The sequence below is a fragment of the Hyperolius riggenbachi genome, chromosome 7 (genome assembly GCF_040937935.1).
Source record: "Hyperolius riggenbachi isolate aHypRig1 chromosome 7, aHypRig1.pri, whole genome shotgun sequence".
NCBI lineage: Eukaryota > Metazoa > Chordata > Amphibia > Anura > Hyperoliidae > Hyperolius > Hyperolius riggenbachi.
The window spans coordinates 89,325,776-89,469,954 of NC_090652.1; the positions used below are offsets into that span (position 1 = coordinate 89,325,776).

The window sequence follows — 144,179 nt, forward strand, 5'->3', positions numbered from 1 at the left end:
AAATTGTTTGAAAGTGTATCCATTCTTCCTCCTCCCAGCCACGAACAATACCATGGGAACGTGGAGCAGCAGAAGCCCCCTGTGATGGCTGCCACGGTTTTTCTCCGCTGCTTGTCTTTTGAGGGGTGCTTCTTTTCCTCAGGTGTTCTTGCCATAGCTGTTTGTGCCTTCTCTCCAGGTGCCTTCGTAAAGCACTTGTCCCTACGTGACAGTTGGCCTTTCCACGGCTCAATTTTTGCTGGCAGAGACAACAGATGGCTTTGCTCCGATCTGAGACACACACGTGAAAAAATTTCCAAACCGCTGAGCCCCCCTGGGCTGATGGCGCTACGGTGGCATCAGCAGCAGCTGACGTTGAAGGGCATGTGTGCTCCCTGGCCATAGCTGGCGATACATGGCACCGGACACTGCCCCCAGCTGTTTCTGAGGACGAGCTCCCTCTTCTATCATGGAGTCGTCTCCTCCTACTCCTCTCTGACTCCTCCTCTGAACTGTCCCCCTGGTCATCTCCTCTACCGGGAACATATGTGGTATCCGTATAATCGTCATCATAATCCTCCTGGCCAGCTGCGCTTTCCTCAGACACCTCCTCAAGTGCACCAACTTCAGGTGGTCCACCATCATCCCCATCCACACACGTTACGTCCATACTATCGCCACCTAACTCAGACGTATGAGGTGGTGTACCTGCGCCTTCTTGTTGTTGTTGCAGTAGTGGCTGGGAATCAGTGATTTCACCACCACCACCAAATAACTCCTGCGAAGTGTCAAATGCAGCGGATGTGGTGCTTGTTGTAGCGCTGGTGGCTGCGGGAGATGAGGTGTTCTGTGTTAAATACTCAATCACCTCCTCACGATTTTGGGAAGTGATGGCACGTGCCTTCTTCTGAGCACTGTATTTTGGGGCAGGTCCGCATGAAATCACAGCAACACCACCTCGCACAGCCACAGACCTGCCGGTGCCTGGTGGCCTTCCTCTGGGTCTGCCTCTACCTCGTCCTCTACCTGGTTTGTCCATTTTGTCCATCTCGGGGGTATGCTAGCTATATGCAGTGAGGTGGGTTCTCACTCAACACAACAGGTAGTTAGATGCAGTGAGGTGGCCAGGTGGGTTCACACTCAACACAACAGGTAGTTAGATGCAGTGAGCTGGGTTCACTCAACAGTAAAGGTACTTAAGATGCAGTGAGGTGGGTTCTCACTCAACACAACAGGTAGTTAGATGCAGTGAGGTGGCCAGGTGGGTTCACACTCAACACAACAGGTAATTAGATGCAGTGAGCTGGGTTCACTCAACACAAGGCTAGGTATATGCAGTGATGAGGTGGGTTAAGTAAACACAACAGGTACTGGGTAGTTAGATGCAGTGAGCTGGGTTCACTCAACAGTAAAGGTACTTAAGATGCAGTGAGGTGGGTTCTCACTCAACACAACAGGTAGTTAGATGCAGTGAGGTGGCCAGGTGGGTTCACACTCAACACAACAGGTAGTTAGATGCAGTGAGCTGGGTTCACTCAACAGTAAAGGTACTTAAGATGCAGTGAGGTGGGTTCTCACTCAACACAACAGGTAGTTAGATGTAGTGAGGTGGCCAGGTGGGTTCACACTCAACACAACAGGTAGTTAGATGCAGTGAGCTGGGTTCACTCAACAGTAAAGGTACTTAAGATGCAGTGAGGTGGGTTCTACCTCAACACAACAGGTAGTTAGATGCAGTGAGGTGGCCAGGTGGGTTCACACTCAACACAACAGGTAGTTAGATGCAGTGAGCTGGGTTTACTCAACACAACGCTAGGTATATGCAGTGATGATGTGGGTTAAGTAAACACAACAGGTACTGGGTAGTTAGATGCAGTGAGCTGGGTTCACTGAACAGTATACAGTAAAGGTACTTAAGATGCAGTGAGGTGGGTTCTCACTCAACACAACAGGTAGTTAGACTTAGATGCAGTGAGCTGGGTTCACTCAACACAACGCTAGGTATATGCAGTGATGAGGTGGGTTAAGTAAACACAACAGGTACTGGGGTATATGCAGTACTGGGTAGTACAATGTGCAGCTCCCTGTCACACACACAGGCAGTCAGTCACTGAATGTGCTGGGCTGCTGGCAGTGGCACACACACTATCAATTAGCAAGGCTGTGCATGCAACAAAAGTGTCAGAAAAAAAAAATGTACAGGTTGAGCTCTGAAAAGAGCTGTTGCTGGGTGCTTTAAAAGCAATATTAATCAGTCAGGAACAAGCAAAGCAGCCTAGAACCTAACTAATCTGTCCCTAAGAGAAAAAGTCTGCAGCAGCTGTCCCTTTCCTCTCTCTAGCAGGCACACGAGTGACTGTAATGGCCGCCGGAGGCTGCCTTATATAAGGGGGGGTGGGGCTCCAGGGCTTACTGTAGCCTGAATGGCTACAATGTGCCTGCTGACTGTGATGCAGAGGGTCAAAGTTGACCCTCATAGTGCATTATGGGGCGAATCGAACTTCCGGAAAAGTTCGCCTGGCGCAGGCGAACGCGAACCCCCAATGTTCGCCTGGAACCGTTCGCTGGCGAACCGTTCGGTACACCTCTAGTTAGAAGCCTCTCCAGCTGTGGAACAGCTCTCCATAGCAGCAATCTGTGTTCTGCTATGGTGAGGTTCTCCCAGAGTTGTGCTGATTCTTCAGGTACAAGTGGTCTGCATAAGCTGGTCCTGCTTCTGTCCTGTGACAGCTGAGCATACAATATTAAAAGGCGTTCCCAGCATCCCTTTAGATGTCTCCTCTTGTCCCTCTGATTGTCTATATCAGTCTTTCCCTGTTCCTGTCTAAAGGGTTATAGGGGAAACCGCTATGTGTCCTGGTCTTGTTTCTTTGTTTTTTTTTACTCTCTGATGTCCTGCCCAGCAGTACATCGGTACCAATGATGTATGTGGTAGGACAGGGTGGCTCCTTTGCCTTTCCATTTTACTAAATGGCTGTTTCTTAATTACTGACAGCTCTAGGCTGGAGGTAAAATACCGAACACCTCACTTGTTGTACCAAAGTCCGTAATGTATCTCACTAGCTGGTAAAGTTACTCTGCTGGTAACATCAGGTTTTTCCTGCTTTACCAAATGCAGCAAAGCTTTGTGAATTGAAGCATTATTGATTACTATAATTGTAGCATCTATGTCCCATGGTGTTAGTAGAATCGTGTCTGTTTAACAAATTTATTTAAACACAAGCTTCACTCCACTGGCTGCTACGAATTATATAACATGGTTCTTCTCCACCGCCCCCTCTCCCCCCCCCCCCCCCCCCCCCAATGACCTCCTGCACCTATAACAAGTTTGGCTACCTGATCTGGAGAATGGACCTTTGTATTGGAAGTAGGAAGGGTAAATTGTTTTACCCTTTGCAGAGCTGGGCCCATGAAATTGCAGGGGTTACCCCTCCTAGAGTTATGCCCCTGTAAGTTACCAGTCCTCTTGTAGAACATTGCAAATATATAACAGTATTATACACAAAAGAAAGATCAACTTGGTATGTTCAATTCAGAGTTCATTCTTCTAATACATAAAGTAGCGTAGGACATTTTGTGCCTAAATAGTTATAATTATGCCAAAACTAACTGCTACATAAAATTGGATTGCTTATGACTTGACTAGACTATTGACATCTTTACACTGTAATGCAGAGGTTGAACTTGAAGTCTTCTTTCCACCTTACTATGTGCCTATGTAATTTCACAGCATTACTTCAGCTCCAGCTAGTCACGGGACTGAACTCTGTCTGCAGTTGTGCACCCGTCTCCATTGGCACGAAGTTCTGGCCCGTCTGGTTTGCCCTAGTTTTTCGGTAGTAAAAATGTTCTTTGCCTGGTTTGCAGAGGTGAAGCAAAAGGCAGTCTTACATTACATTGCATAACCTGAACTCTTGACTACATGCAATCTACATGAATTGCCAACAAGTGATTTTAACACAGTTCTGAAAACTGGAGCAGTAGAGACAAAAGATCAAGAAAGAAGAGACAGGAGACATCCAGGATGACCCACATAGAAGAGATTGGAGAAGACATGAAAACACACTAGGCCAATCCAAGCAATCATGTTGGCTCTCTGACAGCAACTTCTGAGGACAGCTGGACCAGCTCTGCACATCTACTTGCCCTCTACGGTCTTTGACCAGTGTTGCTCGCATATTTTCAATAAAAGTCATTTTTGCGTAAAAAATGCTACCTTTCGCTTTCAAAAATATTTTCCCGAAAATACATTGTATTTTCATGATGTGGTCAATGAAATTGAAAACCGCGGAAACTAACTTTTTGTGGGAAAGCAAATGAATACATTGGAGCTGTAAATTTTCGTTCTCGAATATATGAACTGGGATATGTATGGGTGTAAGCGGCTTCAACCGACAGTGAAAACAGCTGGCACTCTACTTTCACTTTAGCAGGCACAGGCATGCCAATCATGGTCGGCATAAACGACGTCCGCGAATGCAACAGTTATTTGCGCTTTTTAAATAAAAAATGGCAAAAACATTGAGAAAAAGCAACGAAACAGCAGAAAACCATAAAAATGACAGGTCCTTCTCAAAAAATTTGCATATTGTGATAAAGTTCATTATTTTCTGTAATGTACTGATAAACATTAGACTTTCATATATTTTAGATTCATTACACACAACTGAAGTAGTTCAAGCCTTTTATTGTTTTAATATTGATGATTCTGGCATACAGCTCATGAAAACCCAAAATTCCTATCTCAATAAATTAGAATATTTCATCCGACCAATAAAAGAAAAGTGTTTTTAAAACAAAAAAAGTCAACCTTCAAATAATTATGTTCAGTTATGCACTCAATACTTGGTCGGGAATCCTTTTGCAGAAATGACTGCTTCAATGCGGCGTGGCATGGAGGCAATCAGCCTGTGGCACTGCTCAGGTGTTATGGAGGCTCAGGATGCTTCGATAGCGGCCTTCAGCTCATCCTAAATGTTGTGTCTTGCGTCTCTCAACTTTCTCTTCACAATATCCCACAGATTCTCTATGGGGTTCAGGTCAGGAGAGTTGGCAGGCCAATTGAGCACAGTAATACCATGGTCAGTAAACCATTTAACAGTGGTTTTGACACTGTGAGCAGGTGCCAGGTCGTGCTGAAAAATGAAATCATCTCCATAAAGATTTCAGCAGATGGAAGCATGAAGTGCTCCAAAATCTCCTGATAGCTAGCTGCAATGACCCTGCCCTTGATAAAACACAGTGGACCAACACCAGCAGCTGACATGGCACCCCAGACCATCACTGACTGTGGGTACTTGACACTGGACTTCAGGCATTTTGGCATTTCCCTCTCCCCGTCTTCCTCCAGACTCTGGCACCTTGATTTCCGAATGACATGCAAAAGTTGCTTTCATCCGAAAAAAGTACTTTGGACCACTGAGCAACAGTCCAGTGCTGCTTCTCTGTAGCCCAGGTCAGGCGTTTCTACCGCTGTTTCTGGTTCAAAAGTGGCTTGACCTGGGGAATGCGGCACCTGTAGCCCATTTCCTGCACATGCCTGTATACGGTGGCTCTGGATGTTTCTACTCCAGACTCAGTTCACTGCTTCCGCAGGTCCCCCAAGGTCTGGAATCGGTCCTTCTCCACAATCTTCCGCAGGGTCCGGTCACCTCTTCTCATTGTGCAGCGTTTTCTGCCCCACTTTTTCCTTCCCACAGACTTCCCACTGAGGTGCCTTGATACAGAACTCTGGGAACTGCCTATTCGTTCAGAAATTTCTTTCTGTGTCTTACCCTCTTGCTTTAGGGTGTCAATGATGGTCTTCTGGACAGCAGTCAGGTCTGCAGTCTTACCCATGATTGCGGTTTTGAGTAATGAACGAGGCTGGGAGTTTTTAAAAGCCTCAGGAATCTTTTGCAGGTGTTTAGAGTTAATTAGTTGATTCAGATGGTTAGGTTAATAGCTCGTTTAGAGAACCTTTTCATGATATGCTAGTTTTTTGAGATAGCAATTTTGCGTTTTCATGAGCTGTATGCCAAAATCATCAATATCAAAACAATAAAAGGCTTGAACTACTTCAGTTGTGTGTAATGAATCTAAAAAGTGTAATGGTTAAGGGCTCTGCCTCTGACACAGGAGACCTGGGTTCAAATCTCGGCTCTGCCTGTTCAGTAAGCCAGCACCTATTCGGTAAGGAGTTTCTTGGGCAAGTCTCCTTAAAGGGAAGGTTCAAGCAAAATAAAAAATGAGTGTTACTTACCTGGGGCTTCTACCAGCCCCATGCAGCCATCCTGTGCCCTCGTAGTCACTCACTGCTGCTCCAGTCCCCCGCTGGCAGCTTGCCGACCTCGGAGGTCAGCGGGACACATTGCATACATTTTTACGCATTCTGGTCAGTGCAGTAACATTAACACATACATTTTTAAGCATTACTGATTCAATGCGTAAAAGTTTACGCATTGAACCAGTAATGCGTAAAAATGTATGTGTTAATGTTCCTACACTAGCGGGAATGCGTAACAATGTACGCAATGCGTCCCGCCGACCTCCGAGGTCGGCATGCTGCCAGCAGGGGACTGGAGCAGCAGTGAGTGATTACAAGGGCACAGGATGGCTGCATGGGGCTGGTAGAAGCCCCAGGTAAGTGAAACTCATTTTTTTATTTTGCTTGGACATTCCCTTTAACACTGCTACTGCCTACTGAGTGCGCTCTAGTGGCTGCCTCAGAAGCGCTTTGAGTCCGACAGGAGAAAGGCGCTATACAAATACTGCAAAATATATGAAAGTCTAATGTTTATCAACACATTACAGAAAACAATGAATTTTATCACAATATGCTTATTTTTTGAGAAGGACCTGTATTGTAGAAGGATTGTAAATGGCATTTTTGCTCAAAAGTCAAATATTTCATTTGACACTTTCATCCAGCCCACCAGACACACCCAGCCATTTCTGTAATTGCTGCGGCATTCCTGGTTCCAAGATCACAAGTGCATGCATTTTGCATTAGCATCTTTGCAGCATGGTGGCATAGTGGATCCCAGCCAGGGCACTATGTTCACGGAGTTTGTATGTTCTCTGTGTCTGTGTGGGTTTCCTCCGGGCACTTCGGTTTCCTCTCACCTCCCAAAAACATGCAGATAAGTGAATTGGTTTCCCCCTAAATTGGCCCTACAATACATACTCTACACGATACATACATAGACATATGACTATGGTAGGGATTAGATTGTGAGCCCCTCTGAGGAAAAGTTAAGTGACCAGACAATATACATTGTACAGCACTGCAGAAGATGTCAGCGTTGTATAAATACTAAAAACAATTATTATTATTTGCATTTTTGCGGTTGTATTTGTGTTTTTAACATGGGGGTAGCCAGAAATTGATACAGGAACCCACATATCAGAAATATGCAACAGGAGATGAGGTTTAGCTAGGTGGTACTGATGTATGTATAATGCTCTGAGTGCAATATATTCAAAGTTGGCTCCTCTATAGGTTTGTAGGCTGACTCACTGCATGTTCTCTGATGACCTCCATCTCGTAGAACCTTAGTAGACCAGGCTCCGTGTTTAATTGAAGATCTTTATAACAGAGGAACCTTTTAGCTGGACCTGGAAATTGCATTCTCATCGTTAGTGATTGCTAACTCATTCTTTAGCAATAGTTGTAATTTGTCGGCACCAGACGCCTATCCTGCGGCAATACAGCACCCAGACAGGACGGCAAATACAACAAGGCTGGAGTGAGCTGATTAGCTATGAGATACAACTTTGCCAAATTTCCAGAGGCGTTGTGAAGTGGTGTTTGTCCAAAGTGGTTTCTGCAAGCAAGTTATTTCATTGATAGAAGTTCAGATACGGAACACACAGCTCTGGTTATCAATAAGATGAAAACTTATGTAATAACTGCCTAACCTAACAGTGCTCCTTATGAAATAACTCCCTAACCTAACAGTGCTCCAGTCTCAGGTTTGAGTTTTGGCCAGGATGCTGCCTGCATGGATTTTGTATTTTCTCTGGATACACTTTTTTTCCCCAACATCCCAAAATATGTATCAAAAACAAATAAAACAGTAAGTAATGGTCACCCCTAAACAATGGCACTAGATATAGCAACAAAAAAATGGGTTTAACGGACCATAAATAATTTCACCTGTATAAAAAATAACTTATTTTATATACGCAGAAAAAAATGCATTATGCATGCATGTTATACATGTAAAACCATAACTATATCATGTGAGTAATACACATTGAACTATATGCAGACCAATGCACGTTTTAAGGCCCAGAATGGCAAAATTGCACTAGAAAGTCTGTGACAATATAGATTAAAGTGGTCTGAAACTCTGACATTCAATAAAAATATGTTTTCCTACTTTTTATTACTCGTACAGTTATATTTGCTTTTGTGCACAACATTGTCTATCTACAAATTACAAGTGAAGTTTATCTTGCCCTGAAAGCTGCCATTGCATTTTATTATTTTTCTATTATAACTGTTTTTTATTATATATTAAAATCTTCTAATGAGCTATTCTGAACTGTGTGTGCGCCTGAAGCAGAGACCATTTCTCAGAGAGTGTTTGTTTACATACCAGTCTTGATACATTTGCGTTTAACAAATAAAAAAGATACTGTTATCTCCAGTTTGGATGTGGATATGAAGCTGAATAGCAGGACAAAGTGCTTTGTTTAACCATTTCAGTGATGTTCTGCTAGAATTTTTTCTGGGATAGTAGCTTTCAAGAGAACCAGAGACGAAGCACACTCATGTATTTTATTACATTTATCAGTGGGAACATGACAGTCAGGGCCAGCCCGCTCATGAGGCGGGGTGAAACGTTTGCCTCAGGCGGCAAACGTCTAGGGGCGGCACCCGCCCATCCGTGGGTGCGGGGGTGGGGTGCGTTCGCCGAGCCGGAGGGGTAGCGGGCAGGACGGTGATATTGGGTCTAGCGGTGGGGAGGGGGGTCAGGTTGATTTTGCAGGGGGGGGGGTGTTTGGGGGTGAAGGGACCCCCGTTTAGCACACGTGCCCCTGCTGACTATGAGCTCTGAAGCGAGAATTATTCTCGCTTCAGTGTCTCTTTAAGAGAAGAGGAGTTTCTTCAATTTCGGTCTACGTTTACCTAGTATTATTGGCAAACAGTGTTTCAACATACTTGACTCATTAAAATGCATACCATTGCGCAGGAATGTCAAAGCTGCTGACAGTCAATCACGTCATGCACGTTTGAGGAAAAAAAAGCAATTACTTATTAATAATATGATGAAAGTAGAGTGCCCTCCCATGCAGCTATCGCTCCCAACCAAGGGTACTGCTCAATCTAGACCATGTTTCTTTGTTATAAGGATTCCTGCATCTAAGTAACTGACACATTCACTCCACACTCCTCTCCCACTCCGTAAAACTCGTCTCTAAAAGGCCAAACAAACACAGCCTCCATAGCGTAAAACTATATTTTATTAGCATAATACATAAAACTGCACATGTAAACAAATGGAGACATCTCTAGCACACGGCCACGCTGGTTATTGTCCCGCCTTCAACTCCACAAAAACCTGAATAAAACATGCCAGTAGATGGGTGACTAAATATGACATAAAGCTAAAATTCTACCGGGTGCAAACCTAATGTTTCTCCCCCCCCAAAAAACTCAACAAATGAATACTAGTCTTAATCACCACAAAATCCGAATGTCAGTCCACCACAGATGTGAGTTTCCCAGAGCTGGACTTCTTGCACTACCTAATCATCTTTTCATTTCACCTGAGCACCTGTCTCAGCAAGAGCACCAAATTTGCTAAAATTGCAGTGCGGGGGAAAGGGAGAAATCTGGGCCATATGTACAAACTGTAAATCGTTCTCCAAAACTCTCTCTCTACAACTGCCACAATGTATACAAGACATTTATCTAACCTGAAACTGACTTTCCCTTTCACTGCTACATACTTAGCTCGTATTCACATGTTAGCTGGAATTTGGACAATAAACCCAAATTGGAATCTGAAACTGGATTTGACTAATTTTGTTTATCCCCGACTACTAGTTGCTGGACTTCATTTACATACACACGCCTTCAGCGACATACATTTAATTATTGGTAAACTAAGCCTGTACCTTATTTACCAAATACAATCTTCACTGGAGGTGCATGAACAGAATCACAAGTATACTAGTGCTAACTGACCAACTCATTTGTCTCTTTTGGTACAGTAAAATGGAAATGAAAGTTCTCTAATGACGAGCACGTTGATTAGAGCTCAGGAGATTTGGGCGAAGCCAGTGCCCCCATAGACCGTAATAGGAATTAAGGCTTTAGTGGCGCACAGTGATTAACTTCGGGGCTGTTAGAAGACAGAGCTGGAGTTACTTTTAAAACACTAATTCTGCCCCCAGCAATAGCTGGAAGCCGAATTCCATCATTCCCCACCATCCACGTGGACCTGGAGGGGGAATAGTAATTAACACCGCCGGGACTTGTGCAGGAGCAGGGTAAGCAGTATATCAACTGTACACTGCGCCCAAGTCTCCCGGTAGCGATTTCTCTAATGTCTAATGACCACCAGCCCTGGAGAACCTCAGTAGACAAGGCTCTGTGTTTAACTTGGGATCTCTATAACAGAGGAGGAGTCTAGGTGGACCTGGAAACAGGCATCCTAATTGTTAGTGATTATTATTGCGCAAGAATGTGTTATGAATCACTAAGTGTCAACACCTGCTGCAGCCCAGCACCCAGACAGCTCACTACAGCCTCGTTGTATTTGCTGTTCTGATTAGCTATGCGATACAACTTTGCCATATTTCCAGAGACGTCATTAAGAGGTGTTTGTCCAAAGCCATTTATTTAATTGATAAGTGTTTAGATACGCCACCTCCATGAAATGACACAGTTTCAGTAACCACAACTAAAATTTATGTAACAACTCTTGCCAGAGTCTCAGGTTTGAATCTTGGACAGAACACTATGAAGTTTGTATTTTATTTCTGTTGCTTTGTGGGTTTTCTCCAGGTAAATGGATTTCCTCACAGTCGCCAACAGGGGTGTTTCTAGGTTCCTGGGAGATCCAGGGCACCCCTGGGCACCAAGAGGGAATGATTGTGTGGTGCACGAAAATGGGCGCGATCATGCCACATGAAGTGGCCGTGGACATAGGTGGGGCCAAATGTACATGAACATAGCAGTGGCGTAACTTAAAGAGGAACTGTCACGAAAATCTTAAAATTTAAAACACATACAAATAAGACGTACATTTCTTCCAGAGTAAAATGAGCCATAAATGACTTTTCTCCTATGTTGCTGTCACTTACAGTAGGTAGTAGAAATCTGACATTACCGACAGGTTTGGGTTAGTCCATCTCTTCATGGGGGATTCTCAGCATGGCCTTTATTCTTCATGAAGACATTCCACGAAAAAGATTTATACAATGATGCTGGACAGCCTCCCTGCTCACCGTACAAATTTTTTTGGGCAGTTGGACAGAGCAACTGCCATTCACTAAGTGCTTTTAAAAATAAAGAAAACCCTAAGAACCCCTTATGAGAAGATGGGCTAGTCCAAAACCTGTCGGCAACATCAAATTTCTACTACCTACTGTAAGTGAGAGCAACATAGGAGAAAAGTCATTTATGGCTTATTTTACTTTGGAAGAAATGTACTTCTTATCTGCATGTGTTTTTAATTAAGATTTTCAACAGTTCCTCTTTAAATATATTCAATAGGCAGTTTTTCACATATATAAGCCCCTCACTTGGCTTCTGTCTTGTCTTCAGCTGGCGGTTATGCTATGCTATGCTGGCCTGGCTGACGTTGATGCTGTACTAGTTTGGCTGGCGGTGATATTGAGCCGGCCTGGCTTTGCTAGGTGACTTGTGGGGGCTTTGCTGGGCTGGGCAATTTGCTAGGGGTATGGCTGGGCTGGGGTCTTTTCTAGGCTTTGCTTGGCTGTATGCTTTGCTAGGCTGAAGGGTTTGCTTTGCTGAGGGCTCTGGTTTGCTGGGCTGGGGCCCTGGGGTTTTGCTTGGCTGTAGATAGGTAGGTGCCTCCAGTATAGGTTAGATAGCTATGTTCCCCCAGTAGAGGTTAGATAGGTAGGTGCCCCCAGTATATATTAGATATGTAGATGTCCCCAGTGTAGGTTAGATAGGTAACTTCCCCCAGTATAGGTGAGATAGGTAGCTTCCCCCAGTATAGGTTAGATAGGTAGCTTCCCCCAGTATAGGTTAGATAGGTAGCTTCCCCCAGTATAGGTTAGATAGGTAGCTTCCCCCAGTATAGGTTAGATAGGTAGCTTCCCCCAGTATAGGTTAGATAGGTAGCTTCCCCCAGTGTAGGTTAGATAGGTTGCTTCCCCCAGTGTAGGTTAGATAGGTAGCTGCCCCCCAGTGTAGGTTAGATTAGGTAGGTGCCCCCCAGTATGGGTTAGATAGGTAGCTGCCCTCCAGCATAGGTTAGATTAGGTAGCTTCCCCCAGTATAGGTTAGATAGGTAGCTTCCCCCAGTGTAGGTTAGATAGGTTGCTTTCCCCAGTGTAGGTTAGATAGGTAGCTTCCCCCAGTATAGATTACATAGGTAGCTGCCCCCAGTATAGATTAGATAGGTAGCTTCCCCCAGCATAGGTTAGATAGGTAGCTTCCACCAGTGTAGGTTAAATAGGTAGGTGCCCCCCAGTATAGGTTAGATAGGTAGCCTCCCCCAGCGTAGGTTAGATAGGTAGGTGCCCCCAGTATAGATCAGATAGGTAGCTTCCCCCAGCGTAGGTTAGATAGGTAGCTTCCCCCAGTTTAGGTTGGATAGGTACCTTCCCCCAGCATAGGTTAGATAGGTAGCTGCCCCCAGTGTAGGTTAGATAGGTACCTTCCCCCAGCGTAGGTTAGATAGGTAGCTTCCCCCAGTGTAGGTTAAGGGGCCCACACACTCAGCCGATATGGGCCGATCGATCGCAAATCGATTGACCAATTGATCGATTTGCGGCCAATTTCGATCGATTTCAATCGATCTGACATGATAGAAAATCTAAGTGGATCTGTTGAGATGGCTTATTTTGCATTGGCCCTAATAGAAATCCGATGGCAAGCAAATGCCATCAGATCAATTTTCAATAGATTTCATACTGAAATCTATTGGAAATCTGTTCCTAGTAAAAAATGTTCCTAAACACATCAGACAGATCAGTGATCTATCTGCTGCTAATCTAACGAGTGTATGGCCACCTTTAGATAGGTAGCTTCCCCCAGTATAGATTAGCTGGGTAGCTGCCCCCAGCGTAGGACTGGATAGGTAGCTTCCCCCAGCGTAGGTTAGATAGGTAGCTTCCCCCAGTGTAGATTAGATAGGTAGCTGCCCCCCGCAAAGATTAGATAGGTAGCTTCCCCCAGCGTAGGTTAAATAAGTAGCTGCCCCAGTATAGTTTAGATAGGTAGCTCCCCCAGCGTAGGTTAAATAGGTAGCTGCCCCCAGTATAGTTTAGATAGGTAGCTTCCCCAGCGTAGGTTGCATAGGTAGCTTTCCCCAGTGTAGGTTAGATAGGTACCTTCCCCCAGTTTAGGTTAGATAGGTAGCTGCCCCCCCAACATAGGTTACATAGGTAGCTTCCCCCTCTGTAGGTTAGATAGGTAGCTCCCCCCAGTGTAGGTTAGATAGGTAGCTTCCCCCAGCGTAGGTTAGATAGGTAGCTTCCCCCAGTGTAGGTTAGACAGGTACCTTCCTCCAGTGAAGGTTAGATAGATAGCTTCCCCAAATATAGATTAGATAGGTAGCTGGCCCCAGCGTAGGTTAGATAGGTAGCCTCCCCCAGCGTAGATTAGATAGGTAGCTTCCCCCAGCGTAGAAGGCAGGAGTAAGGAGGCGGGTGCTGGGCGGAGCGGCGAGTTACAAACTTACCTCCGATCGACGCAGACACAGTCTCCAGCTTCTTCCGACTTCCTCCCCTGGTGTAGCTCGCATTGGTAACAGCGCACCCTGTGATGACATTGGTCACAGCATCAAAGGGGGCGCTGTAACCAAGGCAATGGACGTCAGGGAAGGAAGTCGGAAGATGATGGAGGCTGTGCCTGCGGAGATCGGAGGTGCGTTTTTAACTGCCCGCTCCCCCCCCCACCTCTCCGCCCAGTGCCCATTCCTGCCGTCCAATCGATCCGGGGCCCCATGGCAACAGGTTCGGGGGCGGTGCCCCCGATCAAAGGCCCTAGCGACGCCACTGGTCGCCAAAACATAGATTATCTGAGAGGCTAACTGGCTTCCCCACTAACTGACCTTAGACTGAAGTAGGGACTTCAGATTGTGTGCTTCTCTGAAGGACATTTATTGACATAAAATGCTTGTTGCACTCTGTAAAATGCTGAAGACATTTCAGCACTACATAAATAATATGGTTAATAGGTTACAGAAGGTTCCAGAGTCTTTTGTGGAACAGGCTGTGATTGTGGAACTATGGAATTCCAGTTCTATGGAGAGTATTTAAGCTCCTCTGAGGGCTCGTTTCCAATCCGATTCGCAAATGTAATGCAAGTGGATGGGCCTGTTTCCACTGTAGCGTTGTTGAGGTGTGTTTTTTTCAACTTTGAAAAAACGCTCAACAGAGCCGCAGAATTCGCCTGCAAGTGGAATGCATGCGAATCGCCGCTAATGTATTGAATAGGAAATTCGCATACTGTTTTGGTATACGAATTTTCATGCGAATTTGCATGAAATCAATGGAAAAGCACACTGGCATTGCCATGGTTAAATTCGCATACATCGTCATCCATGCGAATTTTGCCGCAGCGATTTCGCAACGCAATAGTGGAAACGAGCCCTGAGGGAAAGTTAATGATCAGAAATTCCAATCTGGATACAGATGAAAATAGAATGATAGCTTTTGTTAAAATTAAGCAGGGCTGTTTTTAGGCATAGGCAAACCAGGCAGATGCTTGGAGTGACAACTATAGGAGGGGGCACCACAGAGGTAGTCTCAGCACATCGTGATTTATGGAATTCTTACAGCAGATAGATGGTAATTTTAAGACCTAAATAGGCACTGTTGCATTGATTGTTGCAACTATGGTTTGATATCCAGGACAAAATTCTAACTTATAGAGACTGAGGCCACATATATACATCAGACCATTGTCTTTTGAAAATGAAAGATCACAGACCAATTTTACCCCCTTCCATGTAGTATGAGAGCCATACCTACACAGTCTTTTCTATGGAACTCCCCATCAGAAAAAAATCTTTGCAAGATGCTGCACACAAAGATGCTGTACAGACACAAAAGATCAGTATCTGTAAAAGATCTGTTCCTGCCAAAGATCCATTCCTGCAAATTGCATTCATAGTCTATGAGATCTGCAGATCATCATACACACCTTGTTTAACTGACATTCATCTGCAGATCAAGCAATCATCTGCAGATCAGACAATCATCTGCAGATCTGAAAATCCATCCTGGTGGATCTGATCTGCAGATGATGATCTGCAGATATCATAGACTATGAATGCAATTTGCAGGAACGGATCTTTTGCAGGAAAAGATCTTTTGCAGATACTGATCTTTTGAATGTCTACAGCATCTTTGTGTCCAGCATCTTGCAAAGATTTCTGTCTGATGGGGAGTTCAGCTCCATAGAATAGACTGTGTAGGTATGGCTCTCATACTACATGGAAGGGGGTAAAATTGGTCTGTGATCTTTCATTTTCCAAAGACTATGGTCTGATGTGTGTATGAGCCTTAAGGCTATACATTAACAGTACAATGATTATAAAGTGAAAACACACCCCTCAAAGCCATTATTGGAAGGGTTTGTTATATGGGCTCAGTGAGTTTGGGCCAGGGAGATGTATGTGACCTAGTAAGTTTGTTTATCCTTTACCCATTTATTTTGAGAAACATTATTTCTATGTAAACTATCAATTTCTTACTGGTGCACAAAAAGCAAATTGATGCAGGTTATGATCTTCCTGTTCACAAGATTGGGGTAGAGAGAAAAAAGGTGCCTTGCCCGGGATGCCACAATGGCCAGAAACAGCTCTGAAATGAAGTTACAATGAAAAAGCTCGTGCCTCACTGACCTATGGCAATTTTACAACACAACAACTCTTGCGCAGAACAGAAGGAAAACAGAGAAATGCACCCTGTATGTATTTAGAGAGTTTAGCCTCCCCCCTAAGTCACAAGTGTAGTTTAATCTTTCAGGAATCTGGGCAGTCCTTGGCAAAACAGGCAATATGTAAACAGAGGATGTTAACCCTATGTTTGCTTCCATGAAAGCAGGAAGTAGACACACTGCAGATTTATAGCATGATTTGTATGAGCTGTAACAAAGACATGTTTTCTTTAAAGGTTATTATGCTGTTGCTTATCTTTTAGAGCAGAGAGGAAGTTCTGAGTTCAGGTCCGCTTTAAGACCAAGTTAGGTTTAGTCTACAGAGACACTAGAGCACCTAACAAAATAAAGAGCTGGCACTTCCAAAGAAAATCTTTATTGGTTCCATGTAAAAGCTTATAGCCAACGGTTTCAAAACCACATAGGGGACCTTTATCAAGGCAATATTTGGCTCAGAGACAAAAAAAATCTGTCTGCTGCTGAGAATCAGCTCCTGTTAGGGAGGTGGGAGTCAGGCTCCTCTAAACACTCGCATCCAGTGATGTGCACTCAGTAACCACTGCAGCCATAGGAGCCAATTTGCAGCAGGAGAATTATTTTTTAATACTGTATAGAGGGCGTCCTCCCTCTTTTCCAGCTGTTGCACTCCCCCTAGAGACAACGGGTTGGATCCTTGAGGGCCTGAGCCCACTAACACAGTTGAATCCACTTCTGTCCGCTTTTCAGCATCTGTAACATTGATGTGTTGCTGAAAAGCGGACACAACTGCGCACAACTGCGTTAGTGGGCTGAGGCCCTTAGTGTGCGAGACAATACTACCAATGTGATACACTAGAGTGCCTCACGGAAGAGTTTTCTCCTACCTGTGGTTAGAAGTGCCCTATGATGCTGCGTAAGCCACACAATGCATCCCGCTGCTCATCAATGGGAGATGGTCATAGATTTGGGACTCCAGTAGTCTTCTCCAGCCATAAAACATGTTCTATAAGTGTGAGGGGAGGCAGCAAGACAGAGAGAAGGAAGATTACCAGCTCATTTGCTGATAATCCTCCACACTGTATTTAACCACACAGTTGGGCTCAGTGTCAAGTGAGATTCTTATGTCACTGGCATGAAGCCTGTAAATAAAGGTACAGACACATCACTTTAAAGCAAACATGAAACAAAAATAAACTTATGAGATAATGAAGTGTATGTGTAGTACAGCTAACAAATAGAACATTAGCAGCAAAGAAGAGAGTCTCATATTGTTTTCCAGTACAATAAGAGTTAAAAAAAAAAATCAGTTATCTATGCAAAAGAGCTTCTCTGAGTTATTCGACCCAACTGGGTCAAATACAGACCTGATTTCTGAAACACTAAAGCTGTGTACACACCTGAAAGATTAATGAAAGATCACAGACCAATTTTACCCCCTTCCATGTAGTATGAGTGCCATACCTACACAGTCTATTCTATTGTGCTGAACTCCCCATCAGATAAACATCTATGCAAGATGCTGCACACAAAGATGCTGTACACATGCAAAAGATCAGTATCTGCAAAAGATCTGTTCCTGCAAAAGATCTGTTCCTGCAAAAGATCTGTTCATGCAAAAGATCCGTCCCAGCAAAATGCATTCATAGTCTATGAGATCTGCAGATCTCATACACACCTTGTTTAACAGACACTCATCTGCAGATCAGATCCACCAGGATGGATCTTCAGATGAATTTCAGTTAAACAAGGTGTGTATGATGATCTGCAGATATCAGACTATAAATGCATTTTGCAGGAGCGGATCTTTTGCAGGAACAGAGCTTTTGCAGATACTGACTTTTGAATGTGTGCAGCATCTTTGTGTGCAGCTTCTTGCAAAGATTTTTATCTAATGTGGAGTTCAGCACAATAGAATAGACTGTGTAGCTATGGCTCTCATACTACATGGAAGGTGGTAGAATTGGTCTGATATCTTTCATTAATCTTTCAAGTGTATACATAGCTTAACAGCCAATAAACAGCGAGAGACAGCTTGAGATAAGGTTTTACTGCAGGAAGGTAAAAATGGTTAAGATACTGTGTGTAATTAACTTTTTTTCATGAGTTTTTCTCCCAAGGAGATAATTTTTAATCTTCTATTTAGAATAACTGTTCATCACTTTGCAATTGAAAAGGTATCAAAAAAGTAAGTGAAAAAGTACTATCAAAACTGGTTTAAGTATCTTCTTTCTTGCTGGTGATTTTAGGGCTTGTTCACACTGCAGGTGGTTTCAGCTTTTTTTCGCCACGTGAGGTTTTTAGAAACACTTACCGACCGCGTGGACAATGAATGTCTATGAGAAGGTTCATATCAGCATGGGTTGTGCGCTATCCGTTCAGTAAAGCGGAGCGTGTACCATTTTTGAGGCGATTCCGCCTCAATGGAACGTATAGGAGCAATGCAAAACGCTCACAAAATCGCTTTTGTGTAGCGATTGCATTTGCGTTTTTAGGAATAAATACAATTATTTTCCAGGTCAAAGTGTTCACTTCCTGACTTGCGTTAACCGCTAAGCACAAAAATGAATCCGCCCACCCAAGCGCCGGAAATATGGAAAAAAAGACGCCTCAAAAACAGCCCAACACGGACGTACATGCAAGCCGAACGCAACGTGAACAAGGCCTAAAAGGCATTTTATTGACAAGTTTGAAAATATCACCTTGACAGTATATATATATATATATATATATATATATATATATATATATATATATATATATATATATATATATATATACACACACACACACACACACACACACACACATTTTCATTTTTTTTATGCTTCTGGTTTGTTTTAAACTTAACACAGACATTAATACATTCATGCAGCAACAGCACGACAATATGCAAGATGTGTATTCAGTAAGGCTAGTTCTACATTATACATTTTTTAAAAATAGATTAGACATTAGATTCGGAGAAAAGAAATTGAATTCAGTGAAAATCTAATAGAGTGTACTTGAACTGACATTAAATAAACATGGGTACAAATAGTACCAATCCTAGTTAGAACTTGAATGTTTTTACTTTTTTTTTTTCAAGGGTTAATAAATTCAGTGTTTTTTCGATGTAAATGAGGTAATCAAATTCAAGCTGAATGCAGCCTCAGCACTCCCAAAAATAAAATTGAAGCTTTTTAACTTTCTGGTTGAATAAACAACTGGCAACAGAATAGTGGTGAAAACTTCCAAATCTTATTGTTTCTTTTTGTAAAATAAACCAGATTTTACATCACACTGACTTTCTGTACACAGGTCAGTGTTCAAATTTCAGACCTTACATTGAAAACTAGAATATAAGACTGTAAGAAAGTTTATAATTACGGTTACACATACAGGGCCATATGCAATTCACTTTTTTCTCCTGAGTTTTCTCCAAGGTGATATTTTCACAACTTGCAAATAAAATGCTTTTTACATAATCTGCAAGCAAATACTCAAAATAATTTTCGCAGTACTTTTTCACCTTATTTTCAGTACTTTTTCCAATTGCAAAGTGCTACAAATGTATTTTAAATTGAAGATGAAACATCTCATAGGTGAAAACTCAGGAGAAAAGGTGAATTGCATATGGCTCACAATTATCTCTAAAAGTATTTTAATTTCAAGTTTGCTTTAAAAAAATGGAGGCTTGGAGGTTTTATGAGTGGAAAACTAAGAGGATTAAGAAAGTTGGTAACTTGTGGTCCTTTGCTAAGAACAAATGGCTCTCATTCTAGAAGATTAGAAGTTTATATGGTATTCCCAAACAACATTTAGGTCTTTTCTCAAAAACAAAATATTAGTTATTATGAATTTAAATGCTTTTGACTATTCCCTAAAACCCCCAGGGTACCATTGCCTGCAAAACAGTTAAAACCATCATGCATACGTTGGGATGTTTAGCAAGTCAGAATCTGGCATTGTGGGCCAAAGGTATCAAGGCAGAAAGTTTAAATGCAGGTATTTTTTACACCAAGGGCCATATTACCATTTTTGAGATTGCTAGGGGGCCAAACTAGTGAAAATAAACACAGCGTTTGCCAATTGCCCCATGGTACACTATGCCGATTATACAGGTTGCCCTAAGTTAATAAAAAAGATAGGAACTGTATTTTTTGGTTAAGTTGAATCTGTTTAACATTGTGCCCCCTTCTATCACCCTGTGGTCCCTCCTTTCTCTCTGTGTCCCCTATGTGCCTCTTCCTGTCCTCCCTCCTCTCCATATGTACTTTGCTTCTGCATCCTTCGGTCTTCCTGTGCCCCATCCTCTCCCCCTGGGTTTCATGTGTCCTCTCCTCTCTGTTACTCCATCCAATCTTCCTATGCCCCCCATGACTCATCCCCGTGTTCCCTCTTTGCCTCCTCCTCTCCATCTGTGCCCCCTCTTTGCCTACTCCTCTCCCCTTGCGTACACTTCCTTCACTTTCCAGTTCCTCCTACAGAAAATGGAATGAAGCCCAGGTCTGTGGAATTGGTACAAAAATCATGCGACTCCTCAGTTTATGAAACCACCGACTCCAACTCCGACTCCAGGTACCTAAAATTGCTCTGACTCCACAGCCCTGATGAGGCCTACAAAGAAGAGAACACAGTATCTACAGTGAAATATGGTGGAGGTTCAATGATATTTTGGGGTTGTTTTGCTGCCTCTGGCACTAGGTGCCTTGAATGTGTGCAAGGCATCATAAAATCTGAGTATTACCAAAGGATTTTGGGTCGAACTGTAGAGCTCAGTATCAGAAAGCTGGGTTTGCGTCCAAGATTTTGGGTTTCTCAGCAGGACAATGACCCCAAACATACCTCAAAAAGCACCCAGAAATGGATGGCAACAACATGCCGGAGAGTTCTGAAGTGGCCAGCAATGAGTCCAGATCTAAATCCCATTGAACACCTGTGGAGTGATCTTAAAATTGCTGCTGTGAAAAGGCGCCCTTCCAATAAGAGAGACCTGGAGCAGTTTGCAAAGGAAGAGTGGTCCACAATTCCGGGTGAGATGTGCAAGAAGCTTATTGATGGTTATAGAAAGGGACTGATTTCAGTAATATTTTCCAAAGGGTGTGCAAATATTAAGTTAAGGGTGCCACTAAATTTTGTTCAGCCCATTTTTGAAGTTTTGTGTGATGTTATGTCCAATTTTCTTTTTTACCTCCTTTTTTTGTTTTGTTCCAATACGCACAAAGGGAATAAACGTGTATAGCAAAACGTGTTACTGCAATACTTTTCTGTGAGAAAGATTTGATTTTCTGGACAGATTTCTGGGGTGCCAACAGTTTCGGCCATGACTGTATATCAGTTATGCAGGACTCTGGTGGCCATTTTTTTGTTGTCCTATATTAATTATCATGGGACTACAAGGGGGTGACGGAAGTGGCAGAGCAGACACAGGTTTGCTACAAACATTGATGCATGAGGCACCGCAGCAAGGGCCTGCAGGCGGCATGCAATTAAAGATTCAAAAGGGCCACATATAAAGGCTTGGGGGGAGGGGGTCACATTTGGCCTCCGGGCCAGATTTTGGACATGCTTTTTTCACGGTTAAGTGAAAAAATTCCAATTTACTTAGCTAGGTCTTCTTCCCTCAACGTTTCACAATTTTGTCAGTTGTAAATTGGGAAGATCATTCTTTGGTAGATTGAGCAAAATAGAGCCTGAAGAGAAAGGGCATCGGCAGGAGCTGCATTAGAATGAGGCTGTGCTCAGATGCAACTTCATTGGGGGGGCGGTGCCTGTCCACCGCCTTTGCAGCTACTCGTGGAAAAAAGGCATCTGTTTTGCAGTAACTTGTTAAAGAGACACTGAAGCGAAAAAAAAAAATATGATATAGTGAATTAATCTTAGATGCGAGAAAAAAAGGACACAGAAAAACCGGGAGCCCAATATAGTGCAGTATCGTCTGGTTAGATTGGTCAATGTGTGAGATAATATATATATACTCACAAGTGTGGGTTGCACATCAAGCAACCACTGTCAGGCGCATGTGAGGAAGTACCGTCCTCACTCGGTCTTTTCCTTAGGATAGATGTCACGGTCGCAGCTCCAAAAATAAAAAACAGCCTTTTAGCTCAATTGAGGTATAAGACTAAACGGACTCCACTTTGGGAGCCCGCTATGGATGCTAGATAAGGGTTGGAGGCGCCCAAGATATAATTAATAACACTATATTTAGGTAAGAAATTCTTACCTTTTTTCATCAGATTTCAAATAATGAACGTTTCTCAAATGGATAGATAGAGTTTTATTATGCACATCAGACAACGCGTTTCGCGGAAAACAATCCGCTTCATCAGGTTTCAAATCAATCAAATTCAAGTGCCTAAAAATATATACATTTGACAGGGGCTCAAAATCTTGTATACAGTACCAATCAAATTAGTATTAAAAATATATTAAAATATAATAAAATATAAACTTATCAGCTTCAAACGACACATTGTAATATGTATAAAGTATATAAAACATTGCTGTTAGAGACATTGAAGCGAAAACAAAATATGATATAGTGAATTGGTTGTGTACTATGAATAATTACTAGACGTTTAGCAGCAAAGAAAATATTCTCTTACTTTTATTTTCAGGTATATAGTGTTTTTTCTAACATTGCATCATTCTATAATATGTCCAGATTACACAACATTCAGCATTCAAAATGATTCTTTCAGAGCAGTCTTTGAACTAATGACCTCTCCTCTAGCAGAGAAAAAGTAAATAGTTTAATAACACTTGAGATAATAAAAGTCAGATAACAGCCCTCTCCACGACTTTGAAAGTCGCACAGCTTAATTGCTTTTTTGCATAGAGATAACAACTGGAGTTTCTTAACTCTTCCTGTACTGGAAACAATTAGACTGATGCATCTGATCTTAATGTTTTATTTCTTAGCTGTACTACACATAAAAATCATAATATCATTTTTTTTTTCGCTTCAGTGTCTCTTTAAAGGCCAAGTAAATATAATTCTTCATTCCACAAGCTCCATTTCAAAAGAAGAAGAGGATAGGAAGCCTCCATCACACCCAGCAGATTGAGACTCACCAACCTCTAACACTCAGATTTAGGTCTCCATCAACTGCAATGAGGTCATCGCATGCAAACTGTTTTTGGAAGCCAACATCCTCCATTAATGTTAATTTGGTGCATCTGTTGTGAATGCCAGATGTGTATCCTGCCTGTAATTAGGCTCTGCACACCTATGCTGGTAGCCATTTAGATGCAGCCTGTCTTGGGAAGCGCTGCCACCTCTCCCTGTTGTCAGATTTAGGTCTGTCTGCACCTCGGGACACTTAATGCCCGTCCCTCACCTCCCCTGGCAAAGTATGTGATAGGGCCATCACTTCTCCAGGATTCGCAGAGGATAACGTTTCAGTTAAAAAATAAATCCTGGAACGGCTTTATGCTAAACTGGAAAAACCTTTTGAACACTTTTTGTTATCTGGGGACTATAAAGGTATTTCATTGATGAGGTGCAAAAACAAACCCTTTGAGTAAACTCAGTAGTTTATTGAATTACGGCCTTCATTCTGTGCAATGACTTAACAGCCCAGGCATAACTGCTGCACGTCCGAGAAATCCTTTCAACGAAGCTCCATTCAATGCACCCAAGGCAGCGTTTGTATGCGCACATTACAGTAAGGCACAGATCACCGAGCCCATTAATCGTGAGTCGTCCCTCAAGCACTGGCAGAAGAGCATCTGAAGTAGCGGTGCGAGATGGGGAGGGGGGGGGGGTAGAGACCGGGGCAGCTGGGACTTCATAGCTATGTGACACACGTTCCGATGACAACATGGCAGTCAGCCGGTCAGGCTTTTGCATTACATCAGCAAACCGCAGGAGATCCACACAAATTGACTTCAATCTCCCTTCCTGTCTAAGTGCCTCGCTAGAGAGAGAGGAAGGTGCCCATTTAGAGGCTAACTCATTCAAGAAGCTTAAACACTGCCCTTTTCTGCCTGGGTAAATGCAGCCCAAGCAATTACACGCTATTGCTTTGCCATTTGTCATCAGCCCGTTGTGCTCTGGAGAAGGGGCACTTTAGATGTTTGCAAGCGGTGTGGTGCCACCTTTCTTCTTCCAAGGTCATCGCTGGAATGAAGAGGACCTGCTGTGGGAACAGCAAACACAGCTCGAGTGTGTTACCAGAGTACATCGCTCGGGAAAGGCAGCGTTGCCACATCCAGTATTGACTCAGGATCATTTCACATTAGTCACATTCCAGTGCTATTAGCAGCAGCAGCAGCAGCAGCAGCAGTCCTATTCTCTTCCACAGATAAAAGCATGGAACCAGAGAGGGTGCCTACATAAAAGCAGCAATTACATAAGCGGAATTCAGTACAGCCTTCTTCAGACCCATTTCCGGGCCAATTTTTACTCGCATAACAAAACCTTATGTGATGTTAATGATTCAAGAATTTTTTTAATACAAAAAAAAAGACATCCCTGTTACACCAATTTACATATGTTCATAATCTCCTCAGCAGTCTCTGACTTCCTACTCACTCCAAATCGGTCTGAAATACTTCCCTTTAGTAAGATAGACATGCAGGAACAAAGGCATAGCTATGAGGTAAGGAGCAAATGTCCCCGGGTGTAGCACTGTGAGGGAGCTCAGCACGCCCAGGTGCATGCGAGGCAGCCCACTAGCTGCCCAAAGTGCCTCTGCTTCTCTTCCTCCCTCTACAGAGCAGTGCAGAACCATTAACAGCAACAGAAAAAAGTGGGGCACATATTGCTATTTAAACTGGGGGAAGAGGGGGCATATTTGGCTATCTAAAGGGGGATACGTGTGGCTCTTTAGAGGGGGGCATGTACGGCTATCTATAGAGGTAAGGAGAAAATGGCTATGTAAACAGCATCTGTACATTTGACTCCACTCATGACCACATTCTGATGCATGGCAACAACCATTTTGTCAAGATAGGGGGCACAAAAACTGTCTTTTTTCCCCAGCTGCTGAAAACTCCAGCTATGTCTTTGCGCAAGAAACCATTGCTCCGTCAGCCAAGGCCACACCTCCATGCACACTCATAGCTAGACTGATCAACCAAATGCTCATTTTCCAGGTTTGCTTGCAAACTTTACGTTCATTGTATGCAGCTTGGAAATGGGCAAATATAAAAGCACTTCCTGCTATGCTAATATGGAATAGCCCAATTCCAAGCTGAGTTTGCATAAAAACTGCATGCTAGCCAGCCAGCCAAAAACTTGGCACTAGTATGGTTAAGAGGACCAACTGGGAAACTTCATAGTGAAGTTACTGCAACATGATAGGTTGCGGTTTCATCAGTTCTCCAATTATAGCCCCCTGTAGAAATGTTAGGTTTCAGATAGGTTGTAGAAATAAGTAGGCCTACACTATTCAGCCAATTACAATGCTTTAAGTTGTAGAAGGTGCTGTGATTTGAGAACTGTTCCCTATGCGGTTTCTAGATGGGTCACCTCAAGCATACTAGCTCCAAAAACGTAACCTCTCATTGACCATCCTACTCCTAGCTATTGTCATTCTCTAGTAGGGGAGGCAGCCTGTCTCCCTCTACAGTGCTGCCCATAATTATTCATACCCCTGGCAAATTTTGACTTAAAGTTACTTTTATTTAACCAGCAAGTAATTTTTTGATGGGAAATGACATACCGTATTTTTCGGACTATAAGACGCTCCTGACTATAAGACGCACCCAGGTTTAGAGGACAAAAACCAGGAGAAAAAAAAAATACTAAACCTGGTGCATCCATGGTGCAGGGGCATCTTGTGGATCTTCACCCCTCCATCCCCCAGTTATTATGCCCACCCTGTGCCTTCTTTGTATTTCTTGTCATGCTTTCTTCCTCCTCCTGGGTCCTCCTTTGCCCCCAACATGACCTCCTCTGTCCCCCTGATGATTGCCTCTGTCCCCGTGTCCTCCTTTTCTCCTTGTCCTACTACCGTATGTCACTGTGTCCTCTCTGTCCTTTGCCACTGTCTCCTTTTCTGTGTCTCTGGTGTCCTCCTGTGTCATCTGCCTCCCTGTGCCCTCCTGTGTCCCCTGTCTGGTGTCCCCAGTGTGCCATCTGCCACCCTGTGCCCTCCTTTGTCCCCTGTCTGGTGTCCCCAGTGTGCCATCTGCCACCCTGTGCCCTCCTTTGTCCCCTGTCTGGTGTCCCCAGTGTGCCATCTGCCACCCTGTGCCCTCCTGTCACCCCTCTGTGCCATCTGTCCTCCCGGGTGTGTCCTCTCTGTGCCATCAACCCTCTGTGCCCCCTCTGTCTGGTGTCCCATGAGCCATCTGCCCCCCTCACCTCCTGTGTCCCCAGTGTCCTCCATTGTGTCATCTGCCTCCCTGTGCCCTCCTGTGTCCCCTGTCTGGTGTCCCCAGTGTGCCATCTGCCACCCTGTGCCCTCTTGTCACCCCACTGTGCCATCTGTCCTCCTGTGTGTGTCCCCTCTGTGCCATAAACCCTCTGTGCCCCCTCCGTCCAGTGTCCCATGTGCCATCTGCCCCCCTCACCTCCTGTGTCCCCAGTGTCCTCCATTGTGTCATCTGCCTCCCTGTGCCCTCCTGTGTCCCCTGTCTGGTGTCCCCAGTGTGCCATCTGCCACCCTGTGCCCTCTTGTCACCCCACTGTGCCATCTGTCCTCCTGTGTGTATCCCCTCTGTGCCATAAACCCTATGTGCCCCCTCCGTCCAGTGTCCCATGTGCCATCTGCCCCCCTTACCTCCTGTGTCCCCAGTGTCCTCCATTGGCGGTCGCTGAAGTGGCCCTGGCTCGGCCTCCCCTAGCTCCATGTCACCCAAGTAGCGGTCAGGTCGCACCACTATCACGGCCGGTAGCGTCCGGAGAAACCTCAGGATACAGGTTTCAAGCCTTCAGGTGCCACGCGGCCAATCGAGGGAGCGCTGCAAGCCATGTAACGAGGTCTTCGGGACCTCCGTGCAGCTATCCAGTCCCCCTCGCCGCGGCTCCAGCTGATACTGCCCTGCTATGTGGCCAATCAGGGGGAAGCGCTGTGAGCCAATCACGGGGGAGCCGATGGTCTCGGAGGCGGGACAATGGCTCCGCCAGTGGGCCAATCACTGCACTCGCTGCTACTGAGCAAGTGCAATGATTGGCCCAATAATGGAGCCATTGTCCCGCCTCCGAGACCATCGGCTCCCCCGTGATTGGCTCACAGCGCTTCCCCCTGATTGGCCACATAGCAGGGCAGTATCAGCTGGAGCCGCGGCGAGGGGGACTGGATAGCTGCACGGAGGTCCTGAAGACCTCGTTACACGGCTTGCAGCGCTCCCTCGATTAGCCGCGTGGAGGCAGGGACGGCAGGATCAGCTGGAGCTGCAGCACGGGGGACTGGATGGCTGCATAAAGGTCCGGGATATACCATACCAGAAGGGAAGGGGGGGGGGGACGTGCGGTGAGAAAAACAAAGGAAAACAAGGAGACTAGATACACAGGAAGGCAGATGGCACACGGGACACCAAGGGTAGACTCGGTGACACACATTGCAAAGTAGGACAGAGGGGGCATTTATGGTACCTTCGGACTATAAGACGCACTGACTTTTTCCCCCCACTTTCAGGGAAGAAAAAGTGCGTCTTATAGTCCGAAAAATACGGTAAGTGTCTCCCAAAAGATAATAAGATTATGTACAAGAGGAATTCTTGATTAAATAAAAAAATATTCAGCTTTTATTTACAGTACATTTGAGCAAAACGTATCCAGTCCAAAATTATGCATACCCTTCTCAAATCAACAGAAAAACCTTTATTAGCCATTACAGAAATCAAACACTTCCTATAATTGCAGACAAGCTTTTTGCACGTCTCCACAGGTATTTTTGCCAATTCATCTTTAGCAATGAGCTCCAAATTTTTCAGGTTGGAGGGTCTTGTTATCACTTGAATCTTTAGGTCCCTCCAAAGATTCTTAATTGGATTCAAGTCAGGACTCTGGCGGGGCCACTGCAAAACATTAATATTGTTGTCTGCAAACCATCTCTTCACCACTTTTGCTGTGTGTTCTGGGTTATAGTCATGCTGAAATAAATGTCCATTGGTGGCCAAGGCCAAGTTTCTCTGCAGACTACCTGATGCTGTCATTGAGAATCTTCATGTATTACTCTTTTTCATGGTGCCGTTTACTGTGATTAGGTTCCGTGGTCCATTGGCTGAAAAAACAACTCCAAAGCATTAGGTTCCTACCACCATGTTTGACAGTGGGGATGATGTTCTTGGGGTTGAAGGCTTCTCCTTTATACACCAAATAAAGGGAACATCATTATGACCAAACAATTCATTTTTTGTTTCACAGACAACCAGAAGTCTTCTTTGTCAGATGAGCATTTGCAAAGGCCAGGCGAGCTTTTGTGTGCCTTTTCTGGAGAAGTGATGTCCTCCTTGATCTGCATCAGTGTAACCCAGCAGTGTGCAGTCTCCATTGGATTGTCTGCCTTGAGACATTGCCACCAGCAGAGCCCAGGTTCACCAGAATGGCCTTGGTGGTGATCCTTGGATTCTCTATCACCTCTATCCTATATCAGTGCAAAACATCTTGTAATCTTTAATACTTTGCACTGCAGTCACTGGAACTTGAAAACATTTAGAAATGGCCTTGTAGTGGCTGGATGGTGTAATGGTTAAGGGCTCTGCCTCTGACACAGGAGACCAGGGTTCGAATCTCTGCTCTGCCTGTTCAGTAAGCCAGCACCTATTCAGTAGGAGACTTTAGGCGAGTCTCCCTAACACTGCTACTGGCTATGGAGCACATCCTAGTGGCTGCAGCTCTGGCGCTTTGAGTCCGCCAGGAGAAAAGCACGATATAAATGTTATTTGTCTTGTTTGTCTAGTCCTTTCCTGACTTGTGAACAGACAATGCGCAGCCGCAAGCCCTCACTGAGCTCCGCCATGACTCTCCACAGACCAACTGCCGAGAATTGCCGTTTTTCACCTGTTGAGTTGATTAAAACAGCTGTTCCCAATGAATCAGGGTAATTAGGATGCTTTAGAACAGCTTGGACTATTTGGAAAGGTATAGAACTTTGTATTTTCCCACAGAATGTGACAGTACGTGAAGGGTATGAATAATTTTGGACTGGACACGTTTTGCTCAAATTTAAATAAAAAAACTGAGAAAATGTTTTTTTTTTTCCACAATAATGCCTTTTGTACATCGTCTTATCTTTTAGGAGACACCTATGTAATTTCCCATCAAAAAATTACTTGCTGGTTGAATAAAAGTAAGTCAAAATTTGAATAATTATGGGCAGCACTGTATATTTTCAAAGTCCCTTTCTGTTTTCCAATTTAGGAAGAGTTAAAAAAAACAACAAAAAAAAAAACAAACCTTAGAGTTATCTACGCAAAAGAGCTACTCTGAACTTAAGGTGCCCATACATCAGGAGATTATGGGCAGATTCAACAGACACATTTATCTCTAATCGAATTAGAAATAAATTAGTCTGTTCGTCGAAGCTGCCCATATACTGCAGGCCGATTACCGTCTGATTTCAGCATGAAATCTTAAGGGAATTGGCTGTGCCCGCCGCATCCGCCCCCAAAGTATAAATGTGCCTCCAGCGTGTGCATTTATACATTACCTGTTTTGTGGCAGCCTTCAACACGGCGGCTCTCCGTACACGTCACTGGCGCAAAGCATCTGATGTCAGACACTATGAGCCAACGTTAGTTGCTATGTGCAAGTGGCATGTACAGAGGCCGCCCGGAGGTTAGGCCTCATTCACACTAGTGCGCTACTGTCCGCTGTTCAGCAACATGTATCAATCTGTAACATTTACGTGCTGATAAAAAGCAGACATAGTGTGAATGAGGCAAAGCAGACATAGTGTGAATGAGGCAAAGCAGACATAGTGTGAATGAGGCCTTACCGACACCGTGCAGCAGTTGACACGGGACAGGTAATGTATAATGCACACATAGGGAGGCCACATTTATACATTACAGCGGCAGCGGCAGGGGTTTCGTCGTTCGTTCCGAAATAGGTTGCCGTATTGCCGCACACTCGAGCAACCAACTTCAGCCTGACCTCTTGCACCAGGAGCAATCAACTAGCACGACCAATTTTGTCCCGACATTAGTCGTATCGTGGATCAGGCCTGCCTGCACTTGGCAGCAAAGATTTTCCAACAATTCGATAATAATCGAATTGGTTGGTCGATCGGCTGTCAAAGTTGCCTGATATATGGGCACCTTTAGTCGAACTCCATCCTATTTTCTGAAGAGCATAAAGTAAGATGAAACTATATTAACTAAAAAAATAAAATAAATCATCCAACAAAAACATTTATTTAGCTTACCTATTCTGTAGTTTTTACTGTCAGATTTAAGAGAAATGTGATACAGTAATAAAAAAAATGTGATGCCAAAATTGACAACATAACTCACTTTTCTAATTTTTTACCCAGCTCGATTTACTATCCTTCCTACACGTACAATTCTGAATCTCATTAGCTTATTTTCACTTCAGATTTGCTTTAAAGAGACTCTGTAACAACAAAAACCTCCCCTGGGGGGTACTCACCTCGGGTGGGGGAAGCCTCCGGATCCTAATGAGGCTTCCCACGCCGTCCTCTGTCCCACAGGGGTCTCGCCGCAGCCCTCCGAACAGCCGGCGACTGTGCCGACTGTCAGTTCAATATTTACCTTTGCTGGCTCCAGCGGGGGCGCTGTGGCGGCTTTCGGCACGGAAATAGACGGAAATACCCGATCTCCGTCGGGTCCGCTCTACTGCGCAGGCGCCGGAAACTTGCGCCTGCGCAGTAGAGCAGACCCGACGGCGATCGGGTATTTCCGCCTACTTCGGCGCCGAGAGGCATCAGAGCGCCTGCACAGGAGCCAGGAAGGTAAATATTGCGTCACCGCTGCACGGAGGGCTACAGCGAGACCCCCGAGTGACGCAGGACGGCGTGGGAAGCCTCATTAGGATCCTGAGGCTTCCCCCACCCGAGGTGAGTACCCCCCAGGGGCCGTTTTGTCGTTAAAGTTCCTCTTTAAGTTTTACTTGGTTTCACTTTCTCAGAAGGCACTGAAAGGGTTACGCCTCTGTGTTTACTATATGGAGAGCTGCCTCATGGGGGGCCCACCTGCAGCCTATCCACAGTGACAGGTTAATCTACCTAAATAAACAGAACACATAGAAGTGAATTTCTTCAGCTATATGTGGAATAAAGACTTTTCATTGTGTGCTGTGCAAGAGTTTGAGTCCGATTTAAACAAGAACAGTAGCTGGATGGAGTTTTGGTGTTTTGGGGTGGGAAAAAAAATATCTCAGTTTTACATTCAAATTCAAACAGCTTGTAACAAACTTGATGCATTAATTGCAATTCATTTGAGTCCTAAAGTATCAATTTATTTTAAACCATCCTTACTCTTTTGTTCTGATACTTTGCCTGAATCAAATCAAAGAGGGTATCTATTTTATTTCTATGAAAGGCTATTTCAAAGTAATAGCTTTCATACCCAGCTGGGGAACAACTGCGCTGACACAATCTTCACAGGGGAATACTTTGCTTACCAGTGACCTTTATAAAGTGCTACGCATTTTAAAGAAGTTGAAAAGATTGTAGCAATCAGGATAAACATCACACTAAGTGCCTGCCTTGTTATATGCATACACAAAAACTAGTGTCTTCCTCTTCCTAAAAGGCAGAGCTCTGCATGGGAGCTTGCTTCTCTGATCCGCTCAGTGACACCTACGCAGATGGACTGACAGGGGATGGAATTAAAGCAAACAATAGAAACATGAAGGAAGAGGAGGAGGCATCCCCTGCAGTCAGCTAGACTATAGCAGCAGTGTTTACTGGTCTAGAAAAGCTGGGCACAAATCACTAGTCGCTTTCTTCTGGGGTTTTGAAGGAAAGTTGACAGTATTAAAGTTGGCAAATGTACATAATGTGCAAAGTTTTTTTAACGTGTACTGTAAAAATCTGGTATCTGCAAAATAAACGTGTTTTCCTGGTTCTGAATATGTATCAAGTTGTCGCCTGACGATTGGTGCGCTGGATGATAGTTATATCAGCAATACTATCGGCATGCCCACTACCCACGTTAAACACTAACCCCACAAATATTGTCTGAATGTGGGTTCATGCTTATTGCGGAAAAGGTTTCTCGCATGCATTTTTTTGCATAGTTACATAGTTACTTGGGTTGAAAAAAGATATACGTCCATCGAGTTCAACCATCGAGTGCATTAAAATTCAGATTTTGGCATGCAATCTCCAGAATGGTTAATGAAAATCAATGGGAAATCACATGCGGTGTGCAAATTTATGCTGCAGTAAGTACTTTTTTACACATGCAAAAAAGTGAATGCAAATTTTAGCAGACGTGCAAATTTCCATTGATGTGCATGCGATTTTAAGAAGTGTGAACCCAGCCTTACACTAACCGCCCTCTCCCCAAACATCTCCTCTACCCTAACACGAACCCTACTATGTCCAACACCCAAATCCAGAGCTGCGCCATGCACTGCCAAGCAATTAGCTGCTCACTTCTGAAGATGTCCGGAGCTTGGCTACTGTAAGCTGCGCCGACAGTAGTTGCTCACTTCAACCAATGTCTGGAGCTTGGCTACTGAATGCCGCACCCCACCACCAGAAGCTGCTCACTTCAACCAATGTCCGGAGCTTGGCTACTGAATGCCGCACCCCATCACCAGTAGCTGCTCACTTCAACCAATGTCCGGAGCTTGGCTACTGAATGCCGCACCCCACCGCCAGTAGCTGCTCACTTCTGCCAATGTCCGGAGCTTGGCTACTGAATGCCGCACCCCACCAGTAGCTGCTCATTTCAACCAATGTCTGGAGCTTATCGTGAGAGAAACAGAGGCGCCAGCAGGATAAAAGGTAATAAAAATTTTAAAATTTGCTGGGAGGCAGTGGTGGACTTACCTCCGGAAGGCAGACTCAAAATACTGTCTGAATTAAACAAATAAATTTATTATTGGTACCCCAAAAGATGCAACGCGTTTCGCAGGCACAGCCCGCTTCATCAGGCAATAAGATAGGGGACAAACAGTAGCTCGTCAGTAGCACGAATGGCACCTCAGAGGTACTGACAGATCTGACAGCTTTAGGCTAGTCCATTCCCTCATGGGGGATTCTTTGGGTTTTCAAAAGCATTTCCTAACAGTTGCTTAGTCTAACTGCTAAAATAGTAAATGTACCAGCCAGCCTCTCTACTCACTTGCAATCTATTTTGTCAGTGAGAATTCGCAGCCACCGCTCAGGGAAAATAATAAAAAATACGGAGAACCCCCAATGAGGAATAGACTAGTCCAAAACCTGTCAGATCTTAACTTTTTATTTTTTTTCACTATAGTGGTCCTTTAACAGTATTAGTGTACCCCTGTTTTTTTTTTTAGTTAAACCAGAAGTGGGTTTTGAGTTAGCTAAGGACTATTATTCTAGGGTGCCCAATCCAGTACATTTTCGTGGAGATCTCCTTTAATTACTTTAAGCCACCAATCAGATTCGATCTTTCTTTAGTTTGTTCCAGGAAACTATAGAAAACCTATTCACCTCTGGCCTCATGCTTACAACCATATTTAAAATAATGGAATTTAAATTTCCCTTTTTACAGTCAACCTCTTTGGCTCGGATCTCCCCACAGTGTATAAAAATAAACCACCAGCTATGCAGTTCCAAACCTTGTACTGTGCAATATTTGCTCATCATAATAATAAAAAAAAAATAAACCAATGAACTGTGAATGAAGTTTGTACTTTGTTGGCAATCGAGTGCATGTGGGCTGCCCAATCATTTAACCCTGCAATGCTTACATATAAAAAACACACAGTGCTCCAAAGATGGTAAGATTTATTTAAAACGGTGATACACAGGCTCAGGAGGCCTATGGTATTGGTCAGGTTATTCTCGGTCAGATCTCAGCAGAAATACAAATGTCTCTTGTGCCTGCTGAATAGTTCAGTGCATTGATGTACCATATCCGATGTACACTCCTCTGTCCTGTCAAAACATGATTTCCGCTAGACCTAGAAGACAAAAATAAACCCATCATTATAATGGTCATCTTGTGGCAGTGGGATGAGAACTCTGGGAGGCTTCATTTAAACATGTTCATAAAGCTGTCAAGAAAGTGTTATACTCACCATGGTGGCGTCCTCCGGTGTTTGTCATGCGCGTGTCTTTACGCACGCACAGGAATACACTGAGTCTTATGGTCCCGTCTGGTTCATTGCGCATTAACAGTTAAGCGTGCATACGCAAACATTTATGCGTGCAACGTATTATGCACGCACATGCGTAATGCATTGCGCATCTTACTGCGCATGCGCAATACATTAATTCTGGCGCCAAATCCAGGGTCTCACCAGTATATAAGCAGTTCTGCCCTTAACTGCAGTGCTGCTCGATCTGACAGCTTGGCTAACCGTTGTTAGTGTACCTTGGCGACTATTTCCTGTTCTGGTCTGTTGTGACCCCGGCCTGTGACCTCGACTATCCGTTGCTCTCCGCCTGCCTTGACCCTTGGGCTTGTGACCTCGACCTCCGCTGTCTGCCGCCTGCCCTGACCCTTGGCTTTTGACCTCGATCTCCACTATTTGGCGCCTGCCCCGACCCTTGGCTTGTTTACCTGACTACGGTTTGCTCTACAAGTTCTGGACTACTCCACTTAGCAGCGTCTCCTGTTCTCCAACCCTGTGTTAGGGTGACCTGTGGGTGCAACCTGGTGGGCACTAGGCAGCTACAAGTCCAACACTCTTGCGAGACGCTCTAGTGAAAACCTGTGGTCACTTAGATTCTGCACCCCAGGGATCCCTCACCTCAGTGGGAAGGTCAACAGAATGCTTGAAGACATAAAAGAAAGTATCCCCACTCAAACTACCACTTTCTTTTTGCGCACAGGGCAACATCCTGACCTACATTTTTAAGATCTCCACTTATCACTATTCAGCAGCATGGCAGTAAGAGTACTATGCCTGCCTGTCTTATTAACTGCCACCACTGTAGTAACTGATCTCCAATGGTCTGTATATGCACTAGACTAATCTCAGCGTAGAGACGGTCGCTAAAGACCACCTCTGCCAAGAATCTAGTGCATGTACGGTGGCCCTGACATGTCAGCAAGAAATCTGGCAGGTCAGATCACCTCACCTGAATGATTCCCAACTGTATTGTTTTCTCCTGTGCTCCGCCCCTCCAGTCATGCGCTGTACCACAGCTGCCGCCATAGTGACAGAACACAGTGTGCCTGTACAGCTTCATCCCCCAAATGTCACTTGAGAGGTGGTGTCTTGATCCCTGCAAGGCTACATTAGTTTGAAATGTGTACAAGGAATTAGCAGTTACACAGGCACATGTACTTCTTGTTTGTGGCTTCTGACAGGTTTATTTAAAGCAGACCTGAACTCTTGCACAGATTTATTCCACATTTAGTTTCTAAACAAATTCATTGCACTGTATTCTGTCTGTTTAGCAAGAGCAAAGGGTCCAATTAGCTCTCATCAGCAACTGTGAATCAGAGCCAGGCTATCCGCCTGTACAGGAAGCACTGAGGGTTAACCCTTTCAGTGCTCCCAGGAAAGTGATACAAAGTAAAAAATTCAGCTTTTTTAGGATTTCCATAAACTGCAATGCTGAATTGACTTTTTTCCTCTAAATGTTATGCTGTGGTTTATTTTTTTTTTTAGAACAGAGAGACAGTTCTGAGTTTAGTTCCACTTTAAACGCTTGTCAATATAGTAGCCAGGGATGGTCAATGAGGTGCAAAAATGTAAGTTTGTAAGGATTTTGCAAATTTGTTGATGCAAGATTTTGCAACCAAATGTATGCGGTTTGTAAATGGAACAATCAAATCACTCCAAGGTGGAATCAGATTGGTCCATTTTCAAGCTGCATTAATTTGCTTACAAAATTTGCCTCACTTTGTATCAATGTGGAATAATTTGCATCTCACTGACGATCCCTAATAGTAACCTTTAGATGATTAACTACAATGCATTCAAATTATAGCGCAAGCAAGAGAAGGGGAACAGTCACAAAGAACTGATGCAGCAGAAGGCCAGGCTTAAAGTGTACCCGAGACAGGTCCCTCGGTTTGCCCCTGGTCCGCATTCACGGAGCACCATTGAGGAGGCATGTGCTCTGACCATGCATGTGCAGTAGCCCACGCTGGGCAGTCTTTTTGGACATCGGCACACTGGAGCGGACCGGGGGGTGGGGTTGTAAGGCTGCAGGGGGTTGGAAAACGCCCCAGGAAGTGGACTAGAGCTTGTTCCCCCATCTCATGTTTACTTTAACATTTGATTTTGAATTAGAAAAATAAATGCAGCAAGACAGAAGTGCTTACCCAAGTCTGAGGAGTCTTTTGTGGCCCAGCTGATGCAGTAATGCAGTAGCAGCTGTTCCAGTAACTCCTTCTCATCTAAGAATTCCAACTTCTCAATTCTGGGAGGAAGAGAAAGAATGAATAGATTATTTATATAGAACTACCAAATCTGCAGTATTCTATAGTGCACACCAATACCTACCTTACTCCTCTCGCTGACTGATTCCATAAAGAATCCGCTCATTACTCTTAGCGGATATTTACTCCTTACATCTGCACATAGGTAGTATTGTGATCACATCCGTGTACACCTTTATTGCTCTATCTACAGTATATTCCCATTTACTATGCTGTAACTACACTGCTATAGTAGATACATACTGCTGCTCTGATGTTTATGGACATCATTGCGGCCGATTTACCAAGCGGTCTTTCACATGAATATTACAGCCAATGAGCTTCCTCATGTTTTCTTCATTGAGGGACCACTGCATGTCGCTGTGTTCACCACGAGTACACAGTCATTAGATTTTGGCATTAGTATGGTGTTCTGGCAGCCTGATGGCGAATCTCAACATACAGCAAAGAGGCGGCAGCTGGAATGTTCATGTAAGCAGGCAGTCAAAATAAAATACAACGAGGAGTCGTGATCATCAACTCACTTTAACCCAAAACAGGCAGCTAATGTACATTAATGAATAAGCCCCCTTTGTTTCAAATGGCAATTCTGCAGCTTAAAAAAAAAAATCTGTATTTCAATATCTGGGCATGTACACCGAAGCTGTGAATAGGAATGCATTAAAGACACCGGAAGTGAGAGGGATATGGAGGCTGCCATATTTATTACCTTTTAAAGTGGACCTGACCTCTTGCACAGGACAGAAGGAAAACATATAGAGCATCTAATGTGTAAACACAGGATATTAACCCTATGTCTGCTTCCATGAAAGCAGGAAGTATCAGCTGTAACTAGGAAATGTTTTTCGTTAAAGGATCACCTGAGGATATTCCACAGTTTTATTTTATATTTAAAACTACTTTTAAGTTTTTACAGTTTTAATTGTTTTTGCTCAATGACAGTCATTGAAGTATGCCAGAGCTAAAATCTATGAACCATTGACCCTTTTTATCTCTTTCTTGCTCTCAGAAGCCATTTTCTGCTAGGAAAACGTTTTATAGTTGTAATTTCTTATCAGTGAGGGCCACACTGTAGTCTGACCCAGTCCTGACTCAGACAGGAACTGCCACTTACATACCTTATGTTTAACTCTTACAGGCAGAAAAAGAAAAAAAAGGAACACAGCATAGTTATTTGTGTGCTAGGCACTGTACATTCACATAAAAGAGAAGGAGGAGTGCTCCATAGTGTAAAACAGTATTTCTAAAAAAATATGCGCAAAGTCAAATTGCACTTACTAGATAAAAGAACGTAATGAGCCTGTATTGATGGGCAATGCCCAAACTAGGTGACCTCAGGGATGCCTCCTTCTGGAATGCTGTGGCCGGCGGAAGTCTGTGCCCAGATGGATGGTGGCTGGGTGGCTGTCTCTGTCAGCACACGGATACCAGAAGGGACAGCCACCCAGCCCCCATTCATCTGGGCACAGACTTCCGCTAGCTACAGCATTCCAGAAGGAGGCATACGTGAAGTCACCTAGTTTGGGCATCGCCCATCACTGCAGGCTCACTACGTTTTTTTATCTAATAAGTGCACTTTGACTTTGCGCATATTTTGTAATAAATGCTGTTTTACACTATGGAGCGCTCCTCCTCCTCTTTTTTCTGCTTCATTACAAGCATGCCTTACAGCTAGGCATAAAAAGAGTGGCTAGCAGTGTGAAACCATCTATCTCTTCCATCATCACCACTGATCCTTAGAAGCGCAAGGTTTCCCTTCTCACTGTGCATACACATGTCTATCTCATCATGTCACATGTCACCTTGGGTATCCTTTAAAGGTTATTATGCTGTTGCTTCTCTTTTAGAGCAGAGAGGAAGTTCTGAGTTCAGGTCCGCTTTAAACAATACCAGTTGCATTCCTGCTGATATCTTTGGCCGCAGAAGTGTCTACAACACACACCTGAAACAAGCATGCAGTTAATATTGTCAGAATCACCTGATCTGCAGGGTCTTTGGTTAAAAGTATTAGAGGCAGTGGATCAGTACAACAGTCATGCGATCTGCAGTTTTTAAAAGGAAATATATAAGTCTCCATACCTCTCTCACTTTAGATGTCCTTTAACATCCAGCTCAGTGGGAGGAGCTGCTGTTTAATCTCTTAAGGTGCCATTACACTTAATCGATTTCCCGCCGGGAAATTGATACGCAACCGCTGACCGTTCGACCGATTTCCGCCTGCAATCGATCGATCCCGTCGATTTGTCCATGTGGAAGATTTCGCTCGATCGCTGGCGGGTCGGGAGTGCGTCGATAGCGGAGTTCAAATGTCCGACGACCGACGCTAGCGACAATACATTATCTGACCCGGCCGGCATGAGTCCCCGCTGTCTCTTCCCCACTCTGGGCTCCAGCTTCACTTACTTCCTGTCGGCGGAAGTTTAAACAGTAGAGCGCCGTCTACTGTTTAACCTTCCGCCGACAGGAAGTAAAGGGATCTATCTGCTGGTCGATCTGGTGGCAATCGACCAGTGTATGGCTGCCTTTACGAGACAGGGCACACAAAGGACTCTGAGGATGATAGCCTACAGAAATGAAGTATCTGCTATAGGAAGTGGCTGGGCACAGGACTCCTGATCAGGTACTTTCAAAACTGTTTAATATCATCCAAACAAAAAGCTCCTAGACAGCTATAACTAGCACTGCCATTCCCACGTGGGGCTAGGAAAACATTTGTGCCTGGTAGTTATCTCCTGTTCACTGACAATGCAAGGCAAGGGAGAACTTACATACACAGTACTCAGAAAAGCAGCGTGCCGTAGGCTAGATGTAGGCGGTTACGCACCTTGCAATGTCGATCTGGGGTAGATTGCTGTAGACTCGAATCATGTCCCAGGCCTCTGCTGTCTCCCACCCATTAGAAAGCAATCTATCCATCTGCAAGATAATCATAGAACAAATTCATTTCTTGAATTAATGTATTAATACAATCCTACACTTCTATAATATAAAAAGACAGATAGACTATGAATTTAACCAATCTACGCCCGCCTAACATCGATTGGCGGCCACAGAGTGGCTCCCCAGGACCACCCAACGCCGAAAGGCGTCAAGTCCTGGGGGCGGAGATCAGCGGGGATCGCGCCTCCTCACTTGAGTGGCGGAGCGAAGCTCCATCAACAGTCTGCCCGCTGCCTGACTGAAAAAAAAAAAAAAAGAAAAAAAAGAAACTGATGTTTTTTCACTTGTGCAGCACTGCAATCTATTGCAGCGCTGTACTGGGGACAGCCCTGTCACTTAGCGGTCCCCTGGAGCAGCTCCGATCGCAATCCCCTCCCATATAGGCTAATGCATATGAGAGAAGATCGCCCTGATTGGCCATTGGGGGAGAGAAAAAAAAAATAGACATTTCTTTAACCTTCTGGGGTAACCCCGAGCTGAGCTGAGCTTGGGGTAAGCCGCCGCGGAGGATCTCTCAGGCCCTGCTGGACCGATTTTCATAATTTTTTTTTTAGAACACGCTGCAAGCACTTTGCTTTTTGCGTGTTCAGGCCGATCGCCGCCGCTCGCCACCGATGCGCCGCGATACAGGTCCCCCCCGCATACCCCTTACGTAGCCTGGCCAATCGCCGCCAGGCTGCGCTATGGGGTGGATCGGGACTCCCTGTGACGTTACGACTTTGATGACGTCACTCCGTTCGTCACCATGGCGACGGGAAGCCCTGAAGGAAATCCCGTTTAGAATGGGATTTCCGGATGGGCTTGATCACCGGCGGCGATCGGAGGGGTGGGTGGGAGGCCGCAGGGAGGGGGGAATCATGTAGGAATCACGCTAGGCTAGCTACATGATAAAAAAAAAAAGGCTTAAAAAAAACCTCCCGTGGCTGCGCAGCCGCAGAACAATTAAAAAAACAGCCTACAGCAGTGATTAGAGCCCACCAACAGAAAAGAGCCAAGATTAATTAGTGTGCTACGTGGTATGGCTCTGCAGCGAGCTGTTACAGCTGCAGAGCACAGAATTGTAAAAAATAGCCTGGTCACTAGGGGGGTGTAAGCCTGTGGTCCTTAAAGTGGATCCGAGATGAACTTTTACTCATTGCATAATTGTGTTCCTTTCCTATAGTTTATAGGGCATTCTTCAAGCCAAATACTTTTTTGTTTTTGTTTTAATACTCAAATTTCCTATAAACTAAATAAGCCCCACCCACAGTTTTCATAGAGCTTTGGCAGTAGCAAGGGCTCATGGGAGCTCAGTCTGGGCAGGAGGAGGGGGAGGTATTACTAGCCAGAGATTTCAGAGGCAGAGGGGAGGAGGAGGGGGGGGAGGGGGGGGGATTAGGTTTTTTTCAGTCTGAGTGCTGATGGTGCAGATAAGCCTGCCTCTGTGTAATGTTTACAAACAACATGGCTGCTGTCATTGTATCACAGGAAGAAATATTCATAATCTATTAAAGCAGTATGCAGACAGATTTGCTGTTTAAACCATCTAAACCAGTGGTCTCAAACTCAATTTACCTGGGGGCCGCAGGAGGCAAAGTCAGGATGAGGCTGGGCCGCATAAGGAATTTCACAATCACGGCGCATCGCTGCCTCTGCCCGCCGCTTTCACTCTTCCTTCACAGAGAGGGGCGGGGAGAGGCGGCGATCAGTGCGGCGATTGACGTCAGGAGGGGCAGAGCTGAAGCTGAAAGCTCTGCCCCTTCCAGGAAATGCCGGCGGATTGCCCCCTGGGCGATTTGAGGGCTCTGCAGCCCTCGTTTAGCGGCGGGGATGCGGCGGATTACTTGGGAGCACTGAAGCGAACTATAAGGAAGCTTTTGCCGGCGAGGGCCACAAAATATTGTATCGAGGGCCGCAAATGGCCCACGAGTTTGAGACCCCTCATCTAAACTGTACATAAGATATATAGACAAGTTACTTGATATAGTTAGTGTTTCATCTCGGATCCGCTTTAAGTGGTTAAAGCAAAATCCACCTTCCAGGTAGAGTCATTGAGAACGTGTACACATATATCTTTTCCCCATCTAACCAATACAAATCGGGAAAGCAAACAGGATGATCGTCAGAATCAAGCCTTTTTATTTTTATTTAGGATTTATATAGCGCCCACATCTTCTGCAGAGCTGTACAGAGTAGATTGTCTTGTCACTAACTTTCCCTCAGAGGGGTCCACAATCTAGTCCCTACCATAGTCCTTTGTCTGTGTATGTATCGTGTAGTGTATGTATCGTAGTCTAGTGCCAATTTAGGGGGAAGCCAATTAACTTATCTGTATACCATCTTACCAGCACATAGTTTGCCTTTTTGGATAAAAGTGTCCGATTTTGATCGCCACCAGCCCCACCCTCCACCGCGCCAAGTAACTTCAATATAAACGCAAGTGATTTTGGACTCGCTGCTAGAGATGCTGTTGCCAGACCTAGTCCAGAATGATATCACCGTATAAAAATGAAAGTGTCGGACGGCACCAAGCTGTAAAAAAGTGTTATTTCGCAGGCGCACTTGCATTGAGGCGGGGCTACAGCCTGCAAGCTGGCACCAGGTTACCTCCTCGCTCAGTGGGAGGAGGCAGAGACCCCTTCGGCTCTTCCCTCTTCAGCAATCACCCACATCCCCCCCAACACATAAGAAATTAAGTGCTGGGAGGACACCCCCCCCCCCCCCACGTGGGTGATCCCAAAATTGGATTAGAAAGGGTCAAGCCTCAGAAACAATCAGTGCTCGATCCCTCGGGCAATAGTTTGGGGCTTAGTGCCTTACAGGCGAGTCACGAGCCTAGAGGCTAGCAATGTGTTGCTATGGAGGAGGCCCTTATATAGCACGATGATGTTATTCTGACAGTCCATCACAAACACTTAGGTGGGTATTTGCGAACCTAACAAGGTATTGCAGCAGGGCTGTGGAGTCGGTACAAGAATCCACCGACTCAGACTCCTCAGGTTAGGATTCAACCGACTCCGACTCCTCTAATTTGCATATTACAATTTTGTTGATTGAAAGTATGTAACATGAAATGAAACGCTTAACTGCCAGCACTTAGGAATTTAAATTACAACTGAAGTGAGAGAGATATGGAGGCTGCCATATTTATTCCCTTTTAAACAATACCAGTTACCTGGCTAGCCGGCTTATCTTCTGCCTCTAATACTTTTAGTCACAGACTAAAACTAGTCCTTGGTAAGAGTGCTTGTAGAAGGTACAGACAGGAACAAAGAACATCTATCAGGCCCTAGGCAATGTAGCTGTGGGTACATGTAAGAGTGATGTGCAGGTGCTCTGCAGGGGAATAAGGGGATACTTCCTCTATTACACATTCTTCGTGTACAATCTGAACCCGGTTTATGGGTGATAGATAACACCGCGGATTCCCTACAGCTCTGTGGGGAGTGCATATGTAGAGTATAGTACTACTGTGTAACAAAGTAAATCTGAGACAGGCGAAATTAAAGTTTTATACATACCTGGGGCTTCCTCCAGCCCCCCTTCAGACTAATCAGTCCCTCACTGTCCTCCACCACCTGGATCTTCTGCTATGGGTCCAGGTACTTGAGCCAGTCTGGCGTAGTGCGCATGCACACACTCCGCCGCCAGGAGCGTACTACACCTGCGCAGCACTATTGAGCAGGTGCAGAACGCTCCTGGCTGTGGGAGCGGCACGCGGCCGGACTGCGCTGATTGGCTGCATTACCAGGACTCATAGCAGAAGATCCAGGTGGTGGAGGAGGGCAGCGAGGGACTGATTCGCCTGAAGGGGGCTGGACGAATCTCCAGGTATGTATAAAACTTCTTTTCATCTGTCTCAGGTACCCTTTAATTAGTAGTCACCAAACCAAATTTTAACATTTTTTCATGAGCAAAGCGAGTGCATAAATTTGCATAAACCAGCATCAGCGCAGAATTATTTCCATCCCATTGACCATCTCTATTAGTAACACGGCTACACATCAGGCTTTATTCTTACAGTATAGATGTTATTTAGTATATATAAAAGATTCCTGTGTACACATTATATATACAGTCACAATCAGATATGTGTATCTGACTTTAAAAATACGGGGACTGCTTTATTGAAGCTATTTTTTAGTAGTTTATTTCATTTTTGTGGACTAAGCAGAGCTATTACTGTATATATACATTATTTATGAGGACTATTATCTGAGAAACATTTTATCATATTTTCTATTTTAATCACAATTCATTAGGAGTCAGTGCATTTTTTCCCGACTACGGGTACCCAAAAATTGCTCCGACTCCTCCTCCACAGCCCTGTATTGCAGCTTAGCAGTTTTCAGTGTTTGGTCACATTCTGAGACCTGACAGGTTCACTTTAAATATGTCTGTCTATTACTAGGCTCCTAAAGAGGATTTCAAACAATAACCCTTTGGTATCAGTCACATTTCATATAGATCTCCCTTGTCCCTGACATTTATTGTCAGCTGCTTTCACAAGGTCGCTAATATCTTATCTACACCAAACAGAGAGAAGAGACTTTCTATCAACTAAATTGATCCTCTTTCAGAACAGAATGAACTCTAGGATGTGTCAAGTTCAGGAACCTCAACAAGCTAGAGAAGTCAAGAAATCTGACTAGTAAAAGATTAATGAAATAGACAAAAAGACTTTAACCTGTGGACAAGGAGAGCACATGCTCATGGCTCATATCTGGAGCCAATGTGTACCCTGCCTCTTCACTTATATCTGAATCACTCCAAGAATAACCCTAAGCCAACTCTACAGCACAACTCTGAATTCCTGACCTAAAACTGTTCCTGGTTTTTATTCAAACTTGCCTCCTCTCCTCCGTGGCCACGATGTCTCTCGCCCACATACACGTCTTTCCTCTACAAACAGCAATGTTGAATCCCAGATAGAAAGAAAGAGCTTAAATAAATAGTCCACAATCACAAAAATTGTAAAATTATTTCTTCACACTTGTTGGTTTTGTTTGTCCTGTCACAAAGTGTTGTCATAGTGCTGATGTAACACTGCATGCAAGGTGACAGGTACTCTTCAGAGGCACCAGGTCATGCCTGGAGCCCACTTTCAGCAGCAATATGTGCTTTCTAGGAATTGACTGTTTATCCAAAACCACCTATGGCGGTGATTCCACAGGAGGGATTGCAATTTGCCAAAATTGCAGCTGTGGTGCCTGCAGCATTTTTCGGAGTGGCTGGATAGTGTACCGATTAAGGGCTCTGCCTCTCAGGTTTGAATCTCAAATTGTTGCTGAAAGTGGGCTCCAGACTCTTCCTGTTCAGTAAGCCAGCACCTAGTCAGTAAAGAGACCTTGGGCAAAACTCTCTAACACTGATATTGCCTACAGAGCACACCCTAGTGGCTGCAGCACTTGTGCATGGAGTCCGAGAAAAGAGCGATATAAATGTTCTGTGTCTAGTCTTGATTTAGTGGATGCAGGGGCTAAAATTTAATTCCCTGAAATTGCTATGGAACTTGCTGTTTTAGTAGCAAAATCCCTAAAAACCACTAAAGTTTTTGAGAGTGATTTGCAATCTCTAGTGGACGCCAGGCCTCTGTGATGAAGATTAGCAGCAGAGTTTCTGGCCTCCACCTGGTTGCAGTCATTCGGCACTACCATGAGCAGCAGCCATTAGGCACTGCTGTAAGCTGCAGCCATTAGGCACTACCATGACCCAGGAAATGCTTTGGAGAGTACTTCCTGGTTTGAAAAGGCTGCAGATCATGGTGATGACCATGTCTGAAAGTTCAGACGAGCCTATGGTGACCAATGCTGCCAGAGACTTCTTTAAACTTTAAAGCACACCTGAACTGAGTGGCATATGGAGGCTGCCATATGTATTTCCTTTTAACCACTTCAGCCTTCAGTCATTTTCCCTTTATGCATCCGAGCAATGTTCACCTCCCATTCATTAGCCTATAACTTGATCACTACTTATCACAATGAACTGATCTATATCTTTTTTTTCCGCCACCAAATATGCTTTCTTTGGGTGGTACATTTTGCTAAGAGCTACTTTACTGTAAATGCACTTTAACAGGAAGAATAAGAAAAAACTGAAACAAGTCATTATTTCTCAGTTTTCGGCCATTATAGTTTTAAAATAATACATGCCTCCATAATTAAAACCTACGTATTGTATTTGCCTAATAGTCCCGGGTATTACACCGTTTCATGTCCCTATCACAATGTATGGTGACAATATTTTATTTGGAAATAAAAGTGCATTTTTTCCGTCTTGCATCCATCACTGTTTAAAAGCTTATATTAAAAAAGAAAAAAAGAAAAATATTTCATCTTTACATAGTTTAGACCCTTAGGTAAATATTTACGTTTTATTATTGTAATTTTTTTATTAAACATTTTATTTTGGTGTTTTTGGGAGGGTGGGATGTAAATTGTAATTTTTTTTAATGTAAATGGGTGTATTTTTTTTACATGTATTGTAGTTTTACTATTTGGCCACAAGATGGCAGCCATGAGTTTGTTTACAATTACGTCACTAAGCGTAACATGTATGCTTAGAGGGAGGTAGGGGGACGTAAGAGGCAGCAAAAGCGAGGCTTCCGAGAGAAGCCCTCTTTTTCTGCAAGGCATCACTGATCAGGCACCATGGCCTGATTCATTGATCCCTCGGCTAATGAACCGTGTGATCGGGCGTGGGAGCGCACATGGCCTTCTGGACGTAGCTTCTACGTCCAGGAGGCTTAAATGGTTAAACAATACTAGTTGCCTGGCAGTCCTGCTGATCTCTTTGGCTGCAGTAGTGTCTTAATCACATACCTCAGAGGTGCTCTCACTTTTTCGGCTTGTGAGCTACTTCAAAAAATTAGCAAGCCAAATGATCTACCTATGTGCAATTTTAGGAGCACAATTGTATACACAGAATGGAAAATTTAGTGCGGTCAGGATCTACCATGAAGTCCTTGTGATCTACCGGTAGATCGTGATCTACCTAATGGGCACCCCTGACATACCTGAAATAAGCATGCAGGCAGCTAATCATTTCAGATTTTTGTCCGAAACAAATACTTTTAGCCATAGACTAGGCCTGAACGATTTAAGGAAAAGACTGAATTGCACGATTTCGATTCTGTAGACGATTTTTGATGCACAACGATAGATCAGTTCACTCTGACCATCCAGTCGCTCTCTACCTAATGGGGGACAGTCTGAATCAACTACTATAACTACGGTCCCCTCTCTGTCTGTCCCGTGTGCTGCTGGCTGGGGGGTGATAGTGACTCTGACACTGAAAACAGTACTGAGCAGTGTATAAATCGGAAGTCAGCTAGATATATGCAGAGGAATATATACTGTATATGCCAGCGTATGAGATAACCCCTCAAATTTCCAGTTGAAATAAAGAGTTTGGCATATACTCGCCGTTTAAGACTACCCCTTTTCACAACTTGCCTCCTCCATCCTCCTGGCGCACCCCTGAATACACCTTTGCATAATACTGGGTGCCGCAGTGATCCAGGGGAGGGAAAAGAGATCAGGCTGTGATTTTTAAGAACTTGGTGTCAGGTGCGGGGTGTCAGTATTTGAGCCAGGCAGAGCTTACCGGTTGAAGCAGCCTTGGCGGAAAGGTCCGCTAGTGTCCTGGGTCCTTCTATGTCCTCCACTGTCCCCCTGCATCATTTACTGTATGTCCACGTCTTGTGTGTTTGAAAACTCAAAGCTGCAATACCATATAGCGTCTTGCGAGCAGCCGCTCGCCTGGGTAACAGGGCAGCTTCCTTGTTCCTTGTTCCGGGTCACCTAACTGGTGACATGCGCTCCACAATTAAGTGTCTTCCTATGCACGTCACCAGTCAGGTGACCCGGAACAAGGAAGCTGCCCTGTTACCCAGGCGAGCGGCTGCTCGCAAGACGCTATGGTATTGCAGCTTTGATTTTTCAAACACACGGGACGTGGACATGAATGATGCAGGGGGACAGTGGAGGACATAGAAGGACCCAGGACATGAGCGGACCTTTCCGCCAAGGCTGCTGCAACCGGTAAGCTCTGCCTGGCACAATATTGACACCCCGCACCTGACACCCGGCGTATAAGACGACCCCCCACTTTGCTGAAGATTTTCAAGGTTCAAAAAGTCGTCTTATACGCCGGAATATACGGTAATCATATTGCCCTACCTCTACATATATCTAGCTGACTTCCTATCTATACACTGCTCAGTACTGTGACATGACAGCAGTGACTCCCCATGTAACCTATCAGTGCTTAGGGGAGATGAGTGAAATAGTTGTGCGAGTGCTAGAAGCTGTCCAGCCAGCAGCAGCAGCGTGATATTTTCAGTGTCAGAGTCACTATCACCCCACAGCCAGGCAGCTCACACGGGACAGGCAGAGTGGACTGCAGCCAGTAATAGTAGTTGTCGCAGACTGTCCCCCGTCAGGTAGAGAGAGCGGACAGAAGTTAATTGCCGTGTTAATGGCTCTCCCGTTGTGATGGGTCGTTCGCGAACGAGCCGGCTCTAAGCGCCGGCTCTTTGCTGTTAACGACAAGAGCCGGCTCTCAGTTTTAAAAGAGCCGATGCCTCAGCCGCCCCACACAGCTCTGATTTGCTATGTAATAAAGGGCGCTGAGGCATGCTGGGAGATGTAGTCCTCTTGCAGCTTGTAGGAGTGTATGGGGCGGGGCAGAGCAGTAGCGATTGCCCCAGTCAGCGAAGCAGTCTGGAGTTGTCATGGAGACGGGGGCGGGGCTTTTACTCCGATTCTGAGTGGTGTCCAGTGATATTTAATGAAGAGCGGATTGAGAGCCGTAAGAGCCGGCTCTTTAATGGGAGCCGATTCAGAAGAGCCGATTCTCTAAGAAGAGCCGGGATTCCCATCACTACTCTCCCGGGCAGCGCGTCTCCGGCTCTTCATCTTCCGGGGGTAGGGGCGGGACCAGCCCTCCTTCCCCGTCTGCCCCATTCACCAGCCCGGCTGTCACTCGGCGAGGGAGGAGGCATGGTCCGAATTGTTAACCCCTCACTGGCCTCCTCTCCAGCATCTACAGGGGAAGGTCCCGGTTTTATTTACACATGCAGAGCGGCAGAGAAAACCGCAGCAAAACCGAAGCTCTGACGATCTCAAGATCGTCTTAACCTTGATCACGATTTTCGGTTTAAAACCGAAAATCGTTCAGCCCTACCATAGACCCTGAAAACTATGCAGAGGCAGAGAATCAGCAGCACTTCCAGGCAACAGGTATAGTTTGTACATGGCGAGGAAAGGAACAGCGCTACTTAAAAACAGATTGCATCCTTATGACTACCTGCTTGAGAGTGCAAGCCCCACTAGTGGGATAAAATACACACCCAGCATTCAAATAAAATGCACCTGTCTACCATTGGAGGATGATGGTTTCCGTAATAGCTTGCATGCAACTTATTAGGTACTCGTCCCTCCCACTGCAAAGAAGTCATCCCCATGGGAGGGGCCCTAACACTAACTAATCCTAAATTATGCATATGCATAGCCTGGGTGCGCTACCAAGTAAAAATTCAAAATTGCGCAAAGGTGGATTAGCGCATCACCAGGCCACCTCCGAATGGCCACCAATCAGAGGTGCGCTGAGCCCCCCCAAGAAACTACAAACACACATTGAAACCAAACCGAAGCTCTGCATATACATCAATAAGCAATGCTATTAAATAGTATGGTTTAAAAGGAATAAAAATTGGCAGCCTTTATATCCCTCAGGAAACTTTAACAACAGCCTTGAAAAGATATATCTCATTAAATGCGGTCAATGACTAGTACATCCTTGGCGTTCCCATAAAAAAAACGTTAAGAGATACAGATACTCCCGCTATCACATAAGAAGTGTGAAACCAGCACAAGTCACACTAGTTACGCAACAAGGAGATATACAAGAGTTATAAGAGCAGAACAGTCAATGTGGATCAATAGAAATCAATTTCCTCTACAGGCTATTTTGCTACTGCAGCACAGATAGGCGACACATTAGCCCGGTGGTGCTGATAGGATGTCTCTCCTCTGACTGGAGTGACTGACAGGCCTCTATTCCAGCTTGGAGGTAGCCAGCAACTCAGAGGGCAGCGAATGATGAAGGAAGGATCTGACCTGATTTGATCAGGCATTAAAGGACAACTGTAGTGAGAGGTATATGGAGGCTGTCATATTCATTTCCTTTTAAACAATACCAGTTGCCTGGCTGCCCTGCTGGTCTATTAGGCTGCAATAGTGTCTGAATCAGACCTGAAACAAGCATTCAGCTAACCTTTTCAGATCCGACTAGAATGTCAGAAACACCTGATCTGCTGATGCTTGTTCAGGGTCTATGGCTAAAATATTAGAGGCAGAGGATCAACAGGACATTCAGGCAACTGGTATTGTTTTTAAAAGGAATTAAATATGGCAGCCTCCATATACCTCTCACTACAGTTGTCCATGAATGTTTAATTTTTTTTCTCTATGGTCCCTAATTCTAGAACCTAACCTATTTTATTGCCCACCTGTGAGACCAGTGGGTTGACAACTAGGCCTGATTGATAAATCAGATTTAAACCGAAATTACAATCACCGAGATCACGATTTCGGAATCTACAAAGCGGCAATTTCTGAGATTACGTAATTTCCACAAATCCCGGCGTGTGTGGCCCGCAGCATCAGCAACGTTAGACATACCTTCTGACACGAGTCCAACACTTATTCTGACACGAGTCCAACACTTATGTCCTCTCTCACCGTCTGCTGACTCTTGTGCACGGCATACTTCCTGATTCTTGTATGTCACATGACATACAGGAAGTATGCCGTGCAATAGAGCCTGCAGGAGGGGAAGTGGATGGACAGGAATCACTGGATTCCTGCTGGAAGGTATGTCCAGCACTGCTGCAGCTTGGCGGGCAGAGGGGGCAAATAGAGACACAGAGGGGGCACACAGGAGACACAGAGTGGGCACATAAAGAGACACAGAGAGAGACAGAGCGGGTACAGAGAGAGAGAGAGAGAGAGAGAGAGAGAGAGAGAGAGAGAGAGAGAGAGAGAGAGAGAGAGAGAGAGAGAGAGAGAGAGAGAGAGAGAGAGAGAGAGAGAGAGAGAGAGAGAGAGAGAGAGAGAGAGAGCAGGAACAAAGAGGCACAGAGGAGATACAGAGGGTGCACAAAGAGAGACAGGGGGACAGAGGCACAGAAGGGAAACAAACAGGCACAGAGGTGTAACAAAACTTGATTTGAAGGAAATTGTGAATCTAAATTTCAGATAAAAATCACTTGATTCAATTTCCTAAAATCGGTCAGGCCTATTGACAACCCTTTGCTGCCCATTAACATGATATTGTTGCCAGATATGGCCACAAATGACCAGCTAGGGGAGACCTACCTGGCGGCAGCCATAAGTGGGTAAATTTTTTCCAAAAACTATGATCCTTGATCACATGATGCTAGGCTCTTTTTAGTGTATAGCACAAGTGTCAAACTCCAGGCCTGGAGGGCCAGATCCATGCCAGTGTTGTAGCATGAACTGAGAAAGAGGAATGTGTTCTACCTGATGGACCACACCTTTCCTGATTCAGACCTATCAATTCATTTGAGCGGTGTCAAAAATGTGTGAGGATCTCGGCCCTCGTAGGAGCCATTTGACATCCCTGGTGTATAGTGAGGCGTAAGGCCAAGTTCACACTGACTGTTGCGTTCCTTACAACCCAACAAATCAGGAAACTGGTGCCATATGTTACCGGCACGCTGCATTGCATGCAGTGAAGCATACAGTTCAATGAAAAATATGCTTCACTGTAACCCTTAATGCGCATGTTTTGTGGTGACGTACTGCATCCATGCAGTGTATTACTATGTCTCATCCCGTTATACCTTAACGCTCCCGCTACTCTGCAAACGTTGCATAAGTGGTGCATTGCAGTGTGGCAAGCTGAGTTATGATGCGGCCGCTACACCGCACTGCAACGCACCACTGTGAACATGGCCTTAGGGTTTTTTCACGTTAAATCAGGAGCTTGGAGGGAGAAACTCCGCAAGATACCCCTGCACCATGGAGCCACTAGGTTTAGTATATTGTTTTTCACCCTGGTTTATGTTCTCTAAATCAAGGTGCATCTTATGGCCCCAAAAATACGGTAGTTCTGCTCCCTGCTAACCATAAATGCACAGGTTGTTTATTGGCTTTAAGTCCACTTTAAAGGGAATCTGAGGGAGAATTATACGTAGGCTGACATATTTATTTCCTTTTAGACAATACCAGTTGCCTGGCTGCACCCCTGATCCTGTGTCTCTAATACTTTTAGAAACAGACCTGGAGGCCTTGTTTACATTGCGTTCGGCTGGCGTGTCCATCCGCAGTGGGCTTTTTTTTTTCCCCACGGTTTTTTAAAAGCATTTTCCGGCGATTTTCTGCCCGTTCACTCGTTTTTGTGACGTTTTTGTAAGCGCTTTTGCAGAGTGCTTCCGTCTTTTGATCTGGAATCAAATCCGGACAATACAATGTATTTTTACAAAAAAAAAAAAAAACGTTCACGCAATCGCTTGCCAAACCGATTTTGTGAGCGTTTCACGTTTTTTCTTATACCTTCCATTGAGGCAAATCGACTCAAAAATGGCCGAAGCACCACTTAGAAATCGCATCGGATCGCAAACGAACCGCTCAGACATGAACTCTCATAGAGAATCATTGCACAAGCGGTTTCAGGGCGATTTTGAAAAATCGCCCGTGCTTAAATTTTTACAAAAACGCCTATAATGTGAACAAGGCCTGAACAAGCACGCAGATCACTTGCTCTGACTGAATTAGCCACATGCTTGTTTCAGAGTTGTGACTTGGACACCACCAGTGCAGTTTCTAGGTTAAAATGGCGAGGGTGTAAAAATTGCGCCCCCCCCCCCCGAGCAAGGTATGGGTGCCCGCAGTATAGGTTAGCCAGGTCTAGTTGCACTTAGTATAGGTCCCCCCAGTATAGGTAGCCAGCTATAGGTACCCCAGTATAGGTAGCCAGGCATAGGTGAGCCAGTATAGTTGCCCCCGCTATAGGTTAGCCAGGTAGGTGCCTCCAGTATAGGTAGCCAGTATAGTTGCCCACAGTATAGATTAGATAGGCAGGCGCCCCCGGTATAAGTTAGATAGGTAGGTGCCCCAGTACAGGTTAGCTAGGTGCGTGCCTCTAATATAGGTAGCCAGAATAGTTGCCCCCAGCATAGGTTAGATAGGTAGGTGCCCCCAGTATAGGTTATTTAGGTAGGTGCCTGCAATATAGATAGCCAGTATAGTTGCCACCTGTATAAGCTAGCTAGGTAGGTGCCCCCAATACAGGTTAGATAAGTGCCCCCAGTGTAGGTTAGATAGGTAGCTGCCCCTCAGTGTAGGTTAGTTGGTAGCTGCCCCCCAGTGTAGGTTAGATTAGGTAGGTGCCCCCCAGTGTAGGTTAGATAGGTAGCTGCCCCCCAGCTTAGGTTAGATAGGTAGCTGCCCCCCAGCGTAGGTTGATTAGGTAGCTGCCCCCCAGTGTAGGTTAGATAGGTAGCTGCCCCCCAGTGTAGGTTAGTTGGTAGCTGCCCCCCAGTGTAGGTTAGTTGGTAGCTGCCCCCCAGTGTAGGTTAGTTGGTAGGTGCCCCCCAGTGTAGGTTAGATTAGGTAGGTGCCCCCCAGTGTAGGTTAGATAGGTAGCTGCCCCCCAGCGTAGGTTAGATTAGGTAGCTGCCCCCCAGTATAGGTTAGATAGGTAGCTGCCCCCCAGTGTAGGTTATATTAGGTAGGTGCCCCCCAGTATAGGTTAGATAGGTAGTTGCCCCCCAGCGTAGGTTAGATTAGGTAGCTGCCCCCCAGTGAAGGTTAGACAGGTAGCTGCCCCCCAGTGTAGGTTAGACAGGTAGCTGCCCCCCAGTGTAGGTTAGACAGGTAGCTGCCCCCCAGTGTAGGTTAGATAGGTAGGTGCCCCCCAGTGTAGGTTAGATAGGTAGGTGCCCCCCAGTGTAGGTTAGATAGGTAGGTGCCCCCCAGTGTAGGTTAGATAGGTAGTTGCCCCCCAGTATAGGTTAGATTAGGTAGCTGCCCCCCCAGTATAGGTTAGATAGGCAGCTGCCCCCCAGTGTAGGTTAGATAGGTAGCTGCCCCCCAGTGAAGGTTAGACAGGTAGCTGCCCCCCAGTGTAGGTTAGATAGGTAGGTGCCCCCCAGTGTAGGTTAGATAGGTAGGTGCCCCCCAGTGTAGGTTAGATAGGTAGCTGCCCCCCAGTATAGGTTAGATAGGCAGCTGCCCCCCAGTGTAGGTTAGTTGGTAGCTGCCCCCCAGTGTAGGTTAGATTAGGTAGGTGCCCCCCAGTGTAGGTTAGATTAGGTAGCTGCCCCCCCAGTTTAGGTTAGATAGGCAGCTGCCCCCCAGTGTAGGTTAGATAGGTAGCTGCCCCCCAGTGTAGGTTAGTTGGTAGCTGCCCCCAGTGTAGGTTAGATTAGGTAGGTGCCCCCCAGTGTAGGTTAGATAGGTAGCTGCCCCCCAGCTTAGGTTAGATAGGTAGCTGCCCCCCAGCTTAGGTTAGATAGGTAGCTGCCCCCCCAGCATAGGTTAGATTAGGTAGCTGCCCCCCAGTGTAGGTTAGATAGGTAGCTGCCCCCCAGTGTAGGTTAGTTGGTAGCTGCCCCCCAGTGTAGGTTAGTTGGTAGCTGCCCCCCAGTGTAGGTTAGTTGGTAGCTGCCCCCCAGTGTAGGTTAGTTGGTAGCTGCCCCCCAGTGTAGGTTAGATTAGGTAGGTGCCCCCCAGTGTAGGTTAGATAGGTAGCTGCCCCCCAGCGTAGGTTAGATTAGGTAGCTGCCCCCCAGCGTAGGTTAGATTAGGTAGCTGCCCCCCAGTATAGGTTAGATAGGTAGCTGCCCCCCAGTATAGGTTAGATAGGTAGCTGCCCCCCAGTGTAGGTTATATTAGGTAGGTGTCCCCCAGTATAGGTTAGATAGGTAGTTGCCTCCCAGCGTAGGTTAGATTAGGTAGCTGCCCCCCAGTGAAGGTTAGACAGGTAGCTGCCCCCCAGTGTAGGTTAGACAGGTAGCTGCCCCCCAGTGTAGGTTAGATAGGTAGGTGCCCCCCAGTGTAGGTTAGATAGGTAGGTGCCCCCCAGTGTAGGTTAGATAGGTAGGTGCCCCCCAGTGTAGGTTAGATAGGTAGGTGCCCCCCAGTGTAGGTTAGATAGGCAGCTGCCCCCCAGTGTAGGTTAGATAGGCAGCTGCCCCCCAGTGTAGGTTAGATAGGTAGCTGCCCCCCAGTGTAGGTTAGATAGGTAGCTGCCCCCCAGTGTAGGTTAGAGTAGGTAGCTGCCCCCCAGTGTAGGTTAGATAGGTAGCTGCCCCCCAGTGTAGGTTAGATTAGGTAGGTGCCCCCCAGTGTAGGTAAGATTAGGTAGGTGCCCCTCAGTATAGGTTAGATAGGTAGCTGCCCCCCTATAATGGAGGGGGGAGCCGGAGCCGCGGGGAGGGCAGCCCGACCTCTCCCTCTCGCTCCTCTCCCGGGCCGCCCTCCGTGCTCCCCCCTCCAGACTGCAGAGTAATGCGCAGGGAGCGCTGTATACAACATACCTCCCTGCGTTCCAAGCGCTGCTCTCTCGCTGCCGGTCTCTTCCTCTCTGCCTATACGATGATACACACGCTGCTTCCGACTAACAGAAAGCAGCGTGTGTATCATCGTATAGGCAGAGAGGAAGAGACCGGCGGCGAGAGAGCAGCGCTTGGAACGCAAGGAGGTATGTTGTATACAGCGCTCCCTGCGCATTACTCTGCAGTCTGGAGGGGGGAGCACGGAGGGTGGTCCGGGAGAGGAGAGAGGGAGAGGTCGGGCTGCCCTCCCGCGGCTCCGGCTCCCCCCTCCATTATAGCGTCCCGGGCGGCGGCACGCCCCGCACGGCCCAAGAAACGGGCGTGTACACCACTGATGCCAGATGATCGACAGAATTGCCTGACAACTGGTATTGTGAAAAAGGGAATAAATACGGCAGCCTCCATATTCCTCTAGCCTTAGGTTCACTTTAAAAGGCCAGGTTACCAGTAGGCTACTATGACAGTTTGAACATCCAGTTTTGATGGAATAACCTGTTGGAATGTCTCCTTACCTGTGATTGGAGTGACTGACAGGCCTCTACTCCAGCCAGATTACAGTGCCTTCTCTGCAGGTTCTCCACCATGATCTGCCCAAAGCGGTCAGCCATGTTCACCTGGTAAAAATGAGAGCAGAGGTTGACAGACTGCAGTTATGTGCTCACTTCCTCTTAAAAAATAAATAAAATCTCCATAAAAACACCGTCTGTTCCCAATAAGTTTCTTATGGCTCATAAAGCATCTTCTGTTCCTGCCAGCTGAGTCGTATCCAGCCAGGCTGGCATGTGGACAAAAAGCTGATACATAGGACTTTCATAAGTTTCTCATTATATTAAGTGTAGTTTGCCTTCTTAAAACAGAAGGTATTTGCGATAATTCAGCGTTGGTAATTGAATGACTGAGGCCTCTGTCCTTTTTAGTCCCATATACTTTCCTAGTAGTTTTGGGTCACCCCAAGCTGCTTGGTTACTGTGTTGTACTGGTCCAAGCCCTATCCCATAGAGCCATATTAATCCGTGCCATTCACTGATGAGGTCAAACAGTCCGATACATGCTGTCTGCATGTTGGGTTGATGTGGCTCTGTAAAATGTATAATCAGCAGCCTTTCTCAACCTTTTTAACCTGGAGGAACCCTACAAATATTTTTTAGATCTCAAGGAACCCGTGCATTTATTTTGCAGGAGGCATGGACTTTAAATGTAGGTGTGCCTTTATTTTACTACCCCCTATTACAGCTGCCGCTCATTATACTGTCCTCCTTTTCTAGTGCTTTTTACTGATAAGCTCATTAGTATTTTGACCCCCAATTTAGTGTTTTTTTGTTACAGTATCCCCTATTTTAATGTGCTCTATTATACGTCCCCCACAATGGGGGGAAATGAATAGGAACCCTGGGGTTCCAGGGAGCCCTGGTTGAGAAAGCCTGGTTGAGAAAGCCTGATCTACAGGCTTGCTTTACACCAGCGGTTCTGGATGCAAGCCTGGCTTCAAGGGCATAAAGAGACCATTTGCATATTCAGTAGTGATGCATTGTGGGAGACCCACAGTTGCTCATTCAAAGCTGAATTACCGCAAATACCTTTTGTTTTAAGAAGGCAACCTCCACTCTGTCGCTTTTTAGTAGGAGGGCTTTTCAGTCTCTTAATTCCCTATTTGTAGTTTTGGGTCACCCCAAGCTGCTTGGGTATTCTGTATTCTATTAAAGTCTATGATTACACAAATTGCATTGCTGCAGGATAAGAGACCGCAGTGGGAAACATACTAAAAACTATAGAATGAATCATTTTTAGAAATACATGATGAGAGATGTAAAGTTTACTAGTAGGTGAAAGGGTTTCTTAAGATTATAGCTACAGAGAGCTTTACCTTTATCCCAGTTTACAAGCATATACGTGCACTCAAAAAAAAAAAAATGACAGTGCTTTGAAGCAAGAAATATGCCTAACCCAAGCATATATAATACCTTTTTTCAAAGGCCTGATTTTACTTTATTATAACAGAGTGAAATAACACAAAGCGGACCCAAACTCATGCACAGCACACAATGAAAAGTTTTTATTCCACAGATAGGTTCTGAATAAATTAACTTCTCTGTGTTTGTTACGTCAAAGTTACCAATTAGCTCTCTGCCCCACAGTAAACACTAAGGTTTAATGCTGGGAATACACGATGCGTTTTTGCGTTCGTTTTTGCCGTCGTTTTCGCTTTCGTTCGATTCTACTCTCGATTCACTGCTCGATTCCTTATCTTTTCTTATCAATTACATTCACTTGAATGAGGAGAATCGAAACGAAAGTAGAATCGACCAGATCCAACAGGTTGGAATTTATCTATCGAACCCATCTATCTAAAGTAAAAACTTAACGTGTATTCCCAGCATAACCCTTTCAGTGCTTCCAGCGTAGTGAAAGCAAGTTAAAAAAACTGAAAGCAAACCAAGCTGGTAAAAGATCTTTAACCCCCCCCCCCAATCCAATACTACCTGATCTGGGGGTTACCCGGATCAGAAAAAGACCCTCACTACCGCTCCCCACTGTTCCTGCAGCCTTTTTTCTTTAGGTTTGATTTTAAAATAAAAAATGTCCGCGATTCCAAGGTCATGGGGAGAGGCAGTGAGAAAGGGCGTTTTGCAGAAATGCCTCCCCTTCCCCTGCCAACAAGCTGACATCGATAGATTGGGGGGCAGCAAAAAGCGGTGCCGAGAGCACACAGAGGCATGTCGTAAAGAAGGAAACACGCCTCTGTGTCCCATTTTGAAATCCAAATCTGCCTTGGGTATGCGTTAGGGTTTCTCTTCTTAGGATTTCCATAAAACTGTTATAAAGATTTTTTTTCCTAAAGGTCATCATGCTGTGGCTAATCTTTTACAGCAGAGAGGAAGTTATGTATTTAGTTCTGCTTCAAAAACCACTAACCATGCGATCTGATCTACTGCCTAATGACCTTGTCTATTCAATACACTGTATCTGCAGTGCAGCGGCAGATGGAGCAGTCGCAAAGCTGACAGCAGCCCTCAAAGGGCTTGTTCATCAGCACTGAGGTCAAGCAGGAGATAAGACAACCACTGTGAAAAAGCTAGATGATTTGGTAGCAAGAGTGATATGGAGGCTGCTAGATTTATTTCCTCTTAAACAAAGACAATTTCCCAGTTAGGCTGGGAACACCCTAGGCATTGCATGAAAAGGTACGTTTTGCTGCATATGCGTTTGTGCGTTTGATGTGCATTTTTCTTGTGCTTTGCTTGCATTTTAATGCATTTGCGTTTGGCACATAGAAATTGCAAGTGCGTTTTGTATGTGTTTTATGCAGATCACTAAGAAACCAACAGGAAGCGGAAATACATCATCCAACTTGTTTTAAGGAAATAACGCATGAAAAAACCCACTATATCTCTGTGTCACCAATGACCTACATTATGTGCGTCTTAGATGCGTTTTGGAAAAATATGCAGCAAGTTCAGCATAAAACGCACATTGCAGAATGCGAACATATGCGTTTTTTCTTGTGTTCCATTGACTTGCATTGTGTGCGTGTGAACGCTAGCGTTTCTGCCTGGTGTGTTCCTATCCTTACAGGTTTGTGCTGCTGACCTTTTGACTCCAGTGGTGCCCCACCCCCGACACCAGCCTGTGGACAGTGTGGTCAGAATTAAGTCAGAGCACCAGATCTTGTTCTGGACCATAACATCAAGAATTAGGGCCTGTTTCCATTAGTGCAGGATATGCATATCCCTGCATCCGCTTCGGATGGAGAAACGCCTTATTTCCCCTCAATAGGTTTGGCGTCTGAATCGCATACCCGTGCGATTTGGACGCCATTCTGCAGTTTACCTCAGCATGCATCTGAATCCCTACAATCGTGCCAGGCGATTCGGCTGTGGCTTCGCAGCAGCACAGATGCCAAATCAGAAATGGATATGGCACCTGAGTGGAAATAGGCCGTTAGGGATACAGGATCAGCAGGACAGCAAGTCAAATGGCATTGATTTACAGATAATAATATGGAAGCCTCCACATGCCTTTCAATGTAGGGTAACATTAAAATTGACTTGATTCAAACTTGACAGTGTACAACTAGATTAATGAAGCCTTACTACCCTTTCTGCAGTACATTGAAAAAAAACTGTTAGAAGTATCAACAGGATTATTACCTAAACTGCAGTATAACAAAACAATGACAAGATGTCACGGTCTGAAAAATTTGATGAGGATCTCTATGGTGTTATTTCCTGTATTTCTCTGTTCCAAATAAGCTGCATTATCTGATGGTTGTGTAGGATTGCATCTCTGCAAGTTTTCTTCAGTAAAGAGTTCTACCTTGTTATACTGGGTGCCCATCTGCATGTACAGAACGCTCTGCTCCATCAAAAACAATATGCAGAAAGCCATCATAGTCCTTCATGCGGTCTGCTACCTAGTATAGGAAGTACAATTGTATTTGCAAGCCTAGCCATGCCCAATGCCTACCCAGCAGACCTTACATCAGCCACTGTACTGGAGCAGAGGCTTACATATAGGCAGGTTGGGTAGGTAAGACCATAACCTAAAAAAAACATCTTCTCCAATGCACATATATGGTAAGATGGGCAGGCATGGAGGGCGTGGCTATAAGTGGCCGGTGGTTGACAAAGGTTCTGCCTCCTGTGAGGGAGTGCCTGCCATTGTTGCCGATAGTAAGCCTTTTGGCTCCACAGATTGAATAACTGGCAGTTGTTGTGAAGAGATGCAGTGTAGCACAAGCAATTTGCCTCATCATATCTTTACAAATATGATGCTGGAAATTGATTAGAAATGGCAATTCACCATTTTAAATACTACTTCATAAAGAAGCCTCTTAGCACTTACACAAGTCATTCCATAGCAGGCAGCCTTTTCTGTGTTGGTGAGATAAGTAGACAATTACTGTATTCTCATCTATTAGCAAATGACTACAGCTGGTCACAGTTCCTTACCTGTTCATAGTTTATAAACATGGCTGTGGAGAAGGTGTTGGCTGCCCACCTCAGCAGGTTGGCGGACTGATCGGGATTCATGTAAACTAACACGCATTCTGCCACCAGGAGGGTTGGTAACCTGGGAACAAAGCAGAAAGCACTGTGTGAGTTCGCACAAGGACGATACAAACAGAATGTAAACAGCAACAGGCATGCCTCGGAGCCATCACTATACCAACAATAGGAGGAACCTAGAACACTGTACAAAAATGTAGGCACTTGTTAAGAAATACTGTCAAGTGTAGATTGTTTTAAGGTTCAAATAAATCACATAACATGAGGGACAAATACAACATCAAATCAATATTTAGCCTGGCTACTCTTTGCCTTTAAAGGAATATTTAAGTCAGAAAAACTGTAGTCGTCCTGTGCCCACTACGTCCATCCTGATTGCACCTTAGGACCGGGATCTCCCAGCTGCGTAAACACATTCAAGGTGCGCGCGGGCTCGGGGACGAGCATGCGCAGTGGCCAGAGAGACGAGCCAGCTTTACGGGGGTCACCGCTGTTGGTTGGAGGGAATCAGGAGGACGTTGTGGGCACAGGACGATTCCAGGGTACTACAAGCAAGCAGCCCTAGGCAAGTTAAAATATTTTTTTTTCTGACTTACTTATTCCTTTAAAGGGATACTGTAGGGGGTCGGAGGAAAATCAGTTGAACTTACCTGAGGCTTCTAATGGTCCCCCGCAGACATCCTGTGCCCGTGCAGTCACTCACCGATGCTCCGGCCCCGCCTCCGGTTCACTTCTGGAATTTCATACTTTAAAGTCTGAAAACCACTGCGCCTGCATTGCTGTGTCCTCGCTTCCCCTGATGTCACCAGGATTCTATAGCACAAGCCCAGTATGGTCTGTGCCTGCGCAGTACGCTCCTGGTGACATCAGTGGGAGCGAGGACACGACAACGCAGGCGCAGTGATTTTCAGACTTTTCAGACTTTAAAGTCTGAAATTCCGGAAGTGACCCGGAGGCGGGGCCGGAGCATCGCTGAGTGCCTGCATGGGCACAGGATGTCTGCGGGGGACCATTAGAAGCCCCGGGTAAGTTCAACTCATTTTCCCCCAACCCCCCTACAGTATCCCTTTAAAGCATTAATGTACTTATACTTAAGTGTGCTTACAATATTTAAAATTAGGCTTTTACTAATAAAGTGCTTTATTTGATTAGCAATTTGATTATTATTGTAAATACAGGCTTAATTCTTTAAATTATAATTTATTCAAATGAGCCTGAAACAGCCTCCTACACCCATACTCCACAATGTTATTAGCATTTCCATGGAGATAGGCCAATGAGTTTAGAGAGTCAACTTAACCCTGTTGAAGCAGTCGGGAAAACTGAAAAGCACACTATTTAAGAAGACATCAGCAGCTTGGTTAGTGTAAGTACTGTGTAACAACTTATACTGGGGGGTCATAGCCCTGTATTTTAAAAATGGTATAAAATAGGTAATGGAAGTACACTGTATTAGTCAAGGTGTCCCTTTTATGTAATTTTAAACTCAAAGTGACCTTGTTAAGGATTACTGTTTCCCCATCTGGCATAAGAGTTGTATAGCGTATACAGTAACCCTACCTAAGCAGCATCAACTGGGTTCTACGCAGCCCAAGCAAGACCTCATAGTACTGTACTAGTAATCTGACAACTAACTCTCCCATCCACAGATCATTCCCTGCCATCAGTACTGGTGGGGTGGTCATGTGATGAGGTCACCAATGTAAGGCAGCACGGGACTCCACCTCCAAGGCGCTTAATGCTACCCAGCTAACTGGCACTTGTGTTGGCCTGAGGAAGCGGGCTCTGACCCATGAAACGTGTTGCCTGTGATACATAAACCTTGTTTTTTTAATGTGACTTATCATTGAGATACCTCACCCTTTACGTTTTTATTGGTTTTAACCTAGTTTTATCTAAACCTGGGTGCCTCTTTGACTCTATTGTGTATATTTATCCCTCACCCCTTAGAGATTTGGGGGGGGGGGCTTCTGGTTTCACTTGGTGGACACCAGTCATTTTTTCCAAGGACAGCAACCGGTTCCAGTCTGTTGTGGACACCCCGAGTAGAGTCAGGTTTATTGTCTCCACCTGCTTCAATTGATTGGTTGCTCCTGCCAAAATCCACCTTTGTGAGTAGCCCTTTTTTATGATTACTGCCAACCTCCATCCTTATACTAACATACTATGCTATCTGGACTTCTGTTTTGTGTTTTTTCTTTAGGGTGCCAAGACACCCCATCCTTCCAGGTTATGGAAAAGGCTGTCTGTCTACATTTGTGCTCTTTCAGCCACTACAATGCAACATGAAGAAGCCTCACTGCCCTCTGCTGCATTAATGGTAATGGTAAAAAGATGGGAGAAAATGCTAAGAGGACAGAGATCTCTGCTAAAGTCCAAGTAAAACAAGAGTAACCAATGATGGCTTCTCTCCAGCACATCTCACATATAACACTTGGACCGCAAATGCTTACTGAACACAATATTTTTAGATGCACCACTTAAATAGACACCTTACTGTGGGTCCATGCCAAATTTCTTCAGCTTCTCCTCCATATCTTTTAGCTGTCTCAGATCTGCACCAATGATGGAGTACCGCAAGGAGTCCAGACTGTGAGCATCTAAGAGAAAGTCAAAGAGTGGCCTTGTTACAAGTGAAATTAGAGAGAGTGAGAAACTTGTATAAGGCACAAATTAAGATATTCCAAAACAAATCCTACAAAACATCCCTCTAAATAAAACAAAAGAAATCCTGAACTGAAAATTAAAGTGGATCCGAGATAAACCTCTACTCATTGCATAATTGTGCCCCTTTACATATAGTTTATTTTTTTGTTTTGTTTGGTTTTAATACCCTAATTCCCTATGAACTTAACAAGCCTCGCCCACAGCTCCTCCAGCGCCCAGGCATTCTGAGTCCTATGTAGCAAGTGCTCATGGGAGCTCAGTCTGAGGAGGAGGAGGCATTACCAGACAGAGATTTCAGAGGCAAGGGGGGAGGAGAGGGAAGGAAAGAGGATTGGAGTTTTCATAGGCTGAGGGGAGGAGATGCAAAGCAGCTTGCCTGTGTGATGACAAGAGAATATGGCTGCTCTCATTGTATCACAATCACAAGAAATAATCATACACTGTTGAAGCTGTTTGCAGCTAGATTTGCTGTGTAAATTATCTAAAACTTTACATAAGATATATAGACAAGTTACTTGTTGTAGTTAGTTTTTCATCTAGGATCCGCTTTAAAAAAAAAAGTCAAAATAAACATACACACATCATACTTACCTCCCGTGTAGTCTACACCTCAATCTTTTCCTCCTCTCCCATGTCCACTGTGATCAATGGAAACCTCCGTCCTCTATTTTAACATGGCCATTACCTCATAACCGCTTCTGGGTCAGCACGCTGTTACACTGTAATATCACCCACTTGAGCCATAGAGAAACAAGTACATAACCTTGCCCATGATAGCAACTGATATATAACTGACAGCATCTGATAGATTTCAGTTCTGACAAAATCTTGTCAGAACCGGAAGGCATCGTTGCTAGAAGAAAATGGTGAGCTTCTGAGAGGAACTGACAGAAAGGTAAGTATGTAATATTCATTTGCAGGTACATCGTGTTTATTTTAAATAATTTTACTCAGTTCAGGTTCCCTTTAAGACTCCCGTCCTTCCAGGATAAAATGATGAAAGCGTTGTCACTTTAAAAAAGGAAAATAAAATATGCTATGGCCATAACATAGGTGCGCCTCCATGGCACAGCTTTTATACACTGGGTGAATAAGCACCTAAAAATGTGCACCACACACATAATTGTCAATAGTTCACTCATCAAGTTATAAAACGCATATAAGCATAAGATGTAATGCTGTAGGACGCCGTTTGAATGACTTATGAACGGTTGTTTTTTTCCATATTTCTGTACAGCACATGGAAGTCCACATAATTGTATTGTCTTAGTGAGATGAACATTACTCCTCCAACTGGGCACCTGGCCAGCGGGCAGAGGTACAGGTGCAGAGCGGTTCAGTTGCTTGCAGCTTCACCACCATGGCACCAGGTAATGATTACTGGCTACTCAATGTGCATAACCACATCCTGGTCACCTGCTTAGATAGCAATGATGACTTCAAAACCTTAGGACTGGGTGTACATTTAAAGAAAAAAAAAAAAAAGGTTGTGAGTTAAAACAGGCGCTGATTTTGCAGTTAGTAAAATATTGGTAAATTTACCGCTATTCTACTACCAACTTTTACCACTCGTCGAACATAAATAAAAATGGACCGATATTCTACTACCTATTTTTACCATAAGTAGAATATCGGTACACCTACCGATTCAACTATGACTTAACCCTAACCCAACTGTCACATGAGCAATCCCCTATGTACGCTTTACCCACCCCACCTCATCAGCTTTGCCCTCCCTACCTACGCCAAGCCCTCCTACCTATGCCTATCCCTAACCTCCCTAGATATACCTTACCCTAACCCCCTTTACCTATACCTAAACTTAGCCGACCCACACCTAACCCTATCCCATGCCCAAACCCACTAAATTTAAAAGTTAGAGTTACGGTATAGTACAGCAGATCTCCGGCGCCTGCAATAACCGTTAATTATCAAACGCCCATATTACCGCCATAGCCGTAATTTATACAGCAGCCGATGGTGGCACTGAAATTATTAAGAGTGATCCGCCCAAGTGAATGCGACCGCAGACTTAGTACTTGCAGGCAGATGCGCAGGCCAATTGAATACTACCTTTGTGGGGTACAATGGGTCCACTTTCAAGCTACAAAAATTTGCACACAAAATTGGCATAATCCAGCATCAACTCTGAATTATCGGCATCTCCCCGTCACCTTGTTGGCAGCAAATTCCACTTCCGATTTATGATAAAAAACAAAACAAAACAAACAAAAAAACAAAACAAAATCAGTGATAGGAAGTGAATACTGGTCAATGTGCACTAGTCCTGAGTACCATGAGAAAGTTTCACGGTACCTGGCATGTAGCAAGAGGACACACCCACCGATAAAGGGATGTCCAACCAGTCCTCAAGAACCATAGCCATGCCAGTGTTTAGGATGGACTGAGAAATGTATTCTTCTCGATGAACCACACCTTATCTGATTCAGTCCATCAATAAATTTGAGCTGTGACAAAAATGTGTGAGGACCTCGACCTTTGAGGATTGAAGTGGCCTATAGGTTTCATCTATACTTTCAATATAGTTCTCAGTCTTCAAAATCTCTCTGAGAAATCCTCATTTTTGACTCACGAGCCCATCATCTGTTATGTGACCAAGATTTCCCACATTCACTTATTTTTATTGCTCACATAGTATCTTTACAAGTGTCTGAGGAAAGAGCACAGACTGGCATTACTCAGTGACCTGGCAGAGGTGAGATCTTTAAACCGCAAAGTATTTTACAGCGTCTGACAACAGGCTTTAATACATGCCAGCCAAGGGCAACTCAGTAACCTAAATGCCAAACAGAGGAAAATCACAACTTTCTCACGTTTGGTGGTCAAAAGAATGTGGTAACGGTTTGTCCATATTGATAGATTAGAACAAGTACTAAAATACTGGATCAATAGCAAAATATTAATGGGGTTTCTGCCCTACAAGACAGAACATGGAATTATTCAGAGATGGTGAGCGCACTCGCTACTGTTGAATGCCTATCATTTTTTTTTGTTTCTTAGCATTAGAGAAAAATATAACGTTTTGGCACCATGGAGAAGATGCATCTCTTAGAGAAGCGGGCCATGGACAGTCCTGAATTATTAGATATTTCTAGGACACTAAAAGCAACTGAAATATGCTAGCCACCTTTGAGCTTCTCTACTAGACTGGGTGGCCTTATTTGTGTCCATACATTTCATTTCCTAATATCCAGGGACAGACAACAGGGCTAGGTTGTTGTCTTCTCCTTTGTACGGCTAATCAAGCAGTGGGTGTTATCAAGCATATCAGGCAATGGAAATGACTGGCTACAGTGATGATGCAAGCGGAGCAATGCAGTGTTGGTGTGGGGGTAATGGAAGGCAGTTATGGTGCCAGACTGCAATTTACTACGCCACCGCACACAGCTGAGGGGGCTAGAGCTGCTCATTGCAAGATCCAGGTAGAGTGAGTAAAGGCTGCTGGCAATACAGTGGACACCTGGCTATACTGGGGACATAATGGTTAGCTATCTGTACTGGGGGTCCGGCTGCCTGACCCCCCCAAACGAGACACCCCTCCCCGCTGCAGGTAAAATGCTGTGGTTCTTAAGGGGGGTTAGGCAGCCAGTCCCCAGAAGGTTAAAATACAGAGTGTTAGTAATTTCAAATATGACAGAATGTTTTTTTTCCTGTTTTTTTTTGTTTTTTGAAACCTATGTAACTAAAAATAAAAATATGAGACTTCTCTGCTACTAATGTTCTATTAATTATCTGTTCCACACATACAAAATTTATCACACTTTTTTTTTCGCTTCAGTGTCACTTTAAACATAGAATTCTGGCCAAGTAGAGGTTCTCAGAAATGCATTTTTCGGAACTGGACTTTCACTTTAATGCCACATAAACTTCCAGAGCTCTCCCAATAGCTTTGTTGTATAATAGATTTTACTGTTATGTTTTCCTTCTTCACCACCTAGTTTATCCACCATCCATAAACATGTCACATGTGTTATTGCACTACATATACCAATACTGGAGCAATAAACTGAGAGAACAAGGAAAGGTCCATTTGCGCAGCACGTATAGGTAACATAAACACGAGGCTTGATGCAGAGCACAAACTACAACGCAGCCTCTAGAACGTGCCATACAAGGGTGGAAATCGGAAGGGGGGGGGGGGGGTTGTTAGTTAGAAGTTCAAGCAAAGGGCACCTCTCTGAAGCAATTTGCACCTTTTGCCTTGATAAGAACACTTTACGATATGTCTATTTAGGAAGATAAAGAAGTGGTGAAGCCTGCGGTTTACAAGCAGTAATAATCTCGCTAGTTAGAGAATAGTGCTGTGCTGGGTTAACCATGGATGGAAGCAAAGTTTGAAGTTAAAGTGAAAATGTTATGGTTTCTTATCAAATATATTTTACATTTTTACACAGTTTACAAGAACATGAGCTAATTAATTATATTATCTTTTAACACTGTGCAAAAAAGAAACATCTAGAAGGCAGTCATGATACTTCATTTGAAAAGTATACGCTACATGCAGTGTTCTACGCAGAATTTTTTTTCCAGCCGGTGGCATGAAAAAGTAGCCAAGTGGGGTGTTAGAGGGAAATGCAAGACAGACACAACTCTGCTTACAGCATAGGAGAAGGAGGAGGAGGAGGAGAGCAGTTGACACCCGGGTGCTTACCAAAATTAGCCGGGTGGAGAACCCGGCTAAAAGAGTCTGGGGAGAACACTGGCTACATGTATAAAAAAGAAAAAAAAAATGAACAAGAACAGAGAAAACACATTAGCAGCATTACATATCTAAGGATAAAAGTGATATTTTAAATCACAATGTAATACCTGGGCAGAAGCAGCTTGTAGAGGTCAAAGCCAAACTAACCTCAAAATTGTGGCTCAAAAGTGATCAAACAACACGGTTTACAAAACATGGGGCAAAAAGGGGGAAGAGCGAGGCAGTTACCAACCATCTGGCAGCTAGAGAGCTGGTGGTTCGAGACACAGTCAAATCCAATGAGTATGGTAGCCACACCGGTGCCAGGTCTCTAGGGCCCTCACCGGAATCAGGATATCTCCTGGGCAAAGGAGATTTTCTGGGGCCCACCTTAGTCCTGTGTCGCACCGAGGAAGGAGACGGTGCTGTGATGGGGACGAAGATGCAGTAAAGCCCACCGCTTCTTCAAGGGTGTCTCGTATCATATGCGGGCAGTAGGCAATAAGCTGCCACCCAACATACATTATAACAAGTTTAATGGGGAAGCCCCACTGATACTTGATTTCATTCCGGACGAGGAGCACAGTGAGGGTTTCATCTCTCTCCACCTCCGTTGCATGATTGGAGATTCAGGAAAAGCATGAGGCTAGCGTCACCGAAGGAGAGGTCAGAGATTCCTAACAGCTGTGAGATTAGCCTCTTTCCTTGCCCCTACCTCCTCAGGAGAGCTCGCTACTTGCACCCTGAGCCGCAGCAGACATCCAGGATAGGTCCTAAGCGAGCGGTGATGGAGGTCGACCCAGGGATACTGGAGCTTTTCGCCCACAAATCCAAGGCAACTGGGAGCCAAGATGGTGACCAGGCCTCCGAGGATGGCTCAGAGACACCAAGCAAAGCTTCTGAAGTCAAAGACACGGCAACTAACGGAACGCAAACTGCTTTTTCAAAACATCAAGAAGCTGGTGAAAACTACCATTACAGCGGCAGTGAAAGAGATCGGGTCAGAGATATCGGCATTGGGGGAGCTCATCCATGGCTCTAAGGAGGGGTTGGATGAGGTAAAGGCCTTCTGCACACAGAACAGGACTTTGCTGACATCAGAACTGACATATACAGTAGGCTCTCAAAGACCCACAGGAAGACCAGGAAAACAGACAGATGGAGCAACCTAAAGGAGTGAGGTCTCTCCCCTGCTTTTCACGATTTACATGTTACCGCTGGGAAAACTAATCCAAAAACATGGCCTGTCATACCACTGCTATGCAGACGACACCCAACTATATCTTTCCTTCAAGCCTGGCGTGACAGACCCAACTCTAACTATAAACGCCTGCTTACGTGAACTACAGAAATGGATGAATGACAACTGGCTGAAACTAAATGCAGACAAAACTGAAGTCCTTCTGATTGGAGGGCAGAGCATGATAACAAAACAACTTAACTTGCAGTCTTCACCACTGGGAATAGGAGGCACGGATCTACGCAGCTCTGATCATGTGCGTAGCCTGGGAGTTCTCATTGATTGGGATTTAAACTTCAGAACTCAAATCTCTGCTGTGGGGAAATCATCCTATTTTCACCTGAAGAACATTGCAAAAATCAAGCACCTCATCCCCCCAGAAGATCTGCCAACCTTAGTCCACGCCTTCATCACATCCCGACTGGACTACTGCAATGCTCTCTACACTGGTCTTCCAAAAAAGGCCTTGTACCGTCTACAGCTGATACAGAATACTGCTGCCAGACTGCTAACCAACCAACCCCGTCACTGCCACATAACGCCAGTCCTGCACTCCCTTCACTGGCTACCTATAGAATGGAGGGTCCTATTCAAGATCGGCCTACTGACATTTAAATCCCTGAATAATCTAGGCCCTGGATACATGAAAGATATGTTGCAGCTACGTAGCAATCCCCGCATTCTCAGATCAACAGGTTCTAATAATCTAGTCATACCCAGAGTCCACTTGGAAACATTTGGTCCCAGAGCCTTCTGTCATGCTGCCCCTACGTTTTGGAACTCCTTACCTCAACAGATCAGGACAGCTCCATCCCTGGACGTGTTTAAATCCAGACTGAAAACCCACCTGTTCAGTTTGGCATTTGCAGAAATATAACTTTTGTTGTGTGAATACTTCATCCTACTAATTACTGAATCTGAGAGAGCCTAAGCGCTTTGAGTCCTATGGGAGAAAAGCGCTATAGAAATGTTATTGTATTGTATTGTATCCCTGAATCAGTTATTGATCTTGTCCCCTACCTAGAGTCCCTATTCTTTGCAACCTGAACCGAAGATGGAGAACTGCCACAAGATGTGGTCATGTGACTACACTACTACAGCACGAAAGGGTGCTTTATAGGCCCTCGAAGCTGAAATACTCCTCCATGTGTAAGTACAGCAGCGCATCGAGACTCCGCCACCCCGGTAATTTTTTAAATGACTCCATCTCTAGGTACTCAAAAATTGCTCCAAATCTGCAGCCCTGGTATCCAGAACCTTCGCTCTACTGAGGCATGTATCAAACCTGAAGAGCGTTTCCTCGCTAACTAAACATGACAGACAGGACAGAGATGCTCTACCTGGTTCATGACCTGATTTTGCACCCTCCAAAAATCGTTTTCCTGAAGAAGCAGGACTGTTACCCGTGAAACGCGTTGCACTTTTGGAGTTACTAATAAATGTTACTTTAGACTGTAAGTAACCTGTACATTGTCCGGCCTTTTTTTCAGAAGGGAGGCGAGTCCACCCACTTCCCCCTTTTTAACAATACACTAATTTTATTCTGCTTGGTGCCTCTGTTATCATATTTCAATAGTATCTAGTCCACCCTTGGTGGAGGGGTGTATCCCCATTTTCTCCTATCTACAGAGAGCGACTTTTTAACCCTGAGCGGGGTCAGGTTACAATTCTCCTCGCCTGCCTTTGTGGCGACCCACCTTTGTGAGTATAATTATCTCATTTATTCACAACAGATCTCTCCATATTAACATACTGCACCATATTGGGCTCTCAGTTTCTCCTCCATTTTTCAAGCTGGTAGGATCAAAAGAAAGTGGAAATGAGGAATTGTAAGGCCATAATGGTCCTATGTCGGGATCGCCGAGTTTAAAAGAAATCAATTCCAATGGTAATATTTATAATTTACACTAATTTGCTTTCAAAATTTGAGTAATTCAATTCTGAGATTAAGTTGCCAAGACAAATTCCTTCTAAGTGCAAACTTAAAAAGATTCTGATATGGGTTCTTCTAATACCCCAAAAAGGTGTGAAAAAAAGGTTTTAAAAAGTTAATTGAAACTAAAAGTTTTCAGTAGCAGAATCCAAGCTGCAGGTAGGATTGACCAATGAGATGCAATTTTTAAATGCAGTTTTATACAGCTTGAAAACTGACCAATCACATAAAGCTGAGGTGTGGTTTAACTGGTCTGTTTTGGTGCTGCATAAACATACATAATTCTGCATTAATTACTTGCATCTTGTTGAACATCAAAGTTTCAATAACATTTCAGAAACAAAATTACAAGCGAGGGGGGGGGGGGGGGGGGGAATGTATTTACAGATAAGTTACAATGACTGATGTAACAAATGTGGGGAATTTTTGTTTAGCACATGCAGTTCTCTCACAAAGCTAAGAGGAACTGTAACGTCAAAACGTCCCCTGGGGGGTACTCACCTCGGGTGGGGGAAGCCTCCGGATCCTAATGAGGCTTCCCACGCCGTCCTCCGTCCCTCAGGGGTCTCGCTGCAGCGCTCCGTGCAGCGGTGACGTCACTATTTACCTTCCCGGCTCTTGCGCAGGCGCTCTGACGGCTGTCGGCTCCGAAGTAGGTGGAAATACCCGATCGCCGGCGGGTCTGCTCTACTGCGCAGGTGCAAGTTTCCGGCGCCTGCGCAGTAGAGCGGACCCGACGGAGATCGGGTATTTCTGTCTATTTCCGAGCAGAAAGCAGCCACAGCGCCCCCGCTGGAGCCAGCAAAGGTAAATATTGAATCTACAGTCGGGTCTGTCGCCGGCTGTTCGGAGGGCTGCAGCAAGACCCTCGTGGGACAGAGGACGGCGTGGGAAGCCTCATTAGGATGCGGAGGCTTCCCCCACCCGAGGTGAGTACCCCCCAGGGGAGGTTTTTGATGTTACAGAGTCTCTTTAAGGTGGCCACACACCATACAATTTTTTAAATATCTGTTCAATTCAAGTATTGCAATCAATTTTTCTGACTGATTGTCACATTTCAAAAATCGGACCAATGTACCACACACATATGATCAATTTTCCCCCAATTATGATAAAAATGATTGGAAACTGAGAAAATTGCTAGGGTTTGTATATTCATAATCCATACAATCTTTAGAAAAATCGAAGAAAAATTTCCAGCATTCCGGATCGATAATCGAAAAAAAAAAAAACAGGAAATCCGATTGGATTTTCCAGTCGAAAGAAGAAAAAAAAAAAAAGAGCTTTCGATTTTTTTCGGGAGATCTGATCTTTTTTATCAAATTTATCAAATCAGATCATTTTATTGCATCGTGTGTGGCCACCTTTATAGAGAGATTATGGAAACTGCCACTGTAGACCTCATTCATTTCATTAAAAAGACAAAATCCTTCTCGCCTGGCTGGGATGATCTGTTATGATGAAGGGTTTCTATAACTGTACTTACACACAAATTTAACGTTCTGGTCCCATAAAGAACATCAAAGAACTAAATTGGACCAACTACTTAAAGTATTTTCAAGGTGACAAAATAAATGTAGGTTTGCTAACCTGGGGCATCTCCCAGCTTCTAGAAATCATTTGTGTCCCCCGCCAGAGCTCCGGTTATCTCCTGGGTCCCGTGGGCAGTATGAAAGGATCGCTGACACACTACAGGTTGGTGTCTTCTGTGCATGCGCCCGCGTCACCAGGAGCAAACTGTGCCTGCGAGTGCACTCCCAATGACATGGGCGCATACACACAGGAATCCTCCGACTTAGGGCTGGTTTTTTTGGCGTTTTTACAGCCGCTTGCGGCCGCGGATACGCTTGGTTAATGTGTCTCAATGGGGTGGGTCACACCAGAGCGGGGGGCGTTTTGCTGAAACGCATACTCCCGGGGTGAGGCATTTTTTGGATTGTGGATGCGTTTCTGCCTCAATGTTAAGTATAGGAAAAATGCAAACCGCTCTGAAAAACGGCAGTTCAGAGCGGTTTTGCAGGCGTTTGTTACAGAAGCTGTTCAGTAACAGCTTTACTGTAACAATATATGAAATCTACTACACCAAAAACGCTTCCCAAAACCGCAAAATGCTAGCTGAAACGCTAGAGAAAAACAACAAAAAGCGTTTCAAAATCTGCTAGCATTTTTGCGGATCTGCTAGCGGGTTTTGGTGTGCACCAGGCCATACAATCCAAGAAACATTCTTTTATTCAGATCGAAACAATCGAAAAGAGTGATGGTACCTGATCTGATCAATCTTATGGGTGATCGTTAAGGAGATTTTACCATTAATGGGCCTACAAAATCGTCACATCCAGATGTGCTAGAACCAATTTAGTTTTTTAAAGCACTTTGGTGGGCAGACAAGTCCTGTTTATTGCATTGTTCTCTCTGACTATGGTTTATAAAATTGCTGCATAAAGGAGGAACTTTAACCCAGGATTGACCTTCATTCCAATCAGTAACTGATATACCCTTTGCCACAAGAAATCTTTACCTTTTCTCAAATAGATCATGGAAATGTCTGTATGGCTGATATTGTGGTGGAACTCCTCCCACTGTGTGATGCTGTGACCATGGCCCTGACAGTTTGCTGTCTGTGAACCTCATTGCATTGTGGGAAATACCGTCTCATTCCAGCTGCCGAGCAAGCAATATCTCACTCTGTGCATAGAACTATCAGTAACGAACATTCTGTACAGATCACCGGGCAGAACAAAAAGATGTCACCACCAGTGATACATTTCAGAATGTGAATCATGGAGAGGAAAGATTTTACAAGGGGCAAACACTGACTAAATAATAAAATATTGTAAAATGCTGTAATAGCTAATTTTATTCATTAATAAGCAATTTTATTCATTGTTATTTTCACTACAGTTTCTCTTTAAAGAGGAACTGTAAGCAAGGATTGTAGCCGATACCCCTTTTCCCATGAGGAATCTTTTCCTTTTCTCAAACGGATCATCAGGGGGCTCTGTATGGCACCAGGGTGCTGACATCACACTGTGGGAGCCTTGTTGTATTGTGGGAATTAACAGCCGTTTCCAACTGCCCAAAAAAAAAAAAAAAAAAAAAAAAAAAAAAAAGCAGCATCTCCTTCCACAGGCATCACCTGCCAGCAGTAAACATGTCACCATGTGATAAAATGTCAGAATGTAAATCAGGGAGAGGAAAGATTTTACAATGGGCAAACACTGCCTAATTTATCATTTATAAATAATTATTGTAAAATTTAGCACTTTATTTCATTACGCTATTTAACTGCAGTTCCTCTTTAACAATGACTTAAAATCACTTGTAGCCTGCTGGAATATGCTAACAAGTCAGAGCAGCAATGCGGTCTATGGAAGGAAGCAACATGCTGACATTTACAGAAGTCAGTTAAGTGTTCCAATTAATCATCTAAGTGGCAAACGGCTGCTTGGTCTATGGAGAATACAGGTTAGGGAGAGCTGCCCTCCGGTGGCTGTTGGATGTAATGCGGCTGTGTATTTAAAGAGAACCAGAGACGAAGCACCCTCATGTATTTTATTACATTTATCAGTGGGAACATGACACTAAACCCCTACCCTGCTTTTAGTTTCATTGTTATCTGCTTAATTAGTCTATTAGCAGCTGTGATAAGAATCCCTGACTGGCTCAGTCTAGGTTTGACCTGGAATCATTATAGCTGAGTCACTCTTCTGTGGAGTCTTTTCAAGCCCAAGCCTGCCCCCTCCTGGCTCAGATTTCCTGCTTTGCATACTGACAGCTGTGATGACATAGGAGGGGCTGCTGCTGCTGAGAGAGAATCTCTGAAACAGACAAGTGTGGCTACAATATGATCCCTGTGTGCTCTGTGTGCACTAGAAACTGATGATGACTGCAGTTTCATTCCTATGAGAGACACTTCCTACAGGCAGCTGCACATCATACCAAAATGAAAGCACATAGATGAAAGGCTGCATTTAGCCTAGATAGCAGCCTAGTCTCATATAGCCTAGACAGCACATCCAGAACAACTCATAACCCGGAAGCAGTAGGGATATGAGCCGGCGGCCATATTTGATTTTTCCTGGAGCAATGATGGATAAAAAAAAAACACTAAAAAAGGCACACCAGAGCGGCGAAATTATTAGGTAGAGCATTTATTCTTTACAAGCTATCGACTGATATTTTTATTTTGTGTGAAACGTTCATCTCTGGTTCCCTTTAAGTCTTAACAGCATTCAGTAAAATCCCATTCTAGTAAATGTTAGGGGACCTGGCCAAGTAGTTGCACTATATCAGAATTGGCCATATATTGCATATTCATACAGGCCCATGGTCAGGACTGGGGACGGAGTTTACTATAGCCAGAGCATTGCTATATCAGAGTTTACTATAACATGAATCTACTGTATTTAATTCACATACTGTATACAGCAAATGGGTTTTTAGATTTCATTTATAGCATTTATCACACACTACTACACTTGCTAAAAATCCACCAAAAATTATTCTAAGTGATTTACTATTATTGGAGGCACAAAGACAATTATCCAACACCGCTCACTATGCCAAATTACAGGGGGACCCCACAAAAGGCTACAGGATGGCACTTAATAGGATGGTTAACAGATTGCCTGCAAACATCAGACTACATGTAAGGACCCTTATCCCTGAAGAGCCTAGAACAGCCTGCTTTTACATGCTTCCCAAGATCCACAAAGAGGGAAACCCTGGCAGGCCCATAATCTCAGGGAGCGGAACTCTTACAGAGAACATCTCAGGGTGGCTGGAAAACATTTTGAAACCTCTTGTCTGTAAAAGACCCAGCTACTTACAGGATACCACCCACCTCCTGAACAAACTGTCAGCCATCGGCCCAGTACCTGAGGGAACCATACTGGCCACGATGGACGTGGAGTCCCTGTACACGAACATTCCCCATGATGATGGTATTGCGGCCTGCCGTAAATATCTTCAGGGTCAGGGCATACCTGTAAAGCCTATTACTGGACTGATCAAATTCATTCTCACTCATAATTATTTCACTTTTGGACAGGACCTCTATTTACAGCAGATGGGCGTGGCAATGGGTTCGCGATTCGCTCCACAGTATGCAAATCTATTCATGGCCAAAATCGAAGAGGAATACCTCAATGCATGTGGCATAAAACCCTTGGCCTACTTCCGCTTCATTGATGATATTTTAATCATCTGGTCCGCAAGTGAGGATGATCTTCTCCAGTTCCACAGGAACTTCAATGCCTTCCATCCTACAATCAAATTGAAACTTACCTACTCTCACACAGAGATTAACTTTCTGGACACCACCATATACATCAGGGGTAACAACATACAAACCTCTGTGTATCGCAAACCTACAGACCGTCCCACATACCTAAGATGACAGTTTTCATCCCAAGCACATTAAGAACTCTATAATTTACAGCCAAGCTATAAGGTACAACCGGATTTGTTCTGACAGGATGGACAGAGACAAGCACCTGGATCACCTTAAGAACACTTTCATTAAACAAGGTTACAGTCCTCCCATGGCTGAGGCCCAAATCAGGAAAGCCAGCAACATCCCCAGGACTGAACTCCTGAAATATAAGCAAAACCAGAAAGAGGAACGTGTCCCTTTGGTTGTCACCTACAACCCACACCTGGAAATCTTAAGGAGGATTGCTAAGGAACTTCATCCCATTTTACACAAGGATCACAGACTGAGAACGATATTCCCTAAACCTCCACTCTTGTCATATCGGCAACCACACAATCTAAAACAGATGATTGTCAGGAGCTCTTTGAATAGGCCTCAACAAAACGGAACATCACCCTGCCGACAAAAAAATATGTGGGACCTGCAGACACATTTACTCCACTGACAGGGTAACGATACCAGGTTCACAACAGGAGTACAGAATACAAGGTAAATTTTCTTGTGGGTCCACCAATCTGGTATATCTGATCATGTGTGCTAAATGCCCCAATGTGATGTACGTGGGAGAAACTGGACAAACTCTGCGCAAACGTATGAATGGACACAGGCACACTATTAATGATACCAAATCTGGACTCCCAGTTGCTACACACTTTCGGTCCAACGGACACAGCATGGATGATCTTCGTGTCACTGCCCTGAAGGGCGGCTTCAAAACGTCAAATGACCGATTAATAGCAGAAACAAAATTTATAAATTGTTTCAAAGCTGTGCAGAAGGGTCTGAATAAGGACAACAACTTTCTATATTGGTATGAGATTGATGATATATGAACTGTCTCAGCCACCCTAGCTGAACTTGTGAACTAATAATTTACGATACCTCTGGGTCAATCCTAATACCAGGTCTGTGAGTAATAAAGTAAACAAGGATCCTTATCTTACCCCATTTAGATGGTCTGTTTGTATTAAGGCATCTTAATGATGTATTTATGCTTGAAAAAAATATCTGTTTTTCCTTTTGATGTTGCATGTATATAAGCTGTCTGTACCACCAGCTTGCAAACTAACAGGATATAAACCTGACGAAGGCTGCAAGGCCGAAAGCTTGTTTATTCTTATTCATTTGTAGTTAGCCAATAAATGGTATCATCCTGATTTAAAACTTCTTGCTTTTACTGATGGCTAACACGGTACAATACCCTACTGCTACTACTGGACTATGTATGATATTAGACTAACAAGTTAAAAGGGATGGTGCAAACATAAAACAAAATAAACAAAAACACAAGATCTACTTACGTGGGGCTTCCTCCAGCCCCTGGCAGACCTCTCTGTCCCTCTCTGCAGCTCCGGTGTCCATCGATCCCCTCCATTGCAGATGCCGACTTTGCAGAACGTTGCAGACCATGTGAGTGTGATTACGAGTGGCGCAGGCGCAGTAGATGCCGACCTGGCGAGGCCAGCAACTGCTATAAAGGGGATCGGTCGGACACCGGAGCTGCAGCAAGGGACAGATAGGCTGCCAGGGGCTAGAGGAAGCCCCAGGTAAGTAGATCCCTCTTTTTATGCTCGCATCTGTCCTTTAAAGGGAACCTGAGGTGAGAGGTATGTGGAGAATGACATTTATTTTCTTTTAACCTCTTGACGACTAGCTAACGCCGATCGGCGTAAACTGTCTGCGGGTTTTGAGCGGCCGTTGCATGTCAGTTCACGGAGGGTGTCTCAGTGGACTGCCTGCGAGCCTCCGATCGCGGCTCGCAGGCGAAATGTTAACATGCGGGGAAGAAATCCCCGGTGTTTACTCTGTACGGCGCTGCAGCAGCTGAAGTCTATCAGAGGCGGTACAGGACGTATCGCCGTCCTGTACCGCCCACAGAGCCAGGGAGAGGGAGGGAAGGAGAGGGAGGGGGGGGGGGGGGAAATAGCGCTGCGGAGGGGGGCTTTGAGGAGCCCCCCCCCCCCCCGCAAGGCCCTGCCTGCAACACGATCTGTGCTGGGGGCTGAAGAGCCCACCCAGCACAGATCAATGGGAAATCACTTGGTCGGCAAGTGGTTAAACAATGCACATTGCCTGGCTGCTCTGCTGATCTCTGCTTCAAATGCTTTCAGCCACAGACCCTGAACAAGCATACAGATCAGTTTTCTGACTGAAGTGTGACTGGATTAGCTGCATGCTTGTTTCACGCGTGTGATTCAGACACTACTAATGCCAGTGATCAGCAGGACTGCCATGCAACTGGTATTGTTTAAAAGAAAATAATAAAAAAAAAGGAAACATGGCAGCTTCCATATCACTCTCACTTGAGGTTCCCTTTAACTGGCAATTCTGACATTTCAGCTGTGTCTCTATTGATGATACACATATACATTACTTATGACATGTATATGAAACATTTATTGTTTTTAAAGGACAATCTTTCTCTGGGTAATATCTTGTATAGGCAAAACCCTTATTTGCACTGTGAGCCAGGCGGCACAATAATTACAGGGTATCGTGTACCACTGCGCATACGTTTAACATTAACCACTTCACCACTGAGGGGGTTTACCCCCTGACCACCAGAGCAATTTTCACCTTTCAGCGCTCCTTCCATTCATTTGTCTATAACTTTATCATTACTTATCACAATTAAATGATCTATATCTTGTTTTTTTCCACCACTAATTAGGCTTTCTTTAGGTGGGACATTATGCCAAGAATTATTTTATTCTAAATGTGTTTTAATGGGAAAATAGGAAAAATCTGGGAAAAAATTCATTTTTCAGTTTTTGGCCATTATAGTTTTTAATTAATGCATGCTACTGTAATTAAAACCCATGAAATGTATTTGCCCTTTTGTCCCGGTTATAAAACTGTTATAAAATTGTCCCTATCACAATGTTTGGCGCCAATATTTTATTTGGAAATAAAGGTGCATTTTTTTCAGTTTTGTGTCCATCCCTAATTACAAGCCCATAGTTTATAATAAAGTAACAGCGTTGTACCCTCCTGACATAAATATTTAAAAAGTTCAGTCCCTAAGGTCACTATTTATGTATTTTTTTTTTATTGTACATTTTTTTTATTAATTACAAAAAAAAAAAAAAATTGGGAGTGTGGGAGGTAAGGAGTTATTTTTTTGTGTAAAAGTAATTTATTTGTATGTGAAAAATGTGTAGGGTGTAGTTTTACTATTTGGCCACAAGATGGCCACAGTAACTTTTTGTTTTAATGCGACCTCCAAGCGTCCTTCCGGAAGCTTGGAGGAAGTACTTGGAGGCTGGGTAAGATCACAATGATCGCGCTGCCCATCGGAGAGCAGCGGATCATTGCGGGGCTTAGATCAACGAACGGGAATGGATTTTCCCATTCATTGATCTCCGGGCGAGCGGGCGGCGGCGTGTTTACTAGCGGCGGGCGGCGTGTTTACGAGCGGGAGCGCGGACAGCGGCGGGAGTGCGCAAAGTACGGATTTCTCCGTCCCTGGGGGTTAAAGGATGGAAAAAGGGACGGAAAAATTCGTACGCGTGGGGGGGAAAGTGGTTAATGAGCAGCTCAAGAATCAGAGGGTTTTTTCTTTTCTTTGCGTTAGTTGGCATTTTTATTTAGCATTTATTTTTGCAGGGAAAAAAAAAATATAACTGTCTGCGCTTTGTTTTGCAAACTGCATTTGTTTCTAATTCTATAGATTTTTGTGCTGCAAAACAAAACAAAAAAAACAAACAAAAGTGTCCAGCCAGACAATGTTTTACTTTTTTCTTGCACACAGGGACGTTACAGGCACACGTTAGTGCAGCCTGTAACGCTCCCCCAACGCACAGCAATGTAACACAAGTGGGCTGTTCACACTGCCCACGTTGCGTTACATTGTAACGCAGCAAAGTGCTGCATGCTGTGCGTTCTCCGCGGCTAGGCCGCGTTAGACTGTTTGCACATGCTCAGTCATGTTGGGGAGGAGGGGAGAGCGGCCGGGCACATGGCTAATTAATATTCACTGCACTCAGTGACGTGCAGTGTTTACTTCCTGGAGCGGCCGCTCTGTGCGGCGATTGGCCGGGCGGGACCACGTGATGCCGCATGCGTCCAAGAGTACGCATCACAGACGCCAGAGTGAGCTGCACAACGCGGCTCACTCCGACGTCCACACCAGAGAGCACCAGGCGTTGCGTTAGGGGCACGTTATGTGCCCTATAAAGTCCCCTAAACGCAACGTCCTGGTGTGTAACTAGCCTTAGGCTACATTCACAGTGCCCCTTGCATTCCACGGAACAGCAAGAATGCAATGGATCGGGAACCGTTCATAACAATCAAAAGTATGCTTCACTGTCACTGAGCACATTTTATGGTAATGCGTGCAAAGGCGTGAGAGGGCCGACTGGCATCTTTACAGAGAACCTTTCCAAGGAGTGCTTTTGTATAGAATAAAGGAAATGCTGAGAATCCCCCATTTGGAGATGGGTTAGTCCATAATCTGTCTTTTACTATCTACTGTGAATGACAAAGGAGAAAATCTATAGCATATTTTACACTGCGAGGAATGTGCTTCTCATGTGTGTGTGTATACATGTAGGATAAGCGGAAATCTGAAGCAGATTTTGCCAGCATTAAGGATCTGGAATTCTGAAACAATGGAGTGGAATTCACAGTAACCGAGGCTGATAAAGTCAATGAGACATGACACACTGCCTGCGGTGCAATGCGAGGGAAGTGCTACAGCCACCACAGAAGTAACGCACAAACTATTGTTCAGACACCACTGCAGCCAGATAGATCAGCAGGGCTGCCAGGCAACTGGCGTTTAAAAGAAAGTAAATATGGCAGCCTCCATATCTCTCTTATTTCAGTTTTTCTTTAAAGTGTACCTGAGACGGCGGATAAAAAGTTTTATACATGCCTGGGCCTTCCACTAGCCGAGCGCTGTAATAACAGCCCAGGAGATTTGGGTGCAGTTGGCGCCACCATAGGCCGTAATAGGAATATTATCCCCGCCGCAGAGAGCAGCAGTCCACAAGGAAGCTACTTTAGCGAAACAATTGTTGACCGGACAGGTCTCTGTGGGTGGTTTTACCGGAATGAAATGGTGATGTATTGCGATTGGATACATTCAACTGTACTATGATGTCTTATAATTGCAAGCTCTGCTAATAAACATGGCAGTTCAATATCAGCTGGTGCCCATGTGAAAACGTTGCTTTTGTTTGAGGAATTACGGCTATAGTGGCACACAGGGAGTAACTTTGGTGCCGTCAAAAGAAGGAGCTGCAGTTACTTTTAAAACACTGTAATTCAGGCTCCAGCAATAGCTGGAAGCCGAAGGGGAATAGTAATTAACACCGCCGGGACTTGTGCGGCAGCAGGATCAGCCAAATACCAGCTGTATCCTGCACCCAAGTCTCCTGGCAGCGAGTTCTCTGGTATGCTTCCTATAGCCCTCTTTATGCTGATCCGCCCCTCGCCGTCCTCCGCCTGCATCCTCTGCAATTTGGCCTGGTAATTCAGCCACTCTGCGCAGGCGCAGTAGGGCCATGCACGTCCCCACACCGTGCTCCCGCAGCCAGGAGCACAGGCACAGAGCTCTCCCGGTGACAGGATTATGAAGGGACATGTGCATGGCTGGGGCGCTCATGCTCAGTAAGACCCGACTTCCGACATTACCGGGCCAGAGTGTGAAGGAAGGAGGAAGCGGAAGAGGACAGCCAGGAACGGATCAGCGTGAAGAGGGCTAGAGGAAGCCCCAGGTATGTATGACACATCTTTTATTTACTTTAAATGCTGGTTCCTTTACTGAGTTAGTGATCACCCAAAAAGGTAAGAACAGCATAGAGGTGATTGACAGAAGTGTAAATTGAATTGAATGTCTGATCAATAAGGAACGTTGCTCAGTGAACGACAGCCCTTAATTTCATGCACTGTCAGCAGTGCTGCTCCCTGGATTGCATTACCATTTTATTGTGACTGCCAGGGTGCCGCCAAAAACTGAATCTAAGGAGGCTGCAGCCTGTAGTGCAGGGAGTGGCTGCTGTCTAGGCTCCTCAGCAAATATTTTAAAGTGTACCTGAACTGACATGTAAATTGATGAGAAACTTATAGTACTAGGCATACTTAGAATGTGCATGTCTTATTTTCTATTTTTTCATTGTAAGGGTTAATAACCTACTGCATTAACTATGAAAATAAAAGCAGCGGAAGGCTGAACAAACACTCCGGATATCAGGATCGTGACAAAACGTTGCAATGCTCATTTTTTTCTTTGTTGAGAGCTGAATGAACTAGATTTTATGTCACACTAACATGGCTGAGATTTACAGTTCAGGAGTTAAAATTGCAGCTGTTACATTGTATATAGGAGTATGAAACTCCAGGACAATTCTATTTACCATTCCTACTATACATACAGTTAATTATCCCTGAAGCTGAATCTTCAGTTCAGGTTTACTTTAAAAGTGGTTTACTTGACATCTACTAATTAAGGCTCTTCCAAACAGATAATAAGCCCTGCAAATGAGTACTTACACTGGAATAGGACATTTGTGTCTGGAGTGCTGCTTTAACATAAAAAATCCCACTAAAAGAAAATGCATCTAGTGCCTATATTACTCCCCACAGGCTCTCACACCCTCTGCCCCGTGCTGGGTTGGTGAAGAGTGCTGCCATGCAGATCAGGTGTTGCAGGTAACAATGAGGCAAATAGGACAAGCACACACTCACCTATGAGCAGGGAGTCTCCATTGTGAGTTTCCATTATTGGCTTAGAAAGTGGCGGCTTGGACCTGTGAATAAAGAAAAGTAAACAAATTAAATGGTGCCAAGCAGTTTTTTAGCACACGTTGGTACAGCCTGCACCGAAACGATTTTTATAAGTTCAAAAAGAGATGGTGAGGGAGCACGGGCTTGTGCCAAGGTGCCAGCTTATGTAACACTGAGGAAAACAGAGAGATCTCCATGGAGAAGGCACGGGTGACTGTTGTGAACCCAAGGTCCCTTTTCTACTATGCTGAAACACTGATGTGTTTTAAAAAGGACCACTATCGCAAAAAAAAGTATAAAATTTAAAATACGTGTGCACAAGAAGTATATTTCCCCCAGATTGAAAAGCACTAAAAATACTTTTCTCCCATGTTCCTGTTGCTTACAGTAAGCAGTAAAACGTGAAAGATCTAACAGGTTTTGGACTAATCTCCTCATGGGGTATTGTCAGGGTTTGCTTTATTATCAAAAGCACTTATTGAATGGCAGTTGCTCAGCCACGTTGCTAACATAGTGTGCAGATGACTAGGGAGGCTGGCCAGCATCTTTGTATAGATAATTTTCAGTGATTGCCTTTGTATAGAATAAAGGAAATATTGAGGATCCCCCAGGAGGGGGATGAACTAGTCCAGGAAGGTCCCCATTTATAGAGAGACCGAAACATGTCAGGTTGTAAATGTAGGGGGGGTGTATTTTTGTATGCATCAGTGCAGTGATGAGAGAGAGCTATGATTAAGGACCAGTAGGTCCGAAACATGTCAGTTTGAGATTCCATGTTTTAATACAGGATATGTCCTAACAATAAAGAGGATTCGTGGTGAATTGGTGCGGACCTTTCTTCTGTTGGAGTGTTCCTGAGGTTTTGCTAACCCGGTCCAGCACAATTATCCACCGGTGGGGTCGAGCGGTGGTTCCTTCACTCATACATCAGTGCAGTAAGAGTGAATTTATCCCTTGCAATGTACGCTGAGGATTGCCTAGTATCACCTTCCACTGTTGTGTCACCAAACTAGTATGTGCTAGCAGCGCTACTACGTTTTTATCTTTGATCTTTCATTAAAAGTTATGTTTTATTTATTTTTTTCCTATTTCAAGGCTAATCTGTGTTTAACTAGCCCAAAACCTATCAGAGCTGTCCAATCTTAACTGCTTACTGTAAAGGGACTTAAAGAGAATCCGTGAACTTCATCCCAATCAGTAGCAGATACCCCCTTGTACGTGAGAAATCTATTCCTTTTTACAAACTGATCATCATGGGGCGCTGTATGACTGATATTGTGGTAAAACCCCTCCCACAAGAAACTGAGGACCATGATCCTGGCAGCTTCTTGTCGTTGAACCTTGTTGCATTGTGGGAAATAGCTGTCCACAGCTGTTTCCAACTGCCAAAAAAAGCAAACCGCAGCTACATCACCTGTCAGCAGTAAAAATGTCACCATGTGATAAATGTCAGAATGTAAATCAGGGATTTAAAATTGTTTACAAAGGGCAAACACTGACTAAATCATTTATACATAATTATTGTAAAAATGAAGCACTTTTTTTAAAATCACATTATTTTCACTGGAGTTCCTTAAACATAGGAGAAAAGTAATTTACGGGAGGAGTATACTTCTTATAAGTATGCATACACATATATTTTAAATTTTACAACTTCTCACAAAGGTACTCCTTTAAAGGGGAACTTAAGTAAGAGGTATACGGAGGATGCCATATTTATTTCCTTTTAATCAATACAAGTTGCCTGGTAGCCCTGCTGATCCTCTGCCTCTAATACTATTAGCCATAGCCCCTGAACAAGCATGCAGCAGATCAGATAAGGTGTTTCATACTTTAAAGTCAGATCTGACAAGACTAGCTGCATGCTTGTTTCTGGTGTTATTCAGATACTACTGCAGAGAAATAGACCAGCAGGGCTGCCAGGCAACTGGTATTGATTAAAAGGAAATAAATATGGCAGCCTCCGTATACCTCTTACATTAGTTCCCCTTTAACCAATCAGCTGTTCCATAGCATTGTAAAAAAAGCTGCCAGTTACAAATGCATATACTGTAATGTAAACAGACCCATAGGGAATCATGTACATTTCCTTCACATAGGCTGCGCATCAGTTATCTGTTCAGTTTTCATTGACAGCAACTGATTCAGTGTGAAAGGACCCCAACGCCTTCTGCTGAAAACCTGATGTGTTTTATCCACTACCCTCATGTGTACCAGTCACACACAGGCTATTACAACAATAAAATTCCTCAGCCCTTTAGCAGTTTCAATAGAGTTATCTCGTTTGAGATAAGGGCACTGCTTTTGACTTCAGTCAGCAGAACTCGTTGTGCTGTAAATTCTTGGAATGCTTTGAGGTCTCTCTGCTAGCAGAAAATACAGAAAATGAAAGCAGAAGTCCTCTATTACCGTTTCACACTGCCCCCTAGTGACAAGTGGCCATATAGGTACTCACAATACAGAAATACTAATTAGAAGCAAGGAAATGCAACAAATAAGAAATAAAAAATGTGCTAAAATAAATCGGCCTGGAGCATTTGCAAATCTCTAAATAAATTGGCTGCTAAAGAGTTAAGGAAAGTAAACAAATGAACTGGTGTCAAGCAGTTTTTAGCATGTTGGTAGAGCCTGCGCTGAACCATTTTTATAAGTTCAAAAAGCGATGGTCAGGAAGCACAGGCTTGTGCCAAGGTGCCAGCTTATGTAACACTGCGGAAAACAGTGTTACATAAGTATTTATTCACCTGGGCAGCACATCAGTTATTTGCAGGGATGCTCTCAAATTCGAATTCGGATGAAATTGGAATAGGGTTATTCAAATTTCATCCTGCTAATTACTGCAGCGGTGCGGGTGGCTTCCCACGCTGCGTTCCAATCCGACGGTCACGTGATTACATACACTTCCTCCTTCCAGGTGTAAGGAGGAAGTGTATAGTCACGTGACTCCGGAATGGAACGTAGTGTGGGACGGAGCAAGAAGATGGCTGATAGGTAAGATTAACCCCCCCCCCCCCCCTCGGCCACCCGCACAGCTGCAGTAATTAGCAGGATGAAATTCGAATAACCCTATTCGAATTTCATCTGAATTCAAATTTGAGAGCATCCCTGGTTGTCTGTTCAGTTGTAATTGACAGCAACTGATTCAGCGCGAATCGACTTCAACACTTTCTGCTGAAAAACGGATGATTTTAGGCTCTACCTTCATGTGTACCTGTTACACACAGGCTATTACTATGAAAACATTCCATAAAGGACATCTGAAGTGAGAAGGATAAGGAGGGTGCCATATTTATTTCCTTTTAACCCCTTTGGGACCGGCTGCCTACCCCCCTTAAGGACCAGGCATTTTACATGCGGGGGGGGGGGGGGAGGAGGGGGGGTCAGGCAGCCGGATCCCTGCTGTGGGCAAGTAGGTATGGCCCCCCTGGGTGGCAAGGTGTCCCCCGTACTGCTGGCAGCCTTTACTCACCTCCCAGGCTCCAGCGATTAGCAGCTGTAGACACCTCCGCTCTCGCTAGATTCCCGGCTCGTACTGACGCCAAGTCCCGGGTTGCGGCTTGATGACGTCATCATCAAGCCGGGACCCGGCACTTAGCGCCAATACAACAGGGATGCCGGCCAGAGCGAAGGGGAGCGCCGATCATCGGGGGAACGGCAGGAAGGCGAGTGGATCCTCTTCTTTCCCCCCTACCGCCGCAGCTCCGTAAGTGATCACTATGATCCGCCGGCGATCATAGTGATCACATGATCAGCAGCCATACGCGATGGTTGCTGATCACTGAGAGGAGATGTCAGCTGTCATATGACAGCTTAATCTTCCCTCTCTGGTGCGCAAGATCTCGTCGTGATGGTTAGCGGACGTTGAATCAACGTTCAATCAGGGCGGCAGCACCACCTGCTGGACGTAGATTCAAACTACGCCGCTCCCCAAAAGGTTAAACAATACCAGATGCCGGTTAGTCCAGCTGATCTTTCATGCATCAGTAGTGTCTGAATCACACGTCTGAAACAAGCATGTGGCAAATCCAGTCAGACTTCAGTCAGAAACCTCTGATCGTCATATGCTTGTTCAGGGTGTATCTATGGCTAAAAGTATTAGAGGAAGGAGGTCAGCATGACTGCCAGGCAATGCGCATGGTTTAAAAAGGAAATCGATATGGCAGCCACCATATCCCTCTCACTTAAGGTGTCCTTTGGACCACCAATCTTCCCCTACGTTGCTGTCACTTACAGTAAGTAACAGAAATCTGTCAGAACCGATAGGTTTCGGACTAGCCCATCTCCTCATGGGGGTTCTCAGGGTTTAATTTATTTTTAAAAGCACTTTGCGAATGGCAGTTGCTCCATCCAAACGCCAAAAAAGAGTGCGGTGAGCAGGGAGGCTGGCCAGCATCTCTGTATAAATCTTTTTCAAGGAGCGTCTTTACAAAGAATAAAGTCCATGCTGAGAATCCCCTATGGAAAGATAGACTAGCCCAGGGGTCGGCAACCCGCGGCTCCGGAGCCGCATGCGGCTCTTTTTCTCCTTCGCCGCGGCTCCAGTGTCAGTGGCTGACTGGCTGCGGGGCGCATGTGACGTGTGCTGTTGTTGCTGGCCGGCAGCCTATCAGAGAGGCCGCCGGACCAGTGCCGTGCAGGGCTTCGGGCGGCCATTTTCCCGTAGCCCTGCAGGCAGGACGTGACGTAGGTAGAGCATCGTGGGAGTTGCGCGCCACTAGGTCGGGACCGGAGGTCGGGACAGGAGGACATCGTGACAGGAGGTCTTCTGACGAGGTGAGTAAATGGGTTTTTTTTTTCAGATCTGCTTGGATTGTGCATATGGGGGTCATATCTGCGAACTATCTGTGCATATGGGGGTCATATCTGCGAACTATCTGTGCATATGGGGGTCATATCTGCGAACTATCTGTGCATATGGGGGTCATATCTGCTAACGATCAGTGCATATGGGGGTCATATCTGCTAACGATCAGTGCATATGGGGGTCATATCTGCTAACGATCAGTGCATATGGGGGTCATATCTGCGAACTATCTGTGCATATGGGGGTCATATCTGCGAACTATCTGTGCATATGGGGGTCATATCTGCTAACGATCAGTGCATATGGGGGTCTTATCTGCTAACGATCAGTGCATATGGGGGTCATATCTGCTAACGATCAGTGCATATGGGGGTCTTATCTGCTAACGATCAGTGCATATGGGGGTCATATCTGCTAACTATCTGTGCATATGGGGGTCATATCTGCTAACTATCTGTGCATATGGGGGTCATATCTGCTAACTATCTGTGCATATGGGGGTCATATCTGCTAACGATCAGTGCATATGGGGGTCATATCTGCTAACGATCAGTGCATATGGGGGTCATATCTGCTAACGATCAGTGCATATGGGGGTCATATCTGCTAACGATCAGTGCATATGGGGGGTCATATCTGCTAACGATCAGTGCATATGGGGGTCATATCTGCTAACGATCTGTGCATATGGGGGTCATATCTGCTAACGATCAGTGCATATGGGGGTCTTATCTGCTAACGATCAGTGCATATGGGGGTCATATCTGCTAACGATCAGTGCATATGGGGGTCATATCTGCTAACGATCAGTGCATATGGGGGTCATATCTGCTAACTATCTGTGCATATGGGGGTCATATCTGCTAACTATCTGTGCATATGGGGGTCATATCTGCTAACTATCTGTGCATATGGGGGTCATATCTGCTAACTATCTGTGCATATGGGGGTCATATCTGCTAACGATCAGTGCATATGGGGGTCATATCTGCTAACGATCAGTGCATATGGGGGGTCATATCTGCTAACGATCAGTGCATATGGGGGGTCATATCTGCTAACTATCTGTGCATATGGGGGGTCATATCTGCGAACTATCTGTGCATATGGGGGGTCATATCTGCGAACTATCTGTGCATATGGGGGTCATATCTGCGAACTATCTGTGCATATGGGGGTCATATCTGCTAACGATCAGTGCATATGGGGGTCATATCTGCTAACGATCAGTGCATATGGGGGTCATATCTGCTAACGATCAGTGCATATGGGGGTCATATCTGCTAACGATCAGTGCATATGGGGGTCATATCTGCTAACGATCAGTGCATATGGGGGTCATATCTGCTAACGATCAGTGCATATGGGGGTCATATCTGCTAACGATCTGTGCATATGGGGGTCATATCTGCTAACTATCTGTGCATATGGGGGTCATATCTGCTAACTATCTGTGCATATGGGGGTCATATCTGCTAACGATCAGTGCATATGGGGGTCATATCTGCTAACTATCTGTGCATATGGGGGTCATATTTGCTAACTATCTGTGCATATGGGTGTCATATCTGCTAACTATCTGTGCATATGGGGGTCATATCTGCTAACTATCTGTGCATATGGGGGTCATATCTGCTAACTATCTGTGCATATGGGGGGTCATATCTGCGAACTATCTGTGCATATGGGGGGTCATATCTGCGAACTATCTGTGCATATGGGGGGTCATATCTGCGAACTATCTGTGCATATGGGGGGTCATATCTGCGAACTATCTGTGCATATGGGGGTCATATCTGCGAACTATCTGTGCATATGGGGGTCATATCTGCTAACGATCAGTGCATATGGGGGTCATATCTGCTAACGATCAGTGCATATGGGGGTCATATCTGCTAACGATCAGTGCATATGGGGGTCATATCTGCTAACGATCAGTGCATATGGGGGTCATATCTGCGAACTATCTGTGCATATGGGGGTCATATCTGCTAACGATCAGTGCATATGGGGGTCTTATCTGCTAACGATCAGTGCATATGGGGGTCATATCTGCTAACGATCAGTGCATATGGGGGTCTTATCTGCTAACGATCAGTGCATATGGGGGTCATATCTGCTAACTATCTGTGCATATGGGGGTCATATCTGCTAACTATCTGTGCATATGGGGGTCATATCTGCTAACTATCTGTGCATATGGGGGTCATATCTGCTAACGATCAGTGCATATGGGGGTCATATCTGCTAACGATCAGTGCATATGGGGGTCATATCTGCTAACGATCAGTGCATATGGGGGTCATATCTGCTAACGATCAGTGCATATGGGGGTCATATCTGCTAACGATCAGTGCATATGGGGGGTCATATCTGCTAACGATCAGTGCATATGGGGGTCATATCTGCTAACGATCTGTGCATATGGGGGTCATATCTGCTAACGATCAGTGCATATGGGGGTCTTATCTGCTAACGATCAGTGCATATGGGGGTCATATCTGCTAACGATCAGTGCATATGGGGGTCATATCTGCTAACGATCAGTGCATATGGGGGTCATATCTGCTAACTATCTGTGCATATGGGGGTCATATCTGCTAACTATCTGTGCATATGGGGGTCATATCTGCTAACTATCTGTGCATATGGGGGTCATATCTGCTAACGATCAGTGCATATGGGGGTCATATCTGCTAACGATCAGTGCATATGGGGGGTCATATCTGCTAACGATCAGTGCATATGGGGGGTCATATCTGCTAACTATCTGTGCATATGGGGGGTCATATCTGCGAACTATCTGTGCATATGGGGGGTCATATCTGCGAACTATCTGTGCATATGGGGGGTCATATCTGCGAACTATCTGTGCATATGGGGGGTCATATCTGCGAACTATCTGTGCATATGGGGGTCATATCTGCGAACTATCTGTGCATATGGGGGTCATATCTGCTAACGATCAGTGCATATGGGGGTCATATCTGCTAACGATCAGTGCATATGGGGGTCATATCTGCTAACGATCAGTGCATATGGGGGTCATATCTGCTAACGATCAGTGCATATGGGGGTCATATCTGCTAACGATCAGTGCATATGGGGGTCATATCTGCTAACGATCAGTGCATATGGGGGTCATATCTGCTAACGATCTGTGCATATGGGGGTCATATCTGCTAACTATCTGTGCATATGGGGGTCATATCTGCTAACTATCTGTGCATATGGGGGTCATATCTGCTAACGATCAGTGCATATGGGGGTCATATCTGCTAACTATCTGTGCATATGGGGGTCATATTTGCTAACTATCTGTGCATATGGGTGTCATATCTGCTAACTATCTGTGCATATGGGGGTCATATCTGCTAACTATCTGTGCATATGGGGGTCATATCTGCTAACTATCTGTGCATATGGGGGGTCATATCTGCGAACTATCTGTGCATATGGGGGGTCATATCTGCGAACTATCTGTGCATATGGGGGGTCATATCTGCGAACTATCTGTGCATATGGGGGTCATATCTGCGAACTATCTGTGCATATGGGGGTCATATCTGCTAACGATCAGTGCATATGGGGGTCATATCTGCTAACGATCAGTGCATATGGGGGTCATATCTGCTAACGATCAGTGCATATGGGGGTCATATCTGCTAACGATCAGTGCATATGGGGGTCATATCTGCTAACGATCAGTGCATATGGGGGTCATATCTGCTAACGATCAGTGCATATGGGGGGTCATATCTGCTAACGATCTGTGCATATGGGGGGTCATATCTGCGAACTATCTGTGCATATGGGGGTCATATCTGCTAACGATCAGTGCATATGGGGGTCATATCTGCTAACTATCTGTGCATATGGGGGTCATATCTGCTAACGATCAGTGCATATGGGGGTCATATCTGCTAACGATCAGTGCATATGGGGGTCATATCTGCTGAAGGATTGTGCATATGGGGGTCATATCTGCTGAAGGACTGTGCATATGGAGATATATATATATATATATGCATTATATATAGCATTAAGGTAAGAAACAATATATGCAGTGTTAGATTTGTTTTATAATGGTTTTTGCGGCTCCCAGTTTTTTTCTCTTTTCGAAAACGGGTCCAAGTGGCTCTTTATGTCTTAAAGGTTGCAGACCCCTGGACTAGCCTAAAACCTTTCGGTTCTATCAGATTTCTAGTACCGGTACTTACTGTAAGTGACAGACACATGGGAGAAAAGTAATGTATGGCTCATTTTAAACTTACTTCTTATTGGTTTGTAATTACATTTATTTTACATTCTAAGATTGTTGCGACAGCGATCCTTTAAATTGCTATTAGCGGCTAATGATACTATCTACGAGTAGCTACTAGTAGCTAATAGTAATAGAAAATGTAAATTACATAGCACAGCCTGTGACGGGGACATGGGGTTAACTTACTTAAAGGGGCGCTATAGCGAAAAATTGTAAAATTTTAAATATGCAGACAAATGAGAAGTATGTTTTTTCTACAGTAAAATGAGCAAGAAATTACTTTTCTCCTATGTTGCTGTCACTTACAGTAGGTAGTAGAAATCTGACAGGTTTTGGACTACTCCATCTCTTCATAGGAGATTCTCAGCAAGGCTTTTATTCTTTATAAAGAGATTCCCTAAAACGGATTTAAAAAATGATGCTGGCCAGCTTCCCTGCTCACTACACAGTTTTTTGGCAGTTGGACAGCTCAACTGCCATTCACAAAGTGCTTTTGAAAATAAATAAATCCCTGAGAATCCCATAAAGAGATGGACTAGTCCAAAACCTGTCGCTTATGTCAGATTTCTACTACCTACTGTAAGTGACAGCAACATAGGAGAAAAGTAATTTATGGCTCATTTTACTCTGGGGAAAAAAAAACAAAAAAAAAAAACCACCTTCTTGTTTGTACATATTTCAAATTTTAAAATGTATCGCCATAGTGCCCCTTTAAGCTGCCGCCTATAGCAGACACGTAACTCCATTACTTCCTCCTTCCTTCCTCCTTCCGGGTTCCCCCCCCCCCCCCCTCCACAGGCAGTGCTATCCAATTTAAATTTCTATTATTCATAGCTGCGTACTCATAGCTACTCGTAGTTAGCATCACTATTAGCGGCATCCAGACTGTAAGCCACAGGAAGCAATTTTAAAAGGACTGTCAGCTCAAAATATTAAAGCCCAAATACAAGGAAGTCAGAAAGACAAATCCTGTTTGTGCACCTTGACAGCTCCCTAATTTATTGCAACACAGTTCAGCTCTAATTGAGCAGCCACATACCCATATTGATTACTTTTTGTACTGTATCTAGTCCCACAACCACAGTTCACCTGATTTTAATTCAAAGAACGTGATCTGGGAGGAAGGAATGTGTGTGCAGAAACAGGAAGCACTGCATCTCCCTCAGGCTGGGAATGGGCTGCTCCATATTATCAGTTGTAAAGGCAGCCATACACTGGTCGATCGCCACCAGACGACCAACAGATAGATCCCTCTGATCTAATCATATCAAAAGGGATCTATTGTCTGCCTACACTGCAAACAGATTTTGAATAGATTTCAATATGAAACCGATTCACAATCTGTGGAGCTGCCGCCGCCCCCTGCATACATTACCTGATCCGGCCGGCGTGAGTCCCCCGGTCTCTTCCTTGCTCTGGGCTTCAGTTTCACTTTACTTCCTGTCGGGGGAAGTTTAAACAGTAGAGGGAGCTCTACTGTTTAAACTTCACCCGACAGGAAGTAAGTGAAGCCAGCCAGAGCCCAGCGCGGAGAAGGGACCGCGGGGACACGGGCCGGCAGAACAGGTAATGTATTGCTGCTAGCGTCGATCGGACATTTGAACGCCGCTATCAACGTACTCCCGACTCCACGCAAACAGACGGGATCAATTTTGGATGGAAAACGGTCGGTCAGCGCTTGCGCATCGATTTCACAGCAGATTCGATCACAGTGATCGAATCTGCTATCCGCGAGAAATCGAGTAAGTGTATGGGCACCTTAACAGTTATCTCTGAGTGGACTTGAGAGGTCTGGTTCATAATGCTGGGTACACACGATGAGATTTCCCGTTCGATTCGATTAAATCAAACATGTTCGATTGGATTTCGATCGGTTTTTTCATGATAGGTATGCAAAATCGACGGAAAAAACGATCGAAATCCAATCGAACATGTTTGATTTAATCGAATCGATCCGCAAATCGAACGGGAAATCTCATCGTGTGTACCCAGCATAAGGGATAGATGCGATAGACTCCAGGTCAGTTACAGAAACCAGCCACGCCCCCAAGGAAGCCGGCGAAACTATCGAGAGCTCCGCTCTGCTTGTCCTGTATGGGACGCCACACCGCCCCAGCCTCCTCTAAAAGCACCATCACAGACCCGTTGAAGGGCCTACCATCGAGCCACACACGCCGCTTCTCACACCAACACAACCAGGGCTGTGGATTTGGTACAAAAATCATCAGACTCACAACGCCTCAGTTTATGAAACCATCGACTCCAACTCCGACTCCAGGTACCCAAAATTGCTCAGACTCCACAGCCTTGAGCACAGCGCTGTTGCATCCTGGAGTGGATCTACTGTCCTGTTCCGCTGATGCAGCGCTCACTCAGCCCTGGTGACTTTACAGCATCTCTCTGTGTGGGCTACGAAGCCAGCGCATCATTCGGATGAGATCAAACCGTTTTCAGCCATGCATATTGGACTTGCATATGCTGTCTTTGTTTCCTCTGTGCTTGCTGCTTAATTTCTGGCACCTGCTTACTAACACAAGTGGATGTGGGATTGCTACCTACATACGACTATTATTGCTGGATTTGACTGGTGGGACTTTGTTGTCACATCGCAGTGGATTTATGTGGAACTCTTTTCTTTGGAACTATGGATCTGTGATGCTTAGCTGGCTTCGGTATAAGGCCCCCTGCACACTGCATGCAATTCCGATTTTTAATCGTTTTTTACATCCGATTCCGATTTTTAATCGTTACTGCATGCTTCGTTTTTCCCTCCGTTTTTCTGTTGATAGCATTCAGGGAAAATCGGAATCGCAAAACGGATTTGCAGTGTGCCCGGAGCCTCACACTGACATTCCCTTAAAGAGGAACTCCAGTGAAAATAATTTAATATAAAAAGGTGCTTAATTTTTACGATAATTATGTATACATGATTTAGTCAGAGTTTGCTCATTGTAAAATCTTTCCTCTCCCAGATTCACATTCTGACATGTATTACATGGTGACATTGTTACTGTGGGCAGATTATGTAGCTGTTCTGGCTTTAACAGACAGCTATAAACGGCCATTTCCTGTGTGTGTCATTGTTACATTGTGGCAGTTTGCCCAGAGTACCGTACGGTACCAGAGCCTCTTGTGGGAGGGGTTTCAGCACAAAATCAGTCATACAGCGCCCCCTGATGGTCTGTTTGTGAAAATCATTATATTTTTCATGTAAAAGTGGGTATCAGCTACTGATTGGGATAAAGTTCAATTCTTGGTCGGAGTTTCTCTTTAAGGTGGCCACACACACGATACAATAAAATGATTCGATTTTACGTTAATTCGATAAAAACGATCGGATCTCCTGAAAAAGTTGAAAGCTTTTTTTTCATTTGACTGAAAAATCAGATCGGATTTCCCGTTAGATTTGAAACGATCAAGAATGCCAGATCCTTTTCTTCAATCTTTCTAAAGAATGTATGGTGTGTGTTGAATTGTCAGTTTATTAATATACACACCCTAGCAATTTTGTTAGAGTTTCCAATCATTTTTATCATAATTGGGGAAAAATTGAACATTGGTGTGTGGTACATTGGTCATATTTTTGAAATGTTACAGTCAGAAAAATGTATTGCAATTCTTAAATTGAACAGATATTTAAAAAATTGTATGGTGTGTGGCCACCTTTAGATGCAGCTGCTGTTACAGTGTTGTGCGAGATCTGGCGTGTGTGTTTCAGTCAGGTTGTGTCAGGGTGGCCAACCCATGCAATTTAATGCACACTATATTTTATTATGATACTTCAATAAAAAATGTTTTATATTTTTGGAGATTTAGTGCCTTTGTTATTTGTTACATTCAGTTTAATGGATATCTTATCAGGAGTTATATGACCTACAATCTTATCACCACTTCCAGACCCCAAATTGTTCTGTTACTGAAACTGAATCCTAATCTATCCATCACTATATGTGCCACCATATTCCTTTTACTTCAGTTGTCCTTTAGGCTGCTTACACACCAAGACGTTACAGGCGCAAGTTAGTGCGCCTGTAACGCTCCCCCAACGCACAGCAATGTAACACAAGTGGGCTGTTCACACAGCCCACGTTGCGTTACATGTAACGCTGCACGTTCTGTGCAAAGTGCAGCATGCTACGGCGTTGGAGCGGCTATAGCCGCATTAGACTGTTTGCACATGCGCAGTGGGGGGCGGAGAGGAGGCGGGGAGAGCCAGCTACAGTAGCCGCGCACATGGCTACTTAATATTCACTGCACTGGCGGGCACTGATTGGCCGGCGGGACCACGTGATGCGGAGTGTCTCGCTCCGCATCACGTGGTCCCGCTGGCCAATCAGCGCCACTCTGGGAGACATAATAGGACTCGAGCCGCCTAACGCGGCTCACTCTACCGTCGGCTCTTGCAGCACCATACGTTGTTAGGTGCACGTTATGCGACCTTAACGTGCCACCTAATGCAACGTCTTGGTGTGCAAGAAGCCTTAAAGGGTACCTAAAGTGACACTAAGGCCCCATTTACACTTGAAAGCGCAAAACGCTGGCGATTACTGCCGGCGTTTTGTGGGAGTGATTTTTCCACAATTTAACGTGGGGAAAAAAAAAAAAAAAAAAAATCACTGGACACTGCAGCGATTTTCCCGTGATCGCGTTTAGCGCTTCTATAGCACTGAAACACCTGAAAATGCAATGCGTTTGGCGATGTGCGTTAATCGCCGGTGATTTACGCAAATCGCCCAAGTAAGAACGGGCTCATAGAGTATCATAGCACTAGCACTTTCAAAAGCGCTGGCTCTTGAGCGTTTTGCCGGAATCGCCGGCAAAACACTCTAGTGTGAATGGGTCTTAAGGTGTCCAGTTTAACTTCTTTTAGCCCCATGTAGTCTGCTGCTTTCACACGGTCGTTCCACTCTGATCCCTTCAGCAGCTGTGCTACTCCGAAAGCTGGCCAGCTGAGCCAGCCGGGGGCTACTGAGCATGCGTGGCCTTGGCCACACAACTCCTCAATCGCGCTCCCATGGTTGGGAGCATTTGGTGCATGCGCAGTTGCAATTTTTATAAGCTGCGCATGCGCAGAACTCTCCTGGCCGCATAAGCACAATCGAGGCAACGCGCAGCCGAGCATGCAGCTTTCACAGGAGACAGCTGCTGAATGGATCAGAGCGGAAAGACAACAAAAGATCAGGATGACTACAGGGGGCTAGAAAAAGCCCTGGTAAGTTAAACTTGGCACCTTGGTGTCACTTTAAGTTTCCTTTAAGACATACCCGAGCCAAAGCTACACAAAATCAGATAGATACTTACCTAAAAAGAGAGGGAAGCCTCAGGATCCTATTGAGGCTTCCCTCTGTATTGTAATGTCCTCTGTCGCTGAGGGCGGACCCCTGAAAGATTAGGGACAAGGCATTCATCAGATTGGGGCTACGCAGCTCCTTTTCCTTATTCATGGCCACGCAATAGCCAAGTGAGCCGCAAGCGCAGTGTGCCATAGCCACGGGCTCCGTGCTACTGAGCATTAGCTGGCTGGCTTGCGTGGCCATGAATAAGTAAGTGGAGCTGCGTGGCCCGATGTGGAGGGGGCCTCGCTCTGCAACGAGGGCTGCAGACAAGGGAAGGAAATTTCAAAAGGATCCTGAGCTTCAACTTGGGCAATGGTGATCCAGCAAGTGTACGGAGCCATAGACCACCATACACTATGCTTTACATCAGATCACTATGTGAAAAAGGATCAATTACCGGGGTACCACTATACGCCACTCAATGTTCTGGCATGTCACAAGACCAATGCAACTACTGTATAATCTCATGTATAGTAAACATTCGGATAGAGCAGTGATCTGCAAACTTGGCTCTCCAGCTGTTAAGGAACTAAATGTCCCACAATGCATTTGCCTTTATGAATCAAGACTGTGGCTGGCAGACTTTTGCAATGCATTGTGTGACTTGTAGTTCCTTAAAAGCTGTAGAGTCAACTTTGCAGATCACTTGGATATAATAAGCTACCTCTACAGGCCTCAGCAAATCTCAATTATAAGTGGATGGGAGCAACACCTGGTGAATATGTTTTTTGGTCCCTAACTGATACTGTCTCTGACTATATTAAAAAGTGGACGGCGCATGCGTAATGAGTCAGTGTGAAACCAATAGTCGGCTGCTCTAGGTAAGCTGATGCCTGATAAGATGTGAGTGGTCAGCAGCAATTTGGGGTTGCAATGATTACCTATGCAATCCAACCTGTGCTAATTCCCACCCACAGAGGTATCAGAGCCACTTGCATTACAGAAGTGAGTGGCTTATCATGATTAAAGGATACCCGAAGTGACATGTGACATGATGAGATAGACATGTGTATGTACAGTGCCTAGCACACAAATAATGCTGTGTTCCTTTTTTTCTTTCTCTGCCTGAAAAAAAGAGTTCAATATCATGTATGCAATTGGCTGACTCAGTCCTGACTCAGGCAGAAAGTGACTACAGTGTGACCCTCACTGATAAGAAATTCCAACTATAATACCCTTTCCTAGCAGAAAATGGCTTCTGAGAGCAGGAAAGAGATAAAAAGAGTCAATAGTTTTTTATTTTAGCTCCGGCATACTTCAATGAATGAGTCATTGAGCAAAAACAATAAAACAGTTAAAACTTAAAAAGTAGATTTAAACATAAAATAAAACTGTGAAATATCTTAAAAAGTCATTTTTAGGAGAAGGAAGATAGATACAATCGTTTATTTCATTTGTTTATTTTCGTTTCGGGTGTCCTTTAAGAGTAGGTACACACTAGGTCCAAAAATGTATCCGTGCTTTGTTTTTAAAACCTGATCAAAACCGGAGCCACGGATAGCAATGTTAAAAATAGCAGCCATCTTTACCCAAACAAAAAGTGGATCCGTCTGCGTTTGCAGGACCCGTTTTTAAAACCTGAACGGACGGTACGGATCTGCTGCATTTTCCCGCACAGCATATGGATCCTGATACACAGAGGGGTAGTGGCAGGCAATAGGAAAATGGATCCCCCTCTACACAGGCAGTTTTACGTTCCGGTTTCACAGCCGGTGGGGCGGCCATGCTGGAGGGGAAAGCAGCCAGGACTGGGTGGCAGCGGTCGGCTCACCTTGGTCCCCTGTCCCAGTTACATGCGCAAGAGTAATTAAAATGTATTGTATGTGGCAAGCGGGGAGCTTACCTTCTTTACTTCCTCTGCTCGCCGCGTCACTTCCTGCAATGCCGCCCTCCGAAGTATAGAGGCCAGCATTGCAAGTAGTGACAAGGAGAGCGGAGGAAGTAAAGAAGGTAAGCTACCCGCATACATAAATCTGAATTACTTTTGCGCATGTAACTGGAGGGGTAGCGGAGATGGGGACCCAGGTGAGGGGGGGGGGCATCCCCCCCTCCCCGCCAACCGCTGTCACCTCTGTCCTGGCTGCTTTACCCTCCACTTTGGCGCCCCCCGGGCATACGTTTCCACAGACTGGAAACATATGCTCCAAACATATTTAAACATTTAAAACGGAGGGGGAAAAAAAAGAACCGGATCCGATCTGTCACGGACTTAGTGTGGACCTAGTCTTACTGCATCTTGGCCCAAGTGTAAGTACAAGGTTTTATTTACTCCCGTTGCAGGACACCTGCTAAGTCTCGCCCACGGAGATGTCTGAGCCACTTGAAGGAAGCGAGTGGCTACCTCTAGTCAATAACTGTTTAATTTTTAAGAAGCCCTGGATAGCTGCTATGTGGTCAGCATGCGATTAAGCGTTGCCTGGCTATTCAGCCCTAAGGTATACTTAACCCTGTAGTCCACCATATGTGCAAGTGCTTGTATCTCCAATAAGAGGACAGTGTTGTCTGTCAACCAAAACTCTGAATGTACTGTATAGGCACATTATGGATAATTAACATGCTCCTTTGCAGCAGAGAATGTAAAACAGTACATACTGTTAAAGGAATACTGTAGGGGGGGGGGGGGGGGGTTCGGGGGAAAATGAGTTGAACTTACCCAGGGCTTCTAATGGTCCCCCACAGTGGCCCGTGCAGCCACTCCCCAATGCTCCGGCCCCGACATAGAAAATGTCACTTGAGCACCTATCTTAGCCCCTCCACCAATGCAGTATGTTTCATTAAACCCATCACTATTTTCCAGCAGGTCTTGTAAAGTGGTGATAATGTCACACTGCTCAGTACTAGGGGCGGGTCTAGACCGTGCCTGAAGGAGCTTAAAAACTCTGCAAAAGAATAAAGTCCGCCAGATGACAAGAAGCAACCTCAAAGTTATGCAGCGATATTTTACTTGGAGGTCTGAACATGCCACATCCACTTACTTTATGTTGTAAAGCTTCCGAGATACTATGGCAGGAAAGTCCACTTCAAAATATTTCTTCGGCAGCAGGTTTTCATCCTGGTGGAATGGTAAAAGAAATCAGACTGACTACACTGTAACCCCTGAGAATCTCAAAGAGATTAGAGACCAGGAGCCCATTGGGGTGATATTGCTTTTATGGGTGGTGTAATGTAAAGACAACCACTGTCAGAGCAATGTTAGTGAGCACCTCTGCTCGCTAGCATTGCGATCAAGACTTTTTATTGACCTGAAGAAGAGGGCCAGCACCTGTGAAATGCGTTGTCATGTGCATGAACGTATAAAACACTTTTTCCAATTAGTTCGGTTTGTTCTTCAAAAGTGGTAAGGACATTACCTCCTTATTTACAAGCTATAGTTGTTGTTGCTGCAACAGTATACACCTAGGACGCCTCCACCTGTGTCGTTTAAAGACTTCATTAATTTTATTGGCTTTACCACCCATTTATGAGAAGGGTCACGCTGGCTCTTGGAAAAAAAAAAATCTTAAAGCTTATTCTCTTCAGTTGCAGTCTACCCCGATGCAGTTTGCATTTCCGAGTAGGTAACAGTTTTACCTGTTATAACATTGGTGGTTTCTACATATCAATAGGCCATAAAGTAAATCTGAGACAATGATAGCACAAGGATTAATACTTACCTAGAGCTTCCTCCAGCCCCCTGTAGTCCGTTAGCTCCATCCGTGTTAATCTGGTCCCGTTTTGCTGCTATGAAGTCCGCAATGCAGCGGGATGTGATCCTGGACACACACACACACACACACAGGCAGGAGCATTCTGTGCAAGCACTGCTACAGTATTTACAAATTGCACATGTGCAAAAGGTTATGGGAGAGCACCATGGGGAAGGGGGGGGGGGGGGTTTAGTCCCTGACTGAGCTGACAATGGTGCAACGGTGGGGAACTGGAGGATGGGGATTGAGCAAATGGACTACAGAGGGCTGAAGGAAGCCCCAGGTATAAATCTGCTTTCATTTTCTCAAGTACACTTTAATAGCAGAAAGTTATTCATCCAAATACCATGTTACACTTTCCCGGAAATCAGCCGTCAGTGTAATGAGGGGATCCAAGTGATTCTGTGTGGTGAGGCTTGGGAAAGGAATGACTGGTTTACCCGGATAGATTATGGTGACTCAGTACTATCAGGAGTTTATATTGTGGAGTAAAAACATACCATATATACTCGCAAGCAAGCCAAATTTTTGACCCCCAAAAAGTGGGTCAAAAGTTGGGGGGGGGGGGGTCGGCTTGCTTGCGAGTCATGTGATAATGAAGGGCCCCCCCCGCTTCCCCCGCGGCCACCGCCGCTATTACCTTAGCTCGGCGCCGCTTCTATTCACCTGTCCTGCTCGTATAATTCACAGCAGCGCGTCCCACGGCGGCTGCTGTGATGACGAAGGAAACCATAGAGAGTGGTTCCCATAGTAACGGCGATACACATCGCCGTTACAGGAAGCCGCTCTCTCTACGGCTCTCTCCGTCATCACAGCAGCCTACGTGGGGCACGCTGCTGTGAACTATACGAGCAGGACAGGTGAATAGAAGCGGCGCCGAGCTAAGGTAATAGCAGCACTACACTAGCTATATCGGGGCACTACACTAGCTATACTGGGGCACTACACTAGCTATACTGGGGCACTACACTAGCTATACCGGGGCACTACACTAGCTATACCGGGGCACTACACTAGCTATACCGGGGCACTACACTAGCTATACCGGGGCACTACACTAGCTATACCGGGGCACTACACTAGCTATACCGGGGCACTACACTAGCTATACCGGGGCACTACACTAGCTATACCGGGGCACTACACTAGCTATATCGGGGCACTACACTAGCTATATCGGGGCACTACACTGGCTATACTGGGGCACTACACTAGCTATACCGGGGCATATATGCGGGTCGGCTTGCTTGCGAGTATATACGGTAACTAAAAACCATCTACAGAAATCACTACTAACTACACTACTGAGAGGAACTGTAAAGCAAATAACCTAAGGAATAAAATTACTTATCTTTTACAATATTACTTTATAAATAATTTAGTCAGCGTTTGCCCATGGTAAAATCTCTTCTTCCTGATGTACATCTTTAGTCCTGCTAGGTTACGTCTGTGCATAGAACGAACATTCTGCAGAGGAAGATATGGCTTGCTTGGCAGTTGGAAACAGATGATATTACCCACAATGCAATGAGGATACACAGGAAACTGTCAGGAGCTAGATCCTGACATCACACTGTGGGACGGGTTTCACCACAATATCCACCACACAGACCACCCCGATGATCCATTCAAGAAAAGGTACAGATTTCTCTTGGGAAAGGGGGTATCAGCTACTGATTGGGATGAAGTTCAATCCTGGGTTAAAGTTCCTCTTTAAAGTAATCCTGAAGCAGAGTAAACCTGTGGGTCAGATTTCTCAAAGCTAGTGCTAGGAGCAAAACTGATAGAAAAGTAGAACAGAGAAGTTGCTCTAAACCTCTGCTGAGCTTTTGTAACAGGTTTGCTGGAATTTTGGGAAATTAGCCCCTCTTCCTTTATTACAATAAATACGGCTTAAAGTGTAACCGTCGGGCATAAAATAAAAAATCAATTCTTTATTTTCATCTGGTAAACAAGTAATAAGGATGCTAACCAGGCAATCCAAAAGTTGAATATCACTATTACTTTTCTTGCTGATAAAGGATCATTCCCCAGTTTACTTGACTATTATTTGGTATATTGCCGCAACAAAGGAAGTTGGAGGGAATGCTGGGTTGTCTTTTTTTTTTGCTTCTCTACTTCCCCTGAGGCTTAACTAATGCAGGCTGAAGCCTCTTTCCCTCCTGTTTTCCCCTTCCACACCTCTGTTCCTCTCTGATTGGCCAATATTGATCATGCTGAGACAATGCACTTTCTCCTGCAGAGCTGGGTAGGAGTGCCTAAAGACTGGGAGGGCACAAAGTGATTTTGTGGGCATTTTGCGCTTTTCCTATACCTTTCATTGTAGCAAAAATGCCCTAAACATGGCACCGGCAGTGCTTTGCTGAGTGGATAGCTGACGAAATGCGCTGATATGAACTATCCCATAAGCATTCATTGCACAAGCAATGAATGGGTGTTTTTTTTCAAATCGCCAGTGCTAAAAAAAAAAAAAAAACGCATAGCGCCCTAGGTATGAACGAGCCCTCAGTGACACGACTGATGACTCTGTAAAGGTAGACATACATCAGGCAACTTGGTGGCCATTCGACCATCTGATTCAATTATAATAAATCGAAAAAAAAAAAAAAAAAAAAAAAAAAAAAAAACAGTGCCGCCAAGTGCACGTCCAATCGACGATGCAACCGATTTTTTGGGACAAAATTGGTTGAATTAATCGGTTGGACACGTTGCAAGATGTTGGGCAGATTTGCTCAATTGGGTGTGTGGCTGTAACAGCGAACGATATCGGGACGAGCGATGAAACCCCCCCGAGCTGTTCCCACAATTTGTGTATGTGATGTACATGTGCTGTAATGTGCATTTATACATTACCTGTCCTGTGTCGTGGTGTCCGTCCGTCATAGCACGCCAGCACGTGATGTCACACGCGCCACACTGCCTAATTGAAGAGAAGCGGAAGACGGACGGACACCACGACAGGTAATGTATAAATGCACATTACAGCACATATACATACATAGGTGAGGCAGCTGACGTGGTGGGCCCGGCCGATTCCTGAGAGATTTCATGCTGAAATTGATTGGGAATCGGCCTGTGGAGTATGAGCAGCTGACAGATCTCTCTCTCTGATCAGATTTGATTAACCTCCTTAGCGGTAACCCCGTGCTGGACACGGGGTAAGCCGCCGGAGGGTGCCGCTCAGGCCCTGCTGGGCCGATTTTCATAATTTTTTTTTTGCTAGCTGCGGCAGCACCCCGATCGCCGCCGCCGCGCGCCCGATCGCCGCTATCCGGTGCGGCGCGCGCCCCCCCCCCCAGACCCCTGCGTGCCTGGCCAATCAGTGCCAGGCAGCGCCAAGGGGTGGATCTGGTCTCCCAATGACGTCCCGACATCGCTGACGTCGGTGACGTCATCCCGCCCCGTCGCCATGGCGACGGGGGAAGCCCTCCAGGAAATCCCGTTCTTTGAACGGGATTTCCTGATCGCCTGTCGCCGGAGGCGATCGGCGGGGCTGGGGGGATGCCGCTGAGCAGCGGCTATCATGTAGCGAGCCCTGGGCTCGCTACATGATTTAAAAAAAAAAAAAAACTGCTGCGCTGCCCCCTGGCGGTATTTTTCATACCGCCAAGGGGGTTAAGAGATATTTGTCTCTTGGTCAAATCTATTCATCATTAGATGTATAGGCACCTTTAAGTTCTGCAGATGTCGGCACTACATAAAATGTACAATAATAAAGCAAGACCCCGACATGCAGCACCGGCAGGGGATCACCTGATGCTGGATAGATGTGCTTGCCAATTGCTTGAGCAACTGGCAGAAAAAGCACAAAAATCCCTGAATCCTGCCTCCAGAAGATCCCGGGGACCAGCCAGGAACAGGCTGCCTCCAGAAGATCCCAGGATCCAGCCAGGAACAGGCTGCCTCCAGAAGATCCCGGGATCCAGCCAGGAACAGGCTGCCTCCAGAAGATCCCGGGATCCAGCCAGGAACAGGCTGCCTCCAGAAGATCCCGGGATCCAGCCAGGAACAGGCTGCCTCCAGAAGATCCCGGGATCCAGCCAGGATCAGGCTGCCTCCAGAAGATCCCGGGATCCAGCCAGGAACAGGCTGCCTCCAGAAGATCCCGGGATCCAGCCAGGAACAGGCTGCCTCCAGAAGATCCTGGGATCCAGCCAGGTAGAACATGCCTCCAGAAGATCCTGGGATTCAGCACGAAGTACATGCCCCCAGAAGATCCCGGGCTCCCGCCAGGAACAGGCTGCCCCCCAGAAGATCTCGGGCTCCCGCCAGGAACAGGCTGCCCCCCAGAAGATCCCGGGGTCCAGCCAGGGACAGGCTGCCCGCAGAAGATCCCGGGGTCCAGCCAGGAACAGGCTGCCCCCAGAAGATCCCAGGGTCCAGCCAGGAACAGGCTGCCCCAGAAGATCCCAGGGTCCAGCCAGGAACAGGCTGCCTCCAGAAGATCCCGGGGTCCAGCCAGGAACAGGCTGCCCCAGAAGATCCCGGGGTCCAGCCAGGAACAGGCTGCCTCCAGAAGATCCCGGGGTCCAGCCAGGAACAGGCTGCCTCCAGAAGATCCCGGGGTCCAGCCTGGAACAGGCTGCCTCCAGAAGAGCCCGGGGTCCAGCCAGGAACAGGCTGCCTCCAGAAGAGCCCGGGGTCCAGCCAGGAACAGGCTGCCTCCAGAAGAGCCCGGGGTCCAGCCAGGAACAGTCCCGCCCAGAGAATATCCCGGGGTCCAGCCAGGAACCGGCTGCCTCCAGAAGATCCCGGGGTCCAGCCAGGAACAGGCTGCCTCCAGAAGATCCTAGGATCCAGCCAGGAACAGGCTGCCTCCAGAAGATCCTAGGATCCAGCCAGGAACAGGCTGCCTCCAGAAGATCCTAGGATCCAGCCAGGAACAGGCTGCCTCCAGAAGATCCTAGGATCCAGCCAGGAACAGGCTGCCTCCAGAAGATCCTAGGATCCGGCCAGGAACAGGCTGCCTCCAGAAGATCCTAGGATCCAGCCAGGAACAGGCTGCCTCCAGAAGATCCTAGGATCCAGCCAGGAACAGGCTGCCTCCAGAAGATCCTAGGATCCAGCCAGGAACAGGCTGCCTCCAGAAGATCCTAGGATCCAGCCAGGAACAGGCTGCCTCCAGAAGATCCTAGGATCCAGCCAGGAACAGGCTGCCTCCAGAAGATCCTAGGATCCAGCCAGGAACAGGCTGCCTCCAGAAGATCCTAGGATCCAGCCAGGAACAGGCTGCCTCCAGAAGATCCTAGGATCCAGCCAGGAACAGGCTGCCTCCAGAAGATCCTAGGATCCAGCCAGGAACAGGCTGCCTCCAGAAGATCCTAGGATCCAGCCAGGAACAGGCTGCCTCCAGAAGATCCTAGGATCCAGCCAGGAACAGGCTGCCTCCAGAAGATCCTAGGATCCAGCCAGGAACAGGCTGCCTCCAGAAGATCCTAGGATCCAGCCAGGAACAGGCTGCCTCCAGAAGATCCTAGGATCCAGCCAGGAACAGGCTGCCTCCAGAAGATCCTAGGATCCAGCCAGGAACAGGCTGCCTCCAGAAGATCCTAGGATCCAGCCAGGAACAGGCTGCCTCCAGAAGATCCTAGGATCCAGCCAGGAACAGGCTGCCCCCAGAAGATCCTAGGATCCAGCCAGGAACAGGCTGCCCCCAGAAGATCCTAGGATCCAGCCAGGAACAGGCTGCCCCCAGAAGATCCTAGGATCCAGCCAGAAACAGGCTGCCCCCAGAAGATCCTGGGGTCCAGCCAGGAACAGGCTGCCTCCAGAAGATCCTGGGGTCCAGCCAGGAACAGGCTGCCTCCAGAAGATCCCGGGGTCCAGCCAGGAACAGGCTGCCTCCAGAAGATCCCGGGGTCCAGCAAGGAACAGGCTGCCTCCAGAAGATCCCGGGGTCCAGCCAGGAACAGGCTGCCTCCAGAAGATCCCGGGGTCCAGCAAGGAACAGGCTGCCTCCACAAGATCCCGGGGTCCAGCCAGGAACAGGCTGCCTCCACAAGATCCCGGGGTCCAGCCAGGAACAGTCACCCAGAGAAGATCCTGGGATTCAGCCAGGAAGACAGAGAATGAAATCTTTGCAGGCCATTCTTTTCTACTATATGTGGGTTTCTTGCTTGGGACCGACATTTCACAAGCATTGTCGGTTTTCTTTTCGCTGATGTGGTATTTGATATTGAAATGTCTTATGCCTTTATATAAATCAAATTTTTATATATTTTTATTTTATACATTATGTATATATTTTATAAATTTTAATACATTTTTATGCATTGCACGGTATCCTTTTTGAAGGGATAGTGCTCCATTTGCCACACTTTTTGTCACGTGTCCCTCTTTAATTCACTTCACATCACTGGTGCACTTTCCTATTCCGCCTCCCTCTAACCACTCTATATGCTTACTCCCTGCAAGCAAATTTATTCAAAAAATGCATAATTTTGCTTTATGTGGTTATGCCTCCTTTATTGCCAGCAGGTGTCAGTAACGTGCCCCCACACAAGCTAATAAGCTTGGCCTGAGAAATATCTCTAGCATTTATTTATGGTCTCATGTCCACACGGAGGCACAGTATGACTTAACTGGGCAAATCCCCCAAGGGGCTTACTTTATATTTGATTATCCAACTGGCTAATTTTGCCAATTTGCAGGTGCAGTCTGGTTTTTTGAAAGGCGGATCTACATGTCACATGACTAGCATCCCCTCCCTGAGATGCTATTTAAACTAAGCAAAAATAAAGCACAGTGTGCACTTTCAAGCCTCAGAAGCTGATTAAGCGAAACGGTCATCAGGCCGTGCACCCAGCAGCACCCACTGCCTTCCCACAACGCTGCTCCCGATAAGTATCACTTTTTATACTGCGTGCTATGCACAAGATGGACTTTTTATACATGCTTTGTGACGTTAAGTGAATGAAGCAATAAACAGTCAGTAGTGCCAAGCATTTCCACTGTCTTGTTGCTGCTGCATCGAACTGTTTTGGCTTTGAGCACACTGACTAGCTGCACACAGCAGCCTCAGTCATCCTTTCCACCATCTTATGGTAAATCTTTGAGCGCTGGCCCTCTGTGCTTTCTTGTTGTGTTTACTGTGGAAATCTTTCTAAGGACAGTTTAACAGCCAAACAATTGACATATTTGGGGACTCACCTTTAACCTCCAAAATGTTGTGTCCAGCCCAGCGCCAAGGTTAATAATTTGGCATTTGCATTCTGTCTTTTTCAGGAACTCACAGAGCAGCTGATGGACCCCCTGAACCCGGGCATAGTACCCTAAAACACAAGAGGAAAACTGATCTAAAGTACATTCAGATGTTTATATTAGTTATTCAGCAAGGACTATATGTCTGGAACTGTAGCTCCACCTAGTGACGAGAACAGTGTACACTGCAAACCCACATTGCTGACTGATACAAATGCACCAGTCACTGGCTGGGAATACATGGGTCGATTTTGCTGCTTGATTCTGCGCCAGATCGTTTTCCGCGCTCGATTCTGTGGGCGATTCTCTTATCTACCATTTGTTTTTCTTATCTTTTCCCATTGTTTTCCATGCAGAATCGCGCTCGGAAACGTTCGGGCGAGAGATCGGACATGTCGGAAATTATCTATCGAGCTATCTAAATGGCTCAGAATCTTACCGTGTATTCCCAGCATAAAGTTCACGTTAAGTTCAATGTTCTGGTGTTTCTCAGAAGATATGCCAAAATATGTGAGCCCCCTAACCTCTCATATACATCTTCCTGTTCCCATTGATGTGACTTACCTCTGTTGATCTCAGGTGCCTTGCGCTCTTTAGCCTGTCTCACAAAATACTGAATGTACGGGTCTTTCCAATAGCCGACACTCACTGCAAACCTGGCAGGAAGAAAGAAAGGAAAAAAAGAGAGAATATTAAAGTAACAAGTTTCTAAATCAGCGCTGCAAACAGGACTCTTGTCCATTTTTTGAAAATTAAATTATCTATTTTTTTTTTTTATCTGCAATTTCTAAAGAGCCTTGCCGATCGCTGGCAATTGGCAAACGCTACTAAAGCAGTGCTAGTGGGTCCCAGGCCTTACTGAGCGGTGCTGGCTGCCTCCCCCTTATCTCTTCCAACACTGCTGTAGGCTGTAGTCCCCTCTTTCCTTCTGGCTTACATCGGGATGTCCTATTGGTGTACGTGATATCATCAAGCACAGTACAAAACCAAGAACTGACATACCAGGCTATTCTTGCCCCACCCTCTGCACCAAAACAACAACAGGGGAGCAAGGATGTGGGAGGAGGGGGAGAATGCCATGGCATGCGCATCATCAGAAGGGAGGAGCACACTGGGAGGAGAACAGATGTACAGCTGGCACTGACAGCCCTGAAAAAGGAGGGCTGAGCCTAGAAGAAAAGTTTTCCTCCAGTAAGCATAATTTTCATGTAAACACGGCACCCCCCAGCACCACATTCTGGAGCTGGACATATTTTGGAAACAAAGTATAATACCATCACAAATATCCTTTGAGGCTGTCTAAACCGTAACTATTTTGTGACATTCAAAAAAGAAAAAAAAAAAAAAACAGTGCGAGCAATGAAACGTAAGTGTAGCAGCTGAAGAAAGAGACTTGTCCAAGTCCCAAACAATATGTTATTGAAGACAATCAGCGCTAGTTGGTTCATCCACAGATGATAAACAATATACACCTGGGCCCATTTTTCTGCAGAGTTTTCTCCTAGATGATATTTTTAAACTTGTCGATAAAATGCTAAGAAAATACTCAAAATAATTTTGATAGTACTTTTTGATTACAAAATGCTGAAAATCTATTTTAAAAAGACGTTGAAAAATTATCTCCTAGGAGAAAACTCAGGTGAAAAAGCGAACTGCATACGGGCCCCGGTGTCCAAGACTTCAGTGGTTAATCACCATACAGCAAGAAAAATAAAGGCTTACTAGCCCATAATAGCCTACAACGCTATAAATGGCTTTGTGTACAATCCTCAGCATCTCCAACTGGATCATACGATATCCAACCAGGTCTCCAGGAGATACAATGAGTATTCCTCAAAGTTGTTCATGTTGACGGAAGTCAAAATCGAAAAACAAATGGGACAAACAAGAATACAGTTCTAAGTGTAAACCATTTAATGCTATAAAAGCTTTGTATATACTGTACACATGGGAAAAAAATACATAAGGGGCCCTATAGAAATAGGGAACCATGGAAGTAAGATGTTCTCTGCAATAAACCAAATAGGGTTAAAAAGTTGGGCGGCACCTACCGTTTTAGCCCTATTGGGTTTATTGCAGAGCGCATGTTACTTCTGGGGTTCCTTATTTCTTTAGGGCATGCTGTCACCCATCCCACTCCCTGTATGGCACAGTTACAGGGGGTGAGAGGCATGCTGTCACTCATCCCACTCCCTGTATGGCACAGTTACAGGGGGTGAGAGGCATGCTGTCACTCATCCCACTCCCTGTATGGCACAGTTACAGGGGGTGAGAGGCATGCTGTCACCCACCCCACTCCCTGTATGGCACAGTTACAGGGGGTGAGAGGCATGCTGTCACCCACCCCACTCCCTGTATGGCACAGTTACAGGGGGTGAGAGGCATGCTGTCGCCCACCCCACTCCCTGTATGGCACAGTTACAGGGGGTGAGAGGCATGCTGTCACCCACCCCACTCCCTGTATGGCACAGTTACAGGGGGTGAGAGGCATGCTGTCACCCACCCCACTCCCTGTATGGCACAGTTACAGGGGGTGAGAGGCATGCTGTCACCCACCCCACTCCCTGTATGGCACAGTTACAGGGGGTGAGAGGCATGCTGTCACCCACCCCACTCCCTGTATGGCACAGTTACAGGGGTGTGTGAGGCATGCTGTCACCCACCCCACTCCCTGTATGGCACAGTTACAGGGGATGAGAGGCATGCTGTCACCCACCCCACTCCCTGTATGGCACAGTTACAGGGGTGTGTGAGGCATGCTGTCACCCACCCCACTCCCTGTATGGCACAGTTACAGGGGGTGAGAGGCATGCTGTCACCCACCCCACTCCCTGTATGGCACAGTTACAGGGTAGTGAGAAGCATGCTGTCACCCATCCCACTCCCTGTATGGCACAGTTACAGGGTAGTGAGAAGCATGCTGTCACCCATCCCACTCCCTGTATGGCACAGTTACAGGGGGTGAGAGGCATGCTGTCACCCACCCCACTCCCTGTATGGCACAGTTACAGGGGGTGAGAGGCATGCTGTCACCCACCCCACTCCCTGTATGGCACAGTTACAGGGGGTGAGAGGCATGCTGTCACCCACCCCACTCCCTGTATGGCACAGTTACAGGGGGTGAGAGGCATGCTGTCACCCACCCCACTCCCTGTATGGCACAGTTACAGGGGTGTGTGAGGCATGCTGTCACCCACCCCACTCCCTGTATGGCACAGTTACAGGGGGTGAGAGGCATGCTGTCACCCACCCCACTCCCTGTATGGCACAGTTACAGGGGTGTGTGAGGCATGCTGTCACCCACCCCACTCCCTGTATGGCACAGTTACAGGGGGTGAGAGGCATGCTGTCACCCACCCCACTCCCTGTATGGCACAGTTACAGGGGTGTGTGAGGCATGCTGTCACCCACCCCACTCCCTGTATGGCACAGTTACAGGGGGTGAGAGGCATGCTGTCACCCACCCCACTCCCTGTATGGCACAGTTACAGGGTAGTGAGAAGCATGCTGTCACCCATCCCACTCCCTGTATGGCACAGTTACAGGGTAGTGAGAAGCATGCTGTCATCCATCCCACTCCCTGTATGGCACAGTTACAGGGGGTGAGAGGCATGCTGTCACCCACCCCACTCCCTGTATGGCACAGTTACAGGGGTGTGTGAGGCATGCTGTCACCCACCCCACTTAGGGTTGCCACCCGGCCGGAATCTGGCCGGCCCGGCCGTAAAAACAGCTAAAAAGCCGGCACCGGAATTTAATTATTTCCGGCATCTGATTTGCCGGTAAAATAGCCCCAGGGTCCAGGCTGATCACACTGGAAACACAGCTCCCTCCTCTCTTCTCCGATTGGCTGGCCAGGCACTGCCAGCCAATCACCAGTGACCAGAGTAGCTCTGGCTGGATTTGCTGAGCACTGTGGGGGAAAAAGGAGGAGCTGATTGGACACCGGAGAAGAGGACAGGACTGGCTGAGCAGAGCACATGGTTTGACTCCACTCGTTTGTTGTTCAGCTCTCAATGCACGTGAATTGATAGCTGTGAGCCTGTGAAGGGGTTTATTGAAGGTTGCCAGGAACTGACAGTAGCAGCAGACTGTTCAAATAGAAAGGCACGTGTACGCATCTCAGAGCCGTCTGCAGTGTAGAGGTAGAGAAGATTTGCAGCTTTCTCAGTGTGTAGCGAGAACAGCTACAGAAGGTTCTGGATGGCCGCACATGTGCAGGGGAGAAGTCACATATCTTCACTGTCGCTGCTCAGGAGGCTGCAGCCAGATGCTGGGGCAGGCTGTGTAATGAGAGTCTGGAGGGAGAGCAGAAGTCAGGAGGGTAGATACAGCAGGATATGCTGAACAGAACTCAGGTGCGTCTGACCTTACTGCCATCATGGGAATGCCCCCACTTATTTTGTGTCAAACTCCTAGACTATTACAATATGGTACCATATAGCGGCTCTTTATTTTTGTGTGAAGCTTTGGATCTCTCTCCCTACCTCACACAGAGACAGCCTGTGACTGAGAGACCAGTCAGTGTGCAGTGGAGAGCCCCCATCCCCCCAGATCTGGCAGTTCCTGGAGAGAAGCTGCCCAGCCAATCTTTACACAGTGCTGGGTCCTGGTGGGAGCAAGCAGAGGCTCAGCTGCTGAAGTGCTGTGGAAGCAAACAAGTACACACACTCTCTCTGTCACTCACACACTCTCTCTGTCACTCACACCCTCTCTCTGTCACTCACACCCTCTCTCTGTCACTCACACCCTCTCTCTGTCACTCACACACTCTCTCTGTCACTCACACACTCTCTCAGTCACTCACACACTCTCTCAGTCACTCACACACTCTCAGTCACTCACACACTCTCAGTCACTCACACACTCTCAGTCACTCACACACTCTCAGTCACTCACACACACTCTCAGTCACTCACACACACTCTCAGTCACTCACACACACTCTCAGTCACTCACACACACTCTCAGTCACTCACACACACTCTCAGTCACTCACACACACTCTCAGTCACTCACACACACTCTCAGTCACTCACACACTCTCTCAGTCACTCACACACTCTCTCAGTCACTCACACACTCTCTCTGTCACTCACACACTCTCTGTCACTCACACACTCTCTGTCACTCACACACTCTCTCTGTCACTCACACACTCTCTCTGTCACTCACACACTCTCACACTCAGTCACTCACACACTCTCACACTCAGTCACTCTCTGTCACTCACACACTCTCTCTGTCACTCACACACTCTCTCTGTCACTCACACACTCTCTCTGTCACTTACACACTCTCTCTGTCACTCACACACTCTCTCTGTCACTCACACACTCTCTCTGTCACTCACACACTCTCTCAGTCACTCACACACTCTCAGTCACTCACACACTCTCAGTCACTCACACACTCTCAGTCACTCACACACTCTCAGTCACTCACACACACTCTCAGTCACTCACACACACTCTCAGTCACTCACACACACTCTCAGTCACTCACACACACTCTCAGTCACTCACACACACTCTCAGTCACTCACACACACTCTCAGTCACTCACACACACTCTCAGTCACTCACACACTCTCTCAGTCACTCACACACTCTCTCAGTCACTCACACACTCTCTCTGTCACTCACACACTCTCTGTCACTCACACACTCTCTGTCACTCACACACTCTCTCTGTCACTCACACACTCTCTCTGTCACTCACACACTCTCACACTCAGTCACTCACACACTCTCACACTCAGTCACTCTCTGTCACTCACACACTCTCTCTGTCACTCACACACTCTCTCTGTCACTCACACACTCTCTCTGTCACTCACACACTCTCTCTGTCACTCACACACTCTCTCTGTCACTCACACACTCTCTCTGTCACTCACACACTCTCTCAGTCACTCACACTCAGTCACTCACACACTCTCTGTCACTCACACACTCTCTGTCACTCACACACTCTCTGTCACTCACACACTCTCTGTCACTCACACACTCTCTGTCACTCACACACTCTCTGTCACTCACACACTCTCTGTCACTCACACACTCTCTGTCACTCACACACTCTCTGTCACTCACACACTCTCTGTCACTCACACACTCTCTGTCACTCACACACTCTCTGTCACTCACACACTCTCTGTCACTCACACACTCTCTGTCACTCACACACTCTCTGTCACTCACACACTCTCTGTCACTCACACACTCTCTGTCACTCACACACTCTCTGTCACTCACACACTCTCTGTCACTCACACACTCTCTGTCACTCACACACTCTCTCTGTCACTCACACACTCTCTCTGTCACTCACACACTCTCTCTGTCACTCACACACTCTCTCTGTCACTCACACACTCTCTCTGTCACTCACACACTCTCTCTGTCACTCACACACTCTCTCTGTCACTCACACACTCTCTCTGTCACTCACACACTCTCTCTGTCACTCACACACTCTCTCTGTCACTCACACACTCTCTCTGTCACTCACACACTCTCACACTCAGTCACTCACACACTCTCACACTCAGTCACTCACACACTCTCACACTCAGTCACTCTCTGTCACTCACACTCTCTCTGTCACTCACACACTCTCTCTGTCACTCACACACTCTCTCTGTCACTCACACACTCTCTCTGTCACTCACACACTCTCTCTGTCACTCACACACTCTCTCTGTCACTCACACACTCTCTCAGTCACTCACACTCAGTCACTCACACACTCTCACACTCAGTCACTCTCTGTCACTCTCTGTCACTCACACACTCTCTCTGTCACTCACACACTCTCTCTGTCACTCACACACTCTCACACTCAGTCACTCACACACTCTCACACTCAGTCACTCACACACTCTCACACTCAGTCACTCACACACTCTCACACTCAGTCACTCACACACTCTCACACTCAGTCACTCACACACTCTCACACTCAGTCACTCACACACTCTCACACTCTCACACTCAGTCACTCACACACTCTCACACTCAGTCACTCACACACTCTCACACTCAGTCACTCACACATTCACTGTCTCTATCTCCTCTTTTCTCTTTCTCTCCCAACCCTCCATCAGCCCCTATCCTCTCTTCCAGACTCTTAAGGTGCCCATTAATGATACAATTCTACAGCCAATCAATCGTTTCTGCGGTAATCACAAATGATCAGTCATGCCCATTAAAGAGAATCTGTATTGTTAAAATCGCTCAAAAGTAAACATACCAGTGCGTTAGGGGACATCTCCTATTACCCTCTGTCACAATTTCGCCGCTCCTCGCCGCATTAAAAGTGGTTAAAAACAGTTTTAAAAAGTTTGTTTGTAAACAAACAAAATGGCCACCAAAACAGGAAGTAGGTTGATGTACAGTATGTCCACACATAGAAAATACATCCATACATAAGCAGGCTGTATACAGCATTCCTTTTGAATCTCAAGAGATCATTTGTGTGTTTCTTTCCCCCATGCACTGAAGTTTCAGGCTGCTCTTTTCTTCTTGCAAGCAGCTTTGCCCTTGTTTGTAATTCCTCAGTATGTGAAAGCCCAGCCAGCTCAGAGGATGATTTATCCAGCTGATTAGAGCAGCTTCTCTCTTCTCTCTTATCTAAATAACACACAGGCAGTGTGCATAGAGGGGCCAGAAAGGGTGAGTTCATAGCAGAACCACAACACTGAAGAACTTGGCAGCCTTCCAGACACAGGCCGACAAGTCTGACAGGGGAAAGATACATTGATTTATTACAGAGACTGTCATAGTAGAAAGTGCTGCAGTTAGCCAGAACACATTAGAATAGCTTTTGGAACATGTAGGATGATAAAAAACAGGATGCAATTTTTGTTACGGAGTCTCTTTAAGGGCGGGATTCCCGCTAGCCAGTTCAGAGATCAATCCGAAAAACAATTTGATTCCAATAAACTGATCGACTTGGCTGCCAGTAATTCGGTCGTTAATGGGCACTCCGATGTTTCCAATCAATACGGTGTCATTGGATATGATTGATCAGCCGTGGAATGAAATCATTAGTGGGCACCTTGAAAGTGTACCTGTAGGGAGAAAAGTGCACCTGTGGGTACTTAGTTCGGGAGGGGGAAGCTTCTGGATCCTAATGAGAACATCCTGCTCAGCAGAGGGAATCCAGCACTGGCGGCCCTAAAGGTCCACTTGTCTGCGGTGCGCTCAGGTGCAGTGGCGGCTTTCCCTCAGGCTCTGGCGGGAATAGCTGAGCCTGAAGAGGTACGCTCTGCTGCGTATAGTGCTCCTGATCAGGCTCAGCTGTTTCTGCTTGTCTGCGGTGCGCGCAGGTGCAGTGGCGGCTTTCCCTCCGGCTCTGGCGGGAATAGCTGAGCCTGAAGAGGTACGCTCTGCTGCGTATAGTGCTCCTGATCAGGCTCAGCTGTTTCTGCTTGTCTGCGGTGCGCGCAGGTGCAGTGGCGGCTTTCCCTCAGGCTCTGGCGGGAATAGCTGAGCCTGAAGAGGTACGCTCTGCTGCGTATAGTGGTCATGATCAGGCTCCGCTGTTTCACCACTTTTTTTTTTCTGGGACTGCCAGCACTGAATCCCCGATGCTGAGGAGGATGAGGGAAGCCTCATCAGGATCCAGAGGCTTCCCCCTCGCTTACAGGTATTCTCTAAAGCGGAACTAAACTCAGACCTTCTCTCTGCTCTAAAAGATATGTAGCAGCATGATAACCTTTAAAGAAAATACATTTCTTTGTCCCAGCTGATACAAACTCTGCAATAAATTGGCAGTGTGTCTACTTCCTGCTTTCATGGAAGCAGGCATATTAGTAACATCCTTTGTTTACCAATTACCGCTCTGCAGTGGCAGTCCACGGACACAGCTGAGGGATCAAATTACAACTTATGCTTAGTCACAGATGAGGGGGAATTAGACTAAACTCTATAAATACATACAGGGTGTGTTTCTCTGTTTTCCTTCTGTCCTGTGCAAGAGTTCAGGTCCACTTTCAACTATTTCTGTAAATATGCATGTTTCTTGTACTATTTTTGAAAAAAAAAAGGTCGTAACAGACTCCTCCCACTTTTAGGCCACACCTCTAGGCCACACCCCAGAGCCGGTATTTTTTCAATCAAAAGGTGGCAACCCTAACCCCACTCCCTGTATGGCACAGTTACAGGGGTGTGTGAGGCATGCTGTCACCCACCCCACTCCCTGTATGGCACAGTTACAGGGGGTGAGAGGCATGCTGTCACCCACCCCACTCCCTGTATGGCACAGTTACAGGGTAGTGAGAAGCATGCTGTCACCCATCCCACTCCCTGTATGGCACAGTTACAGGGTAGTGAGAAGCATGCTGTCACCCATCCCACTCCCTGTATAGCACAGTTACAGGGGGTGAGAGGCATGCTGTCACCCACCCCACTCCCTGTATGGCAGTTAATGGTGGGTGAAAAACAACACCACATGCATTGCTTTACACATCTGCTGCCAGTGATCAATTCTCAAGGGATTTTCTTTCTCTTCTCTATTATTAGCTATCAGCATGTCTCCCCCTCTCCAGCCTTTGTCCTCCCAGGATCCGCTCCCGCCTGACCGTGTGACCTCCTCACCTCTTGCATATGGACGCATCATCGCAGGTAGACCGCACAGCCTCATCCGCAGTATCAGAATCTCGGGCCCGGGACATGGCTCTATCATTCAGTACTGCTGCTGAACCTTATTGACGTTCCGCTGCCGCAATCCCATTGGCAGTCTGGCAGAGTGATTCCTGCACAGCCTCCTCTCATTGGTCGCTGCATAAGCACGCCGTCTTTTGCCCCACACACAGAGCCATCCTATTGGTTCCCCAGACTGAATCTGTAGGAAGTGTTTTTTCAGAGGTCAGTATGGCGACCGCCATCTTTGTTATGGGCAGCAGGTGCCAGTCCATTCTCTTTAAAAGTTAATTGTATGTTGTTTTAGAATTTATTTATTTAACAGCTGACTAGAAGTCCGTGTGTCCCCACTTTCCGCCTCCTGGAAAACCAATCTCTATATTTGAACCTTATCTCTTTGCTCTTCTTTGAGGTCTTCTAATCAGATTTATTTAGCCAAGTAAAAGTTTATACATACAATTAACTTGACTTGGCAGTTGCCTAACAGTCAGACCAGAGAGATAAAAGCTAAAAGTTCTCAAGCTTTCATTTTATTTAATGTTATTGGTAATGTGTATATGTACCTGCAGTTACAGCATTATTGTTAGCTCTCCCATCTCTTTGAGATTAGACCCCCCTCCCCGTCACACTCATAATCACATCCAAATCCAAAAGCTTTATTGGCAGGACCAAATACATTTAGCATTGCCAAAGCAAAAACAAAGCATTAACATGGGTGGGGGGAAATAAGGGAAGGATATAGGTATATACAGGCCATATGGGTGTGGCGGATGTAAAGGATGGTATGGGGCAGTGGCATACCTAGGGTATTCAACACCCGATGCTAATTATTTGCAGACTCCCCCCCCCCCCCCTTGCCCCTTGCTACCACTTCTTTTACCTTTGTGTCCCCTTTTGTGCTCCTCTGTTCCCTGTGCCACCTCTTGTCCCTGTGTTCCCCCTGTGCAACCTCCTGTCTCAATGTGTCCCCAATGTATCCCCTGTGCCACCTCTTGTCACACTTTGTCCCCTCTGTTCCTCCTGTGCCATCTTGTCCCCCCTGTGCCACCTCTTCCCCTCTGTTCCCCCTGTGCCTCCTCTAGTGCCCCTCTGTGCCACCTCCTGTGCTCCTCTGTTCCCTGTGTGCCGCCCCTTGTCCCTCTGTGCCCCTATGTTCCCCTTTGTCAAGTCTTGTCCCTGTGTGTCCTCTCAGTAAACCCTGTGCCACCTCTTGTCCCCCTCTGTGCTACTTCTTATCCCTCTGTGCCTCCTATGTTCTCAGTGTGCCACCTCTTGTCCCTCTGTGCCCCCTATGCCACCTCTTGTCCTCCTGTGTCCTCTCAGTGAACCCTGTACCACCTATTGGCCCTGTGTCCTGGCTGTGCCACCCATCTACCTCCTTGTGCTCCGCATCCCTGGCCCCCTTTCTGCTATACTCAAGTGGCTCCGATCCAGCACAGAACCTCGCCAATCTCCTGCAGGCCACTCAGCTCCTGTCACCAGTTACTTCCATTTGCGCAGACGTCATGAGAGAAGCCGTTTCCCAATCCCTGCTGCTGAAAAACATTCCTACAGCATGATGCTGCCACCACCATGTTTCACTGTGTGGGTGGTGTTCTCGGGGTGATAAGATGTGTGTTGCCCCAGACATTGCATTTTCCTTGGTGGACAAAAAGTGACATTTTAGCCTCATCTGACTAGAGTGCCATGCTCCATACATTTGGGGAGTTGCCCACAAGTGCCTTCTTATTTTTAATGATAAGTATTGGCTCTTTTCTGGCCACTCTTCCATAAAGTGGCCCTATGGACAGAGACTACAGTCTCTTGTGTTAAACTCTGCAACTCCTGCATTGGCCTCAATTCTGGTAGCTATGTGAAGTAAATATTTTGTTTTGTCTGTAAATACCATATGTGGTATTTTCCTCCTTTTTTTGCAATTTTGAAATATTTTTCTGCATTTCCGAACATAAATGCATACGGTAAAAAACGCAGTAAAATGTGCAGTAAATGTATAAAGTGCAGTAAAAAGTGCGGTATTTCATCGGTAAGCATGCTGTAAATAAATAATAGTAGTCTTTAATTTTCAACAACTACAGCACCCTGATACTGCGCTCATATGCTGAGTCAGATGTTATATAGGTCACCTCTAAAAAATGTTTTATATAAAAGATAATGAATCAAACATTCATCAAACATTCATATTACATGTGCTAAATTCTAAGTAAAAAACACAATAGCAGGCAGTAACCACATGTATAATGTCCTTGCTCATATAATAATTATCATGTAGGAGCGCTCTTCCTAGATGCGTGCAACCATCAAAATAAAGTTCTTCAGTAAAAATGGTTAAGCGCTCTTCTCTGCCTGTTCCTTCTTAGACACAGCAAATATGTCATATAATGAAAAAGCCCCCCCTTCGGGGAGAGACTCACCAGACTTCTAGGCCTCCAAGGCCAATGCTCGCATTCGGGGTATTGGCCACCCCGCAGCCTCTCTGGCAGTCCTCTCTTGGCTATTCCCAGTCTGTGTAAGCAAAAAGCGGATTCCACATCGCGTAAAAGCGTACCAGTTTATTTTTAAAAAATTTAAAAACAGATCAGTGGTGTATAACCACTCATTGGGTCAGAAAACTTCATCAAAAATGAAAAAACACAGCCAGCCCCTTGTTTTACAAGCTACCTGATTCCAGGTACAGGGGTATGCAGAGATGAGATGCACTAAGCTGGTGACAAGGCGCACGCCTCTGTCATTTAGCGTCCCTCTCCGCAATAGCTTACTGGCTAGTGCTCTAAAAGATACCGAGCCTGCTGCACACAGACAATCCCGCCGCGTCCAGCGAGCGTCGTGCGCTGTGACGTCGCTCCGCCCAACGTTTCGTTGCCCTAGCAACTCCTCAGGGGCTGAGGAGTTGCTAGGGCAACGAAACGTTGGGCGGAGCGACGTCACAGCGCACGACGCTCGCTGGACGCGGCGGGATTGTCTGTGTGCAGCAGGCTCGGTATCTTTTAGAGCACTAGCCAGTAAGCTATTGCGGAGAGGGACGCTAAATGACAGAGGCGTGCGCCTTGTCACCAGCTTAGTGCATCTCATCTCTGCATACCCCTGTACCTGGAATCAGGTAGCTTGTAAAACAAGGGGCTGGCTGTGTTTTTTCATTTTTGATGAAGTTTTCTGACCCAATGAGTGGTTATACACCACTGATCTGTTTTTAAATTTTTTAAAAATAAACTGGTACGCTTTTACGCGATGTGGAATCCGCTTTTTGCTTACACAGACTGGGAATAGCCAAGAGAGGACTGCCAGAGAGGCTGCGGGGTGGCCAATACCCCGAATGCGAGCATTGGCCTTGGAGGCCTAGAAGTCTGGTGAGTCTCTCCCCGAAGGGGGGGCTTTTTCATTATATGACATATTTGCTGTGTCTAAGAAGGAACAGGCAGAGAAGAGCGCTTAACCATTTTTACTGAAGTAGTCTTTAATTGTCTTCCATAAGTTAGGATAGTCTTTGGAAGGTTTTTTTTTTTTTTTTTTTTGAGGGGGAAGATGTATTTGATTATGTAGCAACCTATAAGTATATTTATAGGCATCCCTTATAAAAAAAAAAAAAAGTAAATATTTGGAGTTTTATTTCTACTATTCTTTTGTATTACACAGCCTGACTGGGAACTCCACTAAAATAGCAATTGGAACTCCACTAAAAAAATATATAAAAAGCATACAAATGAACTTTACCGCCAGGTACAGGCATGTCTTAAACTGATCGGTAAATTATGTGCTAAAACGCTCCCTATTTTCCATGAGAATAGCAATTTTCGGTAAAATGAATGCAAATTACCGCACAAATTACCGCATAATTAACATGCGGTAAAACATGACTAAAATTTGCCACGAGGCAAATCATGATCAAAATCTACCAGAATTGCTAAATGTCATTACCTCATGAGGTAAATTACCGTACATGAGGTAATTTGTTTGAAAACCCTACCAGAATTGTGTCCTTTGGTCTCTGCGCTGCCTTTTTGATTAATGCCCTCCTTGCCCAGTCTGTGAGTTTTGATGGGCGGCCCACTCTTGGCAGGTCTGTTCTGGTATCATGTTCTTTCCTTTTGAAGATGATACTGGTAGATCTCCAGGGGATATTCAAAGATTTTATTTTTATTTTTTTTTGTAACCCAACCCTGACTTGAACATCTCATCAACTTTGTCCCTGACTTGTTTGGATTGCTCCTTCGTCTTCATGATGTAATGCCTCTGGGGTCTTTCTGAAAAGGTGTGTTTACAGAACATGCAACACTTAGATTGCACACAGGTGGACTTCATTTCACTAATTATGTGACTTTTGAAAGTAATTGGTTGCACCAGGACATTTTAGGGGCATCATGGCAATGGGGGTGAATACATACGTACAGTGGGTTGCAAAAGTATTCGGCCCCCTTGAAGTTTTCCACATTTTGTCACATTACTGCCACAAACATGAATCAATTTTATTGGAATTCCACATGAAAGACCAACACAAAGTGGTGTACACATGAGAAGTGGAATGAAAATCATACATGATTCCAAACATTTTTTACAAATAAATAACTGCAAAGTGGTGTGTGCATAATTATTCGGCCCCTTTGATCTGAGTGCAGTCAGTTGCCTATAGACATTGCCTGATGAGTGCTAATGACTAAATAGAGTGCACCTGTGTGTAATCTAATGTCAATACAAATACAGCTGCTCTGTGAGGGCCTCAGAGGTTGTCTAAGAGAATATTGGGAGCAACAACACCGTGAAGTCCAAAGAACACACAAGACAGGTCAGGGATCAAGTTATTAAGAAATTTAAAGCAGGCTTAGGCTACAAAAAGATTTCCAAAGCCTTGAACATCCCACAGAGCACTGTTCAAGCGATCATTCAGAAATGGAAGGAGTATGACACAACTGTAAACCTACCAAGACAAGGCCGTCCACCTAAACTCACAGGCCGAACAAGGAGAGCGTTGATCAGAAATGCAGTCAAGAGGCCCATGGTGACTCTGGATGAGCTGCAGAGATCTACAGCTCAGGTGGGAGACTCTGTCCATAGGACAACTATTAGTCATGCATTGTACAAAGTTGGCCTTTATGGAAAAGTGGCAAGAAGAAAGGCATTGTTAACAGAAAGCATAAGAAGTCTCGTTTGCAGTTTGCCACAAGCCATGTGGGGGACATAGCAACCGTGTGGAAGAAGGTGCTCTGGTCAGATGAGACCAAAATGGAACTTTTTGGCCAAAATACAAAACGCTATGTGTGGCATAAAACTAACACTGCACATCACTCTGAACACACCATCCCCACTGTCAAATATGGTGGTGGCAGCATCATGCTCGGGGGGTGCATCTCTTCAGCAGGGACAGGGAAGCTGGTCAGAGTTGATGGGAAGATGGATGGAGCCAAATACAGGGCAAACTTGGAAGAAAACCTCTTGGAGACTGCAAAAGACTTGAGACTGGGGCGGATGTTCACCTTCCAGCAGGACAATGACCCTAAACATAAAGCCAGGGCAACAATGGAATGGTTTAAAACAAAACATATCTATGTGTTAGAATGGCCCAGTCAAAGTCCAGATCTAAATCCAATCGAGAATCTGTGGCAAGATCTGAAAACTGCTGTTCACAAACACTGTCCAACTAATCTGACTGAGCTGGAGCTGTTTTGCAAAGAAGAATGGGCAAGGATTTCAGTCTCTAGATGTGCAAAGCTGGTAGAGACATACCCTAAAAGACTGGAAGCTGTAATTGCAGCAAAAGGTGGTTCTACAAAGTATTGACTCGGGGGGCCGAATAATTATGCACACCCCACTTTGCAGTTATTTATTTGTAAAAAATGTTTAGAATGATGTATGATTTTCGATCCACTTCTCACATGTACACCACTTTGTGTTGGTCTTTCACGTGGATTTCCAATAAAATTGATGCATGTTTGTGGCAGTAATGTGACAAAATGTGGAAAACTTCAAGGGGGCCAAATACTTTTGCAACCCACTGTACATGCCAATTTTCAGGGTTGCTTTTTAAATTATGTTTTTATATTTTTCTCATTTCACTTCACCAACGTAGGACTATTTTGTGTAGATCCATCACATAAAATAAGGTTATGAAATATTAAAATCACAGGTTGAAATGTAAAACAGGAACAAATCTCCCCTTCAGCCTCTTCCGGGTTGGGCAGTGGTGTGATCAAAGACGTGTGCCACTGGGTCAGCGCCTGCACACTACTGTTCAACCCATGAGAGGCTGAGGGGGGATTTAGGTGAGAGTGGAGGGAGGGGGGCTGAGAAGAACGTGGGAAGCGGCATGAGGACTGCTTTCCATACATGCCTGCTCCCCACGTTTTTCAAAATTGTTGTCTGCTCTGTTATCCTCTAAAAACAAATCTAAACTAAAGCTTAAAATGCCTGATTTCTACAATTATGTGTTCAAGGTATGCTGAAGCATTGAGCATACGGCTGGCTGAATTGCCTGCTTGTCGGGCAGTTAAGCCTCCTGGCCACCAGCACCATTCAGCTGCAAGTAATTGGTTCCACTGCTTTTGAGACACGGCAGCATTAGGGCTCAAACCCACAAGAAGCCTTTTCTAAGCGCTAGTGATTTGAAAAAGCTCTTGCTAATGCAATGCTATGGGGGATTTTTATAAAGTCACATCACTCAAGTGGGATCACAGCCATAGCATTACATTAGCCAGAGCTTTTCAAATCACAAAGCGCTCAGAAAAAAAACCTCTTCTAGTGGGTTCCAGGTCTTACTCATCGTTAAAAAAGTCTCATGTTGCGCCTGAGGATGCAACACCATTGGTGTGTGTGTGGGGGGGGGGGGGGGGGGGGGGGGGTGTTACGGTAACAGCTAACAGGTGTTGAATTCACCTCCTTCAGTGGCCCAGGGAAAAGAGGCCTTAGTGCTGTCCTGTCGATGGTGGAAGGTGTCCAGCTAAATATACATTGAACCATTGAGGGCTGAGAGGGAGGGTGAGTGTAATGCAGTGTGGTAGCTGTGCTGCACTTTGTGCTGCACTTACCTGAAGTACCGGAGCGGACCGAACCCTTGGAAGTGGGAATCATTCAAACACAAACCTTTTACGGCACAAAACAGCTGTATGTAAAGTTGCAGTAATGATTCACTGCAGGAATGGTCAGTGATTCGTGATGCAGATGGGCCCGTTTCCATTGCGCAGATGTGATTGCTTCGTGACGCAAATAGCCATGGGTGACTTCCGGTTGTGATCTGAAAGTCCGGATGCGGCCTTCTGTTACTGCCTAGGGGAATCGGATGCGTGCGTACAGCAGATGTCTGCAGCATGCATCCGATTCTATTCCTGGGTCACATTGCAAAATTGGCATACAATGGAAGCTACTCCAATGATATGCATTGGCGTCAGCTTTGATGCGTTTCGAATACGCGAACAATCAATCAACAACTGCTGCATTTAATTAGTCTAATCCAAGCTGCACACATTTAGTAAAATCTTAATCAAATTAGAATTCTTAGCATCTCATTGGTCGTCCTGAATTTTCTTTATACGGCTATAGCTGTCTCTTAAAGAGACCCTGTAACAAAAAAAAATCCCCTGGGGGGGTACTCACCTTGGTAGGGGGAAGCCTCAGGGTCCCAATAAGGCTTCCCCCTCCGCTGTAGCTGCAGTCAATCCAGCGCTGGCTCCATCGGAGTGTCCCGGAATCCGTGCTCGACAAGGCTGACGAAGTCGATAAGCTCTGATTTATTTACCTATCCTGGCTCCAGCGGGGACGCTGTTGCGGCTCTCCACACAGAGATAGGCGAAAATAGCCGATCTCCGTCGGGTCCGCTTTACTGCGCAGGGGCAGGAGACTTGCGCCTGCGCAGTAGAGTGGCCCTACAGGAATCGGCTATTTCCACCTATCTCCGAGGCGGAGAGCTGATACTGCGCCTGTGCAGGAGCCCGGGAGGTAAATATTTACATCCCCGCCATTCCTGGAGGATTTTCGACACCGCCGTGGGACCGAAGAGGACGGGGGAAGCCTCAATAGGATCCGGAGGCTTCCCCCACCCGAGGTGAGTGCCCCCCAGGGGATGTTTTTCTCATTACAAGTTTTCTTTAAAGCGGACCAGAAGAAACCTTAAAAAAGAAAAAAAAACAGTTTCCGTTACCTGGAGCTTCTGGCAGCCCCTGCAGCCGTCCTGTGCCTATGCGTGTACCGGGCACTATCCTCCAGTCCCCCGCCTCAGCTCACTTTCTCTTTCACCGACTTAGAAGTCGATGTCCACTGCGCCTGCGCGGCCCTTGACTGTTCTGGAGGCAGAGCTACAGCCTCCCCGGGCAGCAAAATCCACAACCTGGAAAGTCGTGGAATTTTGCCCCGGGATTTCATGGTGATAAAGACCTTGTCCTGCCGTGTCCCCGCGGCGCATCAGCTTGGGTTAGAATGATGAAGCGGCCTGCATCATAAAAACAGATCTTTTGAAAGGCTTCAGACTCTCTTTAAACCAGTGACTCCGGATGCATTCCTCGCTCACAGAGGTAAAAAGGTGTTACCTTCATGGCTCCTCCTACTATTGTGAAGTGATGCTTTATGGGAGTTTCATTTTGGACAAGGGAGCAAAATGACATCATTTCTACTGTAGTTATCTGTGCATTAAGCTGCTTGATTGGCCACACGAGGGCGCCAAATATCAAGACTACAGACACCTTTTTCCTAATAAAGGATCCCCATGAGATGCTTTAGTTTGTCATCACAGTAGCAGGATTCACCTTATAAACACATCAGAGTAACTTACAGGGAAGCAGGAAAAAAGAGCGCATATGGCAAATGGACATAAAGGGCTGCAATGCAAAATATCGGCTAATGGGCGCCAGAGAAGACATTAGGGTGCCCGACAAATAACGGTTGCAGGGATCATGATAACAAAACTTTTCATTTACAGAATAAGGTTTATGACAAATATCATTTACAAATTTGTTTTGACTTTCAGTTTAACTTATTTTATTGTTTTTAAATTTTGCTTTCAGGAGTGTAATGAGCACATTTTCATTTTCACTTTTATCGTTTTAAAATTAGTTTTCATAAGTATAATGATTAAATATCATTTTCAAGCTTATTGTATCACAAATATATAGCTTTTGGTATTAACCTTGTTTTTAGACTTATAATGTGTAAATGACAGTTTTTAGATTTAATATCTTACTAATATGCCGTTATTTATTCTATTATAAAAATATAACTTTTTCTATTTATAATATTTTTTAATGCGTACATGTTTGTAAGGCTATTTTTTCTATTACAAATATATAAATTATTCTATTCATGTTATTTGTAGAGAAGTATTTTATGGTATCAAATATTTTATTGTTTTTATGTGTGTAAGGGTGTTTGTGCAGTGGGGATGGTTAGGATTAGGCACCACCAGGGGGGTGGTTAGGGTTAGGCACCACCAGGGAGGTTTAAGGGTCAGGCACCCCCAGGAAGGGGGTTAGGTACCACCAGGGGGGCTTAGGGTTAGGCACCCCCGGGGGGAGGGGTTAGGGTTAGGCACCACTGGGGGGGTTAGGGTTACGCACCACCAGGGGTGTTTTAGGGTTAGGCACAACCAGGGTTAGGGGGTCTAGGGGTTATAGATAGGTACAGGGAGGGTTCTGTGTGAGAGTAGGGTTAGGTATAGTTTCAGTACAATATTTGTAATATATACAATTTATTAAACTATGCTTATTACCACCAAGATGGGGTTTAGGGGTTAGGGATAGGTACAGGGAGGGTTGTGTGTGAGAGTAGGGTTAGGTATAGTTTCAGTACAATATTTGTAACATAAAATTTAGTAAACTATGCTTATTACCACCAAGATGGGGTCTAGGGGTTAGGGATAGGTATAGGGAGAGTTTTGTGTGAGAGTACAGTTAGCTATAGTTGCACTAAAATACCTGTAATATCTATGATTGTATTCCTATGCTTAAAGGAATACTTAAGGGAAACAAAAAAAATGACATTTACTCACCCGGGGCATCCCTCAGCCCCCTCAAGCTGGATGGTGCCCATGCAGCCCCGCTCCGATCGTCCTGTCCCGCCGGCGGCTACTTCCGGGTTCGGCGACAGCCGCCGACAGGCTGGGAACACGGCTGATTTTCCGCGTTCCCACTCGCTATATGCTGCTATAGCGTATATCCAGCTTCAGGGGGCTGAGGGATGCCCCGGGTGAGTAAATGTCATTTTTTTTGTTTCCCTTAAGTATTCCTTTAATAGAATTGTAAATATTGTTTTTTTGTTATAGACGGTATTTTGCCATTTCATTACCGTTCATTCAACATATTTAGCACTTGATTTTGGTTTATAATATAGAAATGAAAAATATTGTTTTAGATAAAAATGCGCCCTTTTTTCCAGACGCCCTTTTTGCATGGACGCACTTAAAGTACACCTGATAGTGAGAGCTATATGGATGCTGCCATATTTATTTCCTTTTAGTGCTCTGTCATATGGGAGAGCGTTTTTCGGGTCATTTTCATCTTTAAAAAAACTGCTTCCCTTGACTTGCATTAAAACCTTGGTAGAATCGCAGCTAAAATCACGATCACAGAAATGTTGCCACAATTTTACAGCGGTTTTAGTGCAAGTCGATGGGAGCGTTTTTTTAAAAACTAAAACTACTTGAAAAATGCTCCCCAGTGTGTCTCCAGCCTCAAACAATGCAAATTACCTAGCTGCCCTGCTGACCCTCTGCCTCTAATACTTTTAGACCTTGAACAAGCATGCAGACCATATGTTCCTGACTTGACTTTGGGCCAGTGCACACCAAAGAGCGCTAGCGTAATTGCAAACGCTCAGCGCTTTTTGAAGTGATTTTTCAAGGCGATTCTAAGCATGTGCCTAGTGATTTTCTATTTATACCTAGCGATTTTTGGAGTGTTTTTATGTAGCTTTTTTTTTAGATACAGTACATCTGCTAGATTACTGGTTATGTAACAAAAACGCTTGGAAAATCGCTCTGATCCAGGTCTTTTCAGAGCGGTTTTCCACTTTCCTATACTTAACATTGAGGCTGAATCGCCTCAGAAATCAGCGAAATGCTACAGGACCTGCGTTTGCATTTGGGAAAAAATGACATCGCTCTGGTGATATCCATCCCATTCAAATACATTAGCCAAGCGCTGTTTAAAGCGTTAGCGTTTCTAAAAGCGCTCAGAAGCGTTCTTGGTGTGCTACAGCCCTCAGACTGGATTAGCTGCATGCTTGTTTCAGGTGTTTGATCACCTTTCATGAATTAGTAGTGATCAGCAGGATGCCAGGCAACTGGTATTGCTTAAAAGTAAATAAATATATCCCTTTCACTTCAGGTGTCCTTTAAAGTTTACCCAGTCGGGGCTACTTGGTGCAGGCGCAGTCTGACCGGGCATGCTTCTGCTAGATCATCCAGGAGGCGGAGGACAGTGCGAGCGAGTGATCTGCATGGAGGGGGCTGGAGAAAGCCCCAGGTTTGTATAAAACTTTTCTACATTTTTGTCTCAAGTTTACTTTAAGTTTTTAGGGTTCACTAGTAGGTACTTGCTAAACATACCGTAAAGTGATACTGTACCACTGGATTGCTGTAGCAGGGAACTACCATAGGGGGCAGGGCTGGCGCTGCCATACAGGCAAAAGGGGGCAATTGCCTCCGGGCCCCTGACCTCTGCAGGGGCCCCTTTGCCGCTGGGCCCTGCCAAGTAGTCTCCCCCACTGCTCCCCACGGTCCCCTGCATATGTAGCTGCATTAATCACTCACCTGTCCCGGCGGGCAGCGGCTGCACCATCCATGCACTCTTCAGCCACACTGCCCTGGGGCCACACCGCCAAAAACAGCCTTCGGGGATTACTGCGTTAGTCTGGCAGCCGGCCAAGCAGGAAGTGATGCTCACTTCCTGTGGCCAAAGCGATCACATGCACGGAAGCACTTGCGTGACGTGTAAAACTTGTGGCGGTCATTTTAAAACACATGCGTTGCCATAGATTTACATGACTTCTGGTCCGCTGCAGGAGCCGCACAGTAACGTAGGTATGCTCTAGCGTAGGGGATGCGGTGAAACCGTCACTTTAGTCACATCGCCCCGCACCACGTTGGTATAAAAGGCCCTATACAATAACATGGCCCTAGTGGTGGGCTGCGGTAAAATATTGCACCGTGCCTGTGTGAAAGGGCCCTGAGGGCTCGTTCACATTGCGTTCCGCTCACGTTAGCGTTCGCGTTGGTTTTTTTTTTTTATCGATTTTTGTTCGATTCCCGTTACTTTGGTGGGCGTCCCATTTTTGTGAAAAACGCTTTTCTAAGCACTTTGCGCAAAGTTTTTTTTTAATTCACTCCTTGACGCAAGTTAGGAGGTGAACCGTTTGACCCGAAAAAGAATAAATACAATGTATTCTTTAAAATGCAATTGCCCCCCAAAGCGGTTTTGTGAGCATTTAGCGCTGTTCCTATACCTTCCATTATAGCAAAATCGTCCCAAAAATGTAACAGCCACCGCTTTACTGAACGTACAGCACACGAACCGCGCTGATATGAACCTTCTCATAGAGATTCACAAGTGTTTTGGGGGCGATTTTAAAAATCGCCTGGACTTGAAAAAAGGCCGAAAATGCGTCTAGTGTGAACGAGCCCTGAATGTCTGTGTAGACTCATAATACACAATATTTTCAACAGGAAAAAGGTTGTTTTTAGCAATCTTTCAAAGCATATTATAAGCTGAGGAAAGGCCATATGCAAATATTAACTACAATAGCGGTATATAATTAAGATCGTTTATTTTTATAATATTTATTTATGAATTATTTAGTCAGCGTTTGCCCATTGTAAAATCTTACCTCACCCTAATTTACATTCTTACATTTCTCAGAGATGCCAGTGAGGTGAATCACTGTGGAATGTTTTCTTTTCCTCTGTGAAGTGAACAGGAACATCACATGATCTTCCATGTGCTCTGGGGGAGAAGGCTGCATGACATCATTGCTTAGGGTAAGCATCACTGGGAGGGCGGGGTTACATATCAATATACAGCAATGTCTACATTTCTGATACTAAAAGAAGGATGATTAAAGCATCGATCAGACATGCTTGAAAATCTAGGCCGCATGTGCTCGATAGAGTTGCACTAACGGCGTGTGATATCGCGATGACCATCATATACGACTGATCCCCAGCCAAGAAATAAATATGGCAGCCTCCATATCCCTCTCAGTTCAGATGTCCTTGTGGGGCAGCCAGGCAGGCGGTGGGGGCAGCATAGCTAGGCTGGTCGGAGATCTGTCTGCGGTCTATGGGCTGGCAAGAAATTTAATAAGACTGAGATCTGTCTTGTGGTTGATCTTCCCATACATTGCCTGATGTATGGGCACCTGTACACTGCTCTTCTCCTTCTTAAAAGATACCAGAGCCCAAAAACTTTGGAGAAACGGGGGAAGCAGGCATATACTACTACCTGTCCTTATGCCCAGTGCTCCTCTGTTATCTATCTGCCCCCTCCCCGTAGCTCACCGAAAAGCTCTTCGGAATCCTCTTTCATTCGGCCGGGTCAGGACTTACTGCACATGTGCTGGTGGGCTGCGAACCTCCTACAGTGCGCTCCTTTGGCGGCCTGTCAATGCGCATGACAATGCGCAGTTACGTCATAGGAATACGCAGTGCGCTCCACGGGAGCCGCGCCTGCGCAGTAAGTCCCGATCCGGCCAACTGCAAGAGGATCCCAGGGGGCTTTTAGGTGAGCTACGGGGGGCAGATAGGAGAACAGAGGGAGCACTGGGCATAAGGACAGGTAGTAGTATATGCCTGCTCCCCCGTTTCTCCAAAGTTTTTTGGTTCTGGTATCCTTTAAAGTAAACCTGTAGGGAAAAAAGAGCCCCCTAGGGGGTACTTACCTAAGGAGGGGAAGCCTCTGGATCCTAATGAGGCTTCCCTGTCCTCCTGAGTCAGCCCAATGCAGCACTGGAAGAAAAAAACAAAACAATAACATTCCTGTTTGCTGTTGTACGCATGCGCACACACCGACAAGGACATCTTCGGGGGTCCCAGCGCTGGATCCCCTCTACTGCGGAGGACAGTGGCTTTAGGATCCAGAGGCTTCCCTCTCCTGAGGTAAGTTCACCCTAGCAGCACTTTTTTTCATTACAAGTTTACTTTAACCCAGTACTGTATGTATAACAATCACATGATGCAAAGCCCTAATTCTGAAAAAAAAAAAAAACAACTGCTGGGGGGAGCAAAATTTAATAACGATTACAAATCCTAAAAGCATACAGGTAGGTGGTCAATAACCTCAATTAAAGAGAAACTCCGACCAAGAATTAAACTTTTTCCCAATCAGTAGCTGATACCCCCTTTTACATGAGAAATCTATTCCTTTTCACAAACAAACCATCAGGGGCGCTGTATGGCTGATATTGTGGTGAAACCCCTCCCACAAAGAAATTCTGAGTACGTACTCTTGGCAGTTTCCTGTCTGTGAACCTTGCTGCATTGTGGGAAATAGCTGTTTAAAGCTGTTTTCAACTGTCAAAAAAGCAAGCAGCAGCTACATCACCTGCCAGCAGTAAAAATGTCACCATGTAATAAATGTCAGAATGTAAATCAGGGATTTAAAAGATTGTACAATGGGCGAACACTGACTACATCATTTATACATAATTATTGTAAAAATGAAGCACTTTTTTTTATTACATTATTTTCACTGGAGATCCTCTTTAACCCCCTTGGCGGTATGAAAAATACCGCCAGGGGGCAGCGCAGCAGTTTTTTTTTTATTGTTTTTTTTTTAAAATCATGTAGCGAGCCCAGGGCTCGCTACATGATAGCCGCTGCTCTGCGGCATCCCCCCAGCCCCGCCGATCGCCTCCGGCGATAGGCGATCAGGAAATCCCGTTCAAAGAACGGGATTTCCTGGAGGGCTTCCCCCGTCGCCATGGCGACGGGGCGGGATGACGTCACCGATGTCAGCGACGTCGGGACGTCATTGGGAGACCCGATCCACCCCTTGGCGCTGCCTGGCACTGATTGGCAGGGCAGCGCAGGGGTCTGGGGGGGGGGGGGGGGCCGCGCGCCGCACCGGATAGCGGCGATCGGGCGCGCGGCGGCGGCGATCGGGGTGCTGGCGCAGCTAGCAAAGTGCTAGCTGCGTCCAGCAAAAAAAAATTATTTAAATCGGCCCAGCAGGGCCTGAGCGGCACCCTCCGGCGGCTTACCCCGTGTCACACACACGGGGTTACCGCTAAGGAGGTTAAGAGCTAAATCAGTAGTTGACAGAAGACCCCAGGTGGACCCTGGTGCAGTCACACCCTCTGCATCCCCTATTGCTGTGCCACTGGCACTGATAGCGAGAAGGTATCGCCAGGCCTTCTGTTCATTGGCTGGAGTTCCCCTTTAGCCTTGGTGCCCTGTCTCCCTTGTCTCTACCTGCATGAGCTCACTGTTGTTGTACGTGTTATGATGAGAAGCGACTGCTGCGTGGTAGGTGTAGCAAGTAGCATTAACTGGCAGCGGTACAGCGCCTCACTCCCTGTCATAATCATTTTACAGCCCATTTCACAACCTCATTATGGCTACAAGAATATTTGCTGGTATTCTGCTCTAGCTAATAACTTTTATTAAGGCTGAACTACACCCCGGAAAATACATGCAAAGCCTAATGACCTGCAGGGAAGTGTGCGTCTATTGCTGCTCAGCGGATAATCCTACTCTGATATTCACTTTCTCAATGACTACGCTAAATCATTTATTCTGTGTTAAGCAAGACATTATATCAGGTCAAAACACTCTTAAAAAAAAAGAAGCTTTTACCGTAAAGCACACCTGAACTGAGAGCGATATGGACGCTGCCATATTTATTTAATACAAGTTTCAAGCACTTTATTAGCATTGTGTAAAACACAATGAATTTACTTTTCATGACAGTCCCACGGTGCATATAAGGAACATAGTGATAAGTCAAGGCCGAATTTACACTTTTTTAATACCCCTTGGCCAAATCCGTTGGGGCAACCCTTCCATGTGCAACAGTGCCCCTCCCCTTCCATGTGCAGTCCCCTATTCCATGTGTAACTGTAACATCCATGTACTGTAGCATCTTTCTTTCAGTGTTGTCCTTGACAACGTTTTTGGACATTCTCATACAACAAATCTTACACAAGAGAGTGATGGTAGTTCAGTGCCGATAATGACTTCTGCTCTTTTAACAACTCGCTGCAGGGCTTCTCTAGCAGCTTTGGTGCAGCTGTTGTACCAGGCCGTCATGCAATTGGTCAGAACGCTTTCTATAGTGCACCTGTAGAAGTTAACCAGCAGCTTCTGTGGAAGGTTATGCTTGAAAGAACAAAGAAATCGAGAGCCCAATATGGTGTAGTATTGTTAAGTTGGTTGTGGTTTAAAGCAAAATATTTAGATATACTCACAAACACGGGTTACCCATAGGCAACCACTTCAAGTGCAGGTGGGGAGTATTAGAGCCTGACCCCACTCAGGTTTTTAAGATGTCGCGCTCTATAGATAGGAAACGGGGTAGCACCCCTCCACCGAGGGTGGAATCAAGATTTCAGCAAGGCTTGGTGTACAGAGGCGCCAGAGTAGAATAAAAACGTTTAAAAACCATCTAAAAAAGGGGGATGTTCAGGTGGACTTACCTCCCTCGAAAATATAAAACTCAATTGAGTCACAATATATAAAAATAATTTTTTTTATTTAACTCCACTTAGTGCAACGCGTTTCGCAGGTGTGGTCCCGCTTCATCAGGCAAAAAGGAGCATAACTCAATGGGTCTAAATGCAGAAGTGAGTGCCTGTCTGTCAGAGGCGCTCACTTCTGCATTTAGACCCATTGAGTTATGCTCCTTTTTGCCTGATGAAGCGGGACCACACCTGCGAATAGCGTTGCACTAAGTGGAGTTAAGTAAAATGTTTGTATTGATATATTGTGACTCAATTGCGTTTTATATTTTCGAGGGAGGTAAGTCCACCTGAACATCCCACTCTTTTAGACGGTTTTTAAACGTTTTTATTCTACTCTGGCGCCTCTGTACACCAAGCCTTGCCGAAATCTGTGGAAAGTTGGTGCTCCTTAGTTTTCTCAAAAAGTAAAGGCTTTGTTGTGCTTTGCCAGTTACAGCTAAAGCATCGTCAGCCCAGGACAGGTTCTCTGCGATAGTGACTCCCAAAAACTTAAAACTGGAAACTCTCTCCACAGCCTCTGCATTGATCATTAACAGTATGGGAGTGGTCTTTTTGGTGCTCCTAAAGTCCAGAATAACTTTTTGGGTCTTTTTGTATTTAATAACAGGTTGTTAATGTCGCACCATAAACAACCTGTGGCACCATACGCCATGCTGAGGGTCCTGGGGGAGGGGGGGGACGACAAAAAAGGGGCCCCCATCAGCAATGGGTATGGATGATTCCCTGCCCCCACCCGCTGCAATAGGTAGACTCTAACTGCTCCACCATTCCCCCACCTCCAGACATCAGCAATAGGTGGCCTATCCCTACACCCCCCTCATCCACAGCAACAATAGTTGGCACCTCCCTGCTTTACCCAGACAAAGCTATAGTGCATGGAGCTTGCCTTCTAGCACCATGATTGCCCCATCCTTTATAACATGGAGGACACAGCCTGGACTCTGCGATGTGTGGTGTAGTCACCTGTCAGCACCAGCTGCGCTTTCCCTCCTCACTCTTCCAGTCTAACAGTGTGTGTGAACAGAGTGCTGTGTGAACAGAGAATCTCTTCTCCATACTCTCTGGCAGCCATGTCTCTTCTCATTGTCGTTGAATCACGTGCGCGGCTGTCATGAAGATGGCAAGCTTTCTGGTTCCGTTTCACACTTCGGAGCTAGAACGACCACTCTGGCCTACCACTCTCCATAGGCTGTGATAGCGCCCCAGTGAGGAGAGGAGGAGGCAGTCTTGGAGGAAAGTGTTCTATGGGCCCTTTTCCACTAGCAATCGCTAGCGTTCACGCTGAACGCTAGCGATTGCTGAATCGCAATTAGCGGCGATTCCCCGACGTTCGCGGCCGCGATTTTGCTATGCTATGCACTGCATAGCAAAATCGCGGCAAATATCGCTCCGCCGCGCGTTCGCATTCCCGACAAAAACGAATCGCGGTAGTGGAAATGACCTACCGCGATTCCTATGTTAAAAAGCAAACCGTAGCGATTGTAAAATCGCCAGCGGTTTGCGTTTTTGCGATTCAGCCAGCGCAAACGCGCTGGTGGAAAAGGGCCCTATATGACATGCAGCAAAATAGGCCAGTGTTTTAGCACACAGAGCCCCTCCCTGTGAACATACCTGGCCAATAATGACCTCTGCTGTTTTAAAAACTCGCTGCAGGGCTTCTCTAGAAGCCTTGGTGCAGTTGTACCAGGCCGTTATGCAGTTGATCAGGACGCTTTCTATAGTGCATCTGTAGAAGTTAACCATCAGCCTCTGAGGAAGGTTAGCGCTCTTGAGTTTTCTCACAAAGTAGGGGTGTTGTTCTGCTTTGCCAGAGACAATATGAAAATAGAAACATTAGATACTTACCATGGTAAAAGAAGGAGTCTAAATGATTGGGGTGAGTATGGGAGAACTGTGAAGGTGGTAGTGGGGTCAGCCTTAAAGGACCATTCCGATGAAAAAAGTAAGCAGTTAAAATCTGACAGAATTGACAGGTTTTGGACTACTCCATCTCCCCATGAGGGATTCTCAGGGTTTTCTTTGTGTTCAAAAACATTTCTTGAACGGCAGTTTAAATGCCAAAATAGTAAGGTATCAGCCAAGCCTCCCTGCTTGCTTGCACACTATTTTGGCAGTTAGACTTAGCAACTGCCATTCAGGAAATCCTTTGGAAAACAAATAAAACCCTGATAATCCCCCATGAGGAGATGGACTAGTCCAAAACCTGTTGGTACTGTAAAAATGTTAACTGCTTAGTGCTTTTTTTTCCCCGCTGGAGTGGTCTTTTAATGTTGGGGGGTTGTTTGTGAACGTACTTTAATACATCATGTATTTCTGCTCTGCCTCCTTACATGGTACAGTTACCTCTGGCAATATTAGAATCCATCTATTTGCTGGCGGAAATCGTGCCACATTTAGCTAGTAATATAATGCTATTGAGTAAGGCTGGAACTGCTCATGTTTACCTCCCTTGAGGTGCACCAGCTGTGCAGCTGTAATCAGCCCTCATTTACATGTTACGCTTCAGCCAGCAGCACAAGCCCTTCCTCATAATGTGTTGCTGGTTACTAATGTTCCTGCAACGTGTGTGATTCAGCAGCCTGTTGTGGATCAGTGTGTCATTCATGAAAACGCCTGTGGTGTCACAGTACTGGCTGTGCAGGTAACACATCACCTGCGTCACTGGAGGGGAGGAGCTCTGCCCTTACGTCTTGCCTCTGGTCCGGCTGTCACACTGCGGCCTGGGTTCAAAGTGTTAATGGCTCACAGCACCAGCTCACCTAGTCAATGAGTTACCAGGTGGCCAGCAAACACTGCAGCTTCAGCTTTCACTAACCAAGCTGCCTCATTCTGAAACTCCACAGTGCTTTCAGTATTCATATGACAGATTCTACAGCTTGCAAACATTTCCCTGTGTGACAGTAACTACTACACCTTATAAGTGCATTATCACCACTTACTTGGTTTTCAGTGGCATGGGGAAAGCTTAGGACTTCTGACCTGTTCTTTTGAACTACACATTGGAGGATTTTACCTCTTTCCTATTTATGTAATGCTGGGTACACACTAAGATTTTCTGGCTGATTTACTGTCAGATCGATTATTTCCAACATGTTCGATTTGCTTTCCGATCGATTTCCGAGCATTTTCCGATCGACTGCCTATTAAAGTGCTCGGAAACCGATCTGAAAATGCACGGAAATCGATCTGAAAGCAAATCGAACATGTTGGAGATAATCGATCTGATAGTAAATTGGCCAGAAAATCTCATAGTGTATACCCAGCATAACAGATGGTATTGGGAAGGAAAGTGAGGAGAATGGTTGTCTATGCAGCTAAATTGCCAGATCAGAACACCTGCTTCACTGACACCTGTCTAAGATGGGATGTCCCTTCCTATTGGGGATCCAGCTTCTAACAGCTTTGGGTCTTCCGCCTGCACAGTTCTGAGTCACCCGCTGCCACTAAGGGGAGCCTCCTGGTTTTAATATTTAACCGCAGCACTGAGAATATATAGAGGGACAGGGAATAGGGGGAGCCAGAAGATAACGAATAGTGCCAAGAAACTTCTGAAAAAGTGGTCTAGCCCACCATTGGCTTCATTCATTTTTTGCCCCCAGTTCAGGGGCACTTAAAGCGGACCCAAACCAAACATTTTTTTAATTCAAAATATTTAGTTGCACCACTCTGACACATACAAAGATAAATAAACACTCCTTCAAGCCTGTGAGCATTTCAGTGCATGCTTTTCCCCCTTCTCTTTTCATAACGAGGGTTATACAGGTGGCAGCCATTAGCAATCCCTCCTTTGCCAGACACCTCCTACTCCACCAGTCTGCCGGATTCTGTCCCGGCAATATGAAAGTAAGGGAGGGGTTCCTCCAATAAATGTAAAATATTTTATATTTGTCATCATGCCGCTGCTAAAAAAGGCTGCTATTTCTTATTATAATTTAGAAAATAGATTTTATTTCTGAAATCTTGTATTTTCAATTTGGGTCCACTTTAAATGAGATTACTAGGTCTGTACTAGGTCTGTAAATTAAACCAAAACCTCAAACTCTCGAACCACTTAGTGCACACGTGACCGGTAATCTGTAAATTTATTAGCCACTTCAATAGAATAATTGTCTCTTTTAAACAGCAGACTTCTCATTGTTCTTTGATGCCATAAAAAAAAGAAGATAGAGAGCAGGAAGGAATGTAAATGACGCATACAGTCAGCATAATTGTAAACATCTTCCTACAATGAAACAAACACAGCAGGAATAATCACCCCAGCTATAAACACGTGTAACGAAGGTTTCTTGCTCCTGGCGTCACATATATTAAACTGTGCGTAGTCACCAGGTAAATGATGGCAATATCCTGTCCTTGCATCACACTAAAAATATAATAACTGAGAAATGAACAATAAGACAAAATCATGCTATGGAAAGTGTCAGTAAAAAGTGGACTCATTTTGGTTGTATTAGAGGGACTTGTTAAAGCACACCTGAACTGAGAAGAATATAGTGGCTGCCATATTTATTTCCTTTTAAAGCGAACCTTAACTCAGAACTTCCTCTCTGCTCTAAAAGATAAGAAACAGCATAATAATTATTAAAGAAAAACATTTCTTTGTTACAGCTGATACAAATCCTGCAATAAATCTGCAGTGTGTCTATTTCCTGCTTTCATGGAAGCAGACAAATTGTTAACATCCTGTACTTTCAAATTAGCCTCTCTGCCGTGGCAGTCAGCTCAGGGATCAAATTACAACTTGTAATTAGACACAGATAAGGAGTAATTGGACAGGCTAATCTCTCTAAATACAGTAGCAATCAAAAGTATGTCAACCCTTTGGAATTATATGAATATCTGCACGAATTGGCCATGAAATGTGATCTGATCTTCATCCAAGTCACAACAATAGACATTTACAGTCTGCTTAAACTAATACCACACAAATAATTGTTTCCATGTTTTTATTGAACACACCATGTAAACATTCACAGTGCAGGTGGAAAAGGTATGTGAACCCTTGGATTTAATAACTGGTTAAACCTCCTTTGGCAGCAATAACTTCAACCAAACGTTTCCTGTAGTTGCAGATCAGATGTGCACAACGGTCAGGGGTACCTTTTGACCATTCCTCTTTACAGAACTGTTTCAGTTCAGCAATATTCTTGGGGTGTCTGGTGTAAATCGCTTTCTTGAGGTCATGCCACAGCATCTCAATCGGGTTAAGGGCAGGACTCTGACTGGGCCACTCCAGGAGTATTTTCTTCTGTTTAAGCCATACTGTTGTTGATTTACTTCTATACTTTGGGTAGTTGTCCTGTTGCAAAACTCATTTTCTGCTGAGCTTCAGCTGGTGGACAGATGTCCTTAAAGCGGATCAGAGATGAAAAACTAACTATAACAAGTAACTTGTCTATATATCTTATCTAAAGTTTAGATAGTTTGCACAGCAAATCTTGCTGCAAACAGCTTGAATAGAATATGATTATTTCTTCCTGTGATACAATGACAGCAGCCATGTTGTTTGTAAACATTACACACAGGTAAGCTTATCTGCATCTTCAGCACTCAGCCTGAGAAAAAAAACCTAATCCCCCCTCCTCCTACCTCCTAGTAATACCTCCCCCTCCTCCTGCCCAGACTGAGCACCCATGAGTCTTTGCTACTGTCTGAAAATGCCAAGGCTCTCTGAAAAGCTGTGGACGAGGCTTGTTTAGTTTATAGGGAATTAGAGTATTAAAACAAAAAAGTATTTGGCTTGAGGAATGCCATATAAACAATAGGAAAGGAACACAATTATGCAATGAGTAAAAGTTCATCTCGGATCCACTTTAAGTTCTTCTGCAAAATGTCTTGATAAACTTGAGAATTAATTTTTCCTTTGATGATAGCAATCCGTCCAGACCCTGATGCCACAAAGCAGCCAAAAACCATGATGCCCGCACCACACTTCACAGTTGGGATGAGGTTTTGATGTTGGTGCGCTGTGCCTCATTTTCTCCACGCAGTGTTGTGTGTTTCTTCCAAACAACTCAACTCTGCTTTCATCTGTCCACAGAATATTTTGCCAGTACAGTACTGCTGTGGAATATTCAGGTGCTGTTTTGCAAATTTTAAACGTGCAGCAATGGTTTTTGGGACAGTAGTGGCTTCCTCTGTGGCCTTCCATGAGCACCATTCTTGTTTAGTGTTTTACGTATTGTATATCCAACCGTCCGATCTGATTTTGACAGATTTTCCAATCGGTTTTCCATTCACTTCAACAGAAAATCGATTAGAAAATCTATCAAAATCAGATAGGACAGGTTTGGATATAATCGATCGTGCAGGATATCTGCCTGAAAACCTCATTGTGTGTACCTAGCATAACACTTCACTCCAATTAGCTTTTGGAGATATCATTGGTCTAGGGTTTGACATACTTTTTCCACCTGCACTGTGAATGTTTACATAGTGTTACAATCTTACCTCCGGGAACGAGCGATGCGGAGGTCTCTGCCGGGAGTCTGTCACGTACTGGTACTTCTGTGTCTGCGTGGCTCTCATATGGGCATGGTAACCCCCGCGTCCATGGCAATGGGGGCGGGCTCACTCTTCTTGCTGGAAGGAGTGTATAATTAGGCATCCGTCCTACGCTGCTAGGCTATGCAAAAGTTTGTGTCCGCTGATATTCCGGATTTATATGATACCAACGCTTTAAAGGCTGGTCCTTTACTGAGTTAGCAATCATGAACAAGGCAAGAACCGCTCAGGTTTTTGACAAGCTGACACTAAGGCCCCATACACACATCAGACCATAGTCTTTTGAAAATGAAAGATCACAGACCAATCTTACCACCCTTCATGTAGTATGAGAGCCATACTCTACACAATCTTTTCTATGGAGCTGAACTCCACATCAGAAATAAATCTTTGCAAGATGCTGCACACACAGATGCTGTACAGACACAAAAGATCAGTATCTGCAAAAGATCTGTTCCTGCCAAAAATCCATTCCTGCAAATTGCAATGATAGTCTATGAGATCTGCAGATCATCATACACACATGATTTAACTGACATTCATCTGCAGATCAGATCCACCAGGATGGATTTTCAGATCTGCAGATGATTGCTTGATCTGCAGATGAATGTCAGTTAAATCATGCGTGTATGATGATCTGCAGATCTCATAGACTATCATTGCAATTTGCAGGAATGGATTTTTGGCAGGAACAGATCTTTTGCAGATACTGATCTTTTGTGTCTGTACAGCGTCTGTGTGTGCAGCATCTTGCAAAGATTTTTTTCTGATGTGGAGTTCAGCTCCATAGAAAAGACTGTGTAGAGTATGGCTCTCATACTACATGAAGGGTGGTAAGATTGGTCTGTGATCTTTCATTTTCCAAAGACTATAGTCTGATGTGTGTATGAGCCTTTAGGCAGGACTGCTTAGGGTATTCTGATTGGTGCATGTGTGTGTGTGTGGCCAGCCACTGATTGGAGGATGCCTGTTATTTAAACTTACTGTGTCTGCTGTAAAAACTGCCCGTGAAAGTGTTAGTTTGTCTAGCTGCTGGGTGTGATATTCCTTGTTGGATGCCATTCTACTGCTGGATTCCTGGATTTTACCTTTTTCTTGTTTGTTGACCTTCCTTGTTTGCTGCCTGGACTGACCAGTTGCCTGATTATCATTTTGCCTGTTTGCTGCCTGGACCGACCTCAGAAATCCTTGACCTTGCTTCTGCCTGATCCCTGTGTACCATGATTCTCTGACTTACTGTGTATGACCTTGGATTGTTCCTGGACTGGTTACCAGTTTACTGTACCTATTGTTTGGTCTTGGTGATCTATTTTGCCCACCCTGCATTCAGCTCCAATACCTTGCGCCCTAAAGGTATGGGTGTAACCGTAGTCGTGTAGGTGTTGTCTCTCAACTCCCGTTCAAGCTGGGACGCCCCACACAAGGCGAAGACGGCGGTGATTGTGGCATTGGAGCTGATTCATGGGTGAATAGGTTGCCAGGCCTTATGGTGCATTCAATAAAAAAACATGGAAACATTAAATTATTTGTGTGGCATTGGTTTAAGCAGACTGTGATTATCTACTGATGTGACTTAGATGAAGATCAGATCACATTTTATGACCAATTTATGCAGAAATCAATTTAATACCAAAGGGTTCACATACTTTTGATTGGTACTGTACATACAATGTTCATTTCTCTCTGTTTTCCTTCAGTTTTGTGCAAGAGTTCAGCTCCACTTTAAAGTACACCTGAAGTGAGAAGCATATAGTGGCTGCCACATTTATTTCCTTCTAAAGTGAATCTGAAGCGACCTGAAAAAAAAAGGAAAAGAAAAAAGAGAATCCCTGGTCTTCTCTCCATCACCTTGTTCCACCACTGACCCACCACCGGTGAAATTTTCTGACCAGCAGCTGGGTTTTATCATGTTCGTCGCTTGTCCCAATATTGCTCGCTGTTATCGCTGTGCACCGATCGAGCAAGGCGGCCGTACAACTTGCATCATGTCTGGCCGATTCATGTGACCAGTTTTGGCCTGAAATTGGGTGCTTCGTCAATTGGGCATGCACTCGGCGGCGCTGATTTTCATCCAATTTGATTATAATAATCAAATCGGATGGTCAATCGGCCGCCAAGTCGCCTGATGTATGGCCACCTTAACTGTACTAGTGTCTAGAAGTGTCTAAATCACACCAGAAACAAGCAGATAATAGAGCCAATCTTCAGTCGAAAGGGTAGCCATACATCAGGCGATCGACCATCTGATTATAATAATCAGATAAATATCGGTGCAGCTTGATCGGCTTTTATCGGATATGCTGCAAGATGTAGGACCGACATGCTCGATCGGGTGTGCGATATCGGGAAGGGAAGGAACACCCGGCGATGTCCACCCTAATGTAAAATGTGCCGACTGGTGCCCCGTGCAGTATACTTTACCTGTTGGTGTCCGCCGTTGGCTCTGTCCACATACACCCACCCACGTATATACCGGCAACCACGTGGGGCGCATGTATGTGGACGGAGCATGTCGGGGGGAGGGGGGGGACAGAGTCACTCCAACATCAAATTCTCCACCTACAATTTCACCGCTCAGATCACATGACCTGTGCTGATCTATTTGTGTCCATCATTTCTCAACCACCACCCCTCCCTCCTTCCCGGCAGAGGCGGCCAATGTCAACTATCTCAACAGCGTGTGTACTGCAGCCCCCTGAGGCAAACTTGTGAGACTGTGCCCCCCCCCCCCCCCCCCTGCAACTCACCAACCATCCAGAGCATAGCCTCCCCCGCTCCTCACGCGGCGTAAGTGTGGGGGCAGCGCCAGACAAAAAAAAGAAGAGAGCACCTGGCCTACCGCCGCCAGTCTGGAAGCGCGGCCACCCAGATATGGCAGCCCTGGGTATGTGTCGCTGAGTCCCTCGCACTGTTTCCTTCCCCGCTTGTCAGATTGCATCCTCCGCTCCGTCTATTACAGCAGAGCTACAACAAAATGGCCACCATGCTGGCAGACATTTTCTTGTAGCCCTGCTGTAATAGCTGGAGAGGAGGACCAACTCTGACCAGTGGGGAAGGAAACAGTGTGAGGGACGCAGCGACACATACCCAGGGCTGCCATATCTAGGTGGCCGTGCTTCCAGACAGGCGGCGGTAGGCCAGGCGCACTCTTCTCCTTGTTTTTGTCTGGCACTGCCCCCACATTTACGCCGCGTGAGGTAGCTATGTCACCCCATGTCATGGGCGGGACAGCCCTGCTGGAGATGAACTGTCACCCAAAATGACCATAAACATTTTTGGGTTTACATTTATCACAGGTGTATGCGTAGCTTAATGCAAACCTTACACGGGTCAATAACCGCACAACTCATTAACTGATCGATCACACCCCGATCAAAAATCTATTTTTTATCAGTGATATCATGATAGA

The 144,179-nt window shown here is 45.4% G+C and overlaps 2 protein-coding genes and 1 long non-coding RNA gene across 4 annotated transcripts in view; 1 reads left to right on the forward strand and 2 right to left on the reverse strand.

Annotated features, from left to right (window-relative positions):
* Positions 1-4,150, forward strand: part of LOC137525585 (uncharacterized) — a 21,410-nt gene extending 17,260 nt beyond the window's left edge. For both annotated transcript variants that reach the window (XR_011022942.1, XR_011022943.1), the window contains exon 3: positions 3,710-4,150. This is a non-coding gene — a long non-coding RNA (uncharacterized lncRNA). The remainder of the gene's footprint in view (positions 1-3,709) is intronic.
* AQP8 (aquaporin 8) overlaps positions 1-17,050 on the reverse strand; it is a 142,157-nt gene extending 125,107 nt beyond the window's left edge. Inside the window, exon 1 of the mRNA XM_068244285.1 lies at positions 16,918-17,050. The gene's annotated coding sequence lies outside the window, so the exon portion shown is untranslated. The remainder of the gene's footprint in view (positions 1-16,917) is intronic.
* A 16,791-nt stretch (positions 17,051-33,841) lies between these two features.
* On the reverse strand, positions 33,842-117,717 carry LCMT1 (leucine carboxyl methyltransferase 1). The gene is made up of 11 exons (XM_068246732.1): positions 117,578-117,717; positions 108,540-108,631; positions 107,925-108,046; positions 100,065-100,141; positions 82,647-82,708; positions 62,478-62,580; positions 59,924-60,044; positions 55,487-55,588; positions 39,294-39,385; positions 36,353-36,450; positions 33,842-34,034 (listed from the first exon to the last, which is right to left on the reverse strand). Exons 1-11 carry the CDS (start codon positions 117,652-117,654, stop codon positions 34,012-34,014), a joined length of 969 nt encoding a protein of 322 aa, XP_068102833.1. The 5' UTR covers positions 117,655-117,717; the 3' UTR covers positions 33,842-34,011.
* Positions 117,718-144,179: the final 26,462 nt, after the last annotated feature.

What these genes read in the sequence shown, in the direction of transcription:
- LCMT1 (XM_068246732.1), bottom strand. Translation starts at nt 117,654, where the DNA reads ATGTCCCGGGCCCGAGATTCTGATACTGCGGATGAGGCTGTGCGGTCT. An exon ending in GATGCGTCCATATGCAAGAG is followed by an intron (nt 108,632 to 117,577) that starts GTGAGGAGGTCA and finishes TCTTCCTGCCAG; the next exon opens with GTTTGCAGTGAGTGTCGGCT. An exon ending in TGTTTATAAACTATGAACAG is followed by an intron (nt 55,589 to 59,923) that starts GTAAGGAACTGT and finishes CATTTTTACCAG; the next exon opens with GTGAACATGGCTGACCGCTT.